Here is a 144,179-nt window from a genome sequence, read left to right on the forward strand (position 1 = left end):
GGTGCTCTAATTTCCAATGCTGATCTAGAATTGACCCAAATCTAAGCTTGCTCTCAGAAGGAGAATAGGGCTTGAAAATTTCCCGCTGCTTTGTGACCAATTCCGAAAGTGGGAAGTTGAGCAGGGCATCTCAGGGAGCCTAGAATTCATGGCCCTGCAGGATGGGCAAAGACACCTAATGTGGAAAAATGACTTGGGTTGAACCACGGAAAATAACTTGAGAGCAAGGCAGAATTGCAGAAATGGGATTTCAAGAGGGAGATGGGTCTCGCCTGGTAAGGAGCTAGAATGTGGCAGTACTTCTTCAACCATGCCTGTGTCGAAAAAGGGGTGTATGCCTTTATCCTGAATATATTCAGGATAGAGGCATAGACCGTTTTGGGGCAACCAGGCAGGGGCTCGGTGCAAATCAACACTACATAGTTCTATCACTTCGAATCAAAACAAAGGGTCATCTACGAAAAGTGTAAAGACCAGAAATGCAGGGTAGCGTGGAGGTAAACCGTACCCACATTTTGTGGAATGTGGGATGGCAAATTGAAATCAGCACTCTGGCGAACTCTATGCTGTATTCGAAAATAATGTAAGAAACAAAGCTATAGCGCATAGGACACTTCCACTCAAGGACGTATATTTTCGGGAAAACCAAAGATCCTCAGGACACAGGCAACCCAACGTTGACTTCTGCTCTCTTTACAAAAGCCTCGACTAGGATACAATCTAAATTTCCTTGGACGGAAAACGTGGATGAAGAATATGTGATTCTTATCTACAATGATATATTAGTGAGCCAGGAAATGAGTGAAATAACGCCCCTTGCCACCACCGGAGTGTTCTTAGTTACACTCATTCTCAGCGAATTTAGTCACCCAGAAAATAGTGGTTTATAAAAGAGATGAGGTACAGGTGGAATATAAAATTGCATCCCATGAACGAAATGGCAGACGACAGAAAGAATTACAGATTTAGCAAACACACTTATGCCTGTAGGAGCGCAAAGGTCCCTTGAGGTGAGTAAAAGCCAGGTGTTTTCAATGAGCCCAGATACTATTCTATATAGACCAAAGAGGGAATGAACACACCTTACTCTAAACCGCAAAGGACTGAACTCAGCCCACTTTACACACCAGAAAATATTATTTACAACTGGTCAGAATTTGAAAAACAGTTTATCGATGTCTCTCTGGAAGAGAATCAAGTGGATGCACAGCAGCAAGCAACACAGCACTGACAATCAGCTACACCCCGTGAGAAAAACAAACTGCAAAATAAAGGCAGTGAGTGAGAGATAAATTCTTTGCGACTTCGTTCAGGGGCTGTGATTGAAGTTGTTTTGAGCATATATTAACACACAGAAGGATGGGACCTCATGGAGGACACTCGTGGCTCTGAGAGTCTTCGGGAGCATGAGTCAGCAACTGCAGCCCTTCCAGAATAACACTGCCTTGCCCTGATTCCATGGACCCGAAATCACCAAATGCAGACGACCCTTCCTACAGCGAACACATGCATGGGAGAGCCGCAGGATGCTACCCCATTGGACAGGGAAAAAACATGAAAAGCCACCTCATCTTCTCATATCCTGGTGCTCGGGTTCAAGCTTCCAGCCGCTTTCCTGAAAATTTCCCCACTTGGGGAACTCAGCACGTTCAAAACCATCTTTCTTATAGCTTGGAATTCGTTCCATGGATGAACTTCAATGGGGAAGAATAAGACACGATGCCTATATATTTGGACAGGCACTTGGTGCTCTAATTTCCAATGCTGATCTAGAATTGACCCAAATCTAAGCTTGCTCTCAGAAGGAGAATAGGGCTTGAAAATTTCCCGCTGCTTTGTGACCAATTCCGAAAGTGGGAAGTTGAGCAGGGCATCTCAGGGAGCCTAGAATTCATGGCCCTGCAGGATGGGCAAAGACACCTAATGTGGAAAAATGACTTGGGTTGAACCACGGAAAATAACTTGAGAGCAAGGCAGAATTGCAGAAATGGGATTTCAAGAGGGAGATGGGTCTCGCCTGGTAAGGAGCTAGAATGTGGCAGTACTTCTTCAACCATGCCTGTGTCGAAAAAGGGGTGTATGCCTTTATCCTGAATATATTCAGGATAGAGGCATAGACCGTTTTGGGGCAACCAGGCAGGGGCTCGGTGCAAATCAACACTACATAGTTCTATCACTTCGAATCAAAACAAAGGGTCATCTACGAAAAGTGTAAAGACCAGAAATGCAGGGTAGCGTGGAGGTAAACCGTACCCACATTTTGTGGAATGTGGGATGGCAAATTGAAATCAGCACTCTGGCGAACTCTATGCTGTATTCGAAAATAATGTAAGAAACAAAGCTATAGCGCATAGGACACTTCCACTCAAGGACGTATATTTTCGGGAAAACCAAAGATCCTCAGGACACAGGCAACCCAACGTTTACTTCTGCTCTCTTTACAAAAGCCTCGACTAGGATACAATCTAAATTTCCTTGGACGGAAAACGTGGATGAAGAATATGTGATTCTTATCTACAATGATATATTAGTGAGCCAGGAAATGAGTGAAATAACGCCCCTTGCCACCACCGGAGTGTTCTTAGTTACACTCATTCTCAGCCAATTTAGTCACCTAGAAAATAGTGGTTTATAAAAGAGATGAGGTACAGGTGGAATATAAAATTGCATCCCATGAACGAAATGGCAGACGACAGAAAGAATTACAGATTTAGCAAACACACTTATGCCTGTAGGAGCGCAAAGGTCCCTTGAGGTGAGTAAAAGCCAGGTGTTTTCAATGAGCACAGATACTATTCTATATAGACCAAAGAGGGAATGAACACAACTTACTCTAAAACTCGAAGGACTGAACTCAGCCCACTTTGCACACCAGAAAAGATTATTTACAACTGGTCAGAATTTGAAAAACAGTTTATCGATGTCTCTCTGGAAGAGAATCAAGTGGATGCACAGCAGCAAGCAACACAGCACTGACAATCAGCTACACCCCGTGAGAAAAACAAACTGCAAACTAAAGGCAGTGAGTGAGAGATAAATTCTTTGCGACTTCGTTCAGGGGCTGTGATTGAAGTTGTTTTGAGCATATATTAACACACAGAAGGATGGGACCTCATGGAGGACACTCGTGGCTCTGAGAGTCTTCGGGAGCATGAGTCAGCAAATGCAGCCCTTCTAGAATAACACTGCCTTGCCCTGATTCCATGGACCCGAAATCACCAAATGCAGACGACCCTTCCTACAGCGAACACATGCATGGGAGAGCCGCAGGATGCTACCCCATTGGACAGGGAAAAAACATGAAAAGCCACCTCATCTTCTCATATCCTGGTGCTCGGGTTCAAGCTTGCAGCCGCTTTCCTGAAAATTTCCCCACTTGGGGAACTCAGCACGTTCAAAACCATCTTTCTTATAGCTTGGAATTCGTTCCATGGATGAACTTCAATGGGGAAGAATAAGACACGATGCCTTTATATTTGGAAAGGCACTTGGTGCTCTAATTTCCAATGCTGATCTAGAATTGACCCAAATCTAAGCTTGCTCTCAGAAGGAGAAAAGGGCTTGAAAATTTCCCGCTGCTTTGTGACCAATTCCGAAAGTGGGAAGTTGAGCAGGGCATCTCAGGGAGCCTATAATTCATGGCCCTGCAGGATGGGCAAAGACACCTAATGTGGAAAAATGACTTGGGTTGAACCACGGAAAATAACTTGAGAGCAAGGCAGAATTGCAGAAATGGGATTTCAAGAGGGAGATGGGTCTCGCCTGGTAAGGAGCTAGAATGTGGCAGTACTTCTTCAACCATGCCTGTGTCGAAAAAGGGGTGTATGCCTTTATCCTGAATATATTCAGGATAGAGGCATAGACCGTTTTGGGGCAACCAGGCAGGGGCTCGGTGCAAATCAACACTACATAGTTCTATCACTTCGAATCAAAACAAAGGGTCATCTACGAAAAGTGTAAAGACCAGAAATGCAGGGTAGCGTGGAGGTAAACCGTACCCACATTTTGTGGAATGTGGGATGGCAAATTGAAATCAGCACTCTGGCGAACTCTATGCTGTTTTCGAAAATAATGTAAGAAACAAAGCTATAGCGCATCGGACACTTCCACTCAAGGACGTATATTTTCAGGAAAACCAAAGATCCTCAGGACACAGGCAACCCAACGTTTACTTCTGCTCTCTTTACAAAAGCCTCGACTAGGATACAATCTAAATTTCCTTGGACGGAAAACGTGGATGAAGAATATGTGATTCTTATCTACAATGATATATTAGTGAGCCAGGAAATGAGTGAAATAACGCCCCTTGCCACCACCGGAGTGTTCTTAGTTACACTCATTCTCAGCGAATTTAGTCACCCAGAAAATAGTGGTTTATAAAAGAGATGAGGTACAGGTGGAATATAAAATTGCATCCCATGAACGAAATGGCAGACGACAGAAAGAATTACAGATTTAGCAAACACACTTATGCCTGTAGGAGCGCAAAGGTCCCTTGAGGTGAGTAAAAGCCAGGTGTTTTCAATGAGCACAGATACTATTCTATATAGACCAAAGAGGGAATGAACACAACTTACTCTAAAACTCGAAGGACTGAACTCAGCCCACTTTGCACACCAGAAAAGATTATTTACAACTGGTCAGAATTTGAAAAACAGTTTATCGATGTCTCTCTGGAACAGAATCAAGTGGATGCACAGCAGCAAGCAACACAGCACTGACAATCAGCTACACCCCGTGAGAAAAACAAACTGCAAACTAAAGGCAGTGAGTGAGAGATAAATTCTTTGCGACTTCGTTCAGGGGCTGTGATTGAAGTTGTTTTGAGCATATATTAACACACAGAAGGATGGGACCTCATGGAGGACACTCGTGGCTCTGAGAGTCTTCGGGAGCATGAGTCAGCAAATGCAGCCCTTCTAGAATAACACTGCCTTGCCCTGATTCCATGGACCCGAAATCACCAAATGCAGACGACCCTTCCTACAGCGAACACATGCATGGGAGAGCCGCAGGATGCTACCCCATTGGACAGGGAAAAAACATGAAAAGCCACCTCATCTTCTCATATCCTGGTGCTCGGGTTCAAGCCTCCAGCCGCTTTCCTGAAAATTTCCCCACTTGGGGAACTCAGCACGTTCAAAACCATCTTTCTTATAGCTTGGAATTCGTTCCATGGATGAACTTCAATGGGGAAGAATAAGACACGATGCCTATATATTTGGACAGGCACTTGGTGCTCTAATTTCCAATGCTGATCTAGAATTGACCCAAATCTAAGCTTGCTCTCAGAAGGAGAAAAGGGCTTGAAAATTTCCCGCTGCTTTGTGACCAATTCCGAAAGTGGGAAGTTGAGCAGGGCATCTCAGGGAGCCTATAATTCATGGCCCTGCAGGATGGGCAAAGACACCTAATGTGGAAAAATGACTTGGGTTGAACCACGGAAAATAACTTGAGAGCAAGGCAGAATTGCAGAAATGGGATTTCAAGAGGGAGATGGGTCTCGCCTGGTAAGGAGCTAGAATGTGGCAGTACTTCTTCAACCATGCCTGTGTCGAAAAAGGGGTGTATGCCTTTATCCTGAATATATTCAGGATAGAGGCATAGACCGTTTTGGGGCAACCAGGCAGGGGCTCGGTGCAAATCAACACTACATAGTTCTATCACTTCGAATCAAAACAAAGGGTCATCTACGAAAAGTGTAAAGACCAGAAATGCAGGGTAGCGTGGAGGTAAACCGTACCCACATTTTGTGGAATGTGGGATGGCAAATTGAAATCAGCACTCTGGCGAACTCTATGCTGTTTTCGAAAATAATGTAAGAAACAAAGCTATAGCGCATCGGACACTTCCACTCAAGGACGTATATTTTCAGGAAAACCAAAGATCCTCAGGACACAGGCAACCCAACGTTTACTTCTGCTCTCTTTACAAAAGCCTCGACTAGGATACAATCTAAATTTCCTTGGACGGAAAACGTGGATGAAGAATATGTGATTCTTATCTACAATGATATATTAGTGAGCCAGGAAATGAGTGAAATAACGCCCCTTGCCACCACCGGAGTGTTCTTAGTTACACTCATTCTCAGCGAATTTAGTCACCCAGAAAATAGTGGTTTATAAAAGAGATGAGGTACAGGTGGAATATAAAATTGCATCCCATGAACGAAATGGCAGACGACAGAAAGAATTACAGATTTAGCAAACACACTTATGCCTGTAGGAGCGCAAAGGTCCCTTGAGGTGAGTAAAAGCCAGGTGTTTTCAATGAGCACAGATACTATTCTATATAGACCAAAGAGGGAATGAACACAACTTACTCTAAAACTCGTAGGACTGAACTCAGCCCACTTTGCACACCAGAAAAGATTATTTACAACTGGTCAGAATTTGAAAAACAGTTTATCGATGTCTCTCTGGAAGAGAATCAAGTGGATGCACAGCAGCAAGCAACACAGCACTGACAATCAGCTACACCCCGTGAGAAAAACAAACTGCAAACTAAAGGCAGTGAGTGAGAGATAAATTCTTCGAGACTTCGTTCAGGGGCTGTGATTGAAGTTGTTTCGAGCATATATTAACACACAGAAGGCTGGGACCTCATGGAGGACACTCGTGGCTCGAAGAGTCTTCGTGAGCATGAGTCAGCAAAGGCAGCCCTTCTAGAATAACACTGCCTTGCCCTGATTCCATGGACCCGAAATCACCAAATGCAGACGACCCTTCCTACAGCGAACACATGCATGGGACAGCCGCAGGATGCTACCCCATTGGACAGGGAAAAAACATGAGAAGCCACCTCATCTTCTCATATCCTGGTGCTCGGGTTCAAGCTTCCAGCCGCTTTCCTGAAAATTTCCCCACTTGGGGAACTCAGCACGTTCAAAACCATCTTTCTTATAGCTTGGAATTCGTTCCATGGATGAACTTCAATGGGGAAGAATAAGACACGATGCCTATATATTTGGACAGGCACTTGGTGCTCTAATTTCCAATGCTGATCTAGAATTGACCCAAATCTAAGCTTGCTCTCAGAAGGAGAAAAGGGCTTGAAAATTTCCCGCTGCTTTGTGACCAATTCCGAAAGTGGGAAGTTGAGCAGGGCATCTCAGGGAGCCTATAATTCATGGCCCTGCAGGATGGGTAAAGACACCTAATGTGGAAAAATGACTTGGGTTGAACCACGGAAAATAACTTGAGAGCAAGGCAGAATTGCAGAAATGGGATTTCAAGAGGGAGATGGGTCTCGCCTGGTAAGGAGCTAGAATGTGGCAGTACTTCTTCAACCATGCCTGTGTCGAAAAAGGGGTGTATGCCTTTATCCTGAATATATTCAGGATAGAGGCATAGACCGTTTTGGGGCAACCAGGCAGGGGCTCGGTGCAAATCAACACTACATAGTTCTATCACTTCGAATCAAAACAAAGGGTCATCTACAAAAAGTGTAAAGACCAGAAATGCAGGGTAGCGTGGAGGTAAACCGTACCCACATTTTGTGGAATGTGGGATGGCAAATTGAAATCAGCACTCTGGCGAACTCTATGCTGTATTCGAAAATAATGTAAGAAACAAAGCTATAGCGCATAGGACACTTCCACTCAAGGACGTATATTTTCAGGAAAACCAAAGATCCTCAGGACACAGGCAACCCAACGTTGACTTCTGCTCTCTTTACAAAAGCCTCGACTAGGATACAATCTAAATTTCCTTGGACGGAAAACGTGGATGAAGAATATGTGATTCTTATCTACAATGATATATTAGTGAGCCAGGAAATGAGTGAAATAACGCCCCTTGCCACCACCGGAGTGTTCTTAGTTACACTCATTCTCAGCGAATTTAGTCACCCAGAAAATAGTGGTTTATAAAAGAGATGAGGTACAGGTGGAATATAAAATTGCATCCCATGAACGAAATGGCAGACGACAGAAAGAATTACAGATTTATCAAACACACTTATGCCTGTAGGAGCGCAAAGGTCCCTTGAGGTGAGTAAAAGCCAGGTGTTTTCAATGAGCACAGATACTATTCTATATAGACCAAAGAGGGAATGAACACAACTTACTCTAAAACTCGAAGGACTGAACTCAGCCCACTTTGCACACCAGAAAATATTATTTACAACTGGTCAGAATTTGAAAAACAGTTTATCGATGTCTCTCTGGAAGAGAATCAAGTGGATGCACAGCAGCAAGCAACACAGCACTGACAATCAGCTACACCCCGTGAGAAAAACAAACTGCAAACTAAAGGCAGTGAGTGAGAGATAAATTCTTTGCGACTTCGTTCAGGGGCTGTGATTGAAGTTGTTTTGAGCATATATTAACACACAGAAGGATGGGACCTCATGGAGGACACTCGTGGCTCTGAGAGTCTTCGGGAGCATGAGTCAGCAAATGCAGCCCTTCTAGAAAAACACTGCCTTGCCCTGATTCCATGGACCCGAAATCACCAAATGCAGACGACCCTTCCTACAGCGAACACATGCATGGGAGAGCCGCAGGATGCTACCCCATTGGACAGGGAAAAAACATGAAAAGCCACCTCATCTTCTCATATCCTGGTGCTCGGGTTCAAGCTTCCAGCCGCTTTCCTGAAAATTTCCCCACTTGGGGTACTCAGCACGTTCAAAACCATCTTTCTTATAGCTTGGAATACGTTCCATGGATGAACTTCAATGGGGAAGAATAAGACACGATGCCTATATATTTGGACAGGCACTTGGTGCTCTAATTTCCAATGCTGATCTAGAATTGACCCAAATCTAAGCTTGCTCTCAGAAGGAGAAAAGGGCTTGAAAATTTCCCGCTGCTTTGTGACCAATTCCGAAAGTGGGAAGTTGAGCAGGGCATCTCAGGGAGCCTATAATTCATGGCCCTGGAGGATGGGCAAAGACACCTAATGTGGAAAAACGACTTGGGTTGAACCACGAAAAATAACTTGAGAGCAAGGCAGAATTGCAGAAATGGGATTTCAAGAGGGAGATGGGTCTCGCCTGGTAAGGAGCTAGAATGTGGCAGTACTTCTTCAACCATGCCTGTGTCGAAAAAGGGGTGTATGCCTTTATCCTGAATATATTCAGGATAGAGGCATAGACCGTTTTGGGGCAACCAGGCAGGGGCTCGGTGCAAATCAACACTACATAGTTCTATCACTTCGAATCAAAACAAAGGGTCATCTACGAAAAGTGTAAAGACCAGAAATGCAGGGTAGCGTGGAGGTAAACCGTACCCACATTTTGTGGAATGTGGGATGGCAAATTGAAATCAGCACTCTGGCGAACTCTATGCTGTATTCGAAAATAATGTAAGAAACAAAGCTATAGCGCATAGGACACTTCCACTCAAGGACGTATATTTTCAGGAAAACCAAAGATCCTCAGGACACAGGCAACCCAACGTTGACTTCTGCTCTCTTTACAAAAGCCTCGACTAGGTTACAATCTAAATTTCCTTGGACGGAAAACGTGGATGAAGAATATGTGATTCTTATCTACAATGATATATTAGTGAGCCAGGAAATGAGTGAAATAACGCCCCTTGCCACCACCGGAGTGTTCTTAGTTACACTCATTCTCAGCGAATTTAGTCACCCAGAAAATAGTGGTTTATAAAAGAGATGAGGTACAGGTGGAATATAAAATTGCATCCCATGAACGAAATGGCAGACGACAGAAAGAATTACAGATTTAGCAAACACACTTATGCCTGTAGGAGCGCAAAGGTCCCTTGAGGTGAGTAAAAGCCAGGTGTTTTCAATGAGCACAGATACTATTCTATATAGACCAAAGAGGGAATGAACACAACTTACTCTAAAACTCGAAGGACTGAACTCAGCCCACTTTGCACACCAGAAAAGATTATTTACAACAGGTCAGAATTTGAAAAACAGTTTATCGATGTCTCTCTGGAAGAGAATCAAGTGGATGCACAGCAGCAAGCAACACAGCACTGACAATCAGCTACACCCCGTGAGAAAAACAAACTGCAAAATAAAGGCAGTGAGTGAGAGATAAATTCTTTGCGACTTCGTTCAGGGGCTGTGATTGAAGTTGTTTTGAGCATATATTAACACACAGAAGGATGGGACCTCATGGAGGACACTCGTGGCTCTGAGAGTCTTCGGGAGCATGAGTCAGCAACTGCAGCCCTTCTAGAATAACACTGCCTTGCCCTGATTCCATGGACCCGAAATCACCAAATGCAGACGACCCTTCCTACAGCGAACACATGCATGGGACAGCCGCAGGATGCTACCCCATTGGACAGGGAAAAAACATGAAAAGCCACCTCATCTTCTCATATCCTGGTGCTCGGGTTCAAGCTTCCAGCCGCTTTCCTGAAAATTTCCCCACTTGGGGAACTCAGCACGTTCAAAAACATCTTTCTTATAGCTTGGAATTCGTTCCATGGATGAACTTCAATGGGGAAGAATAAGACACGATGCCTATATATTTGGACAGGCACTTGGTGCTCTAATTTCCAATGCTGATCTAGAATTGACCCAAATCTAAGCTTGCTCTCAGAAGGAGAATAGGGCTTGAAAATTTCCCGCTGCTTTGTGACCAATTCCGAAAGTGGGAAGTTGAGCAGGGCATCTCAGGGAGCCTATAATTCATGGCCCTGCAGGATGGGCAAAGACACCTAATGTGGAAAAATGACTTGGGTTGAACCACGGAAAATAACTTGAGAGCAAGGCAGAATTGCAGAAATGGGATTTCAAGAGGGAGATGGGTCTCGCCTGGTAAGGAGCTAGAATGTGGCAGTACTTCTTCAACCATGCCTGTGTCGAAAAAGGGGTGTATGCCTTTATCCTGAATATATTCAGGATAGAGGCATAGACCGTTTTGGGGCAACCAGGCAGGGGCTCGGTGCAAATCAACACTACATAGTTCTATCACTTCGAATCAAAACAAAGGGTCATCTACGAAAAGTGTAAAGACCAGAAATGCAGGGTAGCGTGGAGGTAAACCGTACCCACATTTTGTGGAATGTGGGATGGCAAATTGAAATCAGCACTCTGGCGAACTCTATGCTGTATTCGAAAATAATGTAAGAAACAAAGCTATAGCGCATAGGACACTTCCACTCAAGGACGTATATTTTCGGGAAAACCAAAGATCCTCAGGACACAGGCAACCCAACGTTGACTTCTGCTCTCTTTACAAAAGCCTCGACTAGGATACAATCTAAATTTCCTTGGACGGAAAACGTGGATGAAGAATATGTGATTCTTATCTACAATGATATATTAGTGAGCCAGGAAATGAGTGAAATAACGCCCCTTGCCACCACCGGAGTGTTCTTAGTTACACTCATTCTCAGCGAATTTAGTCACCCAGAAAATAGTGGTTTATAAAAGAGATGAGGTACAGGTGGAATATAAAATTGCATCCCATGAACGAAATGGCAGACGACAGAAAGAATTACAGATTTAGCAAACACACTTATGCCTGTAGGAGCGCAAAGGTCCCTTGAGGTGAGTAAAAGCCAGGTGTTTTCAATGAGCACAGATACTATTCTATATAGACCAAAGAGGGAATGAACACAACTTACTCTAAAACTCGAAGGACTGAACTCAGCCCACTTTGCACACCAGAAAAGATTATTTACAACTGGTCAGAATTTGAAAAACAGTTTATCGATGTCTCTCTGGAAGAGAATCAAGTGGATGCACAGCAGCAAGCAACACAGCACTGACAATCAGCTACACCCCGTGAGAAAAACAAACTGCAAACTAAAGGCAGTGAGTGAGAGATAAATTCTTTGCGACTTCGTTCAGGGGCTGTGATTGAAGTTGTTTTGAGCATATATTAACACACAGAAGGATGGGACCTCATGGAGGACACTCGTGGCTCTGAGAGTCTTCGGGAGCATGAGTCAGCAAATGCAGCCCTTCTAGAAAAACACTGCCTTGCCCTGATTCCATGGACCCGAAATCACCAAATGCAGACGACCCTTCCTACAGCGAACACATGCATGGGAGAGCCGCAGGATGCTACCCCATTGGACAGGGAAAAAACATGAAAAGCCACCTCATCTTCTCATATCCTGGTGCTCGGGTTCAAGCTTCCAGCCGCTTTCCTGAAAATTTCCCCACTTGGGGAACTCAGCACGTTCAAAACCATCTTTCTTATAGCTTGGAATACGTTCCATGGATGAACTTCAATGGGGAAGAATAAGACACGATGCCTATATATTTGGACAGGCACTTGGTGCTCTAATTTCCAATGCTGATCTAGAATTGACCCAAATCTAAGCTTGCTCTCAGAAGGAGAAAAGGGCTTGAAAATTTCCCGCTGCTTTGTGACCAATTCCGAAAGTGGGAAGTTGAGCAGGGCATCTCAGGGAGCCTATAATTCATGGCCCTGCAGGATGGGCAAAGACACCTAATGTGGAAAAATGACTTGGGTTGAACCACGAAAAATAACTTGAGAGCAAGGCAGAATTGCAGAAATGGGATTTCAAGAGGGAGATGGGTCTCGCCTGGTAAGGAGCTAGAATGTGGCAGTACTTCTTCAACCATGCCTGTGTCGAAAAAGGGGTGTATGCCTTTATCCTGAATATATTCAGGATAGAGGCATAGACCGTTTTGGGGCAACCAGGCAGGGGCTCGGTGCAAATCAACACTACATAGTTCTATCACTTCGAATCAAAACAAAGGGTCATCTACGAAAAGTGTAAAGACCAGAAATGCAGGGTAGCGTGGAGGTAAACCGTACCCACATTTTGTGGAATGTGGGATGGCAAATTGAAATCAGCACTCTGGCGAACTCTATGCTGTATTCGAAAATAATGTAAGAAACAAAGCTATAGCGCATAGGACACTTCCACTCAAGGACGTATATTTTCAGGAAAACCAAAGATCCTCAGGACACAGGCAACCCAACGTTGACTTCTGCTCTCTTTACAAAAGCCTCGACTAGGATACAATCTAAATTTCCTTGGACGGAAAACGTGGATGAAGAATATGTGATTCTTATCTACAATGATATATTAGTGAGCCAGGAAATGAGTGAAATAACGCCCCTTGCCACCACCGGAGTGTTCTTAGTTACACTCATTCTCAGCGAATTTAGTCACCCAGAAAATAGTGGTTTATAAAAGAGATGAGGTACAGGTGGAATATAAAATTGCATCCCATGAACGAAATGGCAGACGATAGAAAGAATTACAGATTTAGCAAACACACTTATGCCTGTAGGAGCGCAAAGGTCCCTTGAGGTGAGTAAAAGCCAGGTGTTTTCAATGAGCACAGATACTATTCTATATAGACCAAAGAGGGAATGAACACAACTTACTCTAAAACTCGAAGGACTGAACTCAGCCCACTTTGCACACCAGAAAAGATTATTTACAACTGGTCAGAATTTGAAAAACAGTTTATCGATGTCTCTCTGGAAGAGAATCAAGTGGATGCACAGCAGCAAGCAACACAGCACTGACAATCAGCTACACCCCGTGAGAAAAACAAACTGCAAACTAAAGGCAGTGAGTGAGAGATAAATTCTTTGCGACTTCGTTCAGGGGCTGTGATTGAAGTTGTTTTGAGCATATATTAACACACAGAAGGATGGGACCTCATGGAGGACACTCGTGGCTCTGAGAGTCTTCGGGAGCATGAGTCAGCAACTGCAGCCCTTCTAGAATAACACTGCCTTGCCCTGATTCCATGGACCCGAAATCACCAAATGCAGACGACCCTTCCTACAGCGAACACATGCATGGGAGAGCCGCAGGATGCTACCCCATTGGACAGGGAAAAAACATGAAAAGCCACCTCATCTTCTCATATCCTGGTGCTCGGGTTCAAGCTTCCAGCCGCTTTCCTGAAAATTTCCCCACTTGGGGAACTCAGCACGTTCAAAACCATCTTTCTTATAGCTTGGAATTCGTTCCATGGATGAACTGCAATGGGGAACAATAAGACACGATGCCTATATATTTGGACAGGCACTTGGTGCTCTAATTTCCAATGCTGATCTAGAATTGACCCAAATCTAAGCTTGCTCTCAGAAGGAGAATAGGGCTTGAAAATTTCCCGCTGCTTTGTGACCAATTCCGAAAGTGGGAAGTTGAGCAGGGCATCTCAGGGAGCCTATAATTCATGGCCCTGCAGGATGGGCAAAGACACCTAATGTGGAAAAATGACTTGGGTTGAACCACGGAAAATAACTTGAGAGCAAGGCAGAATTGCAGAAATGGGATTTCAAGAGGGAGATGGGTCTCGCCTGGTAAGGAGCTAGAATGTGGCAGTACTTCTTCAACCATGCCTGTGTCGAAAAAGGGGTGTATGCCTTTATCCTGAATATATTCAGGATAGAGGCATAGACCGTTTTGGGGCAACCAGGCAGGGGCTCGGTGCAAATCAACACTACATAGTTCTATCACTTCGAATCAAAACAAAGGGTCATCTACGAAAAGTGTAAAGACCAGAAATGCAGGGTAGCGTGGAGGTAAACCGTACCCACATTTTGTGGAATGTGGGATGGCAAATTGAAATCAGCACTCTGGCGAACTCTATGCTGTATTCGAAAATAATGTAAGAAACAAAGCTATAGCGCATAGGACACTTCCACTCAAGGACGTATATTTTCGGGAAAACCAAAGATCCTCAGGACACAGGCAACCCAACGTTGACTTCTGCTCTCTTTACAAAAGCCTCGACTAGGATACAATCTAAATTTCCTTGGACGGAAAACGTGGATGAAGAATATGTGATTCTTATCTACAATGATATATTAGTGAGCCAGGAAATGAGTGAAATAACGCCCCTTGCCACCACCGGAGTGTTCTTAGTTACACTCATTCTCAGCGAATTTAGTCACCCAGAAAATAGTGGTTTATAAAAGAGATGAGGTACAGGTGGAATATAAAATTGCATCCCATGAACGAAATGGCAGACGATAGAAAGAATTACAGATTTAGCAAACACACTTATGCCTGTAGGAGCGCAAAGGTCCCTTGAGGTGAGTAAAAGCCAGGTGTTTTCAATGAGCACAGATACTATTCTATATAGACCAAAGAGGGAATGAACACAACTTACTCTAAAACTCGAAGGACTGAACTCAGCCCACTTTGCACACCAGAAAAGATTATTTACAACTGGTCAGAATTTGAAAAACAGTTTATCGATGTCTCTCTGGAAGAGAATCAAGTGGATGCACAGCAGCAAGCAACACAGCACTGACAATCAGCTACACCCCGTGAGAAAAACAAACTGCAAAATAAAGGCAGTGAGTGAGAGATAAATTCTTTGCGACTTCGTTCAGGGGCTGTGATTGAAGTTGTTTTGAGCATATATTAACACACAGAAGGATGGGACCTCATGGAGGACACTCGTGGCTCTGAGAGTCTTCGGGAGCATGAGTCAGCAACTGCAGCCTTTCTAGAATAACACTGCCTTGGCCTGATTCCATGGACCCGAAATCACCAAATGCAGACGACCCTTCCTACAGCGAACACATGCATGGGACAGCCGCAGGATGCTACCCCATTGGACAGGGAAAAAACATGAAAAGCCACCTCATCTTCTCATATCCTGGTGCTCGGGTTCAAGCTTCCAGCCGCTTTCCTGAAAATTTCCCCACTTGGGGAACTCAGCACGTTCAAAACCATCTTTCTTATAGCTTGGAATTCGTTCCATGGATGAACTTCAATGGGGAAGAATAAGACACGATGCCTATATATTTGGACAGGCACTTGGTGCTCTAATTTCCAATGCTGATCTAGAATTGACCCAAATCTAAGCTTGCTCTCAGAAGGAGAATAGGGCTTGAAAATTTCCCGCTGCTTTGTGACCAATTCCGAAAGTGGGAAGTTGAGCAGGGCATCTCAGGGAGCCTATAATTCATGGCCCTGCAGGATGGGCAAAGACACCTAATGTGGAAAAATGACTTGGGTTGAACCACGGAAAATAACTTGAGAGCAAGGCAGAATTGCAGAAATGGGATTTCAAGAGGGAGATGGGTCTCGCCTGGTAAGGAGGTAGAATGGGGCAGTACTTCTTCAACCATGCCTGTGTCGAAAAAGGGGTGTATGCCTTTATCCTGAATATATTCAGGATAGAGGCATAGACCGTTTTGGGGCAACCAGGCAGGGGCTCGGTGCAAATCAACACTACATAGTTCTATCACTTCGAATCAAAACAAAGGGTCATCTACGAAAAGTGTAAAGACCAGAAATGCAGGGTAGCGTGGAGGTAAACCGTACCCACATTTTGTGGAATGTGGGATGGCAAATTGAAATCAGCACTCTGGCGAACTCTATGCTGTATTCGAAAATAATGTAAGAAACAAAGCTATAGCGCATAGGACACTTCCACTCAAGGACGTATATTTTCGGGAAAACCAAAGATCCTCAGGACACAGGCAACCCAACTTTGACTTCTGCTCTCTTTACAAAAGCCTCGACTAGGATACAATCTAAATTTCCTTGGACGGAAAACGTGGATGAAGAATATGTGATTCTTATCTACAATGATATATTAGTGAGCCAGGAAATGAGTGAAATAACGCCCCTTGCCACCACCGGAGTGTTCTTAGTTACACTCATTCTCAGCGAATTTAGTCACCCAGAAAATAGTGGTTTATCAAAGAGATGAGGTACAGGTGGAATATAAAATTGCATCCCATGAACGAAATGGCAGACGACAGAAAGAATTACAGATTTAGCAAACACACTTATGCCTGTAGGAGCGCAAAGGTCCCTTGAGGTGAGTAAAAGCCAGGTGTTTTCAATGAGCACAGATACTATTCTATATAGACCAAAGAGGGAATGAACACAACTTACTCTAAAACTCGAAGGACTGAACTCAGCCCACTTTGCACACCAGAAAAGATTATTTACAACTGGTCAGAATTTGAAAAACAGTTTATCGATGTCTCTCTGGAAGAGAATCAAGTGGATGCACAGCAGCAAGCAACACAGCACTGACAATCAGCTACACCCCGTGAGAAAAACAAACTGCAAACTAAAGGCAGTGAGTGAGAGATAAATTCTTTGCGACTTCGTTCAGGGGCTGTGATTGAAGTTGTTTTGAGCATATATTAACACACAGAAGGATGGGACCTCATGGAGGACACTCGTGGCTCTGAGAGTCTTCGGGAGCATGAGTCAGCAACTGCAGCCCTTCTAGAATAACACTGCCTTGCCCTGATTCCATGGACCCGAAATCACCAAATGCAGACGACCCTTCCTACAGCGAACACATGCATGGGAGAGCCGCAGGATGCTACCCCATTGGACAGGGAAAAAACATGAAAAGCCACCTCATCTTCTCATATCCTGGTGCTCGGGTTCAAGCTTCCAGCCGCTTTCCTGAAAATTTCCCCACTTGGGGAACTCAGCACGTTCAAAACCATCTTTCTTATAGCTTGGAATTCGTTCCATGGATGAACTTCAATGGGGAAGAATAAGACACGATGCCTATATATTTGGACAGGCACTTGGTGCTCTAATTTCCAATGCTGATCTAGAATTGACCCAAATCTAAGCTTGCTCTCAGAAGGAGAATAGGGCTTGAAAATTTCCCGCTGCTTTGTGACCAATTCCGAAAGTGGGAAGTTGAGCAGGGCATCTCAGGGAGCCTATAATTCATGGCCCTGCAGGATGGGCAAAGACACCTAATGTGGAAAAATGACTTGGGTTGAACCACGGAAAATAACTTGAGAGCAAGGCAGAATTGCAGAAATGGGATTTCAAGAGGGAGATGGGTCTCGCCTGGTAAGGAGCTAGAATGGGGCAGTACTTCTTCAACCATGCCTGTGTCGAAAAAGGGGTGTATGCCTTTATCCTGAATATATTCAGGATAGAGGCATAGACCGTTTTGGGGCAACCAGGCAGGGGCTCGGTGCAAATCAACACTACATAGTTCTATCACTTCGAATCAAAACAAAGGGTCATCTACGAAAAGTGTAAAGACCAGAAATGCAGGGTAGCGTGGAGGTAAACCGTACCCACATTTTGTGGAATGTGGGATGGCAAATTGAAATCAGCACTCTGGCGAACTCTATGCTGTATTCGAAAATAATGTAAGAAACAAAGCTATAGCGCATAGGACACTTCCACTCAAGGACGTATATTTTCGGGAAAACCAAAGATCCTCAGGACACAGGCAACCCAACTTTGACTTCTGCTCTCTTTACAAAAGCCTCGACTAGGATACAATCTAAATTTCCTTGGACGGAAAACGTGGATGAAGAATATGTGATTCTTATCTACAATGATATATTAGTGAGCCAGGAAATGAGTGAAATAACGCCCCTTGCCACCACCGGAGTGTTCTTAGTTACACTCATTCTCAGCGAATTTAGTCACCCAGAAAATAGTGGTTTATAAAAGAGATGAGGTACAGGTGGAATATAAAATTGCATCCCATGAACGAAATGGCAGACGACAGAAAGAATTACAGATTTAGCAAACACACTTATGCCTGTAGGAGCGCAAAGGTCCCTTGAGGTGAGTAAAAGCCAGGTGTTTTCAATGAGCACAGATACTATTCTATATAGACCAAAGAGGGAATGAACACAACTTACTCTAAAACTCGAAGGACTGAACTCAGCCCACTTTGCACACCAGAAAAGATTATTTACAACTGGTCAGAATTTGAAAAACAGTTTATCGATGTCTCTCTGGAAGAGAATCAAGTGGATGCACAGCAGCAAGCAACACAGCACTGACAATCAGCTACACCCCGTGAGAAAAACAAACTGCAAAATAAAGGCAGTGAGTGAGAGATAAATTCTTTGCGACTTCGTTCAGGGGCTGTGATTGAAGTTGTTTTGAGCATATATTAACACACAGAAGGATGGGACCTCATGGAGGACACTCGTGGCTCTGAGAGTCTTCGGGAGCATGAGTCAGCAACTGCAGCCCTTCTAGAATAACACTGCCTTGCCCTGATTCCATGGACCCGAAATCACCAAATGCAGACGACCCTTCCTACAGCGAACACATGCATGGGAGAGCCGCAGGATGCTACCCCATTGGACAGGGAAAAAACATGAAAAGCCACCTCATCTTCTCATATCCTGGTGCTCGGGTTCAAGCTTCCAGCCGCTTTCCTGAAAATTTCCCCACTTGGGGAACTCAGCACGTTCAAAACCATCTTTCTTATAGCTTGGAATTCGTTCCATGGATGAACTTCAATGGGGAAGAATAAGACACGATGCCTATATATTTGGACAGGCACTTGGTGCTCTAATTTCCAATGCTGATCTAGAATTGACCCAAATCTAAGCTTGCTCTCAGAAGGAGAATAGGGCTTGAAAATTTCCCGCTGCTTTGTGACCAATTCCGAAAGTGGGAAGTTGAGCAGGGCATCTCAGGGAGCCTATAATTCATGGCCCTGCAGGATGGGCAAAGACACCTAATGTGGAAAAATGACTTGGGTTGAACCACGGAAAATAACTTGAGAGCAAGGCAGAATTGCAGAAATGGGATTTCAAGAGGGAGATGGGTCTCGCCTGGTAAGGAGCTAGAATGGGGCAGTACTTCTTCAACCATGCCTGTGTCGAAAAAGGGGTGTATGCCTTTATCCTGAATATATTCAGGATAGAGGCATAGACCGTTTTGGGGCAACCAGGCAGGGGCTCGGTGCAAATCAACACTACATAGTTCTATCACTTCGAATCAAAACAAAGGGTCATCTACGAAAAGTGTAAAGACCAGAAATGCAGGGTAGCGTGGAGGTAAACCGTACCCACATTTTGTGGAATGTGGGATGGCAAATTGAAATCAGCACTCTGGCGAACTCTATGCTGTATTCGAAAATAATGTAAGAAACAAAGCTATAGCGCATAGGACACTTCCACTCAAGGACGTATATTTTCGGGAAAACCAAAGATCCTCAGGACACAGGCAACCCAACTTTGACTTCTGCTCTCTTTACAAAAGCCTCGACTAGGATACAATCTAAATTTCCTTGGACGGAAAACGTGGATGAAGAATATGTGATTCTTATCTACAATGATATATTAGTGAGCCAGGAAATGAGTGAAATAACGCCCCTTGCCACCACCGGAGTGTTCTTAGTTACACTCATTCTCAGCGAATTTAGTCACCCAGAAAATAGTGGTTTATAAAAGAGATGAGGTACAGGTGGAATATAAAATTGCATCCCATGAACGAAATGGCAGACAACAGAAAGAATTACAGATTTAGCAAACACACTTATGCCTGTAGGAGCGCAAAGGTCCCTTGAGGTGAGTAAAAGCCAGGTGTTTTCAATGAGCACAGATACTATTCTATATAGACCAAAGAGGGAATGAACACAACTTACTCTAAAACTCGAAGGACTGAACTCAGCCCACTTTGCACACCAGAAAAGATTATTTACAACTGGTCAGAATTTGAAAAACAGTTTATCGATGTCTCTCTGGAAGAGAATCAAGTGGATGCACAGCAGCAAGCAACACAGCACTGACAATCAGCTACACCCCGTGAGAAAAACAAACTGCAAAATAAAGGCAGTGAGTGAGAGATAAATTCTTTGCGACTTCGTTCAGGGGCTGTGATTGAAGTTGTTTTGAGCATATATTAACACACAGAAGGATGGGACCTCATGGAGGACACTCGTGGCTCTGAGAGTCTTCGGGAGCATGAGTCAGCAACTGCAGCCCTTCTAGAATAACACTGCCTTGCCCTGATTCCATGGACCCGAAATCACCAAATGCAGACGACCCTTCCTACAGCGAACACATGCATGGGAGAGCCGCAGGATGCTACCCCATTGGACAGGGAAAAAACATGAAAAGCCACCTCATCTTCTCATATCCTGGTGCTCGGGTTCAAGCTTCCAGCCGCTTTCCTGAAAATTTCCCCACTTGGGGAACTCAGCACGTTCAAAACCATCTTTCTTATAGCTTGGAATTCGTTCCATGGATGAACTTCAATGGGGAAGAATAAGACACGATGCCTATATATTTGGACAGGCACTTGGTGCTCTAATTTCCAATGCTGATCTAGAATTGACCCAAATCTAAGCTTGCTCTCAGAAGGAGAATAGGGCTTGAAAATTTCCCGCTGCTTTGTGACCAATTCCGAAAGTGGGAAGTTGAGCAGGGCATCTCAGGGAGCCTATAATTCATGGCCCTGCAGGATGGGCAAAGACACCTAATGTGGAAAAATGACTTGGGTTGAACCACGGAAAATAACTTGAGAGCAAGGCAGAATTGCAGAAATGGGATTTCAAGAGGGAGATGGGTCTCGCCTGGTAAGGAGCTAGAATGTGGCAGTACTTCTTCAACCATGCCTGTGTCGAAAAAGGGGTGTATGCCTTTATCCTGAATATATTCAGGATAGAGGCATAGACCGTTTTGGGGCAACCAGGCAGGGGCTCGGTGCAAATCAACACTACATAGTTCTATCACTTCGAATCAAAACAAAGGGTCATCTACGAAAAGTGTAAAGACCAGAAATGCAGGGTAGCGTGGAGGTAAACCGTACCCACATTTTGTGGAATGTGGGATGGCAAATTGAAATCAGCACTCTGGCGAACTCTATGCTGTATTCGAAAATAATGTAAGAAACAAAGCTATAGCGCATAGGACACTTCCACTCAAGGACGTATATTTTCGGGAAAACCAAAGATCCTCAGGACACAGGCAACCCAACGTTGACTTCTGCTCTCTTTACAAAAGCCTCGACTAGGATACAATCTAAATTTCCTTGGACGGAAAACGTGGAGGAAGAATATGTGATTCTTATCTACAATGATATATTAGTGAGCCAGGAAATGAGTGAAATAACGCCCCTTGCCACCACTGGAGTGTTCTTAGTTACACTCATTCTCAGCCAATTTAGTCACATAGAAAATAGTGGTTTATCAAAGAGATGAGGTACAGGTGGAATATAAAATTGCATCCCATGAACGAAATGGCAGACGACAGAAAGAATTACAGATTTAGCAAACACACTTATGCCTGTAGGAGCGCAAAGGTCCCTTGAGGTGAGTAAAAGCCAGGTGTTTTCAATGAGCACAGATACTATTCTATATAGACCAAAGAGGGAATGAACACAACTTACTCTAAAACTCGAAGGACTGAACTCAGCCCACTTTGCACACCAGAAAAGATTATTTACAACTGGTCAGAATTTGAAAAAGAGTTTATCGATGTCTCTCTGGAAGAAAATCAAGTGGATGCACAGCAGCAAGCAACACAGCACTGACAATCAGCTACACCACGTGAGAAAAACAAACTGCAAACTAAAGGCAGTGAGTGAGAGATAAATTCTTTGCGACTTCGTTCAGGGGCTGTGATTGAAGTTGTTTTGAGCATATATTAACACACAGAAGGATGGGACCTCATGGAGGACACTCGTGGCTCTGAGAGTCTTCGGGAGCATGAGTCAGCAAATGCAGCCCTTCTAGAATAACACTGCCTTGCCCTGATTCCATGGACCCGAAATCACCAAATGCAGACGACCCTTCCTACAGCGAACACATGCATGGGAGAGCCGCAGGATGCTACCCCATTGGACGGGGAAAAAACATGAAAAGCCACCTCATCTTCTCATATCCTGGTGCTCGGGTTCAAGCTTCCAGCCGCTTTCCTGAAAATTTCCACACTTGGGGAACTCAGCACGTTCAAAACCATCTCTCTTATAGCTTGGAATTCGTTCCATGGATGAACTGCAATGGGGAAGAATAAGACACGATGCCTATATATTTGGACAGGCACTTGGTGCTCTAATTTCCAATGCTGATCTAGAATTGACCCAAATCTAAGCTTGCTCTCAGAAGGAGAATAGGGCTTGAAAATTTCCCGCTGCTTTGTGACCAATTCCGAAAGTGGGAAGTTGAGCAGGGCATCTCAGGGAGCCTATAATTCATGGCCCTGCAGGATGGGCAAAGACACCTAATGTGGAAAAATGACTTGGGTTGAACCACGGAAAATAACTTGAGAGCAAGGCAGAATTGCAGAAATGGGATTTCAAGAGGGAGATGGGTCTCTCCTGGTAAGGAGGTAGAATGTGGCAGTACTTCTTCAACCATGCCTGTGTCGAAAAAGGGGTGTATGCCTTTATCCTGAATATATTCAGGATAGAGGAATAGACCGTTTTGGGGCAACCAGGCAGGGGCTCGGTGCAAATCAACACTACATAGTTCTATCACTTCGAATCAAAACAAAGGGTCATCTACGAAAAGTGTAAAGACCAGAAATGCAGGGTAGCGTGGAGGTAAACCGTACCCACATTTTGTGGAATGTGCGATGGCAAATTGAAATCAGCACTCTGGCGAACTCTATGCTGTATTCGAAAATAATGTAAGAAACAAAGCTATAGTGCATAGGACACTTCCACTCAAGGACGTATATTTTCAGGAAAACCAAAGATCCTCAGGACACAGGCAACCCAACGTTGACTTCTGCTCTCTTTACAAAAGCCTCGACTAGGATACAATCTAAATTTCCTTGGACGGAAAACGTGGATGAAGAATATGTGATTCTTATCTACAATGATATATTAGTGAGCCAGGAAATGAGTGAAATAATGCCCCTTGCCACCACCGGAGTGTTCTTAGTTACACTCATTCTCAGCGAATTTAGTCACCTAGAAAATAGTGGTTTATAAAAGAGATGAGGTACAGGTGGAATATAAAATTGCATCCCATGAACGAAATGGCAGACGACAGAAAGAATTACAGATTTAGCAAACACACTTATGCCTGTAGGAGCGCAAAGGTCCCTTGAGGTGAGTAAAAGCCAGGTGTTTTCAATGAGCACAGATACTATTCTATATAGACCAAAGAGGGAATGAACACAACTTACTCTAAAACTCGAAGGACTGAACTCAGCCCACTTTGCACACCAGAAAAGATTATTTACAACTGGTCAGAATTTGAAAAACAGTTTATCGATGTCTCTCTGGAAGAGAATCAAGTGGATGCACAGCAGCAAGCAACACAGCACTGACAATCAGCTACACCCCGTGAGAAAAACAAACTGCAAAATAAAGGCAGTGAGTGAGAGATAAATTCTTCAAGACTTCGTTCAGGGGCTGTGATTGAAGTTGTTTTGAGCATATATTAACACACAGAAGGATGGGACCTCATGGAGGACACTCGTGGCTCTGAGAGTCTTCGGGAGCATGAGTCAGCAAATGCAGCCCTTCTAGAATAACACTGCCTTGCCCTGATTCCATGGACCCGAAATCACCAAATGCAGACGACCCTTCCTACAGCGAACACATGCATGGGACAGCCGCAGGATGCTACCCCATTGGACAGGGAAAAAACATGAAAAGCCACCTCATCTTCTCATATCCTGGTGCTCGGGTTCAAGCTTCCAGCCGCTTTCCTGAAAATTTCCCCACTTGGGGAACTCAGCACGTTCAAAACCATCTTTCTTATAGCTTGGAATTCGTTCCATGGATGAACTTCAATGGGGAAGAATAAGACACGATGCCTATATATTTGGACAGGCACTTGGTGCTCTAATTTCCAATGCTGATCTAGAATTGACCCAAATCTAAGCTTGCTCTCAGAAGGAGAATAGGGCTTGAAAATTTCCCGCTGCTTTGTGACCAATTCCGAAAGTGGGAAGTTGAGCAGGGCATCTCAGGGAGCCTATAATTCATGGCCCTGCAGGATGGGCAAAGACACCTAATGTGGAAAAATGACTTGGGTTGAACCACCGAAAATAACTTGAGAGCAAGGCAGAATTGCAGAAATGGGATTTCAAGAGGGAGATGGGTCTCGCCTGGTAAGGAGCTAGAATGTGGCAGTACTTCTTCAACCATGCCTGTGTCGAAAAAGGGGTGTATGCCTTTATCCTGAATATATTCAGGATAGAGGCATAGACCGTTTTGGGGCAACCAGGCAGGGGCTCGGTGCAAATCAACACTACATAGTTCTATCACTTCGAATCAAAACAAAGGGTCATCTACGAAAAGTGTAAAGACCAGAAATGCAGGGTAGCGTGGAGGTAAACCGTACCCACATTTTGTGGAATGTGGGATGGCAAATTGAAATCAGCACTCTGGCGAACTCTATGCTGTATTCGAAAATAATATAAGAAACAAAGCTATAGCGCATAGGACACTTCCACTTAAGGACGTATATTTTCAGGAAAACCAAGATCCTCAGGACACAGGCAACCCAACCTTGACTTCTGCTCTCTTTACAAAAGCCTCGACTAGGATACAATCTAAATTTCCTTGGACGGAAAACGTGGATGAAGAATATGTGATTCTTATCTACAATGATATATTAGTGAGCCAGGAAATGAGTGAAATAACGTCCCTTGCCACCACCGGAGTGTTCTTAGTTACACTCATTCTCAGCGAATTTAGTCACATAGAAAAGAGTGGTTTATCAAAGAGATGAGGTACAGGTGGAATATAAAATTGCATCCCATGAACGAAATGGCAGACGACAGAAAGAATTACAGATTTAGCAAACACACTTATGCCTGTAGGAGCGCAAAGGTCCCTTGAGGTGAGTAAAAGCCAGGTGTTTTCAATGAGCACAGATACTATTCTATATAGACCAAAGAGGGAATGAACACAACTTACTCTAAAACTCGAAGGACTGAACTCAGCCCACTTTGCACACCAGAAAAGATTATTTACAACTGGTCAGAATTTGAAAAACAGTTTATCGATGTCTCTCTGGAAGAGAATCAAGTGGATGCACAGCAGCAAGCAACACAGCACTGACAATCAGCTACACCCCGTGAGAAAAACAAACTGCAAACTAAAGGCAGTGAGTGAGAGATAAATTCTTTGCGACTTCGTTCAGGGGCTGTGATTGAAGTTGTTTTGAGCATATATTAACACACAGAAGGATGGGACCTCATGGAGGACACTCGTGGCTCTGAGAGTCTTCGGGAGCATGAGTCAGCAACTGCAGCCCTTCTAGAATAACACTGCCTTGCCCTGATTCCATGGACCCGAAATCACCAAATGCAGACGACCCTTCCTACAGCGAACACATGCATGGGAGAGCCGCAGGATGCTACCCCATTGGACAGGGAAAAAACATGAAAAGCCACCTCATCTTCTCATATCCTGGTGCTCGGGTTCAAGCTTCCAGCCGCTTTCCTGAAAATTTCCCCACTTGGGGAACTCAGCACGTTCAAAACCATCTTTCTTATAGCTTGGAATTCGTTCCATGGATGAACTTCAATGGGGAAGAATAAGACACGATGCCTATATATTTGGACAGGCACTTGGTGCTCTAATTTCCAATGCTGATCTAGAATTGACCCAAATCTAAGCTTGCTCTCAGAAGGAGAATAGGGCTTGAAAATTTCCCGCTGCTTTGTGACCAATTCCGAAAGTGGGAAGTTGAGCAGGGCATCTCAGGGAGCCTATAATTCATGGCCCTGCAGGATGGGCAAAGACACCTAATGTGGAAAAATGACTTGGGTTGAACCACGGAAAATAACTTGAGAGCAAGGCAGAATTGCAGAAATGGGATTTCAAGAGGGAGATGGGTCTCGCCTGGTAAGGAGCTAGAATGGGGCAGTACTTCTTCAACCATGCCTGTGTCGAAAAAGGGGTGTATGCCTTTATCCTGAATATATTCAGGATAGAGGCATAGACCGTTTTGGGGCAACCAGGCAGGGGCTCGGTGCAAATCAACACTACATAGTTCTATCACTTCGAATCAAAACAAAGGGTCATCTACGAAAAGTGTAAAGACCAGAAATGCAGGGTAGCGTGGAGGTAAACCGTACCCACATTTTGTGGAATGTGGGATGGCAAATTGAAATCAGCACTCTGGCGAACTCTATGCTGTATTCGAAAATAATGTAAGAAACAAAGCTATAGCGCATAGGACACTTCCACTCAAGGACGTATATTTTCGGGAAAACCAAAGATCCTCAGGACACAGGCAACCCAACGTTGACTTCTGCTCTCTTTACAAAAGCCTCGACTAGGATACAATCTAAATTTCCTTGGACGGAAAACGTGGATGAAGAATATGTGATTCTTATCTACAATGATATATTAGTGAGCCAGGAAATGAGTGAAATAACGCCCCTTGCCACCACCGGAGTGTTCTTAGTTACACTCATTCTCAGCGAATTTAGTCACCCAGAAAATAGTGGTTTATAAAAGAGATGAGGTACAGGTGGAATATAAAATTGCATCCCATGAACGAAATGGCAGACGACAGAAAGAATTACAGATTTAGCAAACACACTTATGCCTGTAGGAGCGCAAAGGTCCCTTGAGGTGAGTAAAAGCCAGGTGTTTTCAATGAGCACAGATACTATTCTATATAGACCAAAGAGGGAATGAACACAACTTACTCTAAAACTCGAAGGACTGAACTCAGCCCACTTTGCACACCAGAAAAGATTATTTACAACTGGTCAGAATTTGAAAAACAGTTTATCGATGTCTCTCTGGAAGAGAATCAAGTGGATGCACAGCAGCAAGCAACACAGCACTGACAATCAGCTACACCCCGTGAGAAAAACAAACTGCAAAATAAAGGCAGTGAGTGAGAGATAAATTCTTTGCGACTTCGTTCAGGGGCTGTGATTGAAGTTGTTTTGAGCATATATTAACACACAGAAGGATGGGACCTCATGGAGGACACTCGTGGCTCTGAGAGTCTTCGGGAGCATGAGTCAGCAACTGCAGCCCTTCTAGAATAACACTGCCTTGCCCTGATTCCATGGACCCGAAATCACCAAATGCAGACGACCCTTCCTACAGCGAACACATGCATGGGAGAGCCGCAGGATGCTACCCCATTGGACAGGGAAAAAACATGAAAAGCTACCTCATCTTCTCATATCCTGGTGCTCGGGTTCAAGCTTCCAGCCGCTTTCCTGAAAATTTCCCCACTTGGGGAACTCAGCACGTTCAAAACCATCTTTCTTATAGCTTGGAATTCGTTCCATGGATGAACTTCAATGGGGAAGAATAAGACACGATGCCTATATATTTGGACAGGCACTTGGTGCTCTAATTTCCAATGCTGATCTAGAATTGACCCAAATCTAAGCTTGCTCTCAGAAGGAGAATAGGGCTTGAAAATTTCCCGCTGCTTTGTGACCAATTCCGAAAGTGGGAAGTTGAGCAGGGCATCTCAGGTAGCCTATAATTCATGGCCCTGCAGGATGGGCAAAGACACCTAATGTGGAAAAATGACTTGGGTTGAACCACGGAAAATAACTTGAGAGCAAGGCAGAATTGCAGAAATGGGATTTCAAGAGGGAGATGGGTCTCGCCTGGTAAGGAGCTAGAATGTGGCAGTACTTCTTCAACCATGCCTGTGTCGAAAAAGGGGTGTATGCCTTTATCCTGAATATATTCAGGATAGAGGCATAGACCGTTTTGGGGCAACCAGGCAGGGGCTCGGTGCAAATCAACACTACATAGTTCTATCACTTCGAATCAAAACAAAGGGTCATCTACGAAAAGTGTAAAGACCAGAAATGCAGGGTAGCGTGGAGGTAAACCGTACCCACATTTTGTGGAATGTGGGATGGCAAATTGAAATCAGCACTCTGGCGAACTCTATGCTGTATTCGAAAATAATGTAAGAAACAAAGCTATAGCGCATAGGACACTTCCACTCAAGGACGTATATTTTCGGGAAAACCAAAGATCCTCAGGACACAGGCAACCCAACGTTGACTTCTGCTCTCTTTACAAAAGCCTCGACTAGGATACAATCTAAATTTCCTTGGACGGAAAACGTGGATGAAGAATATGTGATTCTTATCTACAATGATATATTAGTGAGCCAGGAAATGAGTGAAATAACGCCCCTTGCCACCACCGGAGTGTTCTTAGTTACACTCATTCTCAGCGAATTTAGTCACCCAGAAAATAGTGGTTTATAAAAGAGATGAGGTACAGGTGGAATATAAAATTGCATCCCATGAACGAAATGGCAGACGACAGAAATAATTACAGATTTAGAAAACACACTTATGCCTGTAGGAGCGCAAAGGTCCCTTGAGGTGAGTAAAAGCCAGGTGTTTTCAATGAGCACAGATACTATTCTATATAGACCAAAGAGGGAATGAACACAACTTACTCTAAAACTCGAAGGACTGAACTCAGCCCACTTTGCACACCAGAAAAGATTATTTACAACTGGTCAGAATTTGAAAAACAGTTTATCGATGTCTCTCTGGAAGAGAATCAAGTGGATGCACAGCAGCAAGCAACACAGCACTGACAATCAGCTATACCCCGTGAGAAAAACAAACTGCAAAATAAAGGCAGTGAGTGAGAGATAAATTCTTTGCGACTTCGTTCAGGGGCTGTGATTGAAGTTGTTTTGAGCATATATTAACACACAGAAGGATGGGACCTCATGGAGGACACTCGTGGCTCTGAGAGTCTTCGGGAGCATGAGTCAGCAAATGCAGCCCTTCTAGAATAACACTGCCTTGCCCTGATTCCATGGACCCGAAATCACCAAATGCAGACGACCCTTCCTACAGCGAACACATGCATGGGAGAGCCGCAGGATGCTACCCCTTTGGACAGGGAAAAAACATGAAAAGCCACCTCATCTTCTCATATCCTGGTGCTCGGGTTCAAGCTTCCAGCCGCTTTCCTGAAAATTTCCCCACTTGGGGAACTCAGCACGTTCAAAACCATCTTTCTTATAGCTTGGAATTCGTTCCATGGATGAACTTCAATGGGGAAGAATAAGACACGATGCCTATATATTTGGACAGGCACTTGGTGCTCTAATTTCCAATGCTGATCTAGAATTGACCCAAATCTAAGCTTGCTCTCAGAAGGAGAAAAGGGCTTGAAAATTTCCCGCTGCTTTGTGACCAATTCCGAAAGTGGGAAGTTGAGCAGGGCATCTCAGGGAGCCTATAATTCATGGCCCTGCAGGATGGGCAAAGACACGTAATGTGGAAAAATGACTTGGGTTGAACCACGGAAAATAACTTGAGAGCAAGGCAGAATTGCAGAAATGGGATTTCAAGAGGGAGATGGGTCTCGCCTGGTAAGGAGCTAGAATGGGGCAGTCCTTCTTCAACCATGCCTGTGTCGAAAAAGGGGTGTATGCCTTTATCCTGAATATATTCAGGATAGAGGCATAGACCGTTTTGGGGCAACCAGGCAGGGGCTCGGTGCAAATCAACACTACATAGTTTTATCACTTCGAATCAAAACAAAGGGTCATCTACGAAAAGTGTAAAGACCAGAAATGCAGGGTAGCGTGGAGGTAAACCGTACCCACATTTTGTGGAATGTGGGATGGCAAATTGAAATCAGCACTCTGGCGAACTCTATGCTGTATTCGAAAATAATGTAAGAAACAAAGCTATAGCGCATAGGACACTTCCACTCAAGGACGTATATTTTCAGGAAAACCAAAGATCCTCAGGACACAGGCAACCCAACGTTGACTTCTGCTCTCTTTACAAAAGCCTCGACTAGGATACAATCTAAATTTCCTTGGACGGAAAACGTGGAGGAAGAATATGTGATTCTTATCTACAATGATATATTAGTGAGCCAGGAAATGAGTGAAATAACGCCCCTTGCCACCACTGGAGTGTTCTTAGTTACACTCATTCTCAGCCAATTTAGTCACATAGAAAATAGTGGTTTATCAAAGAGATGAGGTACAGGTGGAATATAAAATTGCATCCCATGAACGAAATGGCAGACGACAGAAAGAATTACAGATTTAGCAAACACACTTATGCCTGTAGGAGCGCAAAGGTCCCTTGAGGTGAGTAAAAGCCAGGTGTTTTCAATGAGCACAGATACTATTCTATATAGACCAAAGAGGGAATGAACACAACTTACTCTAAAACTCGAAGGACTGAACTCAGCCCACTTTGCACACCAGAAAAGATTATTTACAACTGGTCAGAATTTGAAAAACAGTTTATCGATGTCTCTCTGGAAGAAAATCAAGTGGATGCACAGCAGCAAGCAACACAGCACTGACAATCAGCTACACCCCGTGAGAAAAACAAACTGCAAACTAAAGGCAGTGAGTGAGAGATAAATTCTTTGCGACTTCGTTCAGGGGCTGTGATTGAAGTTGTTTTGAGCATATATTAACACACAGAAGGATGGGACCTCATGGAGGACACTCGTGGCTCTGAGAGTCTTCGGGAGCATGAGTCAGCAAATGCAGCCCTTCTAGAATAACACTGCCTTGCCCTGATTCCATGGACCCGAAATCACCAAATGCAGACGACCCTTCCTACAGCGAACACATGCATGGGAGAGCCGCAGGATGCTACCCCATTGGACGGGGAAAAAACATGAAAAGCCACCTCATCTTCTCATATCCTGGTGCTCGGGTTCAAGCTTCCAGCCGCTTTCCTGAAAATTTCCACACTTGGGGAACTCAGCACGTTCAAAACCATCTCTCTTATAGCTTGGAATTCGTTCCATGGATGAACTGCAATGGGGAAGAATAAGACACGATGCCTATATATTTGGACAGGCACTTGGTGCTCTAATTTCCAATGCTGATCTAGAATTGACCCAAATCTAAGCTTGCTCTCAGAAGGAGAATAGGGCTTGAAAATTTCCCGCTGCTTTGTGACCAATTCCGAAAGTGGGAAGTTGAGCAGGGCATCTCAGGGAGCCTATAATTCATGGCCCTGCAGGATGGGCAAAGACACCTAATGTGGAAAAATGACTTGGGTTGAACCACGGAAAATAACTTGAGAGCAAGGCAGAATTGCAGAAATGGGATTTCAAGAGGGAGATGGGTCTCGCCTGGTAAGGAGCTAGAATGTGGCAGTACTTCTTCAACCATGCCTGTGTCGAAAAAGGGGTGTATGCCTTTATCCTGAATATATTCAGGATAGAGGCATAGACCGTTTTGGGGCAACCAGGCAGGGGCTCGGTGCAAATCAACACTACATAGTTCTATCACTTCGAATCAAAACAAAGGGTCATCTACGAAAAGTGTAAAGACCAGAAATGCAGGGTAGCGTGGAGGTAAACCGTACCCACATTTTGTGGAATGTGCGATGGCAAATTGAAATCAGCACTCTGGCGAACTCTATGCTGTATTCGAAAATAATGTAAGAAACAAAGCTATAGTGCATAGGACACTTCCACTCAAGGACGTATATTTTCAGGAAAACCAAAGATCCTCAGGACACAGGCAACCCAACGTTGACTTCTGCTCTCGTTACAAAAGCCTCGACTAGGATACAATCTAAATTTCCTTGGACGGAAAACGTGGATGAAGAATATGTGATTCTTATCTACAATGATATATTAGTGAGCCAGGAAATGAGTGAAATAATGCCCCTTGCCACCACCGGAGTGTTCTTAGTTACACTCATTCTCAGCGAATTTAGTCACCTAGAAAATAGTGGTTTATCAAAGAGATGAGGTACAGGTGGAATATAAAATTGCATCCCATGAACGAAATGGCAGACGACAGAAAGAATTACAGATTTAGCAAACACACTTATGCCTGTAGGAGCGCAAAGGTCCCTTGAGGTGAGTAAAAGCCAGGTGTTTTCAATGAGCACAGATACTATTCTATATAGACCAAAGAGGGAATGAACACAACTTACTCTAAAACTCGAAGGACTGAACTCAGCCCACTTTGCACACCAGAAAAGATTATTTACAACTGGTCAGAATTTGAAAAACAGTTTATCGATGTCTCTCTGGAAGAGAATCAAGTGGATGCACAGCAGCAAGCAACACAGCACTGACAATCAGCTACACCCCGTGAGAAAAACAAACTGCAAACTAAAGGCAGTGAGTGAGAGATAAATTCTTTGCGACTTCGTTCAGGGGCTGTGATTGAAGTTGTTTTGAGCATATATTAACACACAGAAGGATGGGACCTCATGGAGGACACTCGTGGCTCTGAGAGTCTTCGGGAGCATGAGTCAGCAAATGCAGCCCTTCTAGAATAACACTGCCTTGCCCTGATTCCATGGACCCGAAATCACCAAATGCAGACGACCCTTCCTACAGCGAACACATGCATGGGACAGCCGCAGGATGCTACCCCATTGGACAGGGAAAAAACATGAAAAGCCACCTCATCTTCTCATATCCTGGTGCTCGGGTTCAAGCTTCCAGCCGCTTTCCTGAAAATTTCCCCACTTGGGGAACTCAGCACGTTCAAAACCATCTTTCTTATAGCTTGGAATTCGTTCCATGGATGAACTTCAATGGGGAAGAATAAGACACGATGCCTATATATTTGGACAGGCACTTGGTGCTCTAATTTCCAATGCTGATCTAGAATTGACCCAAATCTAAGCTTGCTCTCAGAAGGAGAATAGGGCTTGAAAATTTCCCGCTGCTTTGTGACCAATTCCGAAAGTGGGAAGTTGAGCAGGGCATCTCAGGGAGCCTATAATTCATGGCCCTGCAGGATGGGCAAAGACACCTAATGTGGAAAAATGACTTGGGTTGAACCACAGAAAATAACTTGAGAGCAAGGCAGAATTGCAGAAATGGGATTTCAAGAGGGAGATGGGTCTCGCCTGGTAAGGAGGTAGAATGTGGCAGTACTTCTTCAACCATGCCTGTGTCGAAAAAGGGGTGTATGCCTTTATCCTGAATATATTCAGGATAGAGGCATAGACCGTTTTGGGGCAACCAGGCAGGGGCTCGGTGCAAATCAACACTACATAGTTCTATCACTTCGAATCAAAACAAAGGGTCATCTACGAAAAGTGTAAAGACCAGAAATGCAGGGTAACATCGAGGTAAACCGTACCCACATTTTGTGGAATGTGGGATGGCAAATTGAAATCAGCACTCTGGCGAACTCTATGCTGTATTCGAAAGTAATGTAAGAAACAAAGCTATAGCGCATCGGACACTTCCACTCAAGGACGTATATTTTCAGGAAAACCAAAGATCCTCAGGACACAGGCAACCCAACGTTTACTTCTGCTCTCTTTACAAAAGCCTCGACTAGGATACAATCTAAATTTCCTTGGACGGAAAACGTGGATGAAGAATATCTGATTCTTATCTACAATGATATATTAGGGAGCCAGGAAATGAGTGAAATAACGTCCCTTGCCACCACCGGAGTGTTCTTAGTTACACTCATTATCAGCGAATTTCGTCACATAGAAAATAGTGGCTTATCAAAGAGATGAGGTACAGGTGGAATATAAAATTGCATCCCATGAACGAAATGGCAGACGACAGAAAGAATTACAGATTTAGCAAACACACTTATGCCTGTAGGAGCGCAAAGGTCCCTTGAGGTGAGTAAAAGCCAGGTGTTTTCAATGAGCACAGATACTATTCTATATAGACCAAAGAGGGAATGAACACAACTTACTCTAAAACTCAAAGGACTGAACTCAGCCCACTTTGCACACCAGAAAAGATTATTTACAACTGGTCAGAATTTGAAAAACAGTTTATCGATGTCTCTCTGGAAGAGAATCAAGTGGATGCACAGCAGCAAGCAACACAGCACTGACAATCAGCTACACCCCGTGAGAAAAACAAACTGCAAACTAAAGGCAGTGAGTGAGAGATAACTTCTTCGAGACTTCGTTAAGGGCTGTGATTGAAGTTGTTTTGACCATATATTAACACACAGAAGGATGGGACCTCAGGGAGGACACTCGTGGCTCTGAGAGTCTTCGTGAGCATGAGTCAGCAAATGCAGCCCTTCTAGAATAACACTGCCTTGCCCTGATTCCATGGCCCCGAAATCACCAAATGCAAACGACCCTTCCTACAGCGAACACATGCATGGGACAGCCGCAGGATGCTACCCCATTGGACAGGGAAAAAACATGAAAAGCCACCTCATCTTCTCATATCCTGGTGCTCGGGTTCAAGCTTCCAGCCGCTTTCCTGAAAATTTCCCCACTTGGGGAACTCAGCACGTTCAAAACCATCTTTCTTATAGCTTGGAATTCGTTCCATGGATGAACTGCAATGGGGAAGAATAAGACACGATGCCTATATATTTGGACAGGCACTTGGTGCTCTAATTTCCAATGCTGATCTAGAATTGACCCAAATCTAAGCTTGCTCTCAGAAGGAGAATAGGGCTTGAAAATTTCCCGCTGCTTTGTGACCAATTCCGAAAGTGGGAAGTTGAGCAGGGCATCTCAGGGAGCCTATAATTCATGGCCCTGCAGGATGGGCAAAGACACCTAATGTGGAAAAATGACTTGGGTTGAACCACGGAAAGTAACTTGAGAGCAAGGCAGAATTGCAGAAATGGGATTTCAAGAGGGAGATGGGTCTCGCCTGGTAAGGAGGTAGAATGTGGCAGTACTTCTTCAACCATGCCTGTGTCGAAAAAGGGGTGTATGCCTTTATCCTGAATATATTCAGGATAGAGGCATAGACCGTTTTGGGGCAACCAGGCAGGGGCTCGGTGCAAATCAACACTACATAGTTCTATCACTTCGAATCAAAACAAAGGGTCATCTACGAAAAGTGTAAAGACCAGAAATGCAGGGTAGCGTGGAGGTAAACCGTACCCACATTTTGTGGAATGTGGGATGGCAAATTGAAATCAGCACTCTGGCGAACTCTATGCTGTATTCGAAAATAATGTAAGAAACAAAGCTATAGCCCATAGGACACTTCCACTCAAGGACGTATATTTTCAGGAAAACCAAAGATCCTCAGGACACAGGCAACCCAACGTTTACTTCTGCTCTCTTTACAAAAGCCTCGACTAGGATACAATCTAAATTTCCTTGGACGGAAAACGTGGATGAAGAATATGTGATTCTTATCTACAATGATATATTAGTGAGCCAGGAAATGAGTGAAATAACGCCCCTTGCCACCACCGGAGTGTTCTTAGTTACACTCATTCTCAGCGAATTTAGTCACCTAGAAAATAGTGGTTTATAAAAGAGATGAGGTACAGGTGGAATATAAAATTGCATCCCATGAACGAAATGGCAGACGACAGAAAGAATTACAGATTTAGCAAACACACTTATGCCTGTAGGAGCGCAAAGGTCCCTTGAGGTGAGTAAAAGCCAGGTGTTTTCAATGAGCACAGATACTATTCTATATAGACCAAAGAGGGAATGAACACACCTTACTCTAAAACTCGAAGTACTGAACTCAGCCCACTTTGCACACCAGAAAAGATTATTTACAACTGGTCAGAATTTGAAAAACAGTTTATCGATGTCTCTCTGGAAGAGAATCAAGTGGATGCACAGCAGCAAGCAACACAGCACTGAGAATCAGCTACACCAGGAGAGAAAAACAAACTGCAAAATAAAGGCAGTGAGTGAGAGATAAATTCTTCAAGACTTCATTAAGGGGCTGTGATTGAAGCTGTTTTGAGCATATATTAACACACAGAAGGATGGGACCTCAGGGAGGACACTCGTGGCTCTGAGAGTCTTCGTGAGCATGAGTCAGCAAATGCAGCCCTTCTAGAATAACACTGCCTTGCCCTGATTCCATGGCCCCGAAATCACCGAATGCAGACGACACTTCCTACAGTGAACACATGCATGGGACAGCCGCAAGATGCTACCCCATTGGACAGGGAAAAAACATGAAAAGCCACCTCATCTTCTCATATCCTGGTGCTCGGGTTCAAGCTTCCAGCCGCTTTCCTGAATATATCCCCACTTGTGGAAGTCAGCACTTTCAAAACCCTCTTTCTTATAGCTTGGAATTCGTTCCATGAATGAACTGCAATGGGGAAGAATAAGACACGATGCCTATATATTTGGACAGGCACTTGGCGCTCTAATTTCCAATGCTGATCTAGAATTGACCCAAATCTAAGCTTGCTCTCAGAAGGAGAATAGGGCTTGAAAATTTCCTGCTGATTTGTGACCAGTTCCGAAAGTGGGAAGTTGAGCAGGGCATCTCAGGGAGCCTATAATTCATGGCCCTGCAGGGTGGGCAAAGACATCTAATGTGGAAAAATGACTTGGGTTGAACCACGGAAAATAACTTGAGAGCAAGGCAGAATTGCAGAAATGGGATTTCAAGAGGGAGATGGGTCTCGCCTGGTAAGGAGGTAGAATGTGGCAGTACTTCTTGAACCATGCCTTTGTCGAAAAAGGGGTGTATGCCTTTATCCTGAATATATTCAGGATAGAGGCATAGACTGTTTTGGGGTAACCAGGCAGGGGCTCGGTGCAAATCAACACTACATAATTCTATCACTTTGAATGAAAACCAAGGGTCATCTACGAAAAGTGTAAAGACCAGAAATGCAGGGTAGTGTGGAGGTAAACCGTACCCACATTTTGTGGAATGTGGGATGGCAAATTGAAATCAGCACTCTGGAGAACTCTATGCTGTATTCGAAAATAATGTAAGAAACAAAGCTATAGCGCATAGGACACTTCCACTCAAGGACGTATATTTTCAGGAAAACCAAAGATCCTCAGGACACAGGCAACCCAACGTTGACTTCTGCTTTCTTTACAAAAGCCTCGACTAGGATACGATCTAAATTTCCTTGGACGGAAAACGTGGATGAAGAATATGTGATTCTTATCTACAATGATATATTAGTGAGCCAGGAAATGAGTGAAATATCGTCCCTTGCCACCACCGGAGTGTTCTTAGTTACACTCATTCTCAGCGAATTTAGTCACATAGAAAATAGTGGTTTATCAAAGAGATGAGGTACAGGTGGAATATAAAATTGCATCCCATGAACGAAATGGCAGACGACAGAAAGAATTACAGATTTAGCAAACACACTTATGCCTGTAGGAGCGCAAAGGTCCCTTGAGGTGAGTAAAAGCCAGGTGTTTTCAATGAGCACAGATACTATTCTATATAGACCAAAGAGGGAATGAACACAACTTACTCTAAAACTCAAAGTACTGAACTCAGCCCACTTTGCACACCAGAAAAGATTATTTACAACTGGTCAGAATTTGAAAAACAGTTTATCGATGTCTCTCTGGAAGAGAATCAAGTGGATGCACAGCAGCAAGCAACACAGCACTGACAATCAGCTACACCCCGTGAGAAAAACAAACTGCAAAATAAAGGCAGTGAGTGAGAGATAAATTCTTCAAGACTTCATTAAGGGGCTGTGATTGAAGCTGTTTTGAGCATATATTAACACACAGAAGGATGGGACCTCAGGGAGGACACTCGTGGCTCTGAGAGTCTTCGGGAGCATGAGTCAGCAAATGCAGCCCTTCTAGAATAACACTGCCTTGCCCTGATTCCATGGACCCGAAATCACCAAATGCAGACGACCCTTCCTACAGCGAACACATGCATGGGACAGCCGCAGGATGCTACCCCATTGGACAGGGAAAAAACATGAAAAGCCACCTCATCTTCTCATATCCTGGTGCTCGGGTTCAAGCTTCCAGCCGCTTTCCTGAAAATTTCCCCACTTGGGGAACTCAGCACGTTCAAAACCATCTTTCTTATAGCTTGGAATTCGTTCCATGGATGAACTGCAATGGGGAAGAATAAGACACGATGCCTATATATTTGGACAGGCACTTGGTGCTCTAATTTCCAATGCTGATCTAGAATTGACCCAAATCTAAGCTTGCTCTCAGAAGGAGAATAGGGCTTGAAAATTTCCCGCTGCTTTGTGACCAATTCCGAAAGTGGGAAGTTGAGCAGGGCATCTCAGGGAGCCTATAATTCATGGCCCTGCAGGATGGGCAAAGACACCTAATGTGGAAAAATGACTTGGGTTGAACCACGGAACATAACTTGAGAGCAAGGCAGAATTGCAGAAATGGGATTTCAAGAGGGAGATGGGTCTCGCCTGGTAAGGAGCTAGAATGTGGCAGTACTTCTTCAACCATGCCTGTGTCGAAAAAGGGGTGTATGCCTTTATCCTGAATATATTCAGGATAGAGGCATAGACCGTTTTGGGGCAACCAGGCAGGGGCTCGGTGCAAATCAACACTACATAGTTCTATCACTTCGAATCAAAACAAAGGGTCATCTACGAAAAGTGTAAAGACCAGAAATGCAGGGTAGCGTGGAGGTAAACCGTACCCACATTTTGTGGACTGTGGGATGGCAAATTGAAATCAGCACTCTGGCGAACTCTATGCTGTATTCGAAAATAATGTAAGAAACAAAGCTATAGCGCATAGGACACTTCCACTCAAGGACGTATATTTTCAGGAAAACCAAAGATCCTCAGGACACAGGCAACCCAACGTTGACTTCTGCTCTCTTTACAAAAGCCTCGACTAGGATACAATCTAAATTTCCTTGGACGGAAAACGTGGATGAAGAATATGTGATTCTTATCTACAATGATATATTAGTGAGCCAGGAAATGAATGAAATAACGCCCCTTGCCACCACCGGAGTGTTCTTAGTTACACTCATTCTCAGCGAATTTAGTCACCTAGAAAATAGTGGTTTATAAAAGAGATGAGGTACAGGTGGAATATAAAATTGCATCCCATGAACGAAATGGCAGACGACAGAAAGAATTACAGATTTAGCAAACACACTTATGCCTGTAGGAGCGCAAAGGTCCCTTGAGGTGAGTAAAAGCCAGGTGTTTTCAATGAGCACAGATACTCTTTTATATAGACCAAGGAGGGAATGAACACAACTTACTCTAAAACTCGAAGGACTGAACTCAGCCCACTTTGCACACCAGAAAAGATTATTTACAACTGGTCAGAATTTGAAAAACAGTTTATCGATGTCTCTCTGGAAGAGAATCAAGTGGATGCACAGCAGCAAGCAACACAGCACTGACAATCAGCTACACCCCGTGAGAAAAACAAACTGCAAAATAAAGGCAGTGAGTGAGAGATAACTTCTTCGAGACTTCGTTAAGGGCTGTGATTGAAGTTGTTTTGAGCATATATTAACACACAGAAGGATGGGACCTCAGGGAGGACACTCGTGGCTCTGAGAGTCTTCGGGAGCATGAGTCAGCAAATGCAGCCCTTCTAGAATAACACTGCCTTGCCCTGATTCCATGGACCCGAAATCACCAAATGCAGACGACCCTTCCTACAGCGAACACATGCATGGGACAGCCGCAGGATGCTACACCATTGGACAGGGAAAAAACATGAAAAGCCACCTCATCTTCTCATATCCTGGTGCTCGGGTTCAAGCTTCCAGCCGCTTTCCTGAAAATTTCCCCACTTGGGGAACTCAGCACTTTCAAAACCATCTTTCTTATAGCTTGGAATTCGTTCCATGGATGAACTGCAATGGGGAAGAATAAGACACGATGCCTATATATTTGGACAGGCACTTGGTGCTCTAATTTCCAATGCTGATCTAGAATTGACCCAAATCTAAGCTTGCTCTCAGAAGGAGAATAGGGCTTGAAAATTTCCCGCTGCTTTGTGACCAATTCCGAAAGTGGGAAGTTGAGCAGGGCATCTCAGGGAGCCTATAATTCATGGCCCTGCAGGATGGGCAAAGACACCTAATGTGGAAAAATGACTTGGGTTGAACCACGGAAAATAACTTGAGAGCAAGGCAGAATTGCAGAAATGGGATTTCAAGAGGGAGATGGGTCTCGCCTGGTAAGGAGGTAGAATGTGGCAGTACTTCTTCAACCATGCCTGTGTCGAAAAAGGGGTGTATGCCTTTATCCTGAATATATTCAGGATAGAGGCATAGACCGTTTTGGGGCAACCAGGCAGGGGCTCGGTGCAAATCAACACTACATAGTTCTATCACTTCGAATCAAAACAAAGGGTCATCTACGAAAAGTGTAAAGACAAGAAATGCAGGGTAGCGTGGAGGTAAACCGTACCCACATTTTGTGGAATGTGGGATGGCAAATTGAAATCAGCACTCTGGCGAACTCTATGCTGTATTCGAAAATAATGTAAGAAACAAAGCTATAGCGCATAGGACACTTCCACTCAAGGACGTATATTTTCGGGAAAACCAAAGATCCTCAGGACACAGGCAACCCAACGTTGACTTCTGCTGTCTTTACAAAAGCCTCGACTAGGATACAATCTAAATTTCCTTGGACGGAAAACGTGGATGAAGAATATGTGATTCTTATCTACAATGATATATTAGTGAGCCAGGAAATGAGTGAAATAACGCCCCTTGCCACCACCGGAGTGTTCTTAGTTACACTCATTCTCAGCGAATTTAGTCACCTAGAAAATAGTGGTTTATAAAAGAGATGAGGTACAGGTGGAATATAAAATTGCATCCCATGAACGAAATGGCAGACGACAGAAAGAATTACAGATTTAGCAAACACACTTATGCCTGTAGGAGCGCAAAGGTCCCTTGAGGTGAGTAAAAGCCAGGTGTTTTCAATGAGCACCGATACTATTCTGTATAGACCAAAGAGGGAATGAACACAACTTACTCTAAAACTCGAAGGACTGAACTCAGCCCACTTTGCACACCAGAAAAGATTATTGACAACTGGTCAGAATTTGAATAACAGTTTATCGATGTCTCTCTGGAAGAGAATCAAGTGGATGCACAGCAGCAAGCAACACAGCACTGACAATCAGCTACACCCCGTGAGAAAAACAAACTGCAAAACAAAGGCAGTGAGTGAGAGATAAATTCTTTGCGACTTCGTTCAGGGGCTGTGATTGAAGTTGTTTTGAGCATATATTAACACACAGAAGGATGGGACCTCATGGAGGACACTCGTGGCTCTGAGAGTCTTCGGGAGCATGAGTCAGCAAATGCAGCCCTTCTAGAATAACACTGCCTTGCCCTGATTCCATGGACCCGAAATCACCAAATGCAGACGACCCTTCCTACAGCGAACACATGCATGGGAGAGCCGCAGGATGCTACCCCATTGGACAGGGAGAAAACATGAAAAGCCACCTCATCTTCTCATATCCTGGTGCTCGGGTTCAAGCTTCCAGCCGCTTTCCTGAAAATTTCCCCACTTGGGGAACTCAGCACGTTCAAAACCCTCTTTCTTATAGCTTGGAATTCGTTGCATGGATGAACTGCAATGGGGAAGAATAAGACACGATGCCTATATATTTGGACAGGCACTTGGTGCTCTAATTTCCAATGCTGATCTAGAATTGACCCCAATCTAAGCTTGCTCTCAGAAGGAGAAAAGGGCTTGAAAATTTCCCGCTGCTTTGTGACCAATTCCGAAAGTGGGAAGTTGAGCAGGGCATCTCAGGGAGCCTATAATTCATGGCCCTGCAGGATGGGCAAAGACACCTAATGTGGAAAAATGACTTGGGTTGAACCACGGAAAATAACTTGAGAGCAAGGCAGAATTGCAGAAATGGGATTTCAAGAGGGAGATGGGTCTCGCCTGGTAAGGAGCTAGAATGTGGCAGTACTTCTTCAACCATGCCTGTGTCGAAAAAGGGGTGTATGCCTTTATCCTGAATATATTCAGGATAGAGGCATAGACCGTTTTGGGGCAACCAGGCAGGGGCTCGGTGCAAATCAACACTACATAGTTCTATCACTTCGAATCAAAACAAAGGGTCATCTACGAAAAGTGTAAAGACAAGAAATGCAGGGTAGCGTGGAGGTAAACCGTACCCACATTTTGTGGAATGTGGGATGGCAAATTGAAATCAGCACTCTGGCGAACTCTATGCTGTATTCGAAAATAATGTAAGAAACAAAGCTATAGCGCATAGGACACTTCCACTCAAGGACGTATATTTTCGGGAAAACCAAAGATCCTCAGGACACAGGCAACCCAACGTTGACTTCTGCTCTCTTTACAAAAGCCTCGACTAGGATACAATCTAAATTTCCTTGGATGGAAAACGTGGATGAAGAATATGTGATTCTTATCTACAATGATATATTAGTGAGCCAGGAAATGAGTGAAATAACGCCCCTTGCCACCACCGGAGTGTTCTTAGTTACACTCATTCTCAGCGAATTTAGTCACCTAGAAAATAGTGGTTTATAAAAGAGATGAGGTACAGGTGGAATATAAAATTGCATCCCATGAACGAAATGGCAGACGACAGAAAGAATTACAGATGTAGCAAACACACTTATGCCTGTAGGAGCGCAAAGGTCCCTTGAGGTGAGTAAAAGCCAGGTGTTTTCAATGAGCACAGATACTCTTTTATATAGACCAAAGAGGGAATGAACACAACTTACTCTAAAACTCGAAGGACTGAACTCAGCCCACTTTGCACACCAGAAAAGATTATTTACAACTGGTCAGAATTTGAAAAACAGTTTATCGATGTCTCTCTGGAAGAGAATCAAGTGGATGCACAGCAGCAAGCAACACAGCACTGACAATCAGCTACACCCCGTGAGAAAAACAAACTGCAAAATAAAGGCAGTGAGTGAGAGATAAATTCTTTGCGACTTCGTTCAGGGGCTGTGATTGAAGTTGTTTTGAGCATATATTAACACACAGAAGGATGGGACCTCATGGAGGACACTCGTGGCTCTGAGAGTCTTCGGGAGCATGAGTCAGCAAATGCAGCCCTTCTAGAATAACACTGCCTTGCCCTGATTCCATGGACCCGAAATCACCAAATGCAGACGACCCTTCCTACAGCGAACACATGCATGGGACAGCCGCAGGATGCTACCCCATTGGACAGGGAAAAAACATGAAAAGCCACCTCATCTTCTCATATCCTGGTGCTCGGGTTCAAGCTTCCAGCCGCTTTCCTGAAAATTTCCCCACTTGGGGAACTCAGCACGTTCAAAACCATCTTTCTTATAGCTTGGAATTCGTTCCATGGATGAACTTCAATGGGGAAGAATAAGACACGATGCCTATATATTTGGACAGGCACTTGGTGCTCTAATTTCCAATGCTGATCTAGAATTGACCCCAATCTAAGCTTGCTCTCAGAAGGAGAAAAGGGCTTGAAAATTTCCCGCTGCTTTGTGACCAATTCCGAAAGTGGGAAGTTGAGCAGGGCATCTCAGGGAGCCTATAATTCATGGCCCTGCAGGATGGGCAAAGACACCTAATGTGGAAAAATGACTTGGGTTGAACCACGGAAAATAACTTGAGAGCAAGGCAGAATTGCAGAAATGGGATTTCAAGAGGGAGATGGGTCTCGCCTGGTAAGGAGCAAGAATGTGGCAGTACTTCTTCAACCATGCCTGTGTCGAAAAAGGGGTGTATGCCTTTATCCTGAATATATTCAGGATAGAGGCATAGACCGTTTTGGGGCAACCAGGCAGGGGCTCGGTGCAAATCAACACTACATAGTTCTATCACTTCGAATCAAAACAAAGGGTTATCTACGAAAAGTGTAAACACTAGAAATGCAGGGTAGCGTGGAGGTAATCCGTACCCTCATTTTGTGGAATGTGGGATGGGAAATTGAAATCAGCACTCTGGCAAACTCTATGGTGTATTCGAAAATAATGTAAGAAACAAAGCTATAGCGCATAGGACACTTCCACTCAAGGACGTATATTTTCAGGAAAACCAAAGATCCTCAGTATACAGGCAATCCAACGTTGACTTCTGCTCTCTTTACAAAAGCCTCGACTAGGATACAATCTAAATTTCCTTGGACGGAAAACGTGGATGAAGAATATGTGATTCTTATCTACAATGATATATTAGTGAGCCAGGAAATGAGTGAAATAACGTCCCTTGCCACCACCGGAGTGTTCTTAGTTACACTCATTCTCAGCGAATTTAGTCACCTAGAAAATAGTGGTTTATCAAAGAGATGAGGTACAGGTGGAATATAAAATTGCATCCCATGAACGAAATGGCAGATGATAGAAAGAATTACAGATTTAGCAAACACACTTATGCCTGTAGGAGCGCAAAGGTCTCTTGAGGTGAGTAAAAGCCAGGTGTTTTCAATGAGCACAGATAGTATTCTATATAGACCAAAGAGGGAATGAACACACCTTACTCTAAAACTCAAAGGACTGAACTCAGCCCACTTTGCACACCAGAAAAGATTATTTACAACTGGTCAGAATTTGAAAAACAGTTTATCGATGTCTCTCTGGAAGAGAATCAAGTGGATGCACAGCAGCAAGCAACACAGCACTGACAATCAGCTACACCCCGTGAGAAAAACAAACTGCAAAATAAAGGCAGTGAGTGAGAGATAAATTCTTCGAGACTTCGTTCAGGGGCTGTGATTGAAGTTGTTTTGAGCATATATTAACACACAGAAGGCTGGGACCTCAGGGAGGACACTCGTGGCTCTGAGAGACTTCGTGAGCATGAGTCAGCAAATGCAGCCCTTCTAGAATAACACTGCCTTGCCCTGATTCCATGGCCCCGAAATCACCAAATGCAGACGACCCTTCCTACAGCGAACACATGCATGGGACAGCCACAGGATGCTACCCCATTGGACAGGGAAAAAACATGAAAAGCCACCTCATCTTCTCATATCCTGTTGCTCGGGTTCAAGCTTCCAGCCGCTTTCCTGAAAATATCCCCACTTGGGGAAGTCAGCACTTTCAAAACTCTCTTTCTTATAGCTTGGAATTCGTTCCATGGATGAACTGCAATGGGGAAGAATAAGACACGATGCCTATATGTTTGGACAGGAACCTGGCGCTCTAATTTCCAATGCTGATCTAGAATTGACCCAAGTGTAAGTTGCTCTCAGAAGGATAATAGGGCTTGAAAATTTCCTGCTGCTTTGTGACCAGTTCCGAAAGTGGGAAGTTGAGCAGGGCATCTCAGGGAGCCTATAATTCATGGCCCTGCAGGACGGGCAAAGACACCTAAGGTGGAAAAATGACTTGGGTTGAACCACGGAAAATAACTTGAGAGCAAGGCAGAATTGCAGAAATGGGATTTCAAGAGGGAGATGGGTCTCGCCTGGTAAGGAGCTAGAATGCGGCAGTACTTCTTCAACCATGCCTTTGTCGAAAAAGGGGTGTGGGCCTTTATCCAGAATATATTCAGGATAAACGCATAGACGGTTCTGGGTCAACCAGGCAGGGGCTCGGTGCAAATCAACACTACATAGTGCTATCACTTCCCATCCAAACAAAGGATCATCTACGAAAAGTGTAAAGACCAGAAATGCAGGGTAGCGTGGAGGTAAACCGTACCCACATTTTGTGGAATGTGGGATGGCAAATTGAAATCAGCACTCTGGCGAACTCTATGCTGTATTCGAAAGTAATGTAAGAAACAAAGCTATAGCGCATAGGACACTTCCACTCAAGGACGTATATTTTCAGGAAAACCAAAGATCCTCAGGACACAGGCAACCCAACGTTTACTTCTGCTCTCTTTACAAAAGCCTCGACTAGGATACAATCTAAATTTCCTTGGACGGAAAACGTGGAGGAAGAACATGTGATTCTTATCTACAATGATATATTAGTGAGCCAGGAAATGAGTGAAATAACGTCCCTTGCCACCACCGGAGTGTTCTTAGTTACACTCATTCTCAGCGAATTTAGTCACATAGAAAATAGTGGTTTATCAAAGAGATGAGGTACAGGTGGAATATAAAATTGCATCCCATGAACGAAATGGCAGACGATAGAAAGAATTACAGATTTAGCAAACACACTTATGCCTGTAGGAGCGCAAAGGTCCCTTGAGGTGAGCAAAAGCCAGGTGTTTTCAATGAGCACAGATACTATTCTATATAGACCAAAGAGGGATTGAACACAACTTACTCTAAAACTCAAAGGACTGAACTCAGCCCACTTTGCACACCAGAAAAGATTATTTACAACTGGTCAGAATTTGAAAAAGAGTTTATTGATGTCTCTCTGGAAGAGAATCAAGTGGATGCACAGCAGCAAGCAACACAGCACTGACAATCAGCTACACCCCGTGAGAAAAACAAACTGCAAACTAAAGGCAGTGAGTGAGAGATAAATTCTTCGAGACTTCGTTCAGGGGCTGTGATTGAAGTTGTTTTGAGCATATATTAACACACAGAAGAATGGGACCTCAGGGAGGACACTCGTGGCTCTGAGAGTCTTCGTGAGCATGAGTCAGCAAATGCAGCCCTTCTAGAATAACACTGCCTTGCCCTGATTCCATGGCCCCGAAATCACCAAATGCAGACGACCCTTCCTACAGCGAACACATGCATGGGACAGCCGCAGGATGCTACCCCATTGGACAGGGAAAAAACATGAAAAGCCACCTCATCTTCTCATATCCTGGTGCTCGGGTTCAAGCTTCCAGCCGCTTTCCTGAAAATATCCCCACTTGGGGAAGTCAGCACTTTCAAAACCCTCCTTCTTATAGCTTGGAATTCGTTCCATGGATGAACTGCAATGGGGAGGAATAAGACACGATGCCTATATATTTGGACAGGCACCTGGTGCTCTAATTTCCAATGCTGATCTAGAATTGACCCAAATCTAAGCTTGCTCTCAGAAGGAGAATAGGGCTTGAAAATTCCTCCTGCTTTGTGACCAGTTCCGAAAGTGGGAAGTTGAGCAGGGCATCTCAGGGAGCCTATAATTCATGGCCCTGCAGGATGGGCAAAGACACCTAATGTGGAAAAAAGACTTTGGTTGAACCATGGAAAATAACTTGCGAGCAAGGCAGAATTGCAGAAATGGGATTTCAAGAGGGAGATGGGTCTCGCCTGGTAAGGAGCTAGAATGCGGCAGTACTTCTTCAACCATGCCTTTGTCGAAAAAGGGGTGTATGCCTTTATCCTGAATATATTCAGGATAAAGGCATAGTCCGTTTTGGGTCAATCAGGCAGGGGCTCGGTGCAAATCAACACTACATAATTCTATCACTTCGAATCAAAACAAAGGGTCATCTACGAAAAGTGTAAAGACCAGAAATGCAGGGTAGCGTCGAGGTAAACCGTACCCACATTTTGTGGAATGTGGGATGGCAAATTGAAATCAGCACTCTGGCGAACTCTATGCTGTATTCGAAAGTAATGTAAGAAACAAAGCTATAGCGCATCGGACACTTCCACTCAAGGACGTATATTTTCAGGAAAACCAAAGATCCTCAGGACACAGGCAACCCAACGTTTACTTCTGCTCTCTTTACAAAAGCCTCGACTAGGATACAATCTAAATTTCCTTGGACGGAAAACGTGGATGAAGAATATGTGATTCTTATCTACAATGATATATTAGGGAGCCAGGAAATGAGTGAAATAACGTCGCTTGCCACCACCGGAGTGTTCTTAGTTACACTCATTCTCAGCGAATTTCGTCACATAGAAAATAGTGGCTTATCAAAGAGATGAGGTACAGGTGGAATATAAAATTGCATCCCATGAACGAAATGGCAGACGACAGAAAGAATTACAGATTTAGCAAACACACTTATGCCTGTAGGAGCGCAAAGGTCCCTTGAGGTGAGTAAAAGCCAGGTGTTTTCAATGAGCACAGATACTATTCTATATAGACCAAAGAGGGAATGAACACAACTTACTCTAAAACTCAAAGGACTGAACTCAGCCCACTTTGCACACCAGAAAAGATTATTTACAACTGGTCAGAATTTGAAAAACAGTTTATCGATGTCTCTCTGGAAGAGAATCAAGTGGATGCACAGCAGCAAGCAACACAGCACTGACAATCAGCTACACCCCGTGAGAAAAACAAACTGCAAACTAAAGGCAGTGAGTGAGAGATAACTTCTTCGAGACTTCGTTAAGGGCTGTGATTGAAGTTGTTTTGACCATATATTAACACACAGAAGGATGGGACCTCAGGGAGGACACTCGTGGCTCTGAGAGTCTTCGGGAGCATGAGTCAGCAAATGCAGCCCTTCTAGAATAACACTGCCTTGCCCTGATTCCATGGCCCCGAAATCACCAAATGCAAATGACCCTTCCTACAGCGAACACATGCATGGGACAGCCGCAGGATGCTACCCCATTGGACAGGGAAAAAACATGAAAAGCCACCTCATCTTCTCATATCCTGGTGCTCGGGTTCAAGCTTCCTGCCGCTTTCCTGAAAATATCCCCACTTGGGGAAGTCAGCATTTTCAAAACCCTTTCGTATAGCTTGGAATTCATTCCATGGATGAACTGCAATGGGGAAGAATAAGACACGATGCCTATATATTTGGACAGGCACCTGGCGCTCTAATTTCCAATGCTGATCTAGAATTGACCCAAATCTAAGCTTGCTCTCAGAAGGAGAATAGGGCTTGAAAATTTCCTGCTGCTTTGTGACCAGTTCCGAAATTGGGAAGTTGAGCAGGGCATCTCAGGGAGCCTATAATTCATGGCCCTGCAGGATGGGCAAAGACACCTAATGTGGAAAAATGACTTCGGTTGAACCACGGAAAATAACTTGAGAGCAAGGCAGAATTGCAGAAATGGGATTTCAAGAGGGAGATATGTCTCGCCTGGTAAGGAGCTAGAATGTGGCAGTACTTCTTCAACCATGCCTGTGTCGAAAAAGGGGTGTATGCCTTTATCCTGAATATATTCAGGATAAAGGCATAGTCCGTTTTGGGTCAACCAGGCAGGGGCTCGGTGCAAATCAACACTACATAATGCTATCACTTCCCATCCAAACAAAGGGTCATCTACGAAAAGTGTAAAGACCAGAAATGCAGGGTAGCGTGGAGGTAAACCGTACCCACATTTTGTGGAATGTGGGATGGCAAATTGAAAGTAGCACTCTTGCGAACTCTATGCTGTATTCGAAAGTAATGTAAGAAACAAAGCTATAGCGCATCAGACACTTCGACTCAAGGACGTATATTTTCGGGAAAACCAAAGATCCTCAGGACACAGGCAACCCAACGTTTACTTCTGCTCTCTTTACAAAAGCCTCGACTAGGATACAATCTAAATTTCCTTGGACGGAAAACATGGAGTAAGAATATGTGATTCTTATCTACAATGATATATTAGTGAGCCAGGAAATGAGTGAAATAACATCCCTTGCCACCACCGGAGTGTTCTTAGTTACACTCATTCTCAGCGAATTTAGTCACATAGAAAATAGTGGTTTATCAAAGAGATGAGGTACAGGTGGAATATAAAATTGCATCCCATGAACGAAATGGCAGACGACAGAAAGAATTACAGATTTAGCAAACACACTTATGCCTGTAGGAGCGCAAAGGTCCCTTGAGGTGAGTAAAAGCCCGGTGTTTTCAATGAGCACAGATACTATTCTATATAGACCAAAGAGGGAATGAACACACCTTACTCTAAAACTCAAAGGACTGAACTCAGCCCACTTTGCACACCAGAAAAGATTATTTACAACTGGTCAGAATTTGAAAAACAGTTTATCGATGTCTCTCTGGAAGAGAATCAAGTGGATGCACAGCAGCAAGCAACACAGCACTGACAATCAGCTACACCCCGTGATAAAAGCAAACTGCAAAATAAAGGCAGTGAGTGAGAGAGAAATTCTTCGAGACTTCGTTCAGGGGCTGTGATTGAAGTTGTTTTGAGCATATATTAACACACAGAAGGATGGGACCTCAGGGAGGACAGTCGTGGCTCTGAGAGTCTTCGTGAGCATGAGTCAGCAAATGCAGGCCTTCTAGAATAACACTGCCTTGCCCAGATTCCATGGCCCCGAAATCACCAAATGCAGACGACCCTTCCTACAGCGAACACATGCATGGGACAGCCGCAGGATGCTACCCCATTGGACAGGGAAAAAACATGAAAAGCCACCTCATCTTCTCATATCCTGGTGCTCGGGTTCAAGCTTCCAGCCGCTTTCCTGAAAATTTCCCCACTTGGGGAACTCAGCACGTTCAAAACCATCTTTCTTATAGCTTGGAATTCGTTCCATGGATGAACTGCAATGGGGAAGAATAATACACGATGCCTATATATTTGGACAGGCACTTGGTGCTCTAATTTCCAATGCTGATCTAGAATTGACCCAAATCTAAGCTTGCTCTCAGAAGGAGAAAAGGGCTTGAAAATTTCCCGCTGCTTTGTGACCAATTCCGAAAGTGGGAAGTTGAGCAGGGCATCTCAGGGAGCCTATAATTCATGGCCCTGCAGGATGGGCAAAGACACCTAATGTGGAAAAATGACTTGGGTTGAACCACGGAAAATAACTTGAGAGCAAGGCAGAATTGCAGAAATGGGATTTCAAGAGGGAGATGGGTCTCGCCTGGTAAGGAGGTAGAATGTGGCAGTACTTCTTCAACCATGCCTGTGTCGAAAAAGGGGTGTATGCCTTTATCCTGAATATATTCAGGATAGAGGCATAGACCGTTTTGGGGCAACCAGGCAGGGGCTCGGTGCAAATCAACACTACATAGTTCTATCACTTCGAATCAAAACAAAGGGTCATCTACGAAAAGTGTAAAGACCAGAAATGCAGGGTAGCGTGGAGGTAAACCGTACCCACATTTTGTGGAATGTGGGATGGCAAATTGAAATCAGCACTCTGGCGAACTCTATGCTGTATTCGAAAATAATGTAAGAAACAAAGCTTTAGCGCATAGGACACTTCCACTCAAGGACGTATATTTTCGGGAAAACCAAAGATCCTCAGGACACAGGCAACCCAACGTTGACTTCTGCTGTCTTTACAAAAGCCTCGACTAGGATACAATCTAAATTTCCTTGGACGGAAAACGTGGATGAAGAATATGTGATTCTTATCTACAATGATATATTAGTGAGCCAGGAAATGAGTGAAATAACGCCCCTTGCCACCACCGGAGTGTTCTTAGTTACACTCATTCTCAGCGAATTTAGTCACCTAGAAAATAGTGGTTTATAAAAGAGATGAGGTACAGGTGGAATATAAAATTGCATCCCATGAACGAAATGGCAGACGACAGAAAGAATTACAGATTTAGCAAACACACTTATGCCTGTAGGAGCGCAAAGGTCCCTTGAGGTGAGTAAAAGCCAGGTGTTTTCAATGAGCACAGATACTCTTTTATATAGACCAAAGAGGGAATGAACACAACTTACTCTAAAACTCGAAGGACTGAACTCAGCCCACTTTGCACACCAGAAAAGATTATTTACAACTGGTCAGAATTTGAAAAACAGTTTATCGATGTCTCTCTGGAAGAGAATCAAGTGAATGCACAGCAGCAAGCAACACAGCACTGACAATCACCTACACCCCGTGAGAAAAACAAACTGCAAAATAAAGGCAGTGAGTGAGAGATAAATTCTTTGCGACTTCGTTCAGGGGCTGTGATTGAAGTTGTTTTGAGCATATATTAACACACAGAAGGATGGGACCTCATGGAGGACACTCGTGGCTCTGAGAGTCTTCGGGAGCATGAGTCAGCAAATGCAGCCCTTCTAGAATAACACTGCCTTGCCCTGATTCCATGGACCCGAAATCACCAAATGCAGACGACCCTTCCTACAGCGAACACATGCATGGGACAGCCGCAGGATGCTACCCCATTGGACAGGGAAAAAACATGAAAAGCCACCTCATCTTCTCATATCCTGGTGCTCGGGTTCAAGCTTCCAGCCGCTTTCCTGAAAATTTCCCCACTTGGGGAACTCAGCACGTTCAAAACCATCTTTCTTATAGCTTGGAATTCGTTCCATGGATGAACTTCAATGGGGAAGAATAAGACACGATGCCTATATATTTGGACAGGCACTTGGTGCTCTAATTTCCAATGCTGATCTAGAATTGACCCAAATCTAAGCTTGCTCTCAGAAGGAGAATAGGGCTTGAAAATTTCCCGCTGCTTTGTGACCAATTCCGAAAGTGGGAAGTTGAGCAGGGCATCTCAGGGAGCCTATAATTCATGGCCCTGCAGGATGGGCAAAGACACCTAATGTGGAAAAATGACTTGGGTTGAACCACGGAAAATAACTTGAGAGCAAGGCAGAATTGCAGAAATGGGATTTCAAGAGGGAGATGGGTCTCGCCTGGTAAGGAGCTAGAATGTGGCAGTACTTCTTCAACCATGCCTGTGTCGAAAAAGGGGTGTATGCCTTTATCCTGAATATATTCAGGATAGAGGCATAGACCGTTTTGGGAACACCAGGCAGGGGCTCGGTGCAAATCAACACTACATAGTTCTATCACTTCGAATCAAAACAAAGGGTCATCTACGAAAAGTGTAAAGACCAGAAATGCAGGGTAGCGTGGAGGTAAACCGTACCCACATTTTGTGGAATGTGGGATGGCAAATTGAAATCAGCACTCTGGCGAACTCTATGCTGTATTCGAAAATAATGTAAGAAACAAAGCTATAGCGCATAGGACACTTCCACTCAAGGACGTATATTTTCGGGAAAACCAAAGATCCTCAGGACACAGGCAACCCAACGTTGACTTCTGCTCTCTTTACAAAAGCCTCGACTAGGATACAATCTAAATTTCCTTGGACGGAAAACGTGGATGAAGAATATGTGATTCTTATCTACAATGATATATTAGTGAGCCAGGAAATGAGTGAAATAACGCCCCTTGCCACCACCGGAGTGTTCTTAGTTACACTCATTCTCAGCGAATTTAGTCACCTAGAAAATAGTGGTTTATCAAAGAGATGAGGTACAGGTGGAATATAAAATTGCATCCCATGAACGAAATGGCAGACGACAGAAAGAATTACAGATTTAGCAAACACACTTATGCCTGTAGGAGAGCAAAGGTCCCTTGAGGTGAGTAAAAGCCAGGTGTTTTCAATGAGCACCGATACTATTCTATATAGACCAAAGAGGGAATGAACACAACTTACTCTAAAACTCGAAGGACTGAACTCAGCCCACTTTGCACACCAGAAAAGATTATTTACAACTGGTCAGAATTTGAATAACAGGTTATCGATGTCTCTCTGGAAGAGAATCAAGTGGATGCACAGCAGCAAGCAACACAGCACTGACAATCAGCTACACCCCGTGAGAAAAACAAACTGCAAAATAAAGGCAGTGAGTGAGAGATAAATTCTTTGCGACTTCGTTCAGGGGCTGTGATTGAAGTTGTTTTGAGCATATATTAACACACAGAAGGATGGGACCTCATGGAGGACACTCGTGGCTCTGAGAGTCTTCGGGAGCATGAGTCAGCAAATGCAGCCCTTCTAGAATAACACTGCCTTGCCCTGATTCCATGGACCCGAAATCACCAAATGCAGACGACCCTTCCTACAGCGAACACATGCATGGGACAGCCGCAGGATGCTACCCCATTGGACAGGGAAAAAACATGAAAAGCCACCTCATCTTCTCATATCCTGGTGCTCGGGTTCAAGCTTCCAGCCGCTTTCCTGAAAATTTCCCCACTTGGGGAACTCAGCACGTTCAAAACCATCTTTCTTATAGCTTGGAATTCGTTCCATGGATGAACTGCAATGGGGAAGAATAAGGCACGATGCCTATATATTTGGACAGGCACTTGGTGCTCTAATTTCCAATGCTGATCTAGAATTGACCCAAATCTAAGCTTGCTCTCAGACGGAGAATAGGGCTTGAAAATTTCCCGCTGCTTTGTGACCAATTCCGAAAGTGGGAAGTTGAGCAGGGCATCTCAGGGAGCCTATAATTCATGGCCCTGCAGGATGGGCAAAGACACCTAATGTGGAAAAATGACTTGGGTTGAACCACGGAAAATAACTTGAGAGCAAGGCAGAATTGCAGAAATGGGATTTCAAGAGGGAGATGGGTCTCGCCTGGTAAGGAGGTAGAATGTGGCAGTACTTCTTCAACCATGCCTGTGTCGAAAAAGGGGTGTATGCCTTTATCCTGAATATATTCAGGATAGAGGCATAGACCGTTTTGGGGCAACCAGGCAGGGGCTCGGTGCAAATCAACACTACATAGTTCTATCACTTCGAATCAAAACAAAGGGTCATCTACGAAAAGTGTAAAGACCAGAAATGCAGGGTAGCGTGGAGGTAAACCGTACCCACATTTTGTGGAATGTGGGATGGCAAATTGAAATCAGCACTCTAGAGAACTCTATGCTGTATTCGAAAATAATGTAAGAAACAAAGCTATAGCGCATAGGACACTTCCACTCAAGGACGTATATTTTCGGGAAAACCAAAGATCCTCAGGACACAGGCAACCCAACGTTGACTTCTGCTCTCTTTACAAAAGCCTCGACTAGGATACAATCTAAATTTCCTTGGACGGAAAACGTGGATGAAGAATATGTGATTCTTATCTACAATGATATATTAGTGAGCCAGGAAATGAGTGAAATAACGCCCCTTGCCACCACCGGAGTGTTCTTAGTTACACTCATTCTCAGCGAATTTAGTCACCTAGAAAATCGTGGTTTATAAAAGAGATGAGGTACAGGTGGAATATAAAATTGCATCCCATAAACGAAATGGCAGACGACAGAAAGAATTACAGATTTAGCAAACACACTTATGCCTGTAGGAGCGCAAAGGTCCCTTGAGGTGAGTAAAAGCCAGGTGTTTTCAATGAGCACCGATACTCTTTTATATAGACCAAAGAGGGAATGAACACAACTTACTCTAAAACTCGAAGGACTGAACTCAGCCCACTTTGCACACCAGAAAAGATTATTTACAACTGGTCAGAATTTGAATAACAGTTTATCGATGTCTCTCTGGAAGAGAATCAAGTGAATGCACAGCAGCAAGCAACACAGCACTGACAATCAGCTACACCCCGTGAGAAAAACAAACTGCAAAATAAAGGCAGTGAGTGAGAGATAAATTCTTTGCGACTTCGTTCAGGGGCTGTGATTGAAGTTGTTTTGAGCATATATTAACACACAGAAGGATGGGACCTCATGGAGGACACTCGTGGCTCTGAGAGTCTTCGGGAGCATGAGTCAGCAAATGCAGCCCTTCTAGAATAACACTGCCTTGCCCTGATTCCATGGACCCGAAATCACCAAATGCAGACGACCCTTCCTACAGCGAACACATGCATGGGACAGCCGCAGGATGCTACCCCATTGGACAGGGAAAAAACATGAAAAGCCACCTCATCTTCTCATATCCTGGTGCTCGGGTTCAAGCTTCCAGCCGCTTTCCTGAAAATTTCCCCACTTGGGGAACTCAGCACGTTCAAAACCATCTTTCTTATAGCTTGGAATTCGTTCCATGGATGAACTTCAATGGGGAAGAATAAGACACGATGCCTATATATTTGGACAGGCACTTGGTGCTCTAATTTCCAATGCTGATCTAGAATTGACCCAAATCTAAGCTTGCTCTCAGAAGGAGAATAGGGCTTGAAAATTTCCCGCTGCTTTGTGACCAATTCCGAAAGTGGGAAGTTGAGCAGGGCATCTCAGGGAGCCTATAATTCATGGCCCTGCAGGATGGGCAAAGACACCTAATGTGGAAAAATGACTTGGGTTGAACCACGGAAAATAACTTGAGAGCAAGGCAGAATTGCAGAAATGGGATTTCAAGAGGGAGATGGGTCTCGCCTGGTAAGGAGCTAGAATGTGGCAGTACTTCTTCAACCATGCCTGTGTCGAAAAAGGGGTGTATGCCTTTATCCTGAATATATTCAGGATAGAGGCATAGACCGTTTTGGGGCAACCAGGCAGGGGCTCGGTGCAAATCAACACTACATAGTTCTATCACTTCGAATCAAAACAAAGGGTCATCTACGAAAAGTGTAAAGACCAGAAATGCAGGGTAGCGTGGAGGTAAACCGTACCCACATTTTGTGGAATGTGGGATGGCAAATTGAAATCAGCACTCTGGCGAACTCTATGCTGTATTCGAAAATAATGTAAGAAACAAAGCTATAGCGCATAGGACACTTCCACTCAAGGACGTATATTTTCGGGAAAACCAAAGATCCTCAGGACACAGGCAACCCAACGTTGACTTCTGCTCTCTTTACAAAAGCCTCGACTAGGATACAATCTAAATTTCCTTGGACGGAAAACGTGGATGAAGAATATGTGATTCTTATCTACAATGATATATTAGTGAGCCAGGAAATGAGTGAAATAACGCCCCTTGCCACCACCGGAGTGTTCTTAGTTACACTCATTCTCAGCGAATTTAGTCACCTAGAAAATAGTGGTTTATCAAAGAGATGAGGTACAGGTGGAATATAAAATTGCATCCCATGAACGAAATGGCAGACGACAGAAAGAATTACAGATTTAGCAAACACACTTATGCCTGTAGGAGCGCAAAGGTCCCTTGAGGTGAGTAAAAGCCAGGTGTTTTCAATGAGCACCGATACTCTTTTATATAGACCAAAGAGGGAATGAACACAACTTACTCTAAAACTCGAAGGACTGAACTCAGCCCACTTTGCACACCAGAAAAGATTATTTACAACTGGTCAGAATTTGAATAACAGTTTATCGATGTCTCTCTGGAAGAGAATCAAGTGAATGCACAGCAGCAAGCAACACAGCACTGACAATCAGCTACACCCCGTGAGAAAAACAAACTGCAAAATAAAGGCAGTGAGTGAGAGATAAATTCTTTGCGACTTCGTTCAGGGGCTGTGATTGAAGTTGTTTTGAGCATATATTAACACACAGAAGGATGGGACCTCATGGAGGACACTCGTGGCTCTGAGAGTCTTCGGGAGCATGAGTCAGCAAATGCAGCCCTTCTAGAATAACACTGCCTTGCCCTGATTCCATGGACCCGAAATCACCAAATGCAGACGACCCTTCCTACAGCGAACACATGCATGGGACAGCCGCAGGATGCTACCCCATTGGACAGGGAAAAAACATGAAAAGCCACCTCATCTTCTCATATCCTGGTGCTCGGGTTCAAGCTTCCAGCCGCTTTCCTGAAAATTTCCCCACTTGGGGAACTCAGCACGTTCAAAACCATCTTTCTTATAGCTTGGAATTCGTTCCATGGATGAACTTCAATGGGGAAGAATAAGACACGATGCCTATATATTCGGACAGGCACTTGGTGCTCTAATTTCCAATGCTGATCTAGAATTGACCCAAATCTAAGCTTGCTCTCAGAAGGAGAATAGGGCTTGAAAATTTCCCGCTGCTTTGTGACCAATTCCGAAAGTGGGAAGTTGAGCAGGGCATCTCAGGGAGCCTATAATTCATGGCCCTGCAGGATGGGCAAAGACACCTAATGTGGAAAAATGACTTGGGTTGAACCACGGAAAATAACTTGAGAGCAAGGCAGAATTGCAGAAATGGGATTTCAAGAGGGAGATGGGTCTCGCCTGGTAAGGAGCTAGAATGTGGCAGTACTTCTTCAACCATGCCTGTGTCGAAAAAGGGGTGTATGCCTTTATCCTGAATATATTCAGGATAGAGGCATAGACCGTTTTGGGGCAACCAGGCAGGGGCTCGGTGCAAATCAACACTACATAGTTCTATCACTTCGAATCAAAACAAAGGGTCATCTACGAAAAGTGTAAAGACCAGAAATGCAGGGTAGCGTGGAGGTAAACCGTACCCACATTTTGTGGAATGTGGGATGGCAAATTGAAATCAGCACTCTGGCGAACTCTATGCTGTATTCGAAAATAATGTAAGAAACAAAGCTATAGCGCATAGGACACTTCCACTCAAGGACGTATATTTTCGGGAAAACCAAAGATCCTCAGGACACAGGCAACCCAACGTTGACTTCTGCTCTCTTTACAAAAGCCTCGACTAGGATACAATCTAAATTTCCTTGGACGGAAAACGTGGATGAAGAATATGTGATTCTTATCTACAATGATATATTAGTGAGCCAGGAAATGAGTGAAATAACGCCCCTTGCCACCACCGGAGTGTTCTTAGTTACACTCATTCTCAGCGAATTTAGTCACCTAGAAAATAGTGGTTTATAAAAGAGATGAGGTACAGGTGGAATATAAAATTGCATCCCATGAACGAAATGGCAGACGACAGAAAGAATTACAGATTTAGCAAACACACTTATGCCTGTAGGAGCGCAAAGGTCCCTTGAGGTGAGTAAAAGCCAGGTGTTTTCAATGAGCACCGATACTCTTTTATATAGACCAAAGAGGGAATGAACACAACTTACTCTAAAACTCGAAGGACTGAACTCAGCCCACTTTGCACACCAGAAAAGATTATTTACAACTGGTCAGAATTTGAATAACAGTTTATCGATGTCTCTCTGGAAGAGAATCAAGTGAATGCACAGCAGCAAGCAACACAGCACTGACAATCAGCTACACCCCGTGAGAAAAACAAACTGCAAAATAAAGGCAGTGAGTGAGAGATAAATTCTTTGCGACTTCGTTCAGGGGCTGTGATTGAAGTTGTTTTGAGCATATATTAACACACAGAAGGATGGGACCTCATGGAGGACACTCGTGGCTCTGAGAGTCTTCGGGAGCATGAGTCAGCAAATGCAGCCCTTCTAGAATAACACTGCCTTGCCCTGATTCCATGGACCCGAAATCACCAAATGCAGACGACCCTTCCTACAGCGAACACATGCATGGGACAGCCGCAGGATGCTACCCCATTGGACAGGGAAAAAACATGAAAAGCCACCTCATCTTCTCATATCCTGGTGCTCGGGTTCAAGCTTCCAGCCGCTTTCCTGAAAATTTCCCCACTTGGGGAACTCAGCACGTTCAAAACCATCTTTCTTATAGCTTGGAATTCGTTCCATGGATGAACTTCAATGGGGAAGAATAAGACACGATGCCTATATATTCGGACAGGCACTTGGTGCTCTAATTTCCAATGCTGATCTAGAATTGACCCAAATCTAAGCTTGCTCTCAGAAGGAGAATAGGGCTTGAAAATTTCCCGCTGCTTTGTGACCAATTCCGAAAGTGGGAAGTTGAGCAGGGCATCTCAGGGAGCCTATAATTCATGGCCCTGCAGGATGGGCAAAGACACCTAATGTGGAAAAATGACTTGGGTTGAACCACGGAAAATAACTTGAGAGCAAGGCAGAATTGCAGAAATGGGATTTCAAGAGGGAGATGGGTCTCGCCTGGTAAGGAGCTAGAATGTGGCAGTACTTCTTCAACCATGCCTGTGTCGAAAAAGGGGTGTATGCCTTTATCCTGAATATATTCAGGATAGAGGCATAGACCGTTTTGGGGCAACCAGGCAGGGGCTCGGTGCAAATCAACACTACATAGTTCTATCACTTCGAATCAAAACAAAGGGTCATCTACGAAAAGTGTAAAGACCAGAAATGCAGGGTAGCGTGGAGGTAAACCGTACCCACATTTTGTGGAATGTGGGATGGCAAATTGAAATCAGCACTCTGGCGAACTCTATGCTGTATTCGAAAATAATGTAAGAAACAAAGCTATAGCGCATAGGACACTTCCACTCAAGGACGTATATTTTCGGGAAAACCAAAGATCCTCAGGACACAGGCAACCCAACGTTGACTTCTGCTCTCTTTACAAAAGCCTCGACTAGGATACAATCTAAATTTCCTTGGACGGAAAACGTGGATGAAGAATATGTGATTCTTATCTACAATGATATATTAGTGAGCCAGGAAATGAGTGAAATAACGCCCCTTGCCACCACCGGAGTGTTCTTAGTTACACTCATTCTCAGCGAATTTAGTCACCTAGAAAATAGTGGTTTATCAAAGAGATGAGGTACAGGTGGAATATAAAATTGCATCCCATGAACGAAATGGCAGACGACAGAAAGAATTACAGATTTAGCAAACACACTTATGCCTGTAGGAGCGCAAAGGTCCCTTGAGGTGAGTAAAAGCCAGGTGTTTTCAATGAGCACCGATACTCTTTTATATAGACCAAAGAGGGAATGAACACAACTTACTCTAAAACTCGAAGGACTGAACTCAGCCCACTTTGCACACCAGAAAAGATTATTTACAACTGGTCAGAATTTGAATAACAGTTTATCGATGTCTCTCTGGAAGAGAATCAAGTGAATGCACAGCAGCAAGCAACACAGCACTGACAATCAGCTACACCCCGTGAGAAAAACAAACTGCAAAATAAAGGCAGTGAGTGAGAGATAAATTCTTTGCGACTTCGTTCAGGGGCTGTGATTGAAGTTGTTTTGAGCATATATTAACACACAGAAGGATGGGACCTCATGGAGGACACTCGTGGCTCTGAGAGTCTTCGGGAGCATGAGTCAGCAAATGCAGCCCTTCTAGAATAACACTGCCTTGCCCTGATTCCATGGACCCGAAATCACCAAATGCAGACGACCCTTCCTACAGCGAACACATGCATGGGACAGCCGCAGGATGCTACCCCATTGGACAGGGAAAAAACATGAAAAGCCACCTCATCTTCTCATATCCTGGTGCTCGGGTTCAAGCTTCCAGCCGCTTTCCTGAAAATTTCCCCACTTGGGGAACTCAGCACGTTCAAAACCATCTTTCTTATAGCTTGGAATTCGTTCCATGGATGAACTTCAATGGGGAAGAATAAGACACGATGCCTATATATTTGGACAGGCACTTGGTGCTCTAATTTCCAATGCTGATCTAGAATTGACCCAAATCTAAGCTTGCTCTCAGAAGGAGAATAGGGCTTGAAAATTTCCCGCTGCTTTGTGACCAATTCCGAAAGTGGGAAGTTGAGCAGGGCATCTCAGGGAGCCTATAATTCATGGCCCTGCAGGATGGGCAAAGACACCTAATGTGGAAAAATGACTTGGGTTGAACCACGGAAAATAACTTGAGAGCAAGGCAGAATTGCAGAAATGGGATTTCAAGAGGGAGATGGGTCTCGCCTGGTAAGGAGCTAGAATGTGGCAGTACTTCTTCAACCATGCCTGTGTCGAAAAAGGGGTGTATGCCTTTATCCTGAATATATTCAGGATAGAGGCATAGACCGTTTTGGGGCAACCAGGCAGGGGCTCGGTGCAAATCAACACTACATAGTTCTATCACTTCGAATCAAAACAAAGGGTCATCTACGAAAAGTGTAAAGACCAGAAATGCAGGGTAGCGTGGAGGTAAACCGTACCCACATTTTGTGGAATGTGGGATGGCAAATTGAAATCAGCACTCTGGCGAACTCTATGCTGTATTCGAAAATAATGTAAGAAACAAAGCTATAGCGCATAGGACACTTCCACTCAAGGACGTATATTTTCGGGAAAACCAAAGATCCTCAGGACACAGGCAACCCAACGTTGACTTCTGCTCTCTTTACAAAAGCCTCGACTAGGATACAATCTAAATTTCCTTGGACGGAAAACGTGGATGAAGAATATGTGATTCTTATCTACAATGATATATTAGTGAGCCAGGAAATGAGTGAAATAACGCCCCTTGCCACCACCGGAGTGTTCTTAGTTACACTCATTCTCAGCGAATTTAGTCACCTAGAAAATAGTGGTTTATCAAAGAGATGAGGTACAGGTGGAATATAAAATTGCATCCCATGAACGAAATGGCAGACGACAGAAAGAATTACAGATTTAGCAAACACACTTATGCCTGTAGGAGCGCAAAGGTCCCTTGAGGTGAGTAAAAGCCAGGTGTTTTCAATGAGCACAGATACTCTTTTATATAGACCAAAGAGGGAATGAACACAACTTACTCTAAAACTCGAAGGACTGAACTCAGCCCACTTTGCACACCAGAAAAGATTATTTACAACTGGTCAGAATTTGAAAAACAGTTTATCGATGTCTCTCTGGAAGAGAATCAAGTGGATGCACAGCAGCAAGCAACACAGCACTGACAATCAGCTACACCACGTGAGAAAAACAAACTGCAAAATAAAGGCAGTGAGTGAGAGATAAATTCTTTGCGACTTCGTTCAGGGGCTGTGATTGAAGTTGTTTTGAGCATATATTAACACACAGAAGGATGGGACCTCATGGAGGACACTCGTGGCTCTGAGAGTCTTCGGGAGCATGAGTCAGCAAATGCAGCCCTTCTAGAATAACACTGCCTTGCCCTGATTCCATGGACCCGAAATCACCAAATGCAGACGACCCTTCCTACAGCGAACACATGCATGGGACAGCCGCAGGATGCTACCCCATTGGACAGGGAAAAAACATGAAAAGCCACCTCATCTTCTCATATCCTGGTGCTCGGGTTCAAGCTTCCAGCCGCTTTCCTGAAAATTTCCCCACTTGGGGAACTCAGCACGTTCAAAACCATCTTTCTTATAGCTTGGAATTCGTTCCATGGATGAACTTCAATGGGGAAGAATAAGACACGATGCCTATATATTCGGACAGGCACTTGGTGCTCTAATTTCCAATGCTGATCTAGAATTGACCCAAATCTAAGCTTGCTCTCAGAAGGAGAATAGGGCTTGAAAATTTCCCGCTGCTTTGTGACCAATTCCGAAAGTGGGAAGTTGAGCAGGGCATCTCAGGGAGCCTATAATTCATGGCCCTGCAGGATGGGCAAAGACACCTAATGTGGAAAAATGACTTGGGTTGAACCACGGAAAATAACTTGAGAGCAAGGCAGAATTGCAGAAATGGGATTTCAAGAGGGAGATGGGTCTCGCCTGGTAAGGAGCTAGAATGTGGCAGTACTTCTTCAACCATGCCTGTGTCGAAAAAGGGGTGTATGCCTTTATCCTGAATATATTCAGGATAGAGGCATAGACCGTTTTGGGGCAACCAGGCAGGGGCTCGGTGCAAATCAACACTACACAGTTCTATCACTTCGAATCAAAACAAAGGGTCATCTACGAAAAGTGTAAAGACCAGAAATGCAGGGTAGCGTGGAGGTAAACCGTACCCACATTTTGTGGAATGTGGGATGGCAAATTGAAATCAGCACTCTGGCGAACTCTATGCTGTATTCGAAAATAATGTAAGAAACAAAGCTATAGCGCATAGGACACTTCCACTCAAGGACGTATATTTTCGGGAAAACCAAAGATCCTCAGGACACAGGCAACCCAACGTTGACTTCTGCTCTCTTTACCAAAGCCTCGACTAGGATACAATCTAAATTTCCTTGGACGGAAAACGTGGATGAAGAATATGTGATTCTTATCTACAATGATATATTAGTGAGCCAGGAAATGAGTGAAATAACGCCCCTTGCCACCACCGGAGTGTTCTTAGTTACACTCATTCTCAGCGAATTTAGTCACCTAGAAAATAGTGGTTTATAAAAGAGATGAGGTACAGGTGGAATATAAAATTGCATCCCATGAACGAAATGGCAGACGACAGAAAGAATTACAGATTTAGCAAACACACTTATGCCTGTAGGAGCGCAAAGGTCCCTTGAGGTGAGTAAAAGCCAGGTGTTTTCAATGAGCACAGATACTCTTTTATATAGACCAAAGAGGGAATGAACACAACTTACTCTAAAACTCGAAGGACTGAACTCAGCCCACTTTGCACACCAGAAAAGATTATTTACAACTGGTCAGAATTTGAAAAACAGTTTATCGATGTCTCTCTGGAAGAGAATCAAGTGGATGCACAGCAGCAAGCAACACAGCACTGACAATCAGCTACACCCCGTGAGAAAAACAAACTGCAAAATAAAGGCAGTGAGTGAGAGATAAATTCTTTGCGACTTCGTTCAGGGGCTGTGATTGAAGTTGTTTTGAGCATATATTAACACACAGAAGGATGGGACCTCATGGAGGACACTCGTGGCTCTGAGAGTCTTCGGGAGCATGAGTCAGCAAATGCAGCCCTTCTAGAATAACACTGCCTTGCCCTGATTCCATGGACCCGAAATCACCAAATGCAGACGATCCTTCCTACAGCGAACACATGCATGGGACAGCCGCAGGATGCTACCCCATTGGACAGGGAAAAAACATGAAAAGCCACCTCATCTTCTCATATCCTGGTGCTCGGGTTCAAGCTTCCAGCCGCTTTCCTGAAAATTTCCCCACTTGGGGAACTCAGCACGTTCAAAACCATCTTTCTTATAGCTTGGAATTCGTTCCATGGATGAACTGCAATGGGGAAGAATAAGACACGATGCCTATATATTTGGACAGGCACTTGGTGCTCTAATTTCCAATGCTGATCTAGAATTGACCCAAATCTAAGCTTGCTCTCAGAAGGAGAATAGGGCTTGAAAATTTCCCGCTGCTTTGTGACCAGTTCCGAAAGTGGGAAGTTGAGCAGGGCATCTCAGGGAGCCTATAATTCATGGCCCTGCAGGATGGGCAAAGACACCTAATGTGGAAAAATGACTTGGGTTGAACCACGGAAAATAACTTGAGAGCAAGGCAGAATTGCAGAAATGGGATTTCAAGAGGGAGAAGGGTCTCGCCTGGTAAGGAGCTAGAATGTGGCAGTACTTCTTCAACCATGCCTTTGTAGAAAATGGGGTGTATGCCTTTATCCTGAATATATTCAGGATAAAGGCATAGTCCGTTTTGGGTCAACCAGGCAGGGGCTCGGAGCAAATCAACACTACATAGTTCTATCATTTCGAATCAAAACAAAGGGTCATCTACGAAAAGTGTAAAGACCAGAAATGCAGGGTAGCGTCGAGGTAAACCATACCCACATTTTGTGGAATGTGGGATGGCAAATTGAAATCAGCACTCTGGCGAACTCTATGCTGTATTCGAAAGTAATGTAAGAAACAAAGGTATAGCGCATTGGACACTTCCACTCAAGGACGTATATTTTCAGGAAAACCAAAGATCCTCAGGACACAGGCAACCCAACGTTTACTTCTGCTCTCTTTACAAAAGCCTCGACTAGGATACAATCTAAATTTCCTTGGACGGAAAACGTGGATGAAGAATATGTGATTCTTATCTACAATGATATATTAGTGAGCCAGGAAATGAGTGAAATAACGCCCCTTGCCACCACCGGAGTGTTCTTAGTTACACTCATTCTCAGCGAATTTAGTCACATAGAAAATAGTGGTTTATCAAAGAGATGAGGTACAGGTGGAATATAAAATTGCATCCCATGAACGAAATGGCAGACGACAGAAAGAATTACAGATTTAGCAAACACACTTATGCCTGTAGGAGCGCAAAGGTCCCTTGAGGTGAGTAAAAGCCAGGTGTTTTCAATGAGCACAGATACTATTCTATATAGACCAAAGAGGGAATGAACACAACTTACTCTAAAACTCGAAGGACTGAACTCAGCCCACTTTGCACACCAGAAAAGATTATTTACAACTGGTCAGAATTTGAAAAACAGTTTATCGATGTCTCTCTGGAAGAGAATCAAGTGGATGCACAGCAGCAAGCAACACAGCACTGACAATCAGCTACACCCCGTGAGAAAAACAAACTGCAAAATAAAGGCAGTGAGTGAGAGATAAATTCTTTGCGACTTCGTTCAGGGGCTGTGATTGAAGTTGTTTTGAGCATATATTAACACACAGAAGGATGGGACCTCATGGAGGACACTCGTGGCTCTGAGAGTCTTCAGGAGCATGAGTCAGCAAATGCAGCCCTTCTAGAATAACACTGCCTTGCCCTGATTCCATGGACCCGAAATCACCAAATGCAGACGACCCTTCCTACAGCGAACACATGCATGGGAGAGCCGCAGGATGCTACCCCATTGGACAGGGAAAAAACATGAAAAGCCACCTCATCTTCTCATATCCTGGTGCTCGGGTTCAAGCTTCCAGCCGCTTTCCTGAAAATTTCCCCACTTGGGGAACTCAGCACGTTCAAAACCATCTTTCTTATAGCTTGGAATTCGTTCCATGGATGAACTGCAATGGGGAACAATAAGACACGATGCCTATATATTTGGACAGGCACTTGGTGCTCTAATTTCCAATGCTGATCTAGAATTGACCCAAATCTAAGCTTGCTCTCAGAAGGAGAATAGGGCTTGAAAATTTCCCGCTGCTTTGTGACCAATTCCGAAAGTGGGAAGTTGAGCAGGGCATCTCAGGGAGCCTATAATTCATGGCCCTGCAGGATGGGCAAAGACACCTAATGTGGAAAAATGACTTGGGTTGAACCACGGAAAATAACTTGAGAGCAAGGCAGAATTGCAGAAATGGGATTTCAAGAGGGAGATGGGTCTCGCCTGGTAAGGAGCTAGAATGTGGCAGTACTTCTTCAACCATGCCTTTGTAGAAAATGGGGTGTATGCCTTTATCCTGAATATATTCAGGATAAAGGCATAGTCCGTTTTGGGTCAACCAGGCAGGGGCTCGGAGCAAATCAACACTACATAGTTCTATCATTTCGAATCAAAACAAAGGGTCATCTACGAAAAGTGTAAAGACCAGAAATGCAGGGTAGCGTCGAGGTAAACCATACCCACATTTTGTGGAATGTGGGATGGCAAATTGAAATCAGCACTCTGGCGAACTCTATGCTGTATTCGAAAGTAATGTAAGAAACAAAGGTATAGCGCATTGGACACTTCCACTCAAGGACGTATATTTTCAGGAAAACCAAAGATCCTCAGGACACAGGCAACCCAACGTTTACTTCTGCTCTCTTTACAAAAGCCTCGACTAGGATACAATCTAAATTTCCTTGGACGGAAAACGTGGATGAAGAATATGTGATTCTTATCTACAATGATATATTAGTGAGCCAGGAAATGAGTGAAATAACGCCCCTTGCCACCACCGGAGTGTTCTTAGTTACACTCATTCTCAGCGAATTTAGTCACATAGAAAATAGTGGTTTATCAAAGAGATGAGGTACAGGTGGAATATAAAATTGCATCCCATGAACGAAATGGCAGACGACAGAAAGAATTACAGATTTAGCAAACACACTTATGCCTGTAGGAGCGCAAAGGTCCCTTGAGGTGAGTAAAAGCCAGGTGTTTTCAATGAGCACAGATACTATTCTATATAGACCAAAGAGGGAATGAACACAACTTACTCTAAAACTCGAAGGACTGAACTCAGCCCACTTTGCACACCAGAAAAGATTATTTACAACTGGTCAGAATTTGAAAAACAGTTTATCGATGTCTCTCTGGAAGAGAATCAAGTGGATGCACAGCAGCAAGCAACACAGCACTGACAATCAGCTACACCCCGTGAGAAAAACAAACTGCAAAATAAAGGCAGTGAGTGAGAGATAAATTCTTTGCGACTTCGTTCAGGGGCTGTGATTGAAGTTGTTTTGAGCATATATTAACACACAGAAGGATGGGACCTCATGGAGGACACTCGTGGCTCTGAGAGTCTTCAGGAGCATGAGTCAGCAAATGCAGCCCTTCTAGAATAACACTGCCTTGCCCTGATTCCATGGACCCGAAATCACCAAATGCAGACGACCCTTCCTACAGCGAACACATGCATGGGACAGCCGCAGGATGCTACCCCATTGGACAGGGAAAAAACATGAAAAGCCACCTCATCTTCTCATATCCTGGTGCTCGGGTTCAAGCTTCCAGCCGCTTTCCTGAAAATTTCCCCACTTGGGGAACTCAGCACGTTCAAAACCATCTTTCTTATAGCTTGGAATTCGTTCCATGGATGAACTTCAATGGGGAAGAATAAGACACGATGCCTATATATTTGGACAGGCACTTGGTGCTCTAATTTCCAATGCTGATCTAGAATTGACCCAAATCTAAGCTTGCTCTCAGAAGGAGAATAGGGCTTGAAAATTTCCCGCTGCTTTGTGACCAATTCCGAAAGTGGGAAGTTGAGCAGGGCATCTCAGGGAGCGTATAATTCATGGCCCTGCAGGATGGGCAAAGACACCTAATGTGGAAAAATGACTTGGGTTGAACCACGGAAAATAACTTGAGAGCAAGGCAGAATTGCAGAAATGGGATTTCAAGAGGGAGATGGGTCTCGCCTGGTAAGGAGCTAGAATGTGGCAGTACTTCTTCAACCATGCCTGTGTCGAAAAAGGGGTGTATGCCTTTATCCTGAATATATTCAGGATAGAGGCATAGACCGTTTTGGGGCAACCAGGCAGGGGCTCGGTGCAAATCAACACTACATAGTTCTATCACTTCGAATCAAAACAAAGGGTCATCTACGAAAAGTGTAAAGACCAGAAATGCAGGGTAGCGTGGAGGTAAACCGTACCCACATTTTGTGGAATGTGGGATGGCAAATTGAAATCAGCACTCTGGCGAACTCTATGCTGTATTCGAAAATAATGTAAGAAACAAAGCTATAGCGCATAGGACACTTCCACTCAAGGACGTATATTTTCGGGAAAACCAAAGATCCTCAGGACACAGGCAACCCAACGTTGACTTCTGCTCTCTTTACAAAAGCCTCGACTAGGATACAATCTAAATTTCCTTGGACGGAAAACGTGGATGAAGAATATGTGATTCTTATCTACAATGATATATTAGTGAGCCAGGAAATGAGTGAAATAACGCCCCTTGCCACCACTGGAGTGTTCTTAGTTACACTCATTCTCAGCGAATTTAGTCACCTAGAAAATAGTGGTTTATAAAAGAGATGAGGTACAGGTGGAATATAAAATTGCATCCCATGAACGAAATGGCAGACGACAGAAAGAATTACAGATTTAGCAAACACACTTATGCCTGTAGGAGCGCAAAGGTCCCTTGAGGTGAGTAAAAGCCAGGTGTTTTCAATGAGCACCAATACTATTCTATATAGACAAAAGAGGGAATGAACACAACTTACTCTAAAACTCGAAGGACTGAACTCAGCCCACTTTGCACACCAGAAAAGATTATTTACAACTGGTCAGAATTTGAATAACAGGTTATCGATGTCTCTCTGGAAGAGAATCAAGTGAATGCACAGCAGCAAGCAACACAGCACTGACAATCAGCTACACCCCGTGAGAAAAACAAACTGCAAAATAAAGGCAGTGAGTGAGAGATAAATTCTTTGCGACTTCGTTCAGGGGCTGTGATTGAAGTTGTTTTGAGCATATATTAACACACAGAAGGATGGGACCTCACGGAGGACACTCGTGGCTCTGAGAGTCTTCGGGAGCATGAGTCAGCAAATGCAGCCCTTCTAGAATAACACTGCCTTGCCCTGATTCCATGGACCCGAAATCACCAAATGCAGACGACCCTTCCTACAGCGAACACATGCATGGGACAGCCGCAGGATGCTACCCCATTGGACAGGGAGAAAACATGAAAAGCCACCTCATCTTCTCATATCCTGGTGCTCGGGTTCAAGCTTCCAGCCGCTTTCCTGAAAATTTCCCCACTTGGGGAACTCAGCACGTTCAAAACCATCTTTCTTATAGCTTGGAATTCGTTCCATGGATGAACTTCAATGGGGAAGAATAAGACACGATGCCTATATATTTGGACAGGCACTTGGTGCTCTAATTTCCAATGCTGATCTAGAATTGACCCAAATCTAAGCTTGCTCTCAGAAGGAGAATAGGGCTTGAAAATTTCCCGCTGCTTTGTGACCAATTCCGAAAGTGGGAAGTTGAGCAGGGCATCTCAGGGAGCCTATAATTCATGGCCCTGCAGGATGGGCAAAGACACCTAATGTGGAAAAATGACTTGGGTTGAACCACGGAAAATAACTTGAGAGCAAGGCAGAATTGCAGAAATGGGATTTCAAGAGGGAGATGGGTCTCGCCTGGTAAGGAGCTAGAATGTGGCAGTACTTCTTCAACCATGCCTGTGTCGAAAAAGGGGTGTATGCCTTTATCCTGAATATATTCAGGATAGAGGCATAGACCGTTTTGGGGCAACCAGGCAGGGGCTCGGTGCAAATCAACACTACATAGTTCTATCACTTCGAATCAAAACAAAGGGTCATCTACGAAAAGTGTAAAGACCAGAAATGCAGGGTAGCGTGGAGGTAAACCGTACCCACATTTTGTGGAATGTGGGATGGCAAATTGAAATCAGCACTCTGGCGAACTCTATGCTGTATTCGAAAATAATGTAAGAAACAAAGCTATAGCGCATAGGACACTTCCACTCAAGGACGTATATTTTCGGGAAAACCAAAGATCCTCAGGACACAGGCAACCCAACGTTGACTTCTGCTCTCTTTACAAAAGCCTCGACTAGGATACAATCTAAATTTCCTTGGACGGAAAACGTGGATGAAGAATATGTGATTCTTATCTACAATGATATATTAGTGAGCCAGGAAATGAGTGAAATAACGCCCCTTGCCACCACCGGAGTGTTCTTAGTTACACTCATTCTCAGCGAATTTAGTCACCTAGAAAATAGTGGTTTATCAAAGAGATGAGGTACAGGTGGAATATAAAATTGCATCCCATGAACGAAATGGCAGACGACAGAAAGAATTACAGATTTAGCAAACACACTTATGCCTGTAGGAGCGCAAAGGTCCCTTGAGGTGAGTAAAAGCCAGGTGTTTTCAATGAGCACCGATACTATTCTATATAGACCAAAGAGGGAATGAACACAACTTACTCTAAAACTCAAAGGACTGAACTCAGCCCACTTTGCACACCAGAAAAGATTACTTACAACTGGTCAGAATTTGAATAACAGTTTATCGATGTCTCTCTGGAAGAGAATCAGGTGGATGCACAGCAGCAAGCAACACAGCACTGACAATCAGCTACACCCCGTGAGAAAAACAAACTGCAAACTAAAGGCAGTGAGTGAGAGATAAATTCTTTGCGACTTCGTTCAGGGGCTGTGATTGAAGTTGTTTTGAGCATATATTAACACACAGAAGGATGGGACCTCAGGGAGGACACTCGTGGCTCTGAGAGTCTTCGGGAGCATGAGTCAGCAAATGCAGCCCTTCTAGAATAACACTGCCTTGCCCTGATTCCATGGCCCTGAAATCACCAAATGCAGACGACCCTTCCTACAGCGAACACATGCATGGGACAGCCGCAGGATGCTACCCCATTGGACAGGGAAAAAACATGAAAAGCCACCTCATCTTCTCATATCCTGGTGCTCGGGTTCAAGCTTCCAGCCGCTTTCCTGAAAATTTCCCCACTTGGGGAACTCAGCACGTTCAAAACCATCTTTCTTATAGCTTGGAATTCGTTCCATGGATGAACTTCAATGGGGAAGAATAAGACACGATGCCTATATATTTGGACAGGCACTTGGTGCTCTAATTTCCAATGCTGATCTAGAATTGACCCAAATCTAAGCTTGCTCTCAGAAGGAGAATAGGGCTTGAAAATTTCCCGCTGCTTTGTGACCAATTCCGAAAGTGGGAAGTTGAGCAGGGCATCTCAGGGAGCCTATAATTCATGGCCCTGCAGGATGGGCAAAGACACCTAATGTGGAAAAATGACTTGGGTTGAACCACGGAAAATAACTTGAGAGCAAGGCAGAATTGCAGAAATGGGATTTCAAGAGGGAGATGGGTCTCGCCTGGTAAGGAGCTAGAATGTGGCAGTACTTCTTCAACCATGCCTGTGTCGAAAAAGGGGTGTATGCCTTTATCCTGAATATATTCAGGATAGAGGCATAGACCGTTTTGGGGCAACCAGGCAGGGGCTCGGTGCAAATCAACACTACATAGTTCTATCACTTCGAATCAAAACAAAGGGTCATCTACGAAAAGTGTAAAGACCAGAAATGCAGGGTAGCGTGGAGGTAAACCGTACCCACATTTTGTGGAATGTGGGATGGCAAATTGAAATCAGCACTCTGGCGAACTCTATGCTGTATTCGAAAATAATGTAAGAAACAAAGCTATAGCGCATAGGACACTTCCACTCAAGGACGTATATTTTCAGGAAAACCAAAGATCCTCAGGACACAGGCAACCCAACGTTGACTTCTGCTCTCTTTACAAAAGCCTCGACTAGGATACAATCTAAATTTCCTTGGACGGAAAACGTGGATGAAGAATATGTGATTCTTATCTACAATGATATATTAGTGAGCCAGGAAATGAGTGAAATAACGCCCCTTGCCACCACCGGAGTGTTCTTAGTTACACTCATTCTCAGCGAATTTAGTCACCTAGAAAATAGTGGTTTATAAAAGAGATGAGGTACAGGTGGAATATAAAATTGCATCCCATGAACGAAATGGCAGACGACAGAAAGAATTACAGATTTAGCAAACACACTTATGCCTGTAGGAGCGCAAAGGTCCCTTGAGGTGAGTAAAAGCCAGGTGTTTTCAATGAGCACAGATACTATTCTATATAGACCAAAGAGGGAATGAACACAACTTACTCTAAAACTCGAAGGACTGAACTCAGCCCACTTTGCACACCAGAAAAGATTATTTACAACTGGTCAGAATTTGAAAAACAGTTTATCGATGTCTCTCTGGAAGAGAATCAAGTGGATGCACAGCAGCAAGCAACACAGCACTGACAATCAGCTACACCCCGTGAGAAAAACAAACTGCAAAATAAAGGCAGTGAGTGAGAGATAAATTCTTTGCGACTTCGTTCAGGGGCTGTGATTGAAGTTGTTTTGAGCATATATTAACACACAGAAGGATGGGACCTCATGGAGGACACTCGTGGCTGTGAGAGTCTTCGGGAGCATGAGTCAGCAAATGCAGCCCTTCTAGAATAACACTGCCTTGCCCTGATTCCATGGACCCGAAATCACCAAATGCAGACGACCCTTCCTACAGCGAACACATGCATGGGAGAGCCGCAGGATGCTACCCCATTGGACAGGGAAAAAACATGAAAAGCCACCTCATCTTCTCATATCCTGGTGCTCGGGTTCAAGCTTCCAGCCGCTTTCCTGAAAATTTCCCCACTTGGGGAACTCAGCACGTTGAAAACCATCTTTCTTATAGCTTGGAATTCGTTCCATGGATGAACTTCAATGGGGAAGAATAAGACACGATGCCTATATATTTGGACAGGCACTTGGTGCTCTAATTTCCAATGCTGATCTAGAATTGACCCAAATCTAAGCTTGCTCTCAGAAGGAGAATAGGGCTTGAAAATTTCCCGCTGCTTTGTGACCAATTCCGAAAGTGGGAAGTTGAGCAGGGCATCTCAGGGAGCCTATAATTCATGGCCCTGCAGGATGGGCAAAGACACCTAATGTGGAAAAATGACTTGGGTTGAACCACGGAAAATAACTTGAGAGCAAGGCAGAATTGCAGAAATGGGATTTCAAGAGGGAGATGGGTCTCGCCTGGTAAGGAGCTAGAATGTGGCAGTACTTCTTCAACCATGCCTGTGTCGAAAAAGGGGTGTATGCCTTTATCCTGAATATATTCAGGATAGAGGCATAGACCGTTTTGGGGCAACCAGGCAGGGGCTCGGTGCAAATCAACACTACATAGTTCTATCACTTCGAATCAAAACAAAGGGTCATCTACGAAAAGTGTAAAGACCAGAAATGCAGGGTAGCGTGGAGGTAAACCGTACCCACATTTTGTGGAATGTGGGATGGCAAATTGAAATCAGCACTCTGGCGAACTCTATGCTGTATTCGAAAATAATGTAAGAAACAAAGCTATAGCGCATAGGACACTTCCACTCAAGGACGTATATTTTCGGGAAAACCAAAGATCCTCAGGACACAGGCAACCCAACGTTGACTTCTGCTCTCTTTACAAAAGCCTCGACTAGGATACAATCTAAATTTCCTTGGACGGAAAACGTGGATGAAGAATATGTGATTCTTATCTACAATGATATATTAGTGAGCCAGGAAATGAGTGAAATAACGCCCCTTGCCACCACCGGAGTGTTCTTAGTTACACTCATTCTCAGCGAATTTAGTCACCTAGAAAATAGTGGTTTATCAAAGAGATGAGGTACAGGTGGAATATAAAATTGCATCCCATGAACGAAATGGCAGACGACAGAAAGAATTACAGATTTAGCAAACACACTTATGCCTGTAGGAGCGCAAAGGTCCCTTGAGGTGAGTAAAAGCCAGGTGTTTTCAATGAGCACAGATACTATTCTATATAGACCAAAGAGGGAATGAACACAACTTACTCTAAAACTCGAAGGACTGAACTCAGCCCACTTTGCACACCAGAAAAGATTATTTACAACTGGTCAGAATTTGAAAAACAGTTTATCGATGTCTCTCTGGAAGAGAATCAAGTGGATGCACAGCAGCAAGCAACACAGCACTGACAATCAGCTACACCCCGTGAGGAAAACAAACTGCAAAATAAAGGCAGTGAGTGAGAGATAAATTCTTTGCGACTTCGTTCAGGGGCTGTGATTGAAGTTGTTTTGAGCATATATTAACACACAGAAGGATGGGACCTCATGGAGGACACTCGTGGCTCTGAGAGTCTTCGGGAGCATGAGTCAGCAAATGCAGCCCTTCTAGAATAACACTGCCTTGCCCTGATTCCATGGACCCGAAATCACCAAATGCAGACGACCCTTCCTACAGCGAACACATGCATGGGAGAGCCGCAGGATGCTACCCCATTGGACAGGGAAAAAACATGAAAAGCCACCTCATCTTCTCATATCCTGGTGCTCGGGTTCAAGCTTCCAGCCGCTTTCCTGAAAATTTCCCCACTTGGGGAACTCAGCACGTTCAAAACCATCTTTCTTATAGCTTGGAATTCGTTCCATGGATGAACTTCAATGGGGAAGAATAAGACACGATGCCTATATATTTGGACAGGCACTTGGTGCTCTAATTTCCAATGCTGATCTAGAATTGACCCAAATCTAAGCTTGCTCTCAGAAGGAGAATAGGGCTTGAAAATTTCCCGCTGCTTTGTGACCAATTCCGAAAGTGGGAAGTTGAGCAGGGCATCTCAGGGAGCCTATAATTCATGGCCCTGCAGGATGGGCAAAGACACCTAATGTGGAAAAATGACTTGGGTTGAACCACGGAAAATAATTTGAGAGCAAGGCAGAATTGCAGAAATGGGATTTCAAGAGGGAGATGGGTCTCGCCTGGTAAGGAGCTAGAATGTGGCAGTACTTCTTCAACCATGCCTGTGTCGAAAAAGGGGTGTATGCCTTTATCCTGAATATATTCAGGATAGAGGCATAGACCGTTTTGGGGCAACCAGGCAGGGGCTCGGTGCAAATCAACACTACATAGTTCTATCACTTCGAATCAAAACAAAGGGTCATCTACGAAAAGTGTAAAGACCAGAAATGCAGGGTAGCGTGGAGGTAAACCGTACCCACATTTTGTGGAATGTGGGATGGCAAATTGAAATCAGCACTCTGGCGAACTCTATGCTGTATTCGAAAATAATGTAAGAAACAAAGCTATAGCGCATAGGACACTTCCACTCAAGGACGTATATTTTCGGGAAAACCAAAGATCCTCAGGACACAGGCAACCCAACGTTGACTTCTGCTCTCTTTACAAAAGCCTCGACTAGGATACAATCTAAATTTCCTTGGACGGAAAACGTGGATGAAGAATATGTGATTCTTATCTACAATGATATATTAGTGAGCCAGGAAATGAGTGAAATAACGCCCCTTGCCACCACCGGAGTGTTCTTAGTTACACTCATTCTCAGCGAATTTAGTCACCTAGAAAATAGTGGTTTATCAAAGAGATGAGGTACAGGTGGAATATAAAATTGCATCCCATGAACGAAATGGCAGACGACAGAAAGAATTACAGATTTAGCAAACACACTTATGCCTGTAGGAGCGCAAAGGTCCCTTGAGGTGAGTAAAAGCCAGGTGTTTTCAATGAGCACAGATACTATTCTATATAGACCAAAGAGGGAATGAACACAACTTACTCTAAAACTCGAAGGACTGAACTCAGCCCACTTTGCACACCAGAAAAGATTATTTACAACTGGTCAGAATTTGAAAAACAGTTTATCGATGTCTCTCTGGAAGAGAATCAAGTGGATGCACAGCAGCAAGCAACACAGCACTGACAATCAGCTACACCCCGTGAGAAAAACAAACTGCAAACTAAAGGCAGTGAGTGAGAGATAAATTCTTTGCGACTTCGTTCAGGGTCTGTGATTGAAGTTGTTTTGAGCATATATTAACACACAGAAGGATGGGACCTCATGGAGGACACTCGTGGCTCTGAGAGTCTTCGGGAGCATGAGTCAGCAAATGCAGCCCTTCTAGAATAACACTGCCTTGCCCTGATTCCATGGACCCGAAATCACCAAATGCAGACGACCCTTCCTACAGCGAACACATGCATGGGACAGCCGCAGGATGCTACCCCATTGGACAGGGAAAAAACATGAAAAGCCACCTCATCTTCTCATATCCTGGTGCTCGGGTTCAAGCTTCCAGCCGCTTTCCTGAAAATTTCCCCACTTGGGGAACTCAGCACGTTCAAAACCATCTTTCTTATAGCTTGGAATTCGTTCCATGGATGAACTTCAATGGGGAAGAATAAGACACGATGCCTATATATATGGACAGGCACTTGGTGCTCTAATTTCCAATGCTGATCTAGAATTGACCCAAATCTAAGCTTGCTCTCAGAAGGAGAATAGGGCTTGAAAATTTCCCGCTGCTTTGTGACCAATTCCGAAAGTGGGAAGTTGAGCAGGGCATCTCAGGGAGCCTATAATTCATGGCCCTGCAGGATGGGCAAAGACACCTAATGTGGAAAAATGACTTGGGTTGAACCACGGAAAATAATTTGAGAGCAAGGCAGAATTGCAGAAATGGGATTTCAAGAGGGAGATGGGTCTCGCCTGGTAAGGAGCTAGAATGTGGCAGTACTTCTTCAACCATGCCTGTGTCGAAAAAGGGGTGTATGCCTTTATCCTGAATATATTCAGGATAGAGGCATAGACCGTTTTGGGGCAACCAGGCAGGGGCTCGGTGCAAATCAACACTACATAGTTCTATCACTTCGAATCAAAACAAAGGGTCATCTACGAAAAGTGTAAAGACCAGAAATGCAGGGTAGCGTGGAGGTAAACCGTACCCACATTTTGTGGAATGTGGGATGGCAAATTGAAATCAGCACTCTGGCGAACTCTATGCTGTATTCGAAAATAATGTAAGAAACAAAGCTATAGCGCATAGGACACTTCCACTCAAGGACGTATATTTTCGGGAAAACCAAAGATCCTCAGGACACAGGCAACCCAACGTTGACTTCTGCTCTCTTTACAAAAGCCTCGACTAGGATACAATCTAAATTTCCTTGGACGGAAAACGTGGATGAAGAATATGTGATTCTTATCTACAATGATATATTAGTGAGCCAGGAAATGAGTGAAATAACGCCCCTTGCCACCACCGGAGTGTTCTTAGTTACACTCATTCTCAGCGAATTTAGTCACCCAGAAAATAGTGGTTTATCAAAGAGATGAGGTACAGGTGGAATATAAAATTGCATCCCATGAACGAAATGGCAGACGACAGAAAGAATTACAGATTTAGCAAACACACTTATGCCTGTAGGAGCGCAAAGGTCCCTTGAGGTGAGTAAAAGCCAGGTGTTTTCAATGAGCACAGATACTATTCTATATAGACCAAAGAGGGAATGAACACAACTTACTCTAAAACTCGAAGGACTGAACTCAGCCCACTTTGCACACCAGAAAAGATTATTTACAACTGGTCAGAATTTGAAAAACAGTTTATCGATGTCTCTCTGGAAGAGAATCAAGTGGATGCACAGCAGCAAGCAACACAGCACTGACAATCAGCTACACCCCGTGAGAAAAACAAACTGCAAAATAAAGGCAGTGAGTGAGAGATAAATTCTTTGCGACTTCGTTCAGGGGCTGTGATTGAAGTTGTTTTGAGCATATATTAACACACAGAAGGATGGGACCTCATGGAGGACACTCGTGGCTGTGAGAGTCTTCGGGAGCATGAGTCAGCAAATGCAGCCCTTCTAGAATAACACTGCCTTGCCCTGATTCCATGGACCCGAAATCACCAAATGCAGACGACCCTTCCTACAGCGAACACATGCATGGGAGAGCCGCAGGATGCTACCCCATTGGACAGGGAAAAAACATGAAAAGCCACCTCATCTTCTCATATCCTGGTGCTCGGGTTCAAGCTTCCAGCCGCTTTCCTGAAAATTTCCCCACTTGGGGAACTCAGCACGTTGAAAACCATCTTTCTTATAGCTTGGAATTCGTTCCATGGATGAACTTCAATGGGGAAGAATAAGACACGATGCCTATATATTTGGACAGGCACTTGGTGCTCTAATTTCCAATGCTGATCTAGAATTGACCCAAATCTAAGCTTGCTCTCAGAAGGAGAATAGGGCTTGAAAATTTCCCGCTGCTTTGTGACCAATTCCGAAAGTGGGAAGTTGAGCAGGGCATCTCAGGGAGCCTATAATTCATGGCCCTGCAGGATGGGCAAAGACACCTAATGTGGAAAAATGACTTGGGTTGAACCACGGAAAATAACTTGAGAGCAAGGCAGAATTGCAGAAATGGGATTTCAAGAGGGAGATGGGTCTCGCCTGGTAAGGAGCTAGAATGTGGCAGTACTTCTTCAACCATGCCTGTGTCGAAAAAGGGGTGTATGCCTTTATCCTGAATATATTCAGGATAGAGGCATAGACCGTTTTGGGGCAACCAGGCAGGGGCTCGGTGCAAATCAACACTACATAGTTCTATCACTTCGAATCAAAACAAAGGGTCATCTACGAAAAGTGTAAAGACCAGAAATGCAGGGTAGCGTGGAGGTAAACCGTACCCACATTTTGTGGAATGTGGGATGGCAAATTGAAATCAGCACTCTGGCGAACTCTATGCTGTATTCGAAAATAATGTAAGAAACAAAGCTATAGCGCATAGGACACTTCCACTCAAGGACGTATATTTTCGGGAAAACCAAAGATCCTCAGGACACAGGCAACCCAACGTTGACTTCTGCTCTCTTTACAAAAGCCTCGACTAGGATACAATCTAAATTTCCTTGGACGGAAAACGTGGATGAAGAATATGTGATTCTTATCTACAATGATATATTAGTGAGCCAGGAAATGAGTGAAATAACGCCCCTTGCCACCACCGGAGTGTTCTTAGTTACACTCATTCTCAGCGAATTTAGTCACCCAGAAAATAGTGGTTTATCAAAGAGATGAGGTACAGGTGGAATATAAAATTGCATCCCATGAACGAAATGGCAGACGACAGAAAGAATTACAGATTTAGCAAACACACTTATGCCTGTAGGAGCGCAAAGGTCCCTTGAGGTGAGTAAAAGCCAGGTGTTTTCAATGAGCACAGATACTATTCTATATAGACCAAAGAGGGAATGAACACAACTTACTCTAAAACTCGAAGGACTGAACTCAGCCCACTTTGCACACCAGAAAAGATTATTTACAACTGGTCAGAATTTGAAAAACAGTTTATCGATGTCTCTCTGGAAGAGAATCAAGTGGATGCACAGCAGCAAGCAACACAGCACTGACAATCAGCTACACCCCGTGAGAAAAACAAACTGCAAAATAAAGGCAGTGAGTGAGAGATAAATTCTTTGCGACTTCATTCAGGGGCTGTGATTGAAGTTGTTTTGAGCATATATTAACACACAGAAGGATGGGACCTCATGGAGGACACTCGTGGCTCTGAGAGTCTTCGGGAGCATGAGTCAGCAAATGCAGCCCTTCTAGAATAACACTGCCTTGCCCTGATTCCATGGACCCGAAATCACCAAATGCAGACGACCCTTCCTACAGCGAACACATGCATGGGACAGCCACAGGATGCTACCCCATTGGACAGGGAAAAAACATGAAAAGCCACCTCATCTTCTCATATCCTGGTGCTCGGGTTCAAGCTTCCAGCCGCTTTCCTGAAAATTTCCCCACTTGGGGAACTCAGCACGTTCAAAACCATCTTTCTTATAGCTTGGAATTCGTTCCATGGATGAACTTCAATGGGGAAGAATAAGACACGATGCCTATATATTTGGACAGGCACTTGGTGCTCTAATTTCCAATGCTGATCTAGAATTGACCCAAATCTAAGCTTGCTCTCAGAAGGAGAATAGGGCTTGAAAATTTCCCGCTGCTTTGTGACCAATTCCGAAAGTGGGAAGTTGAGCAGGGCATCTCAGGGAGCCTATAATTCATGGCCCTGCAGGATGGGCAAAGACACCTAATGTGGAAAAATGACTTGGGTTGAACCACGGAAAATAACTTGAGAGCAAGGCAGAATTGCAGAAATGGGATTTCAAGAGGGAGATGGGTCTCGCCTGGTAAGGAGCTAGAATGTGGCAGTACTTCTTCAACCATGCCTGTGTCGAAAAAGGGGTGTATGCCTTTATCCTGAATATATTCAGGATAGAGGCATAGACCGTTTTGGGGCAACCAGGCAGGGGTTCGGTGCAAATCAACACTACATAGTTCTATCACTTCGAATCAAAACAAAGGGTCATCTACGAAAAGTGTAAAGACCAGAAATGCAGGGTAGCGTGGAGGTAAACCGTACCCACATTTTGTGGAATGTGGGATGGGAAATTGAAATCAGCACTCTGGCGAACTCTATGCTGTATTCGAAAATAATGTAAGAAACAAAGCTATAGCGCATAGGACACTTCCACTCAAGGACGTATATTTTCGGGAAAACCAAAGATCCTCAGGACACAGGCAACCCAACGTTGACTTCTGCTCTCTTTACAAAAGCCTCGACTAGGATACAATCTAAATTTCCTTGGACGGAAAACGTGGATGAAGAATATGTGATTCTTATCTACAATGATATATTAGTGAGCCAGGAAATGAGTGAAATAACGCCCCTTGCCACCACCGGAGTGTTCTTAGTTACACTCATTCTCAGCGAATTTAGTCACCTAGAAAATAGTGGTTTATCAAAGACATGAGGTACAGGTGGAATATAAAATTGCATCCCATGAACGAAATGGCAGACGACAGAAAGAATTACAGATTTAGCAAACACACTTATGCCTGTAGGAGCGCAAAGGTCCCTTGAGGTGAGTAAAAGCCAGGTGTTTTCAATGAGCACAGATACTATTCTATATAGACCAAAGAGGGAATGAACACAACTTACTCTAAAACTCGAAGGACTGAACTCAGCCCACTTTGCACACCAGAAAAGATTATTTACAACTGGTCAGAATTTGAAAAACAGTTTATCGAAGTCTCTCTGGAAGAGAATCAAGTGGATGCACAGCAGCAAGCAACACAGCACTGACAATCAGCTACACCCCGTGAGAAAAACAAACTGCAAACTAAAGGCAGTGAGTGAGAGATAAATTCTTTGCGACTTCGTTCAGGGGCTGTGATTGAAGTTGTTTTGAGCATATATTAACACACAGAAGGATGGGACCTCATGGAGGACACTCGTGGCTGTGAGAGTCTTCGGGAGCATGAGTCAGCAAATGCAGCCCTTCTAGAATAACACTGCCTTGCCCTGATTCCATGGACCCGAAATCACCAAATGCAGACGACCCTTCCTACAGCGAACACATGCATGGGACAGCCGCAGGATGCTACCCCATTGGACAGGGAAAAAACATGAAAAGCCACCTCATCTTCTCATATCCTGGTGCTCGGGTTCAAGCTTCCAGCCGCTTTCCTGAAAATTTCCCCACTTGGGGAACTCAGCACGTTCAAAACCATCTTTCTTATAGCTTGGAATTCGTTCCATGGATGAACTTCAATGGGGAAGAATAAGACACGATGCCTATATATTTGGACAGGCACTTGGTGCTCTAATTTCCAATGCTGATCTAGAATTGACCCAAATCTAAGCTTGCTCTCAGAAGGAGAATAGGGCTTGAAAATTTCCCGCTGCTTTGTGACCAATTCCGAAAGTGGGAGGTTGAGCAGGGCATCTCAGGGAGCCTATAATTCATGGCCCTGCAGGATGGGCAAAGACACCTAATGTGGAAAAATGACTTGGGTTGAACCACGGACAATAACTTGAGAGCAAGGCAGAATTGCAGAAATGGGATTTCAAGAGGGAGATGGGTCTCGCCTGGTAAGGAGCTAGAATGTGGCAGTACTTCTTCAACCATGCCTGTGTCGAAAAAGGGGTGTATGCCTTTATCCTGAATATATTCAGGATAGAGGCATAGACCGTTTTGGGGCAACCAGGCAGGGGCTCGGTGCAAATCAACACTACATAGTTCTATCACTTCGAATCAAAACAAAGGGTCATCTACGAAAAGTGTAAAGACCAGAAATGCAGGGTAGCGTGGAGGTAAACCGTACCCACATTTTGTGGAATGTGGGATGGCAAATTGAAATCAGCACTCTGGCGAACTCTATGCTGTATTCGAAAATAATGTAAGAAACAAAGCTATAGCGCATAGGACACTTCCACTCAAGGACGTATATTTTCAGGAAAACCAAAGATCCTCAGGACACAGGCAACCCAACGTTTACTTCTGCTCTCTTTACAAAAGCCTCGACTAGGATACAATCTAAATTTCCTTGGACGGAAAACGTGGATGAAGAATATGTGATTCTTATCTACAATGATATATTAGTGAGCCAGGAAATGAGTGAAATAACGCCCCTTGCCACCACTGGAGTGTTCTTAGTTACACTCATTCTCAGCGAATTTAGTCACCTAGAAAATAGTGGTTTATCAAAGAGATGAGGTACAGTTGGAATATAAAATTGCATCCCATGAACGAAATGGCAGACGACAGAAAGAATTACAGATTTAGCAAACACACTTATGCCTGTAGGAGCACAAAGGTCCCTTGAGGTGAGTAAAAGCCAGGTGTTTTCAATGAGCACAGATACTATTCTATATAGACCAAAGAGGGAATGAACACAACTTACTCTAAAACTCGAAGGACTGAACTCAGCCCACTTTGCACACCAGAAAAGATTATTTACAACTGGTCAGAATTTGAAAAACAGTTTATCGATGTCTCTCTGGAAGAGAATCAAGTGGATGCACAGCAGCAAGCAACACAGCACTGACAATCAGCTACACCCCGTGAGAAAAACAAACTGCAAAATAAAGGCAGTGAGTGAGAGATAAATTCTTTGCGACTTCGTTCAGGGGCTGTGATTGAAGTTGTTTTGAGCATATATTAACACACAGAAGGATGGGACCTCATGGAGGACACTCGTGGCTCTGAGAGTCTTCGGGAGCATGAGTCAGCAAATGCAGCCCTTCTAGAATAACACTGCCTTGCCCTGATTCCATGGACCCGAAATCACCAAATGCAGACGACCCTTCCTACAGCGAACACATGCATGGGACAGCCGCAGGATGCTACCCCATTGGACAGGGAAAAAACATGAAAAGCCACCTCATCTTCTCATATCCTGGTGCTCGGGTTCAAGCTTCCAGCCGCTTTCCTGAAAATTTCCCCACTTGGGGAACTCAGCACGTTCAAAACCATCTTTCTTATAGCTTGGAATTCGTTCCATGGATGAACTTCAATGGGGAAGAATAAGACACGATGCCTATATATTTGGACAGGCACTTGGTGCTCTAATTTCCAATGCTGATCTAGAATTGACCCAAATCTAAGCTTGCTCTCAGAAGGAGAATAAGGCTTGAAAATTTCCCGCTGCTTTGTGACCAATTCCGAAAGTGGGAAGTTGAGCGGGGCATCTCAGGGAGCCTATAATTCATGGCCCTGCAGGATGGGCAAAGACACCTAATGTGGAAAAATGACTTGGGTTGAACCACGGAAAATAACTTGAGAGCAAGGCAGAATTGCAGAAATGGGATTTCAAGAGGGAGATGGGTCTCGCCTGGTAAGGAGCTAGAATGTGGCAGTACTTCTTCAACCATGCCTGTGTCGAAAAAGGGGTGTATGCCTTTATCCTGAATATATTCAGGATAGAGGCATAGACCGTTATGGGGCAACCAGGCAGGGGCTCGGTGCAAATCAACACTACATAGTTCTATCACTTCGAATCAAAACAAAGGGTCATCTACGAAAAGTGTAAAGACCAGAAATGCAGGGTAGCGTGGAGGTAAACCGTACCCACATTTTGTGGAATGTGGGATGGCAAATTGAAATCAGCACTCTGGCGAACTCTATGCTGTATTCGAAAATAATGTAAGAAACAAAGCTATAGCGCATAGGACACTTCCACTCAAGGACGTATATTTTCAGGAAAACCAAAGATCCTCAGGACACAGGCAACCCAACGTTGACTTCTGCTCTCTTTACAAAAGCCTCGACTAGGATACAATCTAAATTTCCTTGGACGGAAAACGTGGATGAAGAATATGTGATTCTTATCTGCAATGATATATTAGTGAGCCAGGAAATGAGTGAAATAACGCCCCTTGCCACCACCGGAGTGTTCTTAGTTACACTTATTTTCAGCGAATTTAGTCACATAGAAAATAGTGGTTTATCAAAGAGATGAGGTACAGGTGGAATATAAAATTGCATCCCATGAACGAAATGGCAGAAGACAGAAAGAATTACAGATTTAGCAAACACACTTATGCCTGTAGGAGCGCAAATGTCCCTTGAGGTGATTAAATGCCAGGTATTTTCAATGAGCACAGATACTATTCTATATAGACCAAAGAGGGAATGAACACAACTTACTCTAAAACTCAAAGGACTGAACTCAGCCCACTTTGCACACCAGAAAAGATTATTTACAACTGGTCAGAATTTGAAAAAAAGTTTATCAATGTCTCTCTGGAAGAGAATCATGTAGATGCACAGCAGCAAGCAACACAGCACTGACAATCAGCTACACCCCGTGAGAAAAACAAACTGCAAACTAAAGGCAGTGAGTGAGAGATAAATTCTTCGCGACTTCGTTCAGGGGCTGTGATTGAAGTTGTTTTGAGCATATATTAACACACAGAAGGATGGGACCTCAGGGAGGACACTCGTGGCTCTGAGAGTCTTCGTGAGCATGAGTCAGCAAATGCAGCTCTTCTAGAATAACACTGCCTTGCCCTGATTCCATGGCCCCGAAATCACCAAATGCAGACGACCCTTCCTACAGCGAACACATGCATGGGACAGCCGCAGGATGCTACAGCATTGGACAGGGAAAAAACATGAAAAGCCACCTCACCTTCTCATATCCTGGTGCTCGGGTTCATGCTTCCAGCCGCTTTCCTGAAAATATCCCCACTTGGGGAAGTCAGCACTTTCAAAATCCTCTTTATTATAGCTTGGAATTCGTTCCATGGATGAACTGCAATGGGGAAGAATAAGACACGATGCCTATATATTTGGACAGGCAGTTGGCGCTCTAATTTCCAATGCTGATCTAGAATTGACCCAAATCTAAGCTTGCTCTCAGAAGGAGAATAGGGCTTGAAAATTTCCTGCTGCTTTGTGACCACTTCCGAAAGTGTGAAGTTGAGCAGGGCATCTCAGGGAGCCTATAATTCATGGCCCTGCAGGATGGGCAAAGACACCTAATGTGGAAAAATGACTTGGGTTGAACCACGGAAAATAACTTGAGAGCAAGGCAGAATTGCAGAAATGGGATTTCAAGAGGGAGATGGGTCTCGCCTGGTAAGGAGCTAGAATGCGGCAGTACTTCTTCAACCATGCCTTTGTCGAAAAAGGGGTGTATGCCTTTATCCTGAATATATTCAGGATAAAGGCATAGACCGCTTTGGGTCAACCAGGCAGGGGCTCGGTGCAAATCAACACTACATAGTTCTATCACTTCGAATCAAAACAAAGGGTCATCTACGAAAAGTGTAAACACCAGAAATGCAGGGTAGCGTGGAGGTAAACCATACCCACATTTTGTGGAATGTGGGATGGCAAATTGAAATCAGCACTCTGGCGAACTCTATGCTGTATTCGAAAGTAATGTAAGAAACAAAGCTATAGCGCATAGGACACTTCCACTCAAGGACGTATATTTTCAGGAAAACTAAAGATCCCCAGGAAACAGGCAACCCAACGTTTACTTCTGCTCTCTTTACAAAAGCCTCGACTAGGATACAATCTAAATTTCCTTGGACGGAAAACGTGGATGAAGAATATGTGATTCTTATCTACAATGATATATTAGTGAGCCAGGAAATGAGTGAAATATCGTCCCTTGCCACCACCGGAGTGTTCTTAGTTACACTCATTCTCAGCGAATTTAGTCACATAGAAAATAGTGGTTTATCAAAGAGATGAGGTACAGGTGGAATATAAAATTGCATCCCATGAACGAAATGGCAGACGACAGAAAGAATTACAGATTTAGCAAACACACTTATGCCTGTAGGAGCGCAAAGGTCCCTTGAGGTGAGTAAAAGCCAGGTGTTTTCAATGAGCACAGATACTATTCTATATAGACCAAAGAGGGAATGAACACAACTTACTCTAAAACTCGAAGGACTGAACTCAGCCCACTTTGCACACCAGAAAAGATTATTTACAACTGGTCAAAATTTGAAAAACAGTTTATCGATGTCTCTCTGGAAGAGAATCAAGTGGATGCACAGCAGCAAGCAACACAGCACTGACAATCAGCTACACCCCGTGAGAAAAACAAACTGCAAAATAAAGGCAGTGAGTGAGAGAGAAATTCTTCGAGCCTTCGTTCAGGGGCTGTGATTGAAGTTGTTTTGAGCATATATTAACACACAGAAGCATGGGACCTCACGGAGGACACTCGTGGCTCTGAGAGTCTTCGTGAGCATGAGTCAGCAAATGCAGCCCTTCTAGAATAACACTGCCTTGCCCTGATTCCATGGACCCGAAATCACCAAATGCAGACGACCATTCCTACAGCGAACACCTGCAAGGGAAAGCCGCAGGATGCTACCCCATTGGACAGGGAAAAAACATGAAAAGCCACCTCATCTTCTCATATCCTGGTGCTCGGGTTCAAGCTTCCAGCCGCTTTCCTGAAAATAACCCCACTTGGGGAAGTCAGCACTTTCCAAACCCTCTTTCTTATAGCTTGGAATTGGTTCCATGGATGAACTGCAATGGGGAAGAATAAGACACGATGCCTATATGTTTGGACAGGCACTTGGCGCTCTAATTTCCAATGCTGATCTAGAATTGACCCAAGTCTAAGCTTGGTCTCAGAAGGAGAATAGGGCTTGACAATTTCCTGCTGCTTTGTGAACAAGTTCCGAAAGTGGGAATTTGAGCAGGGCATCTCAGGGAGCCTATAATTCATGGCCCTGCAGGATGGGCAAAGACACCTAATGTGGAAAAATGACTTGGGTTGAACCACGGAAAATAACTTGAGAGCAAGGCAGAATTGCAGAAATGGGATTTCAAGAAGGAGATGGGTCTCGCCTGGTAAGGAGCTAGAATGCGGCAGTACTTCTTCAACCATGCCTTTGTCGAAAAAGGGGTGTATGCCTTTATCGTGAATCTATTCAGGATAAAGGCATACACCGTTTTTGGGCAACCAGGCAGGGGCTCGGTGCAAATCAACACTACATAGTTCTATCACTTCCCATCAAAACAAAGGGTCATCTACGAAAAGTGTAAAGACCAGAAATGCAGGGTAGCATGGAGGTAAATCGTACCCACATTTTGTGGATTGTGGGATGGCAAGATTCAATCGGCACTCTGGCAACTCTATGGTGTATTTGAAAATAATGTAAGAAACAAAGCTACAGCACATTGGACACTTCCACTCAAGGACGTATATTTTCAGCAAAACCAAAAATCCTCAGGACAGACGCAACCCAACTTTTTCTGTTGCTCTCTTTATAAAACCCTCGACCAGGATACAATCTAAATTTCCTTGGACGGAAAACATGGATGAAGAACATGTGATTCTTATCTACAATGATATATTACTGAGCCAGGAAATCAATGAAATAACTTCACTTGCCACCACCCGAGTGTTCTTAGTTACAATCATTCTCAGTGAATTTATTGACATAGAAAAAAGTGGTTTCTCAAAGATATGAGGTACAATTGGAATATAAAAGTGCGTCCCATGAGCGAAATGGCAAACGAAAGAAAGAATTACACATTTAGCAAACACACTTATGCCTGTAGGATGGCAAAGGTCCCTTGAGGTGAGTAAAAGCCAGGTGTTTTCAATGAGCACAGATACTATTCTATATAGACCAAAGCGGGAATGAACACAACTTACTCTAAAACTCAAAGGACTGAACTCAGCCCACTTTGCACACCAGAAAAGATTATTTACAACTGGTCAGAATTTGAAAAACAGTTTATCGATGTCTCTCTGGAAGAGAATCAAGTGGATGCACAGCAGCAAGCAACACAGCACGGACAATCAGCTACACCCCGTGAGAAAAACAAACTGCAAAATAAAGGCAGTGAGTGAGAGAGAAATTCTTCGAGACTTCGTTCAGGGGCTGTGATTGAAGTTGTTTTGAGCATATATTAACACACAGAAGGATGGGACCTCAGGGAGGACACTCGTGGCTCTGAGAGTCTTCGTGAGCATGAGTCAGCAAATGCAGCCCTTCTAGAATAACACTGCCTTGCCCTGATTCCATGGACCCGAAATCACCAAATGCAGACGACCCTTCCTACAGCGAACACATGCATGGGAGAGCCGCAGGATGCTACCCCATTGGAAAGGGAAAAAACATGAAAAGCCACCTCATCTTCTCATATCCTGGTGCTCGGGTTCAAGCTTCCAGCCGGTTTCCTGAAAATATCCCCACTTGGGGAAGTCAGCACTTTCAAAACCCTCTTTCTTATAGCTTGGAATTCGTTCCATGGATGAACTGCAATGGGGAAGAATAAGACACGATGCCTATATATTTGGACAAGCACTTGGCGCTCTAATTTCCAATGCTGATCTAGAATTGACCCATGTCTAAGCTTGCTCTCCGAAGGAAAATAGGGCTTGAGAATTTCCTGCTGCTTTGTGACCAGTTCCAAGAGTGGGAAGTTGAGCAGGGCATCTCAGGGAGCCTATAATTCATGGCCCTGCAGGAAGGGCAAAGACACCTAATGTGGAAAAATGACGGGTTGAACCACGGAACATAACTTGAGAGCAAGGCAGAATTGCAGAAATGGGATTTCAAGAGGGAGATGGGTCTCGCCTGGTAAGGAGCTAGAATGCGGCAGTACTTCTTCAACCATGCCTTTGTCGAATAAGGGGTGTATGCCTTTATCCTGAATATATTCAGGATAGAGGCATAGACCGTTTTGGGGCAACCAGGCAGGGGCTTGGTGCAAATCAACACTACATAGTTCTATCACTTCGAATCAAAACAAAGGGTCATCTACGAAACGTGTAAAGACCAGAAATGCAGGGTAACATGGAGGTAAACGGTACCCACATTTTGTGGAATGTGGGATGGCAAATTGAAATCAGCACTCTGGCGAACTCTATGCTGTATTCGAAAATAATGTAAGAAACAAAGCTATAGCGCATAGGACACTTCCACTCAAGGACGTATATTTTCAGGAAAACCAAAGATCCTCAGGACACAGGCAACCCAACGTTGACTTCTGCTCTCTTTACAAAAGCCTCGACTAGGATACAATCTAAATTTCCTTGGACGGAAAACGTGGATGAAGAATATGTGATTCTTATCTACAATGATATATTAGTGAGCCAGGAAATGAGTGAAATAACGTGCCTTGCCACGACCGGAGTGTTGTTAGTCACACTCATTCTCAGCGAATTTAGTCACATAGAAAATAGTGGTTTATCAAAGAGATGAGGTACAGGTGGAATATAAAATTGCATCCCATGAACGAAATGGCAGACGACAGAAAGAATTACAGATTTAGCAAACACACTTATGCCTGTAGGAGCGCAAAGGTCCCTTGAGGTGAGTAAAAGCCAGGTGTTTTCAATGAGCACAGATACTATTCTATAAAGACCAAAGAGGGAATGAACACAACTTACTCTAAAACTCAAAGGACTGAACTCAGCCCACTTTGCACACCAGAAAAGATTATTTACAACTGGTCAGAATTTGAAAAACACTTTATCGATGTCTCTCTGGAAGAGAATCAAGTGGATGCACAGCAGCAAGCAGCACAGCACTGACAATCAGCTACACCCCGTGAGAAAAACAAACTGAAAAATAAAGGCAGTGAGTGAGAGAGAAATTCTTCGAGCCTTCGTTCAGGGGCTGTGATTGAAGTTGTTTTGAGCATATATTAACACACAGAAGCATGGGACCTCACGGAGGACACTCGTGGCTCTGAGAGTCTTCGTGAGCATGAGTCAGCAAATGCAGCCCTTCTAGAATAACACTGCCTTGCCCTGATTCCATGGACCCGAAATCACCAAATGCAGACGACCATTCCTACAGCAAACACCTGCAAGGGAAAGCCGCAGGATGCTACCCCATTGGACAGGGAAAAAACATGAAAAGCCACCTCATCTTCTCATAACCTGGTGCTCGGGTTCAAGCTTCCAGCCGCTTTCCTGAAAATAACCCCACTTGGGGAAGTCAGCACTTTCCAAACCCTCTTTCTTATAGCTTGGAATTGGTTCCATGGATGAACTGCAATGGGGAAGAATAAGACACGATGCCTATATGTTTGGACAGGCACTTGGCGCTCTAATTTCCAATGCTGATCTAGAATTGACCCAAGTCTAAGCTTGGTCTCAGAAGGAGAATAGGGCTTGACAATTTCCTGCTGCTTTGTGAACAAGTTCCGAAAGTGGGAATTTGAGCAGGGCATCTCAGGGAGCCTATAATTCATGGCCCTGCAGGATGGGCAAAGACACCTAATGTGGAAAAATGACTTGGGTTGAACCACGGAAAATAACTTGAGAGCAAGGCAGAATTGCAGAAATGGGATTTCAAGAAGGAGATGGGTCTCGCCTGGTAAGGAGCTAGAATGCGGCAGTACTTCTTCAACCATGCCTTTGTCGAAAAAGGGGTGTATGCCTTTATCGTGAATCTATTCAGGATAAAGGCATACACCGTTTTTGGGCAACCAGGCAGGGGCTCGGTGCAAATCAACACTACATAGTTCTATCACTTCCCATCAAAACAAAGGGTCATCTACGAAAAGTGTAAAGACCAGAAATGCAGGGTAGCATGGAGGTAAATCGTACCCACATTTTGTGGATTGTGGGATGGCAAGATTCAATCGGCACTCTGGCAACTCTATGGTGTATTTGAAAATAATGTAAGAAACAAAGCTACAGCACATTGGACACTTCCACTCAAGGACGTATATTTTCAGCAAAACCAAAAATCCTCAGGACAGACGCAACCCAACTTTTTCTGTTGCTCTCTTTATAAAACCCTCGACCAGGATACAATCTAAATTTCCTTGGACGGAAAACATGGATGAAGAACATGTGATTCTTATCTACAATGATATATTACTGAGCCAGGAAATCAATGAAATAACTTCACTTGCCACCACCCGAGTGCTCTTAGTTACAATCATTCTCAGTGAATTTATTGACATAGAAAAAAGTGGTTTCTCAAAGATATGAGGTACAATTGGAATATAAAAGTGCGTCCCATGAGCGAAATGGCAAACGAAAGAAAGAATTACACATTTAGCAAACACACTTATGCCTGTAGGATGGCAAAGGTCCCTTGAGGTGAGTAAAAGCCAGGTGTTTTCAATGAGCACAGATACTATTCTATATAGACCAAAGAGGGAATGAACACAACTTACTCTAAAACTCAAAGGACTGAACTCAGCCCACTTTGCACACCAGAAAAGATTATTTACAACTGGTCAGAATTTGAAAAACAGTTTATCGATGTCTCTCTGGAAGAGAATCAAGTGGATGCACAGCAGCAAGCAACACAGCACGGACAATCAGCTACACCCCGTGAGAAAAACAAACTGCAAAATAAAGGCAGTGAGTGAGAGAGAAATTCTTCGAGACTTCGTTCAGGGGCTGTGATTGAAGTTGTTTTGAGCATATATTAACACACAGAAGGATGGGACCTCAGGGAGGACACTCGTGGCTCTGAGAGTCTTCGTGAGCATGAGTCAGCAAATGCAGCCCTTCTAGAATAACACTGCCTTGCCCTGATTCCATGGACCCGAAATCACCAAATGCAGACGACCCTTCCTACAGCGAACACATGCATGGGACAGCCGCAGGATGCTACCCCATTGGACAGGGAAAAAACATGAAAAGCCACCTCATCTTCTCATATCCTGGTGCTCGGGTTCAAGCTTCCAGCCGCTTTCCTGAAAATATCCCCACTTGGGGAAGTCAGCACTTTCAAAACCCTCTTTCTTATAGCTTGGAATTCGTTCCATGGATGAACTGCAATGGGGAAGAATAAGACACGATGCCTATATATTTGGACAAGCACTTGGCGCTCTAATTTCCAATGCTGATCTAGAATTGACCCATGTCTAAGCTTGCTCTCCGAAGGAAAATAGGGCTTGACAATTTCCTGCTGCTTTGTGACCAGTTCCAAGAGTGGGAAGTTGAGCAGGGCATCTCAGGGAGCCTATAATTCATGGCCCTGCAGGAAGGGCAAAGACACATAATGTGGAAAAATGACGGGTTGAACCACGGAACATAACTTGAGAGCAAGGCAGAATTGCAGAAATGGGATTTCAAGAGGGAGATGGGTTTCGCCTTGTAAGGAGCTAGAATGCGGCAGTACTTCTTCAACCATGCCTTTGTCGAATAAGGGGTGTATGCCTTTATCCTGAATATATTCAGGATAGAGGCATAGACCGTTTTGGGGCAACCAGGCAGGGGCTTGGTGCAAATCAACACTACATAGTTCTATCACTTCGAATCAAAACAAAGGGTCATCTACGAAACGTGTAAAGACCAGAAATGCAGGGTAACATGGAGGTAAACGGTACCCACATTTTGTGGAATGTGGGATGGCAAATTGAAATCAGCACTCTGGCGAACTCTATGCTGTATTCGAAAATAATGTAAGAAACAAAGCTATAGCGCATAGGACACTTCCACTCAAGGACGTATATTTTCAGGAAAACCAAAGATCCTCAGGACACAGGCAACCCAACGTTTACTTCTGCTCTCTTTACAAAAGCCTCGACTAGGATACGATGTAAATTTCCTTGGACGGAAAACGTGGATGAAGAATATGTGATTCTTATCTACAATGATATATTAGTGAGCCAGGAAATGAGTGAAATATCGTCCCTTGCCACCACCGGAGTGTTCTTAGTTACACTCATTCTCAGCGAATTTAGTCACATAGAAAATAGTGGTTTATCAAAGAGATGAGGTACAGGTGGAATATAAAATTGCATCCCATGAACGAAATGACAGACGACAGAAAGAATTACAGATTTAGCAAACACACTTATGCCTGTAGGAGCGCAAAGGTCCCTTGAGGTGAGTAAAAGCCAGGTGTTTTCAATGAGCACAGATACTATTCTATATAGACCAAAGAGGGAATGAACACAACTTACTCTAAAACTCAAAGGACTGAACTCAGCCCACTTTGCACACCAGAAAAGATTATTTACAACTGGTCAGAATTTGAAAAACAGTTTATCGATGTCTCTCTGGAAGAGAATCAAGTGGATGCACAGCAGCAAGCAACACAGCACGGACAATCAGCTACACCCCGTGAGAAAAACAAACTGCAAAATAAAGGCAGTGAGTGAGAGAGAAATTCTTCGAGACTTCGTTCAGGGGCTGTGATTGAAGTTGTTTTGAGCATATATTAACACACAGAAGGATGGGACCTCAGGGAGGACACTCGTGGCTCTGAGAGTCTTCGTGAGCATGAGTCAGCAAATGCAGCCCTTCTAGAATAACACTGCCTTGCCCTGATTCCATGGACCCGAAATCACCAAATGCAGACGACCCTTCCTACAGCGAACACATGCATGGGAGAGCCGCAGGATGCTACCCCATTGGACAGGGAAAAAACATGAAAAGCCACCTCATCTTCTCATATCCTGGTGCTCGGGTTCAAGCTTCCAGCCGCTTTCCTGAAAATATCCCCACTTGGGGAAGTCAGCACTTTCAAAACCCTCTTTCTTATAGCTTGGAATTCGTTCCATGGATGAACTGCAATGGGGAAGAATAAGACACGATGCCTATATATTTGGACAAGCACTTGGCGCTCTAATTTCCAATGCTGATCTAGAATTGACCCATGTCTAAGCTTGCTCTCCGAAGGAAAATAGGGCTTGAGAATTTCCTGCTGCTTTGTGACCAGTTCCAAGAGTGGGAAGTTGAGCAGGGCATCTCAGGGAGCCTATAATTCATGGCCCTGCAGGAAGGGCAAAGACACCTAATGTGGAAAAATGACGGGTTGAACCACGGAACATAACTTGAGAGCAAGGCAGAATTGCAGAAATGGGATTGCAAGAGGGAGATGGGTCTCGCCTGGTAAGGAGCTAGAATGCGGCAGTACTTCTTCAACCATGCCTTTGTCGAATAAGGGGTGTATGCCTTTATCCTGAATATATTCAGGATAGAGGCATAGACCGTTTTGGGGCAACCAGGCAGGGGCTTGGTGCAAATCAACACTACATAGTTCTATCACTTCGAATCAAAACAAAGGGTCATCTACGAAACGTGTAAAGACCAGAAATGCAGGGTAACATGGAGGTAAACGGTACCCACATTTTGTGGAATGTGGGATGGCAAATTGAAATCAGCACTCTGGCGAACTCTATGCTGTATTCGAAAATAATGTAAGAAACAAAGCTATAGCGCATAGGACACTTCCACTCAAGGACGTATATTTTCAGGAAAACCAAAGATCCTCAGGACACAGGCAACCCAACGTTTACTTCTGCTCTCTTTACAAAAGCCTCGACTAGGATACGATCTAAATTTCCTTGGACGGAAAACGTGGATGAAGAATATGTGATTCTTATCTACAATGATATATTAGTGAGCCAGGAAATGAGTGAAATATCGTCCCTTGCCACCACCGGAGTGTTCTTAGTTACACTCATTCTCAGCGAATTTAGTCACATAGAAAATAGTGGTTTATCAAAGAGATGAGGTACAGGTGGAATATAAAATTGCATCCCATGAACGAAATGGCAGACGACAGAAAGAATTACAGATTTAGCAAACACACTTATGCCTGTAGGAGCGCAAAGGTCCCTTGAGGTGAGTAAAAGCCAGGTGTTTTCAATGAGCACAGATACTATTCTATATAGACCAAAGAGGGAATGAACACAACTTACTCTAAAACTCAAAGGACTGAACTCAGCCCACTTTGCACACCAGAAAAGATTATTTACAACTGGTCAGAATTTGAAAAACAGTTTATCGATGTCTCTCTGGAAGAGAATCAAGTGGATGCACAGCAGCAAGCAACACAGCACTGACAATCAGCTACACCCCGTGAGAAAAACAAACTGCAAAATAAAGGCAGTGAGTGAGAGAGAAATTCTTCGAGCCTTCGTTCAGGGGCTGTGATTGAAGTTGTTTTGAGCATATATTAACACACAGAAGCATGGGACCTCAGGGAGGACACTCGTGGCTCTGAGAGTCTTCGTGAGCATGAGTCAGCAAATGCAGCCCTTCTAGAATAACACTGCCTTGCCCTGATTCCATGGACCCGAAATCACCAAATGCAGACGACCATTCCTACAGCGAACACCTGCAAGGGAAAGCCGCAGGATGCTACCCCATTGGACAGGGAAAAAACATGAAAAGCCACCTCATCTTCTCATATCCTGGTGCTCGGGTTCAAGCTTCCAGCCGCTTTCCTGAAAATAACCCCACTTGGGGAAGTCAGCACTTTCAAAACCCTCTTTCTTATAGCTTGGAATTGGTTCCATGGATGAACTGCAATGGAGAAGAATAAGACACGATGCCTATATGTTTGGACAGGCACTTGGCGCTCTAATTTCCAATGCTGATCTAGAATTGACCCAAGTCTAAGCTTGGTCTCAGAAGGAGAATAGGGCTTGACAATTTCCTGCTGCTTTGTGAACAAGTTCCGAAAGTGGGAATTTGAGCAGGGCATCTCAGGGAGCCTATAATTCATGGCCCTGCAGGATGGGCAAAGACACCTAATGTGGAAAAATGACTTGGGTTGAACCACGGAAAATAACTTGAGAGCAAGGCAGAATTGCAGAAATGGGATTTCAAGAAGGAGATGGGTCTCGCCTGGTAAGGAGCTAGAATGCGGCAGTACTTCTTCAACCATGCCTTTGTCGAAAAAGGGGTGTATGCCTTTATCGTGAATCTATTCAGGATAAAGGCATACACCGTTTTTGGGCAACCAGGCAGGGGCTCGGTGCAAATCAACACTACATAGTTCTATCACTTCCCATCAAAACAAAGGGTCATCTACGAAAAGTGTAAAGACCAGAAATGCAGGGTAGCATGGAGGTAAATCGTACCCACATTTTGTGGATTGTGGGATGGCAAGATTCAATCGGCACTCTGGCAACTCTATGGTGTATTTGAAAATAATGTAAGAAACAAAGCTACAGCACATTGGACACTTCCACTCAAGGACGTATATTTTCAGCAAAACCAAAAATCCTCAGGACAGACGCAACCCAACTTTTTCTGTTGCTCTCTTTATAAAACCCTCGACCAGGATACAATCTAAATTTCCTTGGACGGAAAACATGGATGAAGAACATGTGATTCTTATCTACAATGATATATTACTGAGCCAGGAAATCAATGAAATAACTTCACTTGCCACCACCCGAGTGTTCTTAGTTACAATCATTCTCAGTGAATTTATTGACATAGAAAAAAGTGGTTTCTCAAAGATATGAGGTACAATTGGAATATAAAAGTGCGTCCCATGAGCGAAATGGCAAACGAAAGAAAGAATTACACATTTAGCAAACACACTTATGCCTGTAGGATGGCAAAGGTCCCTTGAGGTGAGTAAAAGCCAGGTGTTTTCAATGAGCACAGATACTATTCTATATAGACCAAAGAGGGAATGAACACAACTTACTCTAAAACTCGAAGGACTGAACTCAGCCCACTTTGCACACCAGAAAAGATTATTTACAACTGGTCAGAATTTGAAAAACAGTTTATCGATGTCTCTCTGGAAGAGAATCAAGTGGATGCACAGCAGCAAGCAACACAGCACGGACAATCAGCTACACCCCGTGAGAAAAACAAACTGCAAAATAAAGGCAGTGAGTGAGAGAGAAATTCTTCGAGACTTCGTTCAGGGGCTGTGATTGAAGTTGTTTTGAGCATATATTAACACACAGAAGGATGGGACCTCAGGGAGGACACTCGTGGCTCTGAGAGTCTTCGTGAGCATGAGTCAGCAAATGCAGCCCTTCTAGAATAACACTGCCTTGCCCTGATTCCATGGACCCGAAATCACCAAATGCAGACGACCCTTCCTACAGCGAACACATGCATGGGAGAGCCGCAGGATGCTACCCCATTGGACAGGGAAAAAACATGAAAAGCCACCTCATCTTCTCATATCCTGGTGCTCGGGTTCAAGCTTCCAGCCGCTTTCCTGAAAATATCCCCACTTGGGGAAGTCAGCACTTTCAAAACCCTCTTTCTTATAGCTTGGAATTCGTTCCATGGATGAACTGCAATGGGGAAGAATAAGACACGATGCCTATATATTTGGACAAGCACTTGGCGCTCTAATTTCCAATGCTGATCTAGAATTGACCCATGTCTAAGCTTGCTCTCCGAAGGAAAATAGGGCTTGAGAATTTCCTGCTGCTTTGTGACCAGTTCCAAGAGTGGGAAGTTGAGCAGGGCATCTCAGGGAGCCTATAATTCATGGCCCTGCAGGAAGGGCAAAGACACCTAATGTGGAAAAATGACGGGTTGAACCACGGAACATAACTTGAGAGCAAGGCAGAATTGCAGAAATGGGATTTCAAGAGGGAGATGGGTCTCGCCTGGTAAGGAGCTAGAATGTGGCAGTACTTCTTCAACCATGCCTTTGTCGAATAAGGGGTGTATGCCTTTATCCTGAATATATTCAGGATAGAGGCATAGACCGTTTTGGGGCAACCAGGCAGGGGCTTGGTGCAAATCAACACTACATAGTTCTATCACTTCGAATCAAAACAAAGGGTCATCTACGAAACGTGTAAAGACCAGAAATGCAGGGTAACATGGAGGTAAACGGTACCCACATTTTGTGGAATGTGGGATGGCAAATTGAAATCAGCACTCTGGCGAACTCTATGCTGTATTCGAAAATAATGTAAGAAACAAAGCTATAGCGCATAGGACACTTCCACTCAAGGACGTATATTTTCAGGAAAACCAAAGATCCTCAGGACACAGGCAACCCAACGTTTACTTCTGCTCTCTTTACAAAAGCCTCGACTAGGATACGATCTAAATTTCCTTGGACGGAAAACGTGGATGAAGAATATGTGATTCTTATCTACAATGATATATTAGTGAGCCAGGAAATGAGTGAAATATCGTCCCTTGCCACGACCGGAGTGTTGTTAGTCACACTCATTCTCAGCGAATTTAGTCACATAGAAAATAGTGGTTTATCAAAGAGATGAGGTACAGGTGGAATATAAAATTGCATCCCATGAACGAAATGGCAGACGACAGAAAGAATTACAGATTTAGCAAACACACTTATGCCTGTAGGAGCGCAAAGGTCCCTTGAGGTGAGTAAAAGCCAGGTGTTTTCAATGAGCACAGATACTATTCTATAAAGACCAAAGAGGGAATGAACACAACTTACTCTAAAACTCAAAGGACTGAACTCAGCCCACTTTGCACACCAGAAAAGATTATTTACAACTGGTCAGAATTTGAAAAACACTTTATCGATGTCTCTCTGGAAGAGAATCAAGTGGATGCACAGCAGCAAGCAGCACAGCACTGACAATCAGCTACACCCCGTGAGAAAAACAAACTGCAAAATAAAGGCAGTGAGTGAGAGAGAAATTCTTCGAGCCTTCATTCAGGGGCTGTGATTGAAGTTGTTTTGAGCATATATTAACACACAGAAGGATGGGACCTCAGGGAGGACACTCGTGGCTCTGAGAGTCTTCGTGAGCATGAGTCAGCAAATGCAGCCCTTCTAGAATAACACTGCCTTGCCCTGATTCCATGGACCCGAAATCTCCAAATGCAGACGACCCTTCCTAGAGCGAACACATGCATGGGACAGCGGCAGGATGCTACACCATTGGACAGGGAAAAAACATGAAAAGCCACCTCATCTTCTCATATCCTGGTGCTCGGGTTCAAGCTTCCAGCCGCTTTCCTGAAAATATCCCCACTTGGGGAAGTCAGCACTTTCAAAACCCTCTTTCTTATAGCTTGGAATTCGTTGCATGGATGAACTGCAATGGGGAAGAATAAGACACGATGCCTATGTATTTGGACAAGCACTTGGCGCTCTAATTTCCAATGCTGATCTAGAATTGACCCATGTCTAATCTTGGTCTCAGAAGGAGAATAGGGCTTGACAATTTCCTGCTGCTTTGTGACCAGTTCAGAAAGTGGGAAGTTGAGCAGGGCATCTCAGGGAGCCTATAATTCATGGCCCTGCAGGATGGGCAAAGACACCTAATGTGGAAAAATGACTTGGGTTGAACCACGGAAAATAACTTGAGAGCAAGGCAGAATTGCAGAAATGGGATTTCAAGAGGGAGATGGGTCTCGCCTGGTAAGGAGCTAGAATGTGGCAGTACTTCTTCAACCATGCCTGTGTCGAAAAACGGTTGTATGCCTTTATCCTGAATATATTCAGGATAAAGGCATAGACCGTTTTGGGGCAACCAGGCAGGGGCTCGGTGCAAATCAACACTACATAGTTCTATCACTTCGAATCAAAACAAAGGTCATCTACGAAAAGTGTAAAGACCAGAAATGCAGGGTAGCGTGGAGGTAAACCGTACCCACATTTTGTGGAATGTGGGATGGCAAATTGAAATCAGCACTCTGGCGAACTCTATGCTGTATTCGAAAATAATGTAAGAAACAAAGCTATAGCGCATAGGACACTTCCACTCAAGGACGTATATTTTCAGGAAAACCAAATAACCTCAGGACACAGGCAACCCAACGTTTACTTCTGCTTTCTTTACAAAAGCCTCGACTAGGATACGATCTAAATTTCCTTGGACGGAAAACGTGGATGAAGAATATGTGATTCTTATCTACAATGATATATTAGTGAGCCAGGAAATGAGTGAAATATCGTCCCTTGCCACCACCGGAGTGTTCTTAGTTACACTCATTCTCAGCGAATTTAGTCACATAGAAAATAGTGGTTTATCAAAGAGTTGAGGTACAGGTGGAATATAAAATTGCATCCCATGAACGAAATGGCAGACGACAGAAAGAATTACAGATTTAGCAAACACACTTATGCCTGTAGGAGCGCAAAGGTCCCTTGAGGTGAGTAAAAGCCAGGTGTTTTCAATGAGCACAGATACTATTCTATATAGACCAAAGAGGGAATGAACACAACTTACTCTAAAACTCAAAGGACTGAACTCAGCCCACTTTGCACACCAGAAAAGATTATTTACAACTGGTCAGAATTTGAAAAACAGTTTATCGATGTCTCTCTGGAAGAGAATCAAGTGGATGCACAGCAGCAAGCAACACAGCACTGACAATCAGCTACACCCCGTGAGAAAAACAAACTGCAAAATAAAGGCAGTGAGTGAGAGAGAAATTCTTCGAGCCTTCGTTCAGGGGCTGTGATTGAAGTTGTTTTGAGCATATATTAACACACAGAAGCATGGGACCTCACGGAGGACACTCGTGGCTCTGAGAGTCTTCGTGAGCATGAGTCAGCAAATGCAGCCCTTCTAGAATAACACTGCCTTGCCCTGATTCCATGGACCCGAAATCACCAAATGCAGACGACCATTCCTACAGCGAACACCTGCAAGGGAAAGCCGCAGGATGCTACCCCATTGGACAGGGAAAAAACATGAAAAGCCACCTCATCTTCTCATATCCTGGTGCTCGGGTTCAAGCTTCCAGCCGCTTTCCTGAAAATAACCCCACTTGGGGAAGTCAGCACTTTCAAAACCCTCTTTCTTATAGTTTGGAATTGGTTCCATGGATGAACTGCAATGGGGAAGAATAAGACACGATGCCTATATGTTTGGACAGGCACTTGGCGCTCTAATTTCCAATGCTGATCTAGAATTGACCCAAGTCTAAGCTTGGTCTCAGAAGGAGAATAGGGCTTGACAATTTCCTGCTGCTTTGTGAACAAGTTCCGAAAGTGGGAATTTGAGCAGGGCATCTCAGGGAGCCTATAATTCATGGCCCTGCAGGATGGGCAAAGACACCTAATGTGGAAAAATGACTTGGGTTGAACCACGGAAAATAACTTGAGAGCAAGGCAGAATTGCAGAAATGGGATTTCAAGAAGGAGATGGGTCTCGCCTGGTAAGGAGCTAGAATGCGGCAGTACTTCTTCAACCATGCCTTTGTCGAAAAAGGGGTGTATGCCTTTATCGTGAATCTATTCAGGATAAAGGCATACACCGTTTTTGGGCAACCAGGCAGGGGCTCGGTGCAAATCAACACTACATAGTTCTATCACTTCCCATCAAAACAAAGGGTCATCTACGAAAAGTGTAAAGACCAGAAATGCAGGGTAGCATGGAGGTAAATCGTACCCACATTTTGTGGATTGTGGGATGGCAAGATTCAATCGGCACTCTGGCAACTCTATGGTGTATTTGAAAATAATGTAAGAAACAAAGCTACAGCACATTGGACACTTCCACTCAAGGACGTATATTTTCAGCAAAACCAAAAATCCTCAGGACAGACGCAACCCAACTTTTTCTGTTGCTCTCTTTATAAAACCCTCGACCAGGATACAATCTAAATTTCCTTGGACGGAAAACATGGATGAAGAACATGTGATTCTTATCTACAATGATATATTACTGAGCCAGGAAATCAATGAAATAACTTCACTTGCCACCACCCGAGTGTTCTTAGTTACAATCATTCTCAGTGAATTTATTGACATAGAAAAAAGTGGTTTCTCAAAGATATGAGGTACAATTGGAATATAAAAGTGCGTCCCATGAGCAAAATGGCAAACGAAAGAAAGAATTACACATTTAGCAAACACACTTATGCCTGTAGGATGGCAAAGGTCCCTTGAGGTGAGTAAAAGCCAGGTGTTTTCAATGAGCACAGATACTATTCTATATAGACCAAAGAGGGAATGAACACAACTTACTCTAAAACTCAAAGGACTGAACTCAGCCCACTTTGCACACCAGAAAAGATTATTTACAACTGGTCAGAATTTGAAAAACAGTTTATCGATGTCTCTCTGGAAGAGAATCAAGTGGATGCACAGCAGCAAGCAACACAGCACGGACAATCAGCTACACCCCGTGAGAAAAACAAACTGCAAAATAAAGGCAGTGAGTGAGAGAGAAATTCTTCGAGACTTCATTCAGGGGCTGTGATTGAAGTTGTTTTGAGCATATATTAACACACAGAAGGATGGGACCTCAGGGAGGACACTCGTGGCTCTGAGAGTCTTCGTGAGCATGAGTCAGCAAATGCAGCCCTTCTAGAATAACACTGCCTTGCCCTGATTCCATGGACCCGAAATCACCAAATGCAGACGACCCTTCCTACAGCGAACACATGCATGGGAGAGCCGCAGGATGCTACCCCATTGGACAGGGAAAAAACATGAAAAGCCACCTCATCTTCTCATATCCTGGTGCTCGGGTTCAAGCTTCCAGCCGGTTTCCTGAAAATATCCCCACTTGGGGAAGTCAGCACTTTCAAAACCCTCTTTCTTATAGCTTGGAATTCGTTCCATGGATGAACTGCAATGGGGAAGAATAAGACACGATGCCTATATATTTGGACAAGCACTTGGCGCTCTAATTTCCAATGCTGATCTAGAATTGACCCATGTCTAAGCTTGCTCTCCGAAGGAAAATAGGGCTTGAGAATTTCCTGCTGCTTTGTGACCAGTTCCAAGAGTGGGAAGTTGAGCAGGGCATCTCAGGGAGCCTATAATTCATGGCCCTGCAGGAAGGGCAAAGACACCTAATGTGGAAAAATGACGGGTTGAACCACGGAACATAACTTGAGAGCAAGGCAGAATTGCAGAAATGGGATTTCAAGAGGGAGATGGGTCTCGCCTGGTAAGGAGCTAGAATGTGGCAGTACTTCTTCAACCATGCCTTTGTCGAATAAGGGGTGTATGCCTTTATCCTGAATATATTCAGGATAGAGGCATAGACCGTTTTGGGGCAACCAGGCAGGGGCTTGGTGCAAATCAACACTACATAGTTCTATCACTTCGAATCAAAACAAAGGGTCATCTACGAAACGTGTAAAGACCAGAAATGCAGGGTAACATGGAGGTAAACGGTACCCACATTTTGTGGAATGTGGGATGGCAAATTGAAATCAGCACTCTGGCGAACTCTATGCTGTATTCGAAAATAATGTAAGAAACAAAGCTATAGCGCATAGGACACTTCCACTCAAGGACGTATATTTTCAGGAAAACCAAAGATCCTCAGGACACAGGCAACCCAACGTTTACTTCTGCTCTCTTTACAAAAGCCTCGACTAGGATACGATCTAAATTTCCTTGGACGGAAAACGTGGATGAAGAATATGTGATTCTTATCTACAATGATATATTAGTGAGCCAGGAAATGAGTGAAATATCGTCCCTTGCCACGACCGGAGTGTTGTTAGTCACACTCATTCTCAGCGAATTTAGTCACATAGAAAATAGTGGTTTATCAAAGAGATGAGTTACAGGTGGAATATAAAATTGCATCCCATGAACGAAATGGCAGACGACAGAAAGAATTACAGATTTAGCAAACACACTTATGCCTGTAGGAGCGCAAAGGTCCCTTGAGGTGAGTAAAAGCCAGGTGTTTTCAATGAGCACAGATACTATTCTATAAAGACCAAAGAGGGAATGAACACAACTTACTCTAAAACTCAAAGGACTGAACTCAGCCCACTTTGCACACCAGAAAAGATTATTTACAACTGGTCAGAATTTGAAAAACACTTTATCGATGTCTCTCTGGAAGAGAATCAAGTGGATGCACAGCAGCAAGCAGCACAGCACTGACAATCAGCTACACCCCGTGAGAAAAACAAACTGCAAAATAAAGGCAGTGAGTGAGAGAGAAATTCTTCGAGCCTTCATTCAGGGGCTGTGATTGAAGTTGTTTTGAGCATATATTAACACACAGAAGGATGGGACCTCAGGGAGGACACTCGTGGCTCTGAGAGTCTTCGTGAGCATGAGTCAGCAAATGCAGCCCTTCTAGAATAACACTGCCTTGCCCTGATTCCATAGAACCGAAATCTCCAAATGCAGACGACCCTTCCTAGAGCGAACACATGCATGGGACAGCGGCAGGATGCTACACCATTGGACAGGGAAAAAACATGAAAAGCCACCTCATCTTCTCATATCCTGGTGCTCGGGTTCAAGCTTCCAGCCGCTTTCCTGAAAATATCCCCACTTGGGGAAGTCAGCACTTTCAAAACCCTCTTTCTTATAGCTTGGAATTCGTTGCATGGATGAACTGCAATGGGGAAGAATAAGACACGATGCCTATGTATTTGGACAAGCACTTGGCGCTCTAATTTCCAATGCTGATCTAGAATTGACCCATGTCTAATCTTGGTCTCAGAAGGAGAATAGGGCTTGACAATTTCCTGCTGCTTTGTGACCAGTTCAGAAAGTGGGAAGTTGAGCAGGGCATCTCAGGGAGCCTATAATTCATGGCCCTGCAGGATGGGCAAAGACACCTAATGTGGAAAAATGACTTGGGTTGAACCACGGAAAATAACTTGAGAGCAAGGCAGAATTGCAGAAATGGGATTTCAAGAGGGAGATGGGTCTCGCCTGGTAAGGAGCTAGAATGTGGCAGTACTTCTTCAACCATGCCTGTGTCGAAAAACGGTTGTATGCCTTTATCCTGAATATATTCAGGATAAAGGCATAGACCGTTTTGGGGCAACCAGGCAGGGGCTCGGTGCAAATCAACACTACATAGTTCTATCACTTCGAATCAAAACAAAGGTCATCTACGAAAAGTGTAAAGACCAGAAATGCAGGGTAGCGTGGAGGTAAACCGTACCCACATTTTGTGGAATGTGGGATGGCAAATTGAAATCAGCACTCTGGCGAACTCTATGCTGTATTCGAAAATAATGTAAGAAACAAAGCTATAGCGCATAGGACACTTCCACTCAAGGACGTATATTTTCAGGAAAACCAAATAACCTCAGGACACAGGCAACCCAACGTTTACTTCTGCTTTCTTTACAAAAGCCTCGACTAGGATACGATCTAAATTTCCTTGGACGGAAAACGTGGATGAAGAATATGTGATTCTTATCTACAATGATATATTAGTGAGCCAGGAAATGAGTGAAATATCGTCCCTTGCCACCACCGGAGTGTTCTTAGTTACACTCATTCTCAGCGAATTTAGTCACATAGAAAATAGTGGTTTATCAAAGAGTTGAGGTACAGGTGGAATATAAAATTGCATCCCATGAACGAAATGGCAGATGACAGAAAGAATTACAGATTTAGCAAACACACTTATGCCTGTAGGAGCGCAAAGGTCCCTTGAGGTGAGTAAAAGCCAGGTGTTTTCAATGAGCACAGATACTATTCTATATAGACCAAAGAGGGAATGAACACAACTTACTCTAAAACTCAAAGGACTGAACTCAGCCCACTTTGCACACCAGAAAAGATTATTTACAACTGGTCAGAATTTGAAAAACAGTTTATCGATGTCTCTCTGGAAGAGAATCAAGTGGATGCACAGCAGCAAGCAACACAGCACTGACAATCAGCTACACCCCGTGAGAAAAACAAACTGCAAAATAAAGGCAGTGAGTGAGAGAGAAATTCTTCGAGCCTTCGTTCAGGGGCTGTGATTGAAGTTGTTTTGAGCATATATTAACACACAGAAGCATGGGACCTCACGTAGGACACTCGTGGCTCTGAGAGTCTTCGTGAGCATGAGTCAGCAAATGCAGCCCTTCTAGAATAACACTGCCTTGCCCTGATTCCATGGACCCGAAATCACCAAATGCAGACGACCATTCCTACAGCGAACACCTGCAAGGGAAAGCCGCAGGATGCTACCCCATTGGACAGGGAAAAAACATGAAAAGCCACCTCATCTTCTCATATCCTGGTGCTCGGGTTCAAGCTTCCAGCCGCTTTCCTGAAAATAACCCCACTTGGGGAAGTCAGCACTTTCAAAACCCTCTTTCTTATAGTTTGGAATTGGTTCCATGGATGAACTGCAATGGGGAAGAATAAGACACGATGCCTATATGTTTGGACAGGCACTTGGCGCTCTAATTTCCAATGCTGATCTAGAATTGACCCAAGTCTAAGCTTGGTCTCAGAAGGAGAATAGGGCTTGACAATTTCCTGCTGCTTTGTGAACAAGTTCCGAAAGTGGGAATTTGAGCAGGGCATCTCAGGGAGCCTATAATTCATGGCCCTGCAGGATGGGCAAAGACACCTAATGTGGAAAAATGACTTGGGTTGAACCACGGAAAATAACTTGAGAGCAAGGCAGAATTGCAGAAATGGGATTTCAAGAAGGAGATGGGTCTCGCCTGGTAAGGAGCTAGAATGCGGCAGTACTTCTTCAACCATGCCTTTGTCGAAAAAGGGGTGTATGCCTTTATCGTGAATCTATTCAGGATAAAGGCATACACCGTTTTTGGGCAACCAGGCAGGGGCTCGGTGCAAATCAACACTACATAGTTCTATCACTTCCCATCAAAACAAAGGGTCATCTACGAAAAGTGTAAAGACCAGAAATGCAGGGTAGCATGGAGGTAAATCGTACCCACATTTTGTGGATTGTGGGATGGCAAGATTCAATCGGCACTCTGGCAACTCTATGGTGTATTTGAAAATAATGTAAGAAACAAAGCTACAGCACATTGGACACTTCCACTCAAGGACGTATATTTTCAGCAAAACCAAAAATCCTCAGGACAGACGCAACCCAACTTTTTCTGTTGCTCTCTTTATAAAACCCTCGACCAGGATACAATCTAAATTTCCTTGGACGGAAAACATGGATGAAGAACATGTGATTCTTATCTACAATGATATATTACTGAGCCAGGAAATCAATGAAATAACTTCACTTGCCACCACCCGAGTGTTCTTAGTTACAATCATTCTCAGTGAATTTATTGACATAGAAAAAAGTGGTTTCTCAAAGATATGAGGTACAATTGGAATATAAAAGTGCGTCCCATGAGCGAAATGGCAAACGAAAGAAAGAATTACACATTTAGCAAACACACTTATGCCTGTAGGATGGCAAAGGTCCCTTGAGGTGAGTAAAAGCCAGGTGTTTTCAATGAGCACAGATACTATTCTATATAGACCAAAGAGGGAATGAACACAACTTACTCTAAAACTCAAAGGACTGAACTCAGCCCACTTTGCACACCAGAAAAGATTATTTACAACTGGTCAGAATTTGAAAAACAGTTTATCGATGTCTCTCTGGAAGAGAATCAAGTGGATGCACAGCAGCAAGCAACACAGCACGGACAATCAGCTACACCCCGTGAGAAAAACAAACTGCAAAATAAAGGCAGTGAGTGAGAGAGAAATTCTTCGAGACTTCATTCAGGGGCTGTGATTGAAGTTGTTTTGAGCATATATTAACACACAGAAGGATGGGACCTCAGGGAGGACACTCGTGGCTCTGAGAGTCTTCGTGAGCATGAGTCAGCAAATGCAGCCCTTCTAGAATAACACTGCCTTGCCCTGATTCCATGGACCCGAAATCACCAAATGCAGACGACCCTTCCTACAGCGAACACATGCATGGGAGAGCCGCAGGATGCTACCCCATTGGACAGGGAAAAAACATGAAAAGCCACCTCATCTTCTCATATCCTGGTGCTCGGGTTCAAGCTTCCAGCCGGTTTCCTGAAAATATCCCCACTTGGGGAAGTCAGCACTTTCAAAACCCTCTTTCTTATAGCTTGGAATTCGTTCCATGGATGAACTGCAATGGGGAAGAATAAGACACGATGCCTATATATTTGGACAAGCACTTGGCGCTCTAATTTCCAATGCTGATCTAGAATTGACCCATGTCTAAGCTTGCTCTCCGAAGGAAAATAGGGCTTGAGAATTTCCTGCTGCTTTGTGACCAGTTCCAAGAGTGGGAAGTTGAGCAGGGCATCTCAGGGAGCCTATAATTCATGGCCCTGCAGGAAGGGCAAAGACACCTAATGTGGAAAAATGACGGGTTGAACCACGGAACATAACTTGAGAGCAAGGCAGAATTGCAGAAATGGGATTTCAAGAGGGAGATGGGTCTCGCCTGGTAAGGAGCTAGAATGCGGCAGTACTTCTTCAACCATGCCTTTGTCGAATAAGGGGTGTATGCCTTTATCCTGAATATATTCAGGATAGAGGCATAGACCGTTTTGGGGCAACCAGGCAGGGGCTTGGTGCAAATCAACACTACATAGTTCTATCACTTCGAATCAAAACAAAGGGTCATCTACGAAACGTGTAAAGACCAGAAATGCAGGGTAACATGGAGGTAAACGGTACCCACATTTTGTGGAATGTGGGATGGCAAATTGAAATCAGCACTCTGGCGAACTCTATGCTGTATTCGAAAATAATGTAAGAAACAAAGCTATAGCGCATAGGACACTTCCACTCAAGGACGTATATTTTCAGGAAAACCAAAGATCCTCAGGACACAGGCAACCCAACGTTTACTTCTGCTCTCTTTACAAAAGCCTCGACTAGGATACGATCTAAATTTCCTTGGACGGAAAACGTGGATGAAGAATATGTGATTCTTATCTACAATGATATATTAGTGAGCCAGGAAATGAGTGAAATATCGTCCCTTGCCACGACCGGAGTGTTGTTAGTCACACTCATTCTCAGCGAATTTAGTCACATAGAAAATAGTGGTTTATCAAAGAGATGAGTTACAGGTGGAATATAAAATTGCATCCCATGAACGAAATGGCAGACGACAGAAAGAATTACAGATTTAGCAAACACACTTATGCCTGTAGGAGCGCAAAGGTCCCTTGAGGTGAGTAAAAGCCAGGTGTTTTCAATGAGCACAGATACTATTCTATAAAGACCAAAGAGGGAATGAACACAACTTACTCTAAAACTCAAAGGACTGAACTCAGCCCACTTTGCACACCAGAAAAGATTATTTACAACTGGTCAGAATTTGAAAAACACTTTATCGATGTCTCTCTGGAAGAGAATCAAGTGGATGCACAGCAGCAAGCAGCACAGCACTGACAATCAGCTACACCCCGTGAGAAAAACAAACTGCAAAATAAAGGCAGTGAGTGAGAGAGAAATTCTTCGAGCCTTCATTCAGGGGCTGTGATTGAAGTTGTTTTGAGCATATATTAACACACAGAAGGATGGGACCTCAGGGAGGACACTCGTGGCTCTGAGAGTCTTCGTGAGCATGAGTCAGCAAATGCAGCCCTTCTAGAATAACACTGCCTTGCCCTGATTCCATAGAACCGAAATCTCCAAATGCAGACGACCCTTCCTAGAGCGAACACATGCATGGGACAGCGGCAGGATGCTACACCATTGGACAGGGAAAAAACATGAAAAGCCACCTCATCTTCTCATATCCTGGTGCTCGGGTTCAAGCTTCCAGCCGCTTTCCTGAAAATATCCCCACTTGGGGAAGTCAGCACTTTCAAAACCCTCTTTCTTATAGCTTGGAATTCGTTGCATGGATGAACTGCAATGGGGAAGAATAAGACACGATGCCTATGTATTTGGACAAGCACTTGGCGCTCTAATTTCCAATGCTGATCTAGAATTGACCCATGTCTAATCTTGGTCTCAGAAGGAGAATAGGGCTTGACAATTTCCTGCTGCTTTGTGACCAGTTCAGAAAGTGGGAAGTTGAGCAGGGCATCTCAGGGAGCCTATAATTCATGGCCCTGCAGGATGGGCAAAGACACCTAATGTGGAAAAATGACTTGGGTTGAACCACGGAAAATAACTTGAGAGCAAGGCAGAATTGCAGAAATGGGATTTCAAGAGGGAGATGGGTCTCGCCTGGTAAGGAGCTAGAATGTGGCAGTACTTCTTCAACCATGCCTGTGTCGAAAAACGGTTGTATGCCTTTATCCTGAATATATTCAGGATAAAGGCATAGACCGTTTTGGGGCAACCAGGCAGGGGCTCGGTGCAAATCAACACTACATAGTTCTATCACTTCGAATCAAAACAAAGGTCATCTACGAAAAGTGTAAAGACCAGAAATGCAGGGTAGCGTGGAGGTAAACCGTACCCACATTTTGTGGAATGTGGGATGGCAAATTGAAATCAGCACTCTGGCGAACTCTATGCTGTATTCGAAAATAATGTAAGAAACAAAGCTATAGCGCATAGGACACTTCCACTCAAGGACGTATATTTTCAGGAAAACCAAATAACCTCAGGACACAGGCAACCCAACGTTTACTTCTGCTTTCTTTACAAAAGCCTCGACTAGGATACGATCTAAATTTCCTTGGACGGAAAACGTGGATGAAGAATATGTGATTCTTATCTACAATGATATATTAGTGAGCCAGGAAATGAGTGAAATATCGTCCCTTGCCACCACCGGAGTGTTCTTAGTTACACTCATTCTCAGCGAATTTAGTCACATAGAAAATAGTGGTTTATCAAAGAGTTGAGGTACAGGTGGAATATAAAATTGCATCCCATGAACGAAATGGCAGACGACAGAAAGAATTACAGATTTAGCAAACACACTTATGCCTGTAGGAGCGCAAAGGTCCCTTGAGGTGAGTAAAAGCCAGGTGTTTTCAATGAGCACAGATACTATTCTATATAGACCAAAGAGGGAATGAACACAACTTACTCTAAAACTCAAAGGACTGAACTCAGCCCACTTTGCACACCAGAAAAGATTATTTACAACTGGTCAGAATTTGAAAAACAGTTTATCGATGTCTCTCTGGAAGAGAATCAAGTGGATGCACAGCAGCAAGCAACACAGCACTGACAATCAGCTACACCCCGTGAGAAAAACAAACTGCAAAATAAAGGCAGTGAGTGAGAGAGAAATTCTTCGAGCCTTCGTTCAGGGGCTGTGATTGAAGTTGTTTTGAGCATATATTAACACACAGAAGCATGGGACCTCACGTAGGACACTCGTGGCTCTGAGAGTCTTCGTGAGCATGAGTCAGCAAATGCAGCCCTTCTAGAATAACACTGCCTTGCCCTGATTCCATGGACCCGAAATCACCAAATGCAGACGACCATTCCTACAGCGAACACCTGCAAGGGAAAGCCGCAGGATGCTACCCCATTGGACAGGGAAAAAACATGAAAAGCCACCTCATCTTCTCATATCCTGGTGCTCGGGTTCAAGCTTCCAGCCGCTTTCCTGAAAATAACCCCACTTGGGGAAGTCAGCACTTTCAAAACCCTCTTTCTTATAGTTTGGAATTGGTTCCATGGATGAACTGCAATGGGGAAGAATAAGACACGATGCCTATATGTTTGGACAGGCACTTGGCGCTCTAATTTCCAATGCTGATCTAGAATTGACCCAAGTCTAAGCTTGGTCTCAGAAGGAGAATAGGGCTTGACAATTTCCTGCTGCTTTGTGAACAAGTTCCGAAAGTGGGAATTTGAGCAGGGCATCTCAGGGAGCCTATAATTCATGGCCCTGCAGGATGGGCAAAGACACCTAATGTGGAAAAATGACTTGGGTTGAACCACGGAAAATAACTTGAGAGCAAGGCAGAATTGCAGAAATGGGATTTCAAGAAGGAGATGGGTCTCGCCTGGTAAGGAGCTAGAATGCGGCAGTACTTCTTCAACCATGCCTTTGTCGAAAAAGGGGTGTATGCCTTTATCGTGAATCTATTCAGGATAAAGGCATACACCGTTTTTGGGCAACCAGGCAGGGGCTCGGTGCAAATCAACACTACATAGTTCTATCACTTCCCATCAAAACAAAGGGTCATCTACGAAAAGTGTAAAGACCAGAAATGCAGGGTAGCATGGAGGTAAATCGTACCCACATTTTGTGGATTGTGGGATGGCAAGATTCAATCGGCACTCTGGCAACTCTATGGTGTATTTGAAAATAATGTAAGAAACAAAGCTACAGCACATTGGACACTTCCACTCAAGGACGTATATTTTCAGCAAAACCAAAAATCCTCAGGACAGACGCAACCCAACTTTTTCTGTTGCTCTCTTTATAAAACCCTCGACCAGGATACAATCTAAATTTCCTTGGACGGAAAACATGGATGAAGAACATGTGATTCTTATCTACAATGATATATTACTGAGCCAGGAAATCAATGAAATAACTTCACTTGCCACCACCCGAGTGTTCTTAGTTACAATCATTCTCAGTGAATTTATTGACATAGAAAAAAGTGGTTTCTCAAAGATATGAGGTACAATTGGAATATAAAAGTGCGTCCCATGAGCGAAATGGCAAACGAAAGAAAGAATTACACATTTAGCAAACACACTTATGCCTGTAGGATGGCAAAGGTCCCTTGAGGTGAGTAAAAGCCAGGTGTTTTCAATGAGCACAGATACTATTCTATATAGACCAAAGAGGGAATGAACACAACTTACTCTAAAACTCAAAGGACTGAACTCAGCCCACTTTGCACACCAGAAAAGATTATTTACAACTGGTCAGAATTTGAAAAACAGTTTATCGATGTCTCTCTGGAAGAGAATCAAGTGGATGCACAGCAGCAAGCAACACAGCACGGACAATCAGCTACACCCCGTGAGAAAAACAAACTGCAAAATAAAGGCAGTGAGTGAGAGAGAAATTCTTCGAGACTTCGTTCAGGGGCTGTGATTGAAGTTGTTTTGAGCATATATTAACACACAGAAGGATGGGACCTCAGGGAGGACACTCGTGGCTCTGAGAGTCTTCGTGAGCATGAGTCAGCAAATGCAGCCCTTCTAGAATAACACTGCCTTGCCCTGATTCCATGGACCCGAAATCACCAAATGCAGACGACCCTTCCTACAGCGAACACATGCATGGGAGAGCCGCAGGATGCTACCCCATTGGACAGGGAAAAAACATGAAAAGCCACCTCATCTTCTCATATCCTGGTGCTCGGGTTCAAGCTTCCAGCCGCTTTCCTGAAAATATCCCCACTTGGGGAAGTCAGCACTTTCAAAACCCTCTTTCTTATAGCTTGGAATTCGTTCCATGGATGAACTGCAATGGGGAAGAATAAGACACGATGCCTATATATTTGGACAAGCACTTGGCGCTCTAATTTCCAATGCTGATCTAGAATTGACCCATGTCTAAGCTTGCTCTCCGAAGGAAAATAGGGCTTGAGAATTTCCTGCTGCTTTGTGACCAGTTCCAAGAGTGGGAAGTTGAGCAGGGCATCTCAGGGAGCCTATAATTCATGGCCCTGCAGGAAGGGCAAAGACACCTAATGTGGAAAAATGACGGGTTGAACCACGGAACATAACTTGAGAGCAAGGCAGAATTGCAGAAATGGGATTTCAAGAGGGAGATGGGTCTCGCCTGGTAAGGAGCTAGAATGCGGCAGTACTTCTTCAACCATGCCTTTGTCGAATAAGGGGTGTATGCCTTTATCCTGAATATATTCAGGATAGAGGCATAGACCGTTTTGGGGCAACCAGGCAGGGGCTTGGTGCAAATCAACACTACATAGTTCTATCACTTCGAATCAAAACAAAGGGTCATCTACGAAACGTGTAAAGACCAGAAATGCAGGGTAACATGGAGGTAAACGGTACCCACATTTTGTGGAATGTGGGATGGCAAATTGAAATCAGCACTCTGGCGAACTCTATGCTGTATTCGAAAATAATGTAAGAAACAAAGCTATAGCGCATAGGACACTTCCACTCAAGGACGTATATTTTCAGGAAAACCAAAGATCCTCAGGACACAGGCAACCCAACGTTTACTTCTGCTCTCTTTACAAAAGCCTCGACTAGGATACTATCTAAATTTCCTTGGACGGAAAACGTGGATGAAGAATATGTGATTCTTATCTACAATGATATATTAGTGAGCCAGGAAATGAGTGAAATAACGTGCCTTGCCACGACCGGAGTGTTGTTAGTCACACTCATTCTCAGCGAATTTAGTCACATAGAAAATAGTGGTTTATCAAAGAGATGAGTTACAGGTGGAATATAAAATTGCATCCCATGAACGAAATGGCAGACGACAGAAAGAATTACAGATTTAGCAAACACACTTATGCCTGTAGGAGCGCAAAGGTCCCTTGAGGTGAGTAAAAGCCAGGTGTTTTCAATGAGCACAGATACTATTCTATAAAGACCAAAGAGGGAATGAACACAACTTACTCTAAAACTCAAAGGACTGAACTCAGCCCACTTTGCACACCAGAAAAGATTATTTACAACTGGTCAGAATTTGAAAAACAGTTTATCGATGTCTCTCTGGAAGAGAATCAAGTGGATGCACAGCAGCAAGCAGCACAGCACTGACAATCAGCTACACCCCGTGAGAAAAACAAACTGCAAAATAAAGGCAGTGAGTGAGAGAGAAATTCTTCGAGCCTTCATTCAGGGGCTGTGATTGAAGTTGTTTTGAGCATATATTAACACACAGAAGGATGGGACCTCAGGGAGGACACTGGTGGCTCTGAGAGTCTTCGTGAGCATGAGTCAGCAAATGCAGCCCTTCTAGAATAACACTGCCTTGCCCTGATTCCATAGACCCGAAATCTCCAAATGCAGACGACCCTTCCTAGAGCGAACACATGCATGGGACAGCGGCAGGATGCTACACCATTGGACAGGGAAAAAACATGAAAAGCCACCTCATCTTCTCATATCCTTGTGCTCGGGTTCAAGCTTCCAGCCGCTTTCCTGAAAATATCCCCACTTGGGGAAGTCAGCACTTTCAAAACCCTCTTTCTTATAGCTTGGAATTCGTTGCATGGATGAACTGCAATGGGGAAGAATAAGACACGATGCCTATGTATTTGGACAAGCACTTGGCGCTCTAATTTCCAATGCTGATCTAGAATTGACCCATGTCTAATCTTGGTCTCAGAAGGAGAATAGGGCTTGACAATTTCCTGCTGCTTTGTGACCAGTTCAGAAAGTGGGAAGTTGAGCAGGGCATCTCAGGGAGCCTATAATTCATGGCCCTGCAGGATGGGCAAAGACACCTAATGTGGAAAAATGACTTGGGTTGAACCACGGAAAATAACTTGAGAGCAAGGCAGAATTGCAGAAATGGGATTTCAAGAGGGAGATGGGTCTCGCCTGGTAAGGAGCTAGAATGTGGCAGTACTTCTTCAACCATGCCTGTGTCGAAAAACGGTTGTATGCCTTTATCCTGAATATATTCAGGATAAAGGCATAGACCGTTTTGGGGCAACCAGGCAGGGGCTCGGTGCAAATCAACACTACATAGTTCTATCACTTCGAATCAAAACAAAGGTCATCTACGAAAAGTGTAAAGACCAGAAATGCAGGGTAGCGTGGAGGTAAACCGTACCCACATTTTGTGGAATGTGGGATGGCAAATTGAAATCAGCACTCTGGCGAACTCTATGCTGTATTCGAAAATAATGTAAGAAACAAAGCTATAGCGCATAGGACACTTCCACTCAAGGACGTATATTTTCAGGAAAACCAAATAACCTCAGGACACAGGCAACCCAACGTTTACTTCTGCTTTCTTTACAAAAGCCTCGACTAGGATACGATCTAAATTTCCTTGGACGGAAAACGTGGATGAAGAATATGTGATTCTTATCTACAATGATATATTAGTGAGCCAGGAAATGAGTGAAATATCGTCCCTTGCCACCACCGGAGTGTTCTTAGTTACACTCATTCTCAGCGAATTTAGTCACATAGAAAATAGTGGTTTATCAAAGAGTTGAGGTACAGGTGGAATATAAAATTGCATCCCATGAACGAAATGGCAGATGACAGAAAGAATTACAGATTTAGCAAACACACTTATGCCTGTAGGAGCGCAAAGGTCCCTTGAGGTGAGTAAAAGCCAGGTGTTTTCAATGAGCACAGATACTATTCTATATAGACCAAAGAGGGAATGAACACAACTTACTCTAAAACTCAAAGGACTGAACTCAGCCCACTTTGCACACCAGAAAAGATTATTTACAACTGGTCAGAATTTGAAAAACAGTTTATCGATGTCTCTCTGGAAGAGAATCAAGTGGATGCACAGCAGCAAGCAACACAGCACTGACAATCAGCTACACCCCGTGAGAAAAACAAACTGCAAAATAAAGGCAGTGAGTGAGAGAGAAATTCTTCGAGCCTTCGTTCAGGGGCTGTGATTCAAGTTGTTTTGAGCATATATTAACACACAGAAGCATGGGACCTCACGGAGGACACTCGTGGCTCTGAGAGTCTTCGTGAGCATGAGTCAGCAAATGCAGCCCTTCTAGAATAACACTGCCTTGCCCTGATTCCATGGACCCGAAATCACCAAATGCAGACGACCATTCCTACAGCGAACACCTGCAAGGGAAAGCCGCAGGATGCTACCCCATTGGACAGGGAAAAAACATGAAAAGCCGCCTCATCTTCTCATATCCTGGTGCTCGGTTTCAAGCTTCCAGCCGCTTTCCTGAAAATAACCCCACTTGGGGAAGTCAGCACTTTCAAAACCCTCTTTCTTATAGTTTGGAATTGGTTCCATGGATGAACTGCAGTGGGGAAGAATAAGACACGATGCCTATATGTTTGGACAGGCACTTGGCGCTCTAATTTCCAATGCTGATCTAGAATTGACCCAAGTCTAAGCTTGGTCTCAGAAGGAGAATAGGGCTTGACAATTTCCTGCTGCTTTGTGAACAAGTTCCGAAAGTGGGAATTTGAGCAGGGCATCTCAGGGAGCCTATAATTCATGGCCCTGCAGGATGGGCAAAGACACCTAATGTGGAAAAATGACTTGGGTTGAACCACGGAAAATAACTTGAGAGCAAGGCAGAATTGCAGAAATGGGATTTCAAGAAGGAGATGGGTCTCGCCTGGTAAGGAGCTAGAATGCGGCAGTACTTCTTCAACCATGCCTTTGTCGAAAAAGGGGTGTATGCCTTTATCGTGAATCTATTCAGGATAAAGGCATACACCGTTTTTGGGCAACCAGGCAGGGGCTCGGTGCAAATCAACACTACATAGTTCTATCACTTCCCATCAAAACAAAGGGTCATCTACGAAAAGTGTAAAGACCAGAAATGCAGGGTAGCATGGAGGTAAATCGTACCCACATTTTGTGGATTGTGGGATGGCAAGATTCAATCGGCACTCTGGCAACTCTATGGTGTATTTGAAAATAATGTAAGAAACAAAGCTACAGCACATTGGACACTTCCACTCAAGGACGTATATTTTCAGCAAAACCAAAAATCCTCAGGACAGACGCAACCCAACTTTTTCTGTTGCTCTCTTTATAAAACCCTCGACCAGGATACAATCTAAATTTCCTTGGACGGAAAACATGGATGAAGAACATGTGATTCTTATGTACAATGATATATTACTGAGCCAGGAAATCAATGAAATAACTTCACTTGCCACCACCCGAGTGTTCTTAGTTACAATCATTCTCAGTGAATTTATTGACATAGAAAAAAGTGGTTTCTCAAAGATATGAGGTACAATTGGAATATAAAAGTGCGTCCCATGAGCGAAATGGCAAACGAAAGAAAGAATTACAGATTTAGCAAACACACTTATGCCTGTAGGATGGCAAAGGTCCCTTGAGGTGAGTAAAAGCCAGGTGTTTTCAATGAGCACAGATACTATTCTATATAGACCAAAGAGGGAATGAACACAACTTACTCTAAAACTCAAAGGACTGAACTCAGCCCACTTTGCACACCAGAAAAGATTATTTACAACTGGTCAGAATTTGAAAAACAGTTTATCGATGTCTCTCTGGAAGAGAATCAAGTGGATGCACAGCAGCAAGCAACACAGCACGGACAATCAGCTACACCCCGTGAGAAAAACAAACTGCAAAATAAAGGCAGTGAGTGAGAGAGAAATTCTTCGAGACTTCGTTCAGGGGCTGTGATTGAAGTTGTTTTGAGCATATATTAACACACAGAAGGATGGGACCTCAGGGAGGACACTCGTGGCTCTGAGAGTCTTCGTGAGCATGAGTCAGCAAATGCAGCCCTTCTAGAATAACACTGCCTTGCCCTGATTCCATGGACCCGAAATCACCAAATGCAGACGACCCTTCCTACAGCGAACACATGCATGGGAGAGCCGCAGGATGCTACCCCATTGGACAGGGATAAAACATGAAAAGCCACCTCATCTTCTCATATCCTGGTGCTCGGGTTCAAGCTTCCAGCCGGTTTCCTGAAAATATCCCCACTTGGGGAAGTCAGCACTTTCAAAACCCTCTTTCTTATAGCTTGGAATTCGTTCCATGGATGAACTGCAATGGGGAAGAATAAGACACGATGCCTATATATTTGGACAAGCACTTGGCGCTCTAATTTCCAATGCTGATCTAGAATTGACCCATGTCTAAGCTTGCTCTCCGAAGGAAAATAGGGCTTGAGAATTTCCTGCTGCTTTGTGACCAGTTCCAAGAGTGGGAAGTTGAGCAGGGCATCTCAGGGAGCCTATAATTCATGGCCCTGCATGAAGGGCAAAGACACCTAATGTGGAAAAATGACGGGTTGAACCACGGAACATAACTTGAGAGCAAGGCAGAATTGCAGAAATGGGATTTCAAGAGGGAGATGGGTCTCGCCTGGTAAGGAGCTAGAATGCGGCAGTACTTCTTCAACCATGCCTTTGTCGAATAAGGGGTGTATGCCTTTATCCTGAATATATTCAGGATAGAGGCATAGACCGTTTTGGGGCAACCAGGCAGGGGCTTGGTGCAAATCAACACTACATAGTTCTATCACTTCGAATCAAAACAAAGGGTCATCTACGAAACGTGTAAAGACCAGAAATGCAGGGTAACATGGAGGTAAACGGTACCCACATTTTGTGGAATGTGGGATGGCAAATTGAAATCAGCACTCTGGCGAACTCTATGCTGTATTCGAAAATAATGTAAGAAACAAAGCTATAGCGCATAGGACACTTCCACTCAAGGACGTATATTTTCAGGAAAACCAAAGATCCTCAGGACACAGGCAACCCAACGGTTACTTCTGCTCTCTTTACAAAAGCCTCGAATAGGATACTATCTAAATTTCCTTGGACGGAAAACGTGGATGAAGAATATGTGATTCTTATCTACAATGATATATTAGTGAGCCAGGAAATGAGTGAAATAACGTGCCTTGCCACGACCGGAGTGTTGTTAGTCACACTCATTCTCAGCGAATTTAGTCACATAGAAAATAGTGGTTTATCAAAGAGATGAGTTACAGGTGGAATATAAAATTGCATCCCATGAACGAAATGGCAGACGACAGAAAGAATTACAGATTTAGCAAACACACTTATGCCTGTAGGAGCGCAAAGGTCCCTTGAGGTGAGTAAAAGCCAGGTGTTTTCAATGAGCACAGATACTATTCTATAAAGACCAAAGAGGGAATGAACACAACTTACTCTAAAACTCAAAGGACTGAACTCAGCCCACTTTGCACACCAGAAAAGATTATTTACAACTGGTCAGAATTTGAAAAACACTTTATCGATGTCTCTCTGGAAGAGAATCAAGTGGATGCACAGCAGCAAGCAGCACAGCACTGACAATCAGCTACACCCCGTGAGAAAAACAAACTGCAAAATAAAGGCAGTGAGTGAGAGAGAAATTCTTCGAGCCTTCATTCAGGGGCTGTGATTGAAGTTGTTTTGAGCATATATTAACACACAGAAGGATGGGACCTCAGGGAGGACACTCGTGGCTCTGAGAGTCTTCGTGAGCATGAGTCAGCAAATGCAGCCCTTCTAGAATAACACTGCCTTGCCCTGATTCCATAGACCCGAAATCTCCAAATGCAGACGACCCTTCCTAGAGCGAACACATGCATGGGACAGCGGCATTATGCTACACCATTGGACAGGGAAAAAACATGAAAAGCCACCTCATCTTCTCATATCCTGGTGCTCGGGTTCAAGCTTCCAGCCGCTTTCCTGAAAATATCCCCACTTGGGGAAGTCAGCACTTTCAAAACCCTCTTTCTTATAGCTTGGAATTCGTTGCATGGATGAACTGCAATGGGGAAGAATAAGACACGATGCCTATGTATTTGGACAAGCACTTGGCGCTCTAATTTCCAATGCTGATCTAGAATTGACCCATGTCTAATCTTGGTCTCAGAAGGAGAATAGGGCTTGACAATTTCCTGCTGCTTTGTGACCAGTTCAGAAAGTGGGAAGTTGAGCAGGGCATCTCAGGGAGCCTATAATTCATGGCCCTGCAGGATGGGCAAAGACACCTAATGTGGAAAAATGACTTGGGTTGAACCACGGAAAATAACTTGAGAGCAAGGCAGAATTGCAGAAATGGGATTTCAAGAGGGAGATGGGTCTCGCCTGGTAAGGAGCTAGAATGTGGCAGTACTTCTTCAACCATGCCTGTGTCGAAAAACGGTTGTATGCCTTTATCCTGAATATATTCAGGATAAAGGCATAGACCGTTTTGGGTCATCCAGGCAGGGGCTCGGTGCAAATCAACACTACATAGTGCTATCACTTCCCATCCAAAAAAAGAGTCATCTACGAAAAGTGTAAAGACCAGAAATGCAGGGTAGCGTGGAGGTAAACCGTACCCACATTTTGTGGAATGTGGGATGGCAAATTGAAATCAGCACTCTGGCGAACTCTATGCTGTATTCGAAAATAATGTAAGAAACAAAGCTATAGCGCATAGGACACTTCCACTCAAGGACGTATATTTTCAGGAAAACCAAATAACCTCAGGACACAGGCAACCCAACGTTTACTTCTGCTTTCTTTACAAAAGCCTCGACTAGGATACGATCTAAATTTCCTTGGACGGAAAACGTGGATGAAGAATATGTGATTCTTATCTACAATGATATATTAGTGAGCCAGGAAATGAGTGAAATATCGTCCCTTGCCACCACCGGAGTGTTCTTAGTTACACTCATTCTCAGCGAATTTAGTCACATAGAAAATAGTGGTTTATCAAAGAGATGAGGTACAGGTGGAATATAAAATTGCATCCCATGAACGAAATGGCAGACGACAGAAAGAATTACAGATTTAGCAAACACACTTATGCCTGTAGGAGCGCAAAGGTCCCTTGAGGTGAGTAAAAGCCAGGTGTTTTCAATGAGCACAGATACTATTCTATATAGACCAAAGAGGGAATGAACACAACTTACTCTAAAACTCAAAGGACTGAACTCAGCCCACTTTGCACACCAGAAAAGATTTTTTACAACTGGTCAGAATTTGAAAAACAGTTTATCGATGTCTCTCTGGAAGAGAATCAAGTGGATGCACAGCAGCAAGCAACACAGCACTGACAATCAGCTACACCCCGTGAGAAAAACAAACTGCAAAATAAAGGCAGTGAGTGAGAGAGAAATTCTTCGAGACTTCGTCCAGGGGCTGTGATTGAAGTTGTTTTGAGCATATATTAACACACAGAAGCATGGGACCTCACGGAGGACACTCGTGGGTCTGAGAGTCTTCGTGAGCATGAGTCAGCAAATGCAGCCCTTCTAGAATAACACTGCCTTGCCCTGATTCCATGGACCCGAAATCTCCAAATGCAGACGACCCTTCCTACAGCGAACACATGCATGGGACAGCCGCAGGATGCTACCCCATTGGACAGGGAAAAAACATGAAAAGCCACCTCATCTTCTCATATCCTGGTGCTCGGGTTCAAGCTTCCAGCCGGTTTCCTGAAAATATCCCCACTTGGGGAAGTCAGCACTTTCAAAACCCTCTTTCTTATAGCTTGGAATTCGTTCCATGGATGAACTGCAATGGGGAAGAATAAGACACGATGCCTATATATTTGGACAAGCACTTGGCGCTCTAATTTCCAATGCTGATCTAGAATTGACCCATGTCTAAGCTTGCTCTCCGAAGGAAAATAGGGCTTGAGAATTTCCTGCTGCTTTGTGACCAGTTCCAAGAGTGGGAAGTTGAGCAGGGCATCTCAGGGAGCCTATAATTCATGGCCCTGCAGGAAGGGCAAAGGCACCTAATGTGGAAAAATGACGGGTTGAACCACGGAACATAACTTGAGAGCAAGGCAGAATTGCAGAAATGGGATTTCAAGAGGGAGATGGGTCTCGCCTGGTAAGGAGCTAGCATGCGGCAGTACTTCTTCAACCATGCCTTTGTCGAATAAGGGGTGTATGCCTTTATCCTGAATATATTCAGGATAGAGGCATAGACCGTTTTGGGGCAACCAGGCAGGGGCTTGGTGCAAATCAACACTACATAGTTCTATCACTTCGAATCAAAACAAAGGGTCATCTACGAAACGTGTAAAGACCAGAAATGCAGGGTAACATGGAGGTAAACGGTACCCACATTTTGTGGAATGTGGGATGGCAAATTGAAATCAGCACTCTGGCGAACTCTATGCTGTATTCGAAAATAATGTAAGAAACAAAGCTATAGCGCATAGGACACTTCCACTCAAGGACGTATATTTTCAGGAAAACCAAAGATCCTCAGGACACAGGCAACCCAACGTTTACTTCTGCTCTCTTTACAAAAGCATCGACTAGGATACGATCTAAATTTCCTTGGACGGAAAACGTGGATGAAGAATATGTGATTCTTATCTACAATGATATATTAGTGAGCCAGGAAATGAGTGAAATATCGTCCCTTGCCACCACCGGAGTGTTCTTAGTTACACTCATTCTCAGCGAATTTAGTCACATAGAAAATAGTGGTTTATCAAAGAGATGAGGTACAGGTGGAATATAAAATTGCATCCCATGAACGAAATGGCAGATGACAGAAAGAATTACAGATTTAGCAAACACACTTATGCCTGTAGGAGCGCAAAGGTCCCTTGAGGTGAGTAAAAGCCAGGTGTTTTCAATGAGCACAGATACTATTCTATATAGACCAAAGAGGGAATGAACACAACTTACTCTAAAACTCAAAGGACTGAACTCAGCCCACTTTGCACACCAGAAAAGATTATTTACAACTGGTCAGAATTTGAAAAACAGTTTATCGATGTCTCTCTGGAAGAGAATCAAGTGGATGCACAGCAGCAAGCAACACAGCACTGACAATCAGCTACACCCCGTGAGAAAAACAAACTGCAAAATAAAGGCAGTGAGTGAGAGAGAAATTCTTCGAGCCTTCGTTCAGGGGCTGTGATTGAAGTTGTTTTGAGCATATATTAACACACAGAAGCATGGGACCTCACGGAGGACACTCGTGGCTCTGAGAGTCTTCGTGAGCATGAGTCAGCAAATGCAGCCCTTCTAGAATAACACTGCCTTGCCCTGATTCCATGGACCCGAAATCACCAAATGCAGACGACCATTCCTACAGCGAACACCTGCAAGGGAAAGCCGCAGGATGCTACCACATTGGACAGGGAAAAAACATGAAAAGCCACCTCATCTTCTCATATCCTGGTGCTCGGGTTCAAGCTTCCAGCCGCTTTCCTGAAAATAACCCCACTTGGGGAAGTCAGCACTTTCAAAACCCTCTTTCTTATAGCTTGGAATTGGTTCCATGGATGAACTGCAGTGGGGAAGAATAAGACACGATGCCTATATGTTTGGACAGGCACTTGGCGCTCTAATTTCCAATGCTGATCTAGAATTGACCCAAGTCTAAGCTTGGTCTCAGAAGGAGAATAGGGCTTGACAATTTCCTGCTGCTTTGTGAACAAGTTCCGAAAGTGGGAATTTGAGCAGGGCATCTCAGGGAGCCTATAATTCATGGCCCTGCAGGATGGGCAAAGACACCTAATGTGGAAAAATGACTTGGGTTGAACCACGGAAAATAACTTGAGAGCAAGGCAGAATTGCAGAAATGGGATTTCAAGAAGGAGATGGGTCTCGCCTGGTAAGGAGCTAGAATGCGGCAGTACTTCTTCAACCATGCCTTTGTCGAAAAAGGGGTGTATGCCTTTATCGTGAATCTATTCAGGATAAAGGCATACACCGTTTTTGGGCAACCAGGCAGGGGCTCGGTGCAAATCAACACTACATAGTTCTATCACTTCCCATCAAAACAAAGGGTCATCTACGAAAAGTGTAAAGACCAGAAATGCAGGGTAGCATGGAGGTAAATCGTACCCACATTTTGTGGATTGTGGGATGGCAAGATTCAATCGGCACTCTGGCAACTCTATGGTGTATTTGAAAATAATGTAAGAAACAAAGCTACAGCACATTGGACACTTCCACTCAAGGACGTATATTTTCAGCAAAACCAAAAATCCTCAGGACAGACGCAACCCAACTTTTTCTGTTGCTCTCTTTATAAAACCCTCGACCAGGATACAATCTAAATTTCCTTGGACGGAAAACATGGATGAAGAACATGTGATTCTTATGTACAATGATATATTACTGAGCCAGGAAATCAATGAAATAACTTCACTTGCCACCACCCGAGTGTTCTTAGTTACAATCATTCTCAGTGAATTTATTGACATAGAAAAAAGTGGTTTCTCAAAGATATGAGGTACAATTGGAATATAAAAGTGCGTCCCATGAGCGAAATGGCAAGCGAAAGGAAGAATTACACATTTAGCAAACACACTTATGCCTGTAGGATGGCAAAGGTCCCTTGAGGTGAGTAAAAGCCAGGTGTTTTCAATGAGCACAGACACTATTCTATATAGACCAAAGAGGGAATGAACACAACTTACTCTAAAACTCAAAGGACTGAACTCAGCCCACTTTGCACACCAGAGAAGATTATTTACAACTGGTCAGAATTTGAAAAACAGTTTATCGATGTCTCTCTGGAAGAGAATCAAGTGGATGCACAGCAGCAAGCAACACAGCACGGACAATCAGCTACACCCCGTGAGAAAAACAAACTGCAAAATAAAGGCAGTGAGTGAGAGAGAAATTCTTCGAGCCTTCGTTCAGGGGCTGTGATTGAAGTTGTTTTGAGCATATATTAACACACAGAAGGATGGGACCTCAGGGAGGACACTCGTGGCTCTGAGAGTCTTCGTGAGCATGAGTCAGCAAATGCAGCCCTTCTAGAATAACACTGCCTTGCCCTGATTCCATGGACCCGAAATCACCAAATGCAGACGACCCTTCCTACAGCGAACACATGCATGGGAGAGCCGCAGGATGCTACCCCATTGGACAGGGAAAAAACTTGAAAAGCCACCTCATCTTCTCATATCCTGGTGCTCGGGTTCAAGCTTCCAGCCGGTTTCCTGAAAATATCCCCTCTTGGGGAAGTCAGCACTTTCAAAACCCTCTTTCTTATAGCTTGGAATTCGTTCCATGGATGAACTGCAATGGGGAAGAATAAGGCACGATGCCTATATATTTGGACAAGCACTTGGCGCTCTAATTTCCAATGCTGATCTAGAATTGACCCATGTCTAAGCTTGCTCTCCGAAGGAAAATAGGGCTTGAGAATTTCCTGCTGCTTTGTGACCAGTTCCAAGAGTGGGAAGTTGAGCAGGGCATCTCAGGGAGCCTATAATTCATGGCCCTGCAGGAAGGGCAAAGACACCTAATGTGGAAAAATGACGGGTTGAACCACGGAACATAACTTGAGAGCAAGGCAGAATTGCAGAAATGGGATTTCAAGAGGGAGATGGGTCTCGCCTGGTAAGGAGCTAGAATGTGGCAGTACTTCTTCAACCATGCCTTTGTCGAATAAGGGGTGTATGCCTTTATCCTGAATATATTCAGGATAGAGGCATAGACCGTTTTGGGGCAACCAGGCAGGGGCTTGGTGCAAATCAACACTACATAGTTCTATCACTTCGAATCAAAACAAAGGGTCATCTACGAAACGTGTAAAGACCAGAAATGCAGGGTAACATGGAGGTAAATGGTACCCACATTTTGTGGAATGTGGGATGGCAAATTGAAATCAGCACTCTGGCGAACTCTATGCTGTATTCGAAAATAATGTAAGAAACAAAGCTATAGCGCATAGGACACTTCCACTCAAGGACGTATATTTTCAGGAAAACCAAAGATCCTCAGGACACAGGCAACCCAACGTTTACTTCTGCTCTCTTTACAAAAGCATCGACTAGGATACGATCTAAATTTCCTTGGACGGAAAACGTGGATGAAGAATATGTGATTCTTATCTACAATGATATATTAGTGAGCCAGGAAATGAGTGAAATATCGTCCCTTGCCACCACCGGAGTGTTCTTAGTTACACTCATTCTCAGCGAATTTAGTCACATAGAAAATAGTGGTTTATCAAAGAGATGAGGTACAGGTGGAATATAAAATTGCATCCCATGAACGAAATGGCAGACGACAGAAAGAATTACAGATTTAGCAAACACACTTATGCCTGTAGGAGCGCAAAGGGCCCTTGAGGTGAGTAAAAGCCAGGTGTTTTCAATGAGCACAGATACTATTCTATATAGACCAAAGAGGGAATGAACACAACTTACTCTAAAACTCAAAGGACTGAACTCAGCCCACTTTGCACACCAGAAAAGATTATTTACAACTGGTCAGAATTTGAAAAACAGTTTATCGATGTCTCTCTGGAAGAGAATCAAGTGGATGCACAGCAGCAAGCAACACAGCACGGACAATCAGCTACACCCCGTGAGAAAAACAAACTGCAAAATAAAGGCAGTGAGTGAGAGAGAAATTCTTCGAGACTTCGTTCAGGGGCTGTGATTGAAGTTGTTTTGAGCATATATTAACACACAGAAGGATGGGACCTCAGGGAGGACACTCGTGGCTCTGAGAGTCTTCGTGAGCATGAGTCAGCAAATGCAGCCCTTCTAGAATAACACTGCCTTGCCCTTATTCCATGGACCCGAAATCACCAAATGCAGACGACCCTTCCTACAGCGAACACATGCATGGGAGAGCCGCAGGATGCTACCCCATTGGACAGGGAAAAAACATGAAAAGCCACCTCATCTTCTCATATCCTGGTGCTCGGGTTCAAGCTTCCAGCCGGATTCCTAAAAATATCCCCACTTGGGGAAGTCAGCACTTTCAAAACCCTCTTTCTTATAGCTTGGAATTCGTTCCATGGATGAACTGCAATGGGGAAGAATAAGACACGATGCCTATATATTTGGACAAGCACTTGGCGCTCTAATTTCCAATGCTGATCTAGAATTGACCCATGTCTAAGCTTGCTCTCCGAAGGAAAATAGGGCTTGAGAATTTCCTGCTGCTTTGTGACCAGTTCCAAGAGTGGGAAGTTGAGCAGGGCATCTCAGGGAGCCTATAATTCATGGCCCTGCAGGATGGGCAAAGACACCTAATGTGGAAAAATGACGGGTTGAACCACGGAACATAACTTGAGAGCAAGGCAGAATTGCAGAAATGGGATTTCAAGAGGGAGATGGGTCTCGCCTGGTAAGGAGCTAGAATGCGGCAGTACTTCTTCAACCATGCCTTTGTCGAATAAGGGGTGTATGCCTTTATCCTGAATATATTCAGGATAGAGGCATAGACCGTTTTGGGGCAACCAGGCAGGGGCTTGGTGCAAATCAACACTACATAGTTCTATCACTTCGAATCAAAACAAAGGGTCATCTACGAAACGTGTAAAGACCAGAAATGCAGGGTAACATGGAGGTAAACGGTACCCACATTTTGTGGAATGTGGGATGGCAAATTGAAATCAGCACTCTGGCGAACTCTATGCTGTATTCGAAAATAATGTAAGAAACAAAGCTATAGCGCATAGGACACTTCCACTCAAGGACGTATATTTTCAGGAAAACCAAAGATCCTCAGGACACAGGCAACCCAACGTTTACTTCTGCTCTCTTTACAAAAGCCTCGACTAGGATACGATCTAAATTTCCTTGGACGGAAAACGTGGATGAAGAATATGTGATTCTTATCTACAATGATATATTAGTGAGCCAGGAAATGAGTGAAATATCGTCCCTTGCCACCACCGGAGTGTTCTTAGTTACACTCATTCTCAGCGAATTTAGTCACATAGAAAATAGTGGTTTATCAAAGAGATGAGGTACAGGTGGAATATAAAATTGCATCCCATGAACGAAATGGCAGACGACAGAAAGAATTACAGATTTAGCAAACACACTTATGCCTGTAGGAGCGCAAAGGTCCCTTGAGGTGAGTAAAAGCCAGGTGTTTTCAATGAGCACAGATACTATTCTATATAGACCAAAGAGGGAATGAACACAACTTACTCTAAAACTCAAAGGACTGAACTCAGCCCACTTTGCACACCAGAAAAGATTTTTTACAACTGGTCAGAATTTGAAAAACAGTTTATCGATGTCTCTCTGGAAGAGAATCAAGTGGATGCACAGCAGCAAGCAACACAGCACTGACAATCAGCTACACCCCGTGAGAAAAACAAAGTGCAAAATAAAGGCAGTGAGTGAGAGAGAAATTCTTCGAGCCTTCGTTCAGGGGCTGTGATTGAAGTTGTTTTGAGCATATATTAACACACAGAAGCATGGGACCTCACGGAGGACACTCGTGGGTCTGAGAGTCTTCGTGAGCATGAGTCAGCAAATGCAGCCCTTCTAGAATAACACTGCCTTGCCCTGATTCCATGGACCCGAAATCACCAAATGCAGACGACCATTCCTACAGCGAACACCTGCAAGGGAAAGCCGCAGGATGCTACCCCATTGGACAGGGAAAAAACATGAAAAGCCACCTCATCTTCTCATATCCTGGTGCTCGGGTTCAAGCTTCCAGCCGCTTTCCTGAAAATAACCCCACTTGGGGAAGTCAGCACTTTCCAAACCCTCTTTCTTATAGCTTGGAATTCGTTCCATGGATGAACTGCAATGGGGAAGAATAAGACACGATGCCTATATGTTTGGACAGGCACTTGTCGCTCTAATTTCCAATGCTGATCTAGAATTGACCCAAGTCTAAGCTTGGTCTCAGAAGGAGAATAGGGCTTGACAATTTCCTGCTGCTTTGTGAACAAGTTCCGAAAGTGGGAATTTGAGCAGGGCATCTCAGGGAGCCTATAATTCATGGCCCTGCAGGATGGGCAAAGACACCTAATGTGGAAAAATGACTTGGGTTGAACCACGGAAAATAACTTGAGAGCAAGGCAGAATTGCAGAAATGGGATTTCAAGAAGGAGATGGGTCTCGCCTGGTAAGGAGCTAGAATGCGGCAGTACTTCTTCAACCATGCCTTTGTCGAAAAAGGGGTGTATGCCTTTATCGTGAATCTATTCAGGATAAAGGCATACACCGTTTTTGGGCAACCAGGCAGGGGCTCGGTGCAAATCAACACTACATAGTTCTATCACTTCCCATCAAAACAAAGGGTCATCTACGAAAAGTGTAAAGACCAGAAATGCAGGGTAGCATGGAGGTAAATCGTACCCACATTTTGTGGATTGTGGGATGGCAAGATTCAATCGGCACTCTGGCAACTCTATGGTGTATTTGAAAATAATGTAAGAAACAAAGCTACAGCACATTGGACACTTCCACTCAAGGACGTATATTTTCAGCAAAACCAAAAATCCTCAGGACAGACGCAACCCAACTTTTTCTGTTGCTCTCTTTATAAAACCCTCGACCAGGATACAATCTAAATTTCCTTGGACGGAAAACATGGATGAAGAACATGTGATTCTTATCTACAATGATATATTACTGAGCCAGGAAATCAATGAAATAACTTCACTTGCCACCACCCGAGTGTTCTTAGTTACAATCATTCTCAGTGAATTTATTGACATAGAAAAAAGTGGTTTCTCAAAGATATGAGGTACAATTGGAATATAAAAGTGCGTCCCATGAGCGAAATGGCAAACGAAAGAAAGAATTACACATTTAGCAAACACACTTATGCCTGTAGGATGGCAAAGGTCCCTTGAGGTGAGTAAAAGCCAGGTGTTTTCAATGAGCACAGATACTATTCTATATAGACCAAAGAGGGAATGAACACAACTTACTCTAAAACTCAAAGGACTGAACTCAGCCCACTTTGCACACCAGAAAAGATTATTTACAACTGGTCAGAATTTGAAAAACAGTTTATCGATGTCTCTCTGGAAGAGAATCAAGTGGATGCACAGCAGCAAGCAACACAGCACGGACAATCAGCTACACCCCGTGAGAAAAACAAACTGCAAAATAAAGGCAGTGAGTGAGAGAGAAATTCTTTGAGACTTCGTTCAGGGGCTGTGATTGAAGTTGTTTTGAGCATATATTAACACACAGAAGGATGGGACCTCAGGGAGGACACTGGTGGCTCTGAGAGTCTTCGTGAGCATGAGTCAGCAAATGCAGCCCTTCTAGAATAACACTGCCTTGCCCTGATTCCATGGACCCGAAATCACCAAATGCAGACGACCCTTCCTACAGCGAACACATGCATGGGAGAGCCGCAGGATGCTACCCCATTGGACAGGGAAAAAACATGAAAAGCCACCTCATCTTCTCATATCCTGGTGCTCGGGTTCAAGCTTCCAGCCGGTTTCCTGAAAATATCCCCACTTGGGGAAGTCAGCACTTTCAAAACCCTCTTTCTTATAGCTTGGAATTCGTTCCATGGATGAACTGCAATGGGGAAGAATAAGACACGATGCCTATATATTTGGACAAGCACTTGGCGCTCTAATTTCCAATGCTGATCTAGAATTGACCCATGTCTAAGCTTGCTCTCCGAAGGAAAATAGGGCTTGAGAATTTCCTGCTGCTTTGTGACCAGTTCCAAGAGTGGGAAGTTGAGCAGGGCATCTCAGGGAGCCTATAATTCATGGCCCTGCAGGAAGGGCAAAGACACCTAATGTGGAAAAATGATGGGTTGAACCACGGAACATAACTTGAGAGCAAGGCAGAATTGCAGAAATGGGATTGCAAGAGGGAGATGGGTCTCGCCTGGTAAGGAGCTAGAATGCGGCAGTACTTCTTCAACCATGCCTTTGTCGAATAAGGGGTGTATGCCTTTATCCTGAATATATTCAGGATAGAGGCATAGACCGTTTTGGGGCAACCAGGCAGGGGCTCGGTGCAAATCAACACTACATAGTTCTATCACTTCGAATCAAAACAAAGGGTCATCTACGAAACGTGTAAAGACCAGAAATGCAGGGTAACATGGAGGTAAACGGTACCCACATTTTGTGGAATGTGGGATGGCAAATTGAAATCAGCACTCTGGCGAACTCTATGCTGTATTCGAAAATAATGTAAGAAACAAAGCTATAGCGCATAGGACACTTCCACTCAAGGACGTATATTTTCAGGAAAACCAAAGATCCTCAGGACACAGGCAACCCAACGTTTACTTCTGCTCTCTTTACAAAAGCCTCGACTAGGATACGATCTAAATTTCCTTGGACGGAAAACGTGGATGAAGAATATGTGATTCTTATCTACAATGATATATTAGTGAGCCAGGAAATGAGTGAAATATCGTCCCTTGCCACCACCGGAGTGTTCTTAGTTACACTCATTCTCAGCGAATTTAGTCACATAGAAAATAGTGGTTTATCAAAGAGATGAGGTACAGGTGGAATATAAAATTGCATCCCATGAACGAAATGGCAGACGACAGAAAGAATTACAGATTTAGCAAACACACTTATGCCTGTAGGAGCGCAAAGGTCCCTTGAGGTGAGTAAAAGCCAGGTGTTTTCAATGAGCACAGATACTATTCTATATAGACCAAAGAGGGAATGAACACAACTTACTCTAAAACTCAAAGGACTGAACTCAGCCCACTTTGCACACCAGAAAAGATTATTTACAACTGGTCAGAATTTGAAAAACAGTTTATCGATGTCTCTCTGGAAGAGAATCAAGTGGATGCACAGCAGCAAGCAACACAGCACGGACAATCAGCTACACCCCGTGAGAAAAACAAACTGCAAAATAAAGGCAGTGAGTGAGAGAGAAATTCTTCGAGCCTTCGTTCAGGGGCTGTGATTGAAGTTGTTTTGAGCATATATTAACACACAGAAGCATGGGACCTCACGGAGGACACTCGTGGCTCTGAGAGTCTTTGTGAGCATGAGTCAGCAAATGCAGCCCTTCTAGAATAACACTGCCTTGCCCTGATTCCATGGACCCGAAATCACCAAATGCAGACGACCATTCCTACAGCGAACACCTGCAAGGGAAAGCCGCAGGATGCTACCCCATTGGACAGGGAAAAAACATGAAAAGCCACCTCATCTTCTCATATCCTGGTGATCGGGTTCAAGCTTCCAGCCGCTTTCCTGAAAATAACCCCACTTGGGGAAGTCAGCACTTTCCAAACCCTCTTTCTTATAGCTTGGAATTCGTTCCATGGATGAACTGCAATGGGGAAGAATAAGACACGATGCCTATATGTTTGGACAGGCACTTGTCGCTCTAATTTCCAATGCTGATCTAGAATTGACCCAAGTCTAAGCTTGGTCTCAGAAGGAGAATAGGGCTTGACAATTTCCTGCTGCTTTGTGAACAAGTTCCGAAAGTGGGAATTTGAGCAGGGCATCTCAGGGAGCCTATAATTCATGGCCCTGCAGGATGGGCAAAGACACCTAATGTGGAAAAATGACTTGGGTTGAACCACGGAAAATAACTTGAGAGCAAGGCAGAATTGCAGAAATGGGATTTCAAGAAGGAGATGGGTCTCGCCTGGTAAGGAGCTAGAATGCGGCAGTACTTCTTCAACCATGCCTTTGTCGAAAAAGGGGTGTATGCCTTTATCGTGAATCTATTCAGGATAAAGGCATACACCGTTTTTGGGCAACCAGGCAGGGGCTCGGTGCAAATCAACACTACATAGTTCTATCACTTCCCATCAAAACAAAGGGTCATCTACGAAAAGTGTAAAGACCAGAAATGCAGGGTAGCATGGAGGTAAATCGTACCCACATTTTGTGGATTGTGGGATGGCAAGATTCAATCAGCACTCTGGCAACTCTATGGTGTATTTGAAAATAATGTAAGAAACAAAGCTACAGCACATTGGACACTTCCACTCAAGGACGTATATTTTCAGCAAAACCAAAAATCCTCAGGACAGACGCAACCCAACTTTTTCTGTTGCTCTCTTTATAAAACCCTCGACCAGGATACAATCTAAATTTCCTTGGACGGAAAACATGGATGAAGAACATGTGATTCTTATCTACAATGATATATTACTGAGCCAGGAAATCAATGAAATAACTTCACTTGCCACCACCCGAGTGTTCTTAGTTACAATCATTCTCAGTGAATTTATTGACATAGAAAAAAGTGGTTTCTCAAAGATATGAGGTACAATTGGAATATAAAAGTGCGTCCCATGAGCGAAATGGCAAACGAAAGAAAGAATTACACATTTAGCAAACACACTTATGCCTGTAGGATGGCAAAGGTCCCTTGAGGTGAGTAAAAGCCAGGTGTTTTCAATGAGCACAGATACTATTCTATATAGACCAAAGAGGGAATGAACACAACTTACTCTAAAACTCAAAGGACTGAACTCAGCCCACTTTGCACACCAGAAAAGATTATTTACAACTGGTCAGAATTTGAAAAACAGTTTATCGATGTCTCTCTGGAAGAGAATCAAGTGGATGCACAGCAGCAAGCAACACAGCACGGACAATCAGCTACACCCCGTGAGAAAAACAAACTGCAAAATAAAGGCAGTGAGTGAGAGAGAAATTCTTCGAGACTTCGTTCAGGGGCTGTGATTGAAGTTGTTTTGAGCATATATTAACACACAGAAGGATGGGACCTCAGGGAGGACACTGGTGGCTCTGAGAGTCTTCGTGAGCATGAGTCAGCAAATGCAGCCCTTCTAGAATAACACTGCCTTGCCCTGATTCCATGGACCCGAAATCACCAAATGCAGACGACCCTTCCTACAGCGAACACATGCATGGGAGAGCCGCAGGATGCTACCCCATTGGACAGGGAAAAAACATGAAAAGCCACCTCATCTTCTCATATCCTGGTGCTCGGGTTCAAGCTTCCAGCCGGTTTCCTGAAAATATCCCCACTTGGGGAAGTCAGCACTTTCAAAACCCTCTTTCTTATAGCTTGGAATTCGTTCCATGGATGAACTGCAATGGGGAAGAATAAGACACGATGCCTATATATTTGGACAAGCACTTGGCGCTCTAATTTCCAATGCTGATCTAGAATTGACCCATGTCTAAGCTTGCTCTCCGAAGGAAAATAGGGCTTGAGAATTTCCTGCTGCTTTGTGACCAGTTCCAAGAGTGGGAAGTTGAGCAGGGCATCTCAGGGAGCCTATAATTCATGGCCCTGCAGGAAGGGCAAAGACACCTAATGTGGAAAAATGACGGGTTGAACCACGGAACATAACTTGAGAGCAAGGCAGAATTGCAGAAATGGGATTGCAAGAGGGAGATGGGTCTCGCCTGGTAAGGAGCTAGAATGCGGCAGTACTTCTTCAACCATGCCTTTGTCGAATAAGGGGTGTATGCCTTTATCCTGAATATATTCAGGATAGAGGCATAGGCCGTTTTGGGGCAACCAGGCAGGGGCTCGGTGCAAATCAACACTACATAGTTCTATCACTTAGAATCAAAACAAAGGGTCATCTACGAAACGTGTAAAGACCAGAAATGCAGGGTAACATGGAGGTAAACGGTACCCACATTTTGTGGAATGTGGGATGGCAAATTGAAATCAGCACTCTGGCGAACTCTATGCTGTATTCGAAAATAATGTAAGAAACAAAGCTATAGCGCATAGGACACTTCCACTCAAGGACGTATATTTTCAGGAAAACCAAAGATCCTCAGGACACAGGCAACCCAACGTTTACTTCTGCTCTCTTTACAAAAGCCTCGACTAGGATACAATCTAAATTTCCTTGGACGGAAAACGTGGATGAAGAATATGTGATTCTTATCTACAATGATATATTAGTGAGCCAGGAAATGAGTGAAATAACGTCCCTTGCCACGACCGGAGTGTTGTTAGTCACACTCATTCTCAGCGAATTTAGTCACCTAGAAAATAGTGGTTTATCAAAGAGATGAGTTACAGGTGGAATATAAAATTGCATCCCATGAACGAAATGGCAGACGACAGAAAGAATTACAGATTTAGCAAACACACTTATGCCTGTAGGAGCGCAAAGGTCCCTTGAGGTGAGTAAAAGCCAGGTGTTTTCAATGAGCACAGATACTATTCTATAAAGACCAAAGAGGGAATGAACACAACTTACTCTAAAACTCAAAGGATTGAACTCAGCCCACTTTGCACACCAGAGAAGATTATTTACAACTGGTCAGAATTTGAAAAACACTTTATCGATGTCTCTCTGGAAGAGAATCAAGAGGATGCACAGCAGCAAGCAGCACAGCACTGACAATCAGCTACACCCCGTGAGAAAAACAAACTGCAAAATAAAGGCAGTGAGTGAGAGAGAAATTCTTCGAGCCTTCATTCAGGGGCTGTGATTGAAGTTGTTTTGAGCATATATTAACACACAGAAGGCTGGGACCTCAGGGAGGACACTCGTGGCTCTGAGAGTCTTCGTGAGCATGATTCAGCAAATGCAGCCCTTCTAGAATAACACTGCCTTGCCCTGATTCCATGGACCCGAAATCTCCAAATGCAGACGACCCTTCCTAGAGCGAACACATGCATGGGACAGCGGCAGGATGCTACACCATTGGACAGGGAAAAAACATGAAAAGCCACCTCATCTTCTCATATCCTGGTGCTCGGGTTCAAGCTTCCAGCCGCTTTCCTGAAAATATCCCCACTTGGGGAAGTCAGCACTTTCAAAACCCTCTTTCTTATAGCTTGGAATTCATTGCATGGATGAACTGCAATGGGGAAGAATAAGACACGATGCCTATATATTTGGACAAGCACTTGGCGCTCTAATTTCCAATGCTGATCTAGAATTGACCCATGTCTAAGCTTGGTCTCAGAAGTAGAATAGGGCTTGACAATTTCCTGCTGCTTTGTGACCAGTTCCGAAAGTGGGAAGTTGAGCAGGGCATCTCAGGGAGCCTATAATTCATGGCCCTGCAGGATGGGCAAAGACACCTAATGTGGAAAAATGACTTGGGTTGAACCACGGAAAATAACTTGCGAGCAAGGCAGAATTGCAGAAATGGGATTTCAAGAGGGAGATGGGTCTCGCCTGGTAAGGAGCTAGAATGTGGCAGTACTTCTTCAACCATGCCTGTGTCGAAAAACGGTTGTATGCGTTTATCCTGAATATATTCAGGATAAAGGCATAGACCGTTTTGGGGCAACCAGGCAGGGGCTCGGTGCAAATCAACACTACATAGTTCTATCACTTCGAATCAAAACAAAGGGTCATCTACGAAAAGTGTAAAGACCAGAAATGCAGGGTAGCGTGGAGGTAAACCGTACCCACATTTTGTGGAATGTGGGATGGCAAATTGAAATCAGCACTCTGGCGAACTCTATGCTGTATTCGAAAATAATGTAAGAAACAAAGCTATAGCGCATAGGACACTTCCACTCAAGGACGTATATTTTCAGGAAAACCAAAGATCCTCAGGACACAGGCAACCCAACGTTTACTTCTGCTTTCTTTACAAAAGCCTCGACTAGGATACGATCTAAATTTCCTTGGACGGAAAACGTGGATGAAGAATATGTGATTCTTATCTACAATGATATATGAGTGAGCCAGGAAATGAGTGAAATATCGTCCCTTGCCACCACCGGAGTGTTCTTAGTTACACTCATTCTCAGCGAATTTAGTCACATAGAAAATAGTGGTTTATCAAAGAGATGAGGTACAGGTGGAATATAAAATTGCATCCCATGAACGAAATGGCAGACGACAGAAAGAATTACAGATTTAGCAAACACACTTATGCCTGTAGGAGCGCAAAGGTCCCTTGAGGTGAGTAAAAGCCAGGTGTTTTCAATGAGCACAGATACTATTCTATATAGACCAAAGAGGGAATGAACACAACTTACTCTAAAACTCAAAGGACTGAACTCAGCCCACTTTGCACACCAGAAAAGATTATTTACAACTGGTCAGAATTTGAAAAACAGTTTATCGATGTCTCTCTGGAAGAGAATCAAGTGGATGCACAGCAGCAAGCAACACAGCACTGACAATCAGCTACACCCCGTGAGAAAAACAAAGTGCAAAATAAAGGCAGTGAGTGAGAGAGAAATTCTTCGAGCCTTCGTTCAGGGGCTGTGATTGAAGTTGTTTTGAGCATATATTAACACACAGAAGCATGGGACCTCACGGAGGACACTCGTGGCTCTGAGAGTCTTCGTGAGCATGAGTCAGCAAATGCAGCCCTTCTAGAATAACACTGCCTTGCCCTGATTCCATGGACCCGAAATCACCAAATGCAGACGACCATTCCTACAGCGAACACCTGCAAGGGAAAGCCGCAGGATGCTACCCCATTGGACAGGGAAAAAACATGAAAAGCCACCTCATCTTCTCATATCCTGGTGCTCGGGTTCAAGCTTCCAGCCGCTTTCCTGAAAATAACCCCACTTGGGGAAGTCAGCACTTTCCAAACCCTCTTTCTTATAGCTTGGAATTGGTTCCATGGATGAACTGCAATGGGGAAGAATAAGACACGATGCCTATATGTTTGGACAGGCACTTGGCGCTCTAATTTCCAATGCTGATCTAGAATTGACCCAAGTCTAAGCTTGGTCTCAGAAGGAGAATAGGGCTTGACAATTTCCTGCTGCTTTGTGAACAAGTTCCGAAAGTGGGAATTTGAGCAGGGCATCTCAGGGAGCCTATAATTCATGGCCCTGCAGGATGGGCAAAGACACCTAATGTGGAAAAATGACTTGGGTTGAACCACGGAAAATAACTTGAGAGCAAGGCAGAATTGCAGAAATGGGATTTCAAGAAGGAGATGGGTCTCGCATGGTAAGGAGCTAGAATGTGGCAGTACTTCTTCAACCATGCCTTTGTCGAAAAAGGGGTGTATGCCTTTATCGTGAATCTATTCAGGATAAAGGCATACACCGTTTTTGGGCAACCAGGCAGGGGCTCGGTGCAAATCAACACTACATAGTTCTATCACTTCCCATCAAAACAAAGGGTCATCTACGAAAAGTGTAAAGACCAGAAATGCAGGGTAGCATGGAGGTAAATCGTACCCACATTTTGTGGATTGTGGGATGGCAAGATTCAATCGGCACTCTGGCAACTCTATGGTGTATTTGAAAATAATGTAAGAAACAAAGCTACAGCACATTGGACACTTCCACTCAAGGACGTATATTTTCAGCAAAACCAAAAATCCTCAGGACAGACGCAACCCAACTTTTTCTGTTGCTCTCTTTATAAAACCCTCGACCAGGATACAATCTAAATTTCCTTGGACGGAAAACATGGATGAAGAACATGTGATTCTTATCTACAATGATATATTACTGAGCCAGGAAATCAATGAAATAACTTCACTTGCCACCACCCGAGTGTTCTTAGTTACAATCATTCTCAGTGAATTTATTGACATAGAAAAAAGTGGTTTCTCAAAGAGATGAGGTACAATTGGAATATAAAAGTGCGTCCCATGAGGGAAATGGCAAACGAAAGAAAGAATTACACATTTAGCAAACACACTTATGCCTGTAGGATGGCAAAGGTCCCTTGAGGTGAGTAAAAGCCAGGTGTTTTCAATGAGCACAGATACTATTCTATATAGACCAAAGAGGGAATGAACACAACTTACTCTAAAACTCAAAGGACTGAACTCAGCCCACTTTGCACACCAGAAAAGATTATTTACAACTGGTCAGAATTTGAAAAACAGTTTATCGATGTCTCTCTGGAAGAGAATCAAGTGGATGCACAGCAGCAAGCAACACAGCACGGACAATCAGCTACACCCCGTGAGAAAAACAAACTGCAAAATAAAGGCAGTGAGTGAGAGAGAAATTCTTTGAGACTTCGTTCAGGGGCTGTGATTGAAGTTGTTTTGAGCATATATTAACACACAGAAGGATGGGACCTCAGGGAGGACACTCGTGGCTCTGAGAGTCTTCGTGAGCATGAGTCAGCAAATGCAGCCCTTCTAGAATAACACTGCCTTGCCCTGATTCCATGGACCCGAAATCACCAAATGCAGACGACCCTTCCTACAGCGAACACATGCATGGGACAGCCGCAGGATGCTACCCCATTGGACAGGGAAAAAACATGAAAAGCCACCTCATCTTCTCATATCCTGGTGCTCGGGTTCAAGCTTCCAGCCGGTTTCCTGAAAATATCCCCACTTGGGGAAGTCAGCACTTTCAAAACCCTCTTTCTTATAGCTTGGAATTCGTTCCATGGATGAACTGCAATGGGGAAGAATAAGACACGATGCCTATATATTTGGACAAGCACTTGGCGCTCTAATTTCCAATGCTGATCTAGAATTGACCCATGTCTAAGCTTGCTCTCCGAAGGAAAATAGGGCTTGAGAATTTCCTGCTGCTTTGTGACCAGTTCCAAGAGTGGGAAGTTGAGCAGGGCATCTCAGGGAGCCTATAATTCATGGCCCTGCAGGAAGGGCAAAGACACCTAATGTGGAAAAATGACGGGTTGAACCACGGAACATAACTTGAGAGCAAGGCAGAATTGCAGAAATGGGATTTCAAGAGGGAGATGGGTCTCGCCTGGTAAGGAGCTAGAATGCGGCAGTACTTCTTCAACCATGCCTTTGTCGAATAAGGGGTGTATGCCTTTATCCTGAATATATTCAGGATAGAGGCATAGACCGTTTTGGGGCAACCAGGCAGGGGCTCGGTGCAAATCAACACTACATAGTTCTATCACTTCGAATCAAAACAAAGGGTCATCTACGAAAAGTGTAAAGACCAGAAATGCAGGGTAACATGGAGGTAAACGGTACCCACATTTTGTGGAATGTGGGATGGCAAATTGAAATCAGCACTCTGGCGAACTCTATGCTGTATTCGAAAATAATGTAAGAAACAAAGCTATAGCGCATAGGACACTTCCACTCAAGGACGTATATTTTCAGGAAAACCAAAGATCCTCAGGACACAGGCAACCCAACGTTTACTTCTGCTCTCTTTACAAAAGCCTCGACTAGGATACAATCTAAATTTCCTTGGACGGAAAACGTGGATGAAGAATATGTGATTCTTATCTACAATGATATATTAGTGAGCCAGGAAATGAGTGAAATATCGTCCCTTGCCACCACCGGAGTGTTCTTAGTTACACTCATTCTCAGCGAATTTAGGCACATAGAAAATAGTGGTTTATCAAAGAGATGAGGTACAGGTGGAATATAAAATTGCATCCCATGAACGAAATGGCAGACGACAGAAAGAATTACAGATTTAGCAAACACACTTATGCCTGTAGGAGCGCAAAGGTCCCTTGAGGTGAGTAAAAGCCAGGTGTTTTCAATGAGCACAGATACTATTCTATATAGACCAAAGAGGGAATGAACACAACTTACTCTAAAACTCAAAGGACTGAACTCAGCCCACTTTGCACACCAGAAAAGATTATTTACAACTGGTCAGAATTTGAAAAACAGTTTATCGATGTCTCTCTGGAAGAGAATCAAGTGGATGAACAGCAGCAAGCGACACAGCACTGACAATCAGCTACACCCCGTGAGAAAAACAAACTGCAAACTAAAGGCAGTGAGTGAGAGAGAAATTCTTCGAGACTTCGTTCAGGGGCTGTGATTGAAGTTGTTTTGAGCATATATTAACACACAGAAGGCTGGGACCTCAGGGAGGACACTCGTGGATCTGAGAGTCTTCGTGAGCATGAGTCAGCAAATGCAGCCCTTCTAGAATAACACTGCCTTGCCCTGATTCCATGGACCCGAAATCACCAAATGCAGATGACCCTTCCTACAGCGAACACATGCATGGGACAGCCGCAGGATGCTACCCCATTGGTCAGGGAAAAAACATGAACAGCCACCTCATCTTGTCATATCCTGGTGCTCGGGTTCAAGCTTCCAGCCGCTTTCCTGAAAATATCCCCACTTGGGGAAGTCAGCACTTTCAAAACCCTCTTTCTTATAGCTTGGAATTCGTTCCATGGATGAACTGCAATGGGGAAGAATAAGACACGATGCCTATATATTTGGACAAGCACTTGGCGCTCTAATTTCCAATGCTGATCTAGAATTGACCCATGTCTAAGCTTGGTCTCAGAAGGAGAATAGGGCTTGACAATTTCCTGCTGCTTTGTGACCAGTTCCGAAAGTGGGAAGTTGAGCAGGGCATCTCATGGAGCCTATAATTCATGGCCCTGCAGGATGGGCAAAGACACCTAATGTGGAAAAATGACTTGGGTTGAACCACGGAAAATAACTTGAGAGCAAGGCAGAATTGCAGAAATGGGATTTCAAGAGGGAGATGGGTCTCGCCTGGTAAGGAGCTAGAATGTGGCAGTACTTCTTCAACCATGCCTTTGTCAAAAAAGGGTTGTATGCCTTTATCCTGAATATATTCAGGATAAAGGCATAGACCGTTTTGGGGCAACCAGGCAGGGGCTCGGTGCAAATCAACACTACATAGTTCTATCACTTCGAATCAAAACAAAGGGTCATCTACGAAAAGTGTAAAGACCAGAAATGCAGGGTAGCATGGAGGTAAACCGTACCCACATTTTGTGGAATGTGGGATGGCAAATTGAAATCAGCACTCTGGCGAACTCTATGCTGTATTCGAAAATAATGTAAGAAACAAAGCTATAGCGCATAGGACACTTCCACTCAAGGACGTATATTTTCAGGAAAACCAAAGAACCTCAGGGCACAGGCAACCCAGCGTTGACTTCTGCTCTCTTTACAAAAGCCTCGACTAGGATACGATCTAAATTTCCTTGGACGGAAAACGTGGATGAAGAATATGTGATTCTTATCTACAATGATATATTAGTGAGCCAGGAAATGAGTGAAATATCGTCCCTTGCCACCACCGGAGTGTTCTTAGTTATACTCATTGTCAGCGAATTTAGTCACATAGAAAAGAGTGGTTTATCAAAGAGATGAGGTAGTGGTGGAATATAAAATTGCATCTCATGAACGAAATGGCAGACGACAGAAAGAATTACAGATTTAGCAAACACACTTATGCCTGTAGGAGCCCAAATGTCCCTTGAGGTGAGTAAAAGCCAGGTGTTTTCAATGAGCACAGATACTATTCTATATAGACCAAAGAGGGAATGAACACACCTTACTCTAAACCGCAAAGGACTGAACTCAGCCCACTTTACACACCAGAAAAGATTATTTACAACTGGTCAGAATTTGAAAAACAGTATATCGATGTCTCTCTGGAAGAGAATCAAGTGGATGCACAGCAGCAAGCAACACAGCACTGACAATCAGCTACACCCCGTGAGAAAAACAAACTGCAAAATAAAGGCAGTGAGTGAGAGAGAAATTCTTCGAGACTTCGTTCAGGGGCTGTGATTGAAGTTGTTTTGAGCATATATTAACACACAGAAGCATGGGACCTCATGGAGGACACTCGTGGGTCTGAGAGTCTTCGTGAGCATGAGTCAGCAAATGCAGCCCTTCTAGAATAACACTGCCTTGCCCTGATTCCATGGACCCGAAATCTCCAAATGCAGACGACCCTTCCTACAGCGAACACATGCATGGGACAGCCGCAGGATGCTACCCCATTGGACAGGGAAAAAACATGAAAAGCCACCTCATCTTCTCATATCCTGGTGCTCGGGTTCAAGCTTCCAGCCGCTTTCCTGAAAATATCCCCACTTGGGGAAGTCAGCACTTTCAAAACCCTCTTTCTTATAGCTTGGAATTCGTTCCATGGATGAACTGCAATGGGGAAGAATAAGACACGATGCCTATATATTTGGACAAGCACTTGGCGCTCTAATTTCCAATGCTGATCTAGAATTGACCCATGTCTAAGCTTGGTCTCAGAAGGAGAATAGGGCTTGACAATTTCCTGCTGCTTTGTGACCAGTTCCGAAAGTGGGAAGTTGAGCAGGGCATCTCAGGGAGCCTATAATTCATGGCCCTGCAGGATGGGCAAAGACACCTAATGTGGAAAAATGACTTGGGTTGAACCACGGAAAATAACTTGAGAGCAAGGCAGAATTGCAGAAATGGGATTTCAAGAGGGAGATGGGTCTCGCCTGGTAAGGAGCTAGAATGTGGCAGTACTTCTTCAACCATGCCTGTGTCGAAAAAGGGGTGTATGCCTTTATCCTGAATATATTCAGGATAAAGGCATAGACCGTTTTGGGGCAACCAGGCAGGGGCTCGGTGCAAATCAACACTACATAGTTCTATCACTTCCCATCCAAACAAAGGGACATCTACGAAAAGTGTAAAGACCAGAAATGCAGGGTAGCGTGGAGGTAAACCGTACCCACATTTTGTGGAATGTGGGATGGCAAATTGAAATCAGCACTCTGGCGAACTCTATGCTGTATTCGAAAATAATGTAAGAAACAAAGCTATAGCGCATAGGACACTTCCACTCAAGGACGTATATTTTCAGGGAAACCAAAGAACCTCAGGACACAGGCAACCCAACGTTTACTTCTGCTTTCTTTACAAAAGCCTCGACTAGGATACGATCTAAATTTCCTTGGACGGAAAACGTGGATGAAGAATATGTGATTCTTATCTACAATGATATATTAGTGAGCCAGGAAATTAGTGAAATATCGTCCCTTGCCACCACCGGAGTGTTCTTAGTTACACTCATTGTCAGCGAATTTAGTCACATAGAAAATAGTGGTTTATCAAAGAGATGAGGTACAGATGGAATATAAAATTGCATCCCATGAACGAAATGGCAGACGACAGAAAGAATTACAGATTTAGCAAACACACTTATGCCTGTAGGAGCGCAAAGGTCCCTTGAGGTGAGTAAAAGCCAGGTGTTTTCAATGAGCACAGATACTATTCTATATAGACCAAAGAGGGAATGAACACACCTTACTCTAAACCGCAAAGGACTGAACTCAGCCCACTTTACACACCA

Source organism: Kogia breviceps, chromosome 9, assembly GCF_026419965.1.
Source record: "Kogia breviceps isolate mKogBre1 chromosome 9, mKogBre1 haplotype 1, whole genome shotgun sequence".
Taxonomy (NCBI): domain Eukaryota; kingdom Metazoa; phylum Chordata; class Mammalia; order Artiodactyla; family Physeteridae; genus Kogia; species Kogia breviceps.